At 32.1% G+C, this 144179-nt stretch overlaps 6 protein-coding genes across 14 annotated transcripts; 3 read left to right on the top strand and 3 right to left on the bottom strand.

The window, feature by feature from the left end:
- Positions 1-179: 179 nt before the first annotated feature.
- On the bottom strand, positions 180-12683 carry LOC134691527 (protein archease-like). 5 transcript variants are annotated; one of them, XM_063552089.1, is made up of 8 exons: positions 12501-12683; positions 10156-10180; positions 9415-9425; positions 8023-8136; positions 4397-4479; positions 2672-2724; positions 2057-2093; positions 180-307 (listed from the first exon to the last, which is right to left on the bottom strand). In XM_063552089.1, the coding sequence occupies exons 1-8, from the start codon at positions 12544-12546 to the stop codon at positions 221-223; spliced, it is 456 nt and encodes a 151-aa protein (XP_063408159.1). In that variant the 5' UTR covers positions 12547-12683; the 3' UTR covers positions 180-220. The 5 variants fall into 5 exon arrangements, with proteins under 5 accessions (XP_063408159.1, XP_063408160.1, XP_063408163.1 ...); XM_063552090.1 differs by lacking the exon at positions 9415-9425 and having other exon boundaries at positions 8023-8144; XM_063552093.1 differs by lacking the exon at positions 9415-9425.
- Positions 12684-12703: 20 nt separating this feature from the next.
- LOC134691526 (uncharacterized) lies at positions 12704-22467 on the top strand. The gene is made up of 4 exons (XM_063552088.1): positions 12704-12820; positions 18536-19538; positions 20468-20580; positions 22213-22467. Exons 1-4 carry the CDS (start codon positions 12749-12751, stop codon positions 22249-22251), a joined length of 1227 nt encoding a protein of 408 aa, XP_063408158.1. The 5' UTR covers positions 12704-12748; the 3' UTR covers positions 22252-22467.
- Positions 22468-26991: 4524 nt separating this feature from the next.
- LOC134691523 (F-box only protein 9-like) lies at positions 26992-66437 on the top strand. Of its 5 annotated transcripts, none has more exons than XM_063552082.1 (15): positions 26992-27150; positions 39534-39713; positions 39963-40020; positions 40761-40841; positions 41171-41201; positions 41764-41863; positions 44144-44245; positions 53932-53978; positions 54169-54183; positions 55176-55261; positions 56346-56459; positions 56942-57060; positions 58874-58990; positions 62169-62248; positions 63940-66437. In XM_063552082.1, exons 1-15 carry the CDS (start codon positions 27148-27150, stop codon positions 64052-64054), a joined length of 1248 nt encoding a protein of 415 aa, XP_063408152.1. In that variant the 5' UTR covers positions 26992-27147; the 3' UTR covers positions 64055-66437. The 5 variants fall into 5 exon arrangements, with proteins under 5 accessions (XP_063408152.1, XP_063408154.1, XP_063408153.1 ...); XM_063552084.1 differs by lacking the exon at positions 54169-54183 and adding an exon at positions 57954-58014 and having other exon boundaries at positions 53932-53993; positions 56942-56999; XM_063552083.1 differs by lacking the exon at positions 54169-54183 and adding an exon at positions 57424-57484 and having other exon boundaries at positions 53932-53993; positions 56942-56999.
- Positions 66438-70125: 3688 nt separating this feature from the next.
- LOC134691520 (prolyl endopeptidase-like) lies at positions 70126-120503 on the bottom strand. Its single transcript, XM_063552078.1, has 19 exons — positions 120357-120503; positions 117086-117213; positions 115239-115334; positions 112426-112594; positions 111796-111897; positions 109264-109406; positions 108794-108959; positions 107877-107972; positions 81781-81885; positions 77853-77957; positions 77379-77459; positions 76774-76887; positions 75780-75928; positions 75146-75262; positions 73652-73747; positions 73152-73253; positions 72329-72485; positions 70918-70986; positions 70126-70262 (listed from the first exon to the last, which is right to left on the bottom strand). Exons 1-19 carry the CDS (start codon positions 120420-120422, stop codon positions 70197-70199), a joined length of 2127 nt encoding a protein of 708 aa, XP_063408148.1. The 5' UTR covers positions 120423-120503; the 3' UTR covers positions 70126-70196.
- A 67-nt stretch (positions 120504-120570) lies between these two features.
- LOC134691519 (uncharacterized) lies at positions 120571-133605 on the top strand. The gene is made up of 6 exons (XM_063552077.1): positions 120571-120735; positions 124671-125964; positions 126786-126987; positions 128167-128364; positions 129577-129704; positions 132924-133605. The coding sequence occupies exons 2-6, from the start codon at positions 124801-124803 to the stop codon at positions 133554-133556; spliced, it is 2325 nt and encodes a 774-aa protein (XP_063408147.1). The 5' UTR covers positions 120571-120735; positions 124671-124800; the 3' UTR covers positions 133557-133605.
- Positions 133606-140448: 6843 nt separating this feature from the next.
- LOC134690578 (BTB/POZ domain-containing protein 6-B-like) lies at positions 140449-143043 on the bottom strand. The gene is made up of 2 exons (XM_063550535.1): positions 142763-143043; positions 140449-142251 (listed from the first exon to the last, which is right to left on the bottom strand). The coding sequence occupies exons 1-2, from the start codon at positions 143038-143040 to the stop codon at positions 141057-141059; spliced, it is 1473 nt and encodes a 490-aa protein (XP_063406605.1). The 5' UTR covers positions 143041-143043; the 3' UTR covers positions 140449-141056.
- Positions 143044-144179: the final 1136 nt, after the last annotated feature.

The following is a 144179-nucleotide window of genomic DNA, read 5'->3' as shown; positions in this document are numbered from 1 at the left end:
TCTAAAGTTATTGGCCGGAAACTCAATGCATCTTTGGAAGACGCAGACGACGACGTGATACTGTTATACGACGCAAATTTTTTTTGCAGTCGTATAAAAAAAGGAGATGTGGTATTATTGTCAATCAGGCAACTAGCGACTAGAGTATAAATGAAGTTGATATAAACAATTATAAACCACAAGTTTATTATGTTTATTACAAATGTAATTACAACAATCATTAAATATCAATAATGACAAAAACTTCATGTTTATCTCCGTCATAGATCTGCATATTAGAATAGGTGATAGCTTTTACTTCTGTTCCCTGAAAAACATAACCAATCAAATATTTAGATAAAACAATTGAAAGTAGAATATTTTTTTTCTTGTACTGTTGATTTATTATTATTCTTTGTATAATTAATTCGTATATTTTAACAATTTTGATTCGTTTAGGGATAGTCACAATGTTTTTGAAGGTAAAGAGAACACGGCGAATAGCAAAAACCATATTGCACGGTTATTTTTAGAATTTCTAAAAAAACGATTATACTTTGTGACGTCATGTCATGAATTCTGACAGGATATTGTTAACGTGATAATTTGACGAAAAAAAATCTTCAAATGCATTATAAAAAAATCAAACAAACAAAAAAAGCAAATAAAATAACAACTAATGTTTTGTTATTGTCAAGGAGACAATATGATATTTATAAAATTCCAATAAAATCAAATTACCATTTTGATACAAATATGGTGGGAAATTAATAATATAACAAATATAGCCTTTCTATGAGGTCAATACAGGATATATCGACCTTGGAATTATTCCTCAGTCAATATACTTCTTTCAGGTCATTATATCCTTGTATCAACCTCATACAAAGGCTTTATTTGTATATTACTGTTTTTCCTGGGTACGGGTTATCCAAAAAATTGAATGATCAACGAATGACAAATTTTGTATCAGGTTGTATGCAGGCTTTGGTAAAACCATGAAATCAAATATTCACAAAAAGACAAGTTGTGTTTCTGTTGTGTCCTTTTTTTCCTCTAATATTTGAGTGTGTATTCACATTATTTTAAGACGGATCACGATACTTTTCTTTCCCAAATTCATATATTTAGTTTTGATGTTATATTTGTTTTTCTTATCAGATTTTGTCTAATGCTTAGTTCGTTTCTGTGTGTGTTACATTTAAATGTTGTGTCGTCATTTTCTTGTACTAGTATTTAATGCGTTTCCCTTGGTTTTGGTTTATAACCCGGATTTGTTTTTGTCTATCAATTTATTAGTTTTGAATATCAGTATACTACTGTTGCCTTTATTTATGCATTCCACGAAAATTGGAAAGATGAATTCACAGTAAAACATATATATTTTGTAATGTCCAATGCGTATCTCTAGATTAATATTCATAACAATTGCTCCTATGTATGTATGTTTAGGCAGAAATGTATAAATATATGGTAACTGTTAAATGTATTTCCCTAATATTTTGGTATAATTGTTGTCTTTGTAAATATTAAAATGAATAACAGTGAACAGTAGTCAAGGAATATTATGTAACTTCTAGTGAAATTGAGAAATAAAATGCTTTAAAAAGAAAATACTACTTGTAAAAAAATCTTTTATGTTTACTTTTCATATTTTATATTTATATCTGAGACTGGTAATAATATATTATTTCATCCAAAAGTATTTAATTTATTCATATCTAGAGAACAACAAACATTATTAACAATGGATGGCATCTTATTCTCTTCATTTACATTACTTTGTTGTTTAATTTTGTAGCAATCTCACAAATTCAATGGGTAATATAGATTTAATAATTACCACTAGTAATGGGATGACCTTTACAATGAACTAAGCATGTATGACGAGGCCATACACAGGAGCGTATCCAGCCATTTTAAAAAGAGGTGTTTTTAACCCATGACAAAGGTAGAGGAGGGGTTCCAACTACATGTCCCCATTCAAATGCATTGATCATCCAAAAAAGGGGGATTTCAACTCTCAGACCCCGCCCCCTGGATCCGCCACTGATACATATGTTAATATAAAACCTACCTGAGGATGTTTTGAGATATCAAATTCTTCTCCATAACTAAAAATTAAAATGACAGTTTTTTTTTTATTACATTGATATTCAATCCATTCAAATGACACATTTTGTTATCCCCCACTGACATCATTCATGAGAATTCAAACTCACATGTTTTTTGTAAGTGAAGTTTTAATTTCTTTTAATTAGTCATGATAATCCCTGATCAAAAGTCACCAATTTAGTGCAGTTTCACTTGATTCTTTTAAAAGGAATATAACGTATATAAATTAAAAATAGCTGAGGAGGTGATAGAGTAGATTGTTATTATAAGAATCTCTTTTTTCCAGGAGTAATTACATTCTGTTCTATTTATATCTCTCAGTCATGTGTTATTTAATTTATTGTACTGAACATAATAACTACCCATTAAATTTGAAATTGAAAGTGATATGCAGTACATAACAACAATTAGAATATAATTACGCACACAATTATCAAGCATCTCCATGAACGGTAATAACCCATTGGATAGAATAAATTATCTCCTTCTTATTAATCAATCAAAATCTGGCATTTTAACATGAAGTAAAACAAATGGAATTTTGATAATAAAACTCTTCCAAACTATTTAAACTTACCCTTTACACTTCAGTTTTAAATTTTCTTTATCAAATTCTGTTATTTCAACAACCTGTGAATACAAAGCAAACTATAATTTCAAATAATCCTGCACGCATTTATCATTTATCTTATAGTGTTCTAACATTTATCATTTAGTGTTCTAACATTTATAATATAATGTTCCCACATTTATCATTTAGTGTTCCAACATTTATCATAGAGTGTTCTAATATTTATCATTTAGTGTTCTAACATTTATAATATAATGTTCCCACATTTATCATTTAGTGTTCCCACATTTAACATTTAGTGTTCCAACATTTATCATTAAGGAAGCTGGCTTGTCATGTTTTGGATTTTTTGTCAGATTTTCGGAATCCTCTTGTTTTATCCATTTAAATGCCTTGAATAAATTTGCCCAGTGACCCACATTTTTCTTTTTGAAATTCTTAAACATGTATAATGATGAGCCATCTGTTAAAGTCTTATAAAATTTTAATTACTTTTTAACAGTTTTTTAGAACTTTAACTTGTGAATGATACAGCTATGAAAAGTCAAGAGAGGTTATTTTCCCGCCAAAATTTCAATGGCTCATATCTCAAAAACAAGCACGGTGACCTAGATATTATTTTTGCTTTTTGGATTCCTTTATTAATTTCATATCAATATAAGCTAGTGTTTTGAAAAGTTAATTACTTTGAAACTGAGAAGCGAACTCCCTTAAGTGTTCCAACATTTATAACATAATGTTCTAACAATTATCATATAGTGTTCTAACATTACTCATATAGTGTTCTAACATTACTCATATAGTGTTCTAACATTACTCATATAGTGTTCTAACATTACTCATATAGTGTTCTAACATTACTCATATAGTGTTCTAACATTACTCATATAGTGTTCTAACATTACTCATATAGTGTTCTAACATTTATCATATAGTGTTCTATCATTTGTCTTAAAGTGGTCATGTTTATGTTATATTTATGTACTATTAGTTAGACTTACCCTGGGGATAAAGAAAGGTTCTGCAGAAAAAAATACTTTCTCTGGGGATAAAGAAAGGTTCAGCAGAAAATAAGACTTACCCTGGGGATAAAGAAGGGTTCTGCAGAAAATAAGACAGTGACTTTCCCTGGGGATAAAGAAAGGTTCTGCAGAAAATAAGACTTACCCTGGGGATAAAGAAAGGTTAAAGAAAGGTTCAGCAGAAAGACTTTCCCCTGGGGATAAAGAAAGGTTCAACAGAAAGACTTACCCTGGGGATAAAGAAAGGTTCAGCAGAAAATAAGACTTACCCTGGGGATAAAGAAGGGTTCTGTAGAAAATAAGACTTACCCTGGGGATAAAGAAAGGTTCAGCAGAAAATAAGACTTACCCTGGGATAAAGAAAGGTTAAAGAAAGGTTCAGCAGAAAGACTTTCCCCTGGGGATAAAGAAAGGTTTTGCAGAAAATAATACTTTCCCTGGGGATAAAGAAAGGTTCTGCAGAAAGACTTACCCTGGGGATAAAGAAATGTTCAGCAGAAAGACTTTCCCCTGGGGATAAAGAAAGGTTCAGCAGAAAGACTTACCCTGGGGATAAAGAAGGGTTCTGCAGAAAATAAGACTTACCCTGGGGATAAAGAAAGGTTCTGCAGAAAATAAGACTTACCCTGGATATAAAGAAAGGTTAAAGAAAGGTTCAGCAGAAAGACTTTCCCCTGGGGATAAAGAAAGGTTCATCAGAAAGACTTACCCTGGGGATAAAGAAAGGTTCAGCAGAAAATACAAACAGCCATTCATCTAAAAAGTGAAATAACAGATTTTCCATGTCATCAGCTGAAAAAGAGGAAAATTGAATTAAAAACTTGCAGACATTGTGTCTTAAATTTTACTTATTGATAAACTGAGCATATACATGTATAGATAATAGGATTAAAAATGTCAAGGGAATAGCTTGATACAACCATACAGGTCAAACCGTGAACAGTTTTGACAGTACATTCAAGCTTAATACAGCTCTGAATTTGGATTGTAAATAAATATTTGATACAGCATATTAAGTTACTGGAATGAATGTGGTCAAAGAACTGGAAAGTTTGAAATTGGACTTTTACCTACTATGGTAAAATGTGTTTTTTTGCAATACATGTACTGATTTTGTATCATGGATGAAAACATTAACATGATTAAAGTGCTGACTTCTGCATTAACAATTGAGGTCTTAAAGTCTTCTTCATACATGCTCATACTTATAGATTATCTCTGGTCAAATCAACAAGATTGATTTTATAGCTTGAGCCGGTACAGAGAAAGTGAGAAAAGCAATCAAGCTAAGATGACCAATGCTAATCTGTTTATTGCTATATTACCAAAAACAACGTTGTTTATTTCTTTGACAACAGCATGTGCGCTCTTAATAACTGGCAATAATTTTTCATATCACTCTACTGTGCTGAGAAAAGAATTATAAGTCAGTAAAATAAATGGGAAAATTTTGTAAAATACAGAGATGCAAAGTTTTATTTCCTGTCAGACATTGGGGCATACAGGGTACCAAGTTTTGCCAGACCCATCACATTTCTGCCAGACCTATATTTTCACTCAAAATAGTCCATGTTTGTAATATTATGAAGAAAAAAAAACCAGCCCCCCCCCCCTCTTTTCATTTTACACACCCCTAGATGAACAGTATAAAAAGTATTCTCTAATTCTTCATCAATTTATCCCTTTCTGCACCCATTGTATAAAAAAAATTTAATCAACGTGTGGTTCGTTTGATCTCAGTTCTTCATTGGTTAAAATCTGATTATGACGTCGAATTTTCTTGCTTTCCTCTGAATTTCCTATCGTGACGGCATGAAAAAAGGCAACCATGTCTGATGACATCACATAGAAAGAACACATCTTTGTCAGATCATTGGAAAAGAAGGTTTAAGTTTGCCTGCATAATGTTAGAAAATCATTAGAGAAACAGATTCTACCACCAAATCTCGTGTAATACGATATTTATCCACTCTCGACAGTTAAATTTTAAACATTTAAAATGCTCAGGCAAGCCTCGCGTTTTAAATTTGAAAATTTAACTGTCTCGAGCAAAGTTGGGGTAATTGTAATTGTAATCGTTAATCAGCTGTAATTGATTACAATTTTTCAAGTAATCAGTGTAATCATTAATCAGCCAAAAATCTGATTACATGTAATTTAATTTAATCAATTACTTTTCAAAATACCCTGTAATCCTGAATACTTTATGATTACATTCTGATTACAATGAAAAAAATCTTAAACTGTGTTAATGGTCAATAAAGGAAACTTTTTGTTATTCTTATTCAATTTATATTGAACATGTTAAGATAGTTTGGTTTACTTTTTTTTTTTTTTTATAAAAGATGACAATTGGTTTGTATACTTCAGTAAAAATAAACTGTTATAGTATTGAAAAGTCATCAATAGCCTAAGAAGAGACATATAGTACAATTATATGTTTCTGGCCTTAGCATTGCTTAGTAAAATTAAAAGATATTGTACATATATTCACAATTTAAAGATGTACATATATATATATTTGATAATAACTGTTATATTCAAGTAATACTTTTCTTTAACCCTTAATTATAATCTTTAGTTAATGTTGTGATTTTTGTCATCTTTGAATTGACAGGTAGGAAACCAATTAAGTTTTTTTTTATTGCAATTACCAACTGAGTATAGCTGTAGGACAATATATATGGTAAAAGATAAATCAGACATGTGATAATTTATTCAATTAGCACAAAATTTATTAAAAGTTGGACAAATATCTTGTTTAAAATAAGCAAATTTTTGTTTGTATTTGGACTGGACATGTAAAATGCAATGATTTTTAGCACTTGTATTTTGTTTACAATTTGATTAAACTGGTACAATTTCATCCATATTTTAACTCCCATAAACTGCACCTTAAAACAAATATAAATTAAAGTCTAGAATATGTCAGAAGACAAACAGCAAATGCTTTTTATAAAGCTATATTCAATTGAAGTCAAAATAATTCATAGATTAAAGATGATAAAGTGCAATGGGTCGTAACCAGTGACACAATGTTCATGTATGTATGAAGTGAACTTTTGTGGTTTATCAAATAGATGGAGTTTGAAGTTATCATTTTATCAAATAGCAAACACAATACTTTCTAAAAAATGCTATAGTTATATATTAAACGTTTATTCATTCACATCATGCAAAACGTTTTTTTTAATTCATTGTAATCAGATGTAATCATGATTACTTTGCCAATGTAATCATTAATTTAATCAGACACTTTCAGAAATGATGTAATCATTAATTTAATTTAATCGTACAAATGACAAAGTAATTGTAATTTAATCAATTACATTGAAAGTAATCGGACCCATCTCTGGTCTCGAGTGGATAAATATTGTATTACACTCGACGCAGTGGTAGAATCTATATTTATCAGTTTCACCCCAAGAAATTGTTAATTTTTCATGAATAAATGTTAGCAGTTAATAAAAATGAAATTCTTACTATCTATAAATAACAATGAAATGTAACTGTTTCCTGTTAAGGAGTTTCCCGAATTATCCCAACAAAAAGCACATGGCTTTCAACAATTGTAAACAAAGCATTCAATTTGTGATCATGGACTACAGCTTTAATTTATTGAATTTGGATATAGATATTCAACTTAAGGTTACAGTCAGGCAATGTTTTTCCTTTAAATGGATTAAAACTAATTTGAAAGCAAAGTTTAAAAAATTAAAATAATCTTTGACATGAAAACAACAGACGATCTGAAATATGTTGTGAAAATTCAGTGACCCATATATTTTTTGAACTCTGCTACAAAGGTCAAAGTTACATTATTTTTCAAACCAATGGTGTGTATTTTCTGTTACAACTAATCAACTGCGTTTGATATTAAAATATTTCAATAAATTAACGATGTCAAAGATACGATTTCAAAACTGAAATTTATACTGCAAAAGGTTTACTTTTTATATCTTAATTAAGGATATTTGGAAGTTGTGTCAGGCTATAATATTTAAAATTAAAACAGTTTGAACTCCCTATTTATATTATGTAATCAAAGCCTTGAATGTTGTTCTATCTTATCATGCAACGTGGTTGTAAAATCAAAATTTTATAAACAAAATACTCTGCTGGGACCAACGGGGATATTAAGTGTTAAGCAGACTAAAATATTACCAGCCAGCAGGTCCTGCACAGTAACGAGTTTTGCCGGACCTGCATAAATACTGCCCATTAGGTCAGACGATTACTTGCATCTCTGAAAATAGCGATAATGCACAATGCGACCTAATTATATAAGTGTGTATGTCATTTCTACGAGACTTTAGTCTGGTGTCATGACCTTACCTTCCACTTCTATTTCCTGTGTGTCTGTCATTTCTACACGACTGTAGTCTGTTGTCATATAACCAAACATGGCTGTTGCACATTGTTCAAATGCTTCTTTTAAATTATCTCCCCCTGAAAATCTCAAGTTAAGGAAAAAATAACAACAAAATACTGAACTCCTAGGAAAATTCTCAAAACCGAAAGTCCCTAATCAAATCTATAATGGCAAAATCATAACCTTCTCACGCATCAAACGAATGGATAACCAGATGCTCCGCAGGGCACAGCTTTATACGACCGCAGAGGTTGAACCCTGAAAGGTTGGGGCAAGTATGGACACAACATTCAAGCTGGATTCAGCTCTAAATTTGGATTGTGATTAAATAGTTGACACAGCATAGGTTTCTGACACAGAATGAATGTGGTCTAATGAACTTAAAATTTTTGTTTTGCCTTTGAGCAATTCCCTATGCTGTTGAATATTAATCCTCTCAAAAAAATGTTTGAAAAATTTTCTTTATATTTATGAAATTTCAAATGAGAAAAATTGACCCCCCCCCCCCCCTCCCCAACTTTTTTTTCACATCCCCCTATCCTTTATTACAAAACCGATCTCAATTCAAATTTCTAATGGAGTTTGCAACAATAATCACTCATTTAAATACATCATAAAATATCAAAATGTAAATAAAGTGCTTGTTATCACTGAATGGTAAAGATTGTTTTAATTTATCAGTTGGTAGTAAAAGTGAATTATATACATTGTATATTGTATAAAAATTGATTTAAGTTGATTCAACTACTATTCTAGACAAAGAAAGATAACTCCAATAGAAATTTCTTGCTATTGCATGATATTGTGCAATTAGATATTTCTTGCTATTGCGCAATACTGTGCAATTGAAAATACTTGCTATTGCACAATACTGTGCAATTGAAGATTTCTTGCTATTGCGCAATACTGTGCAATTGAAAATTTCTTGCTATTGCACAATACTGTGCAATTGAAGATTTCTTGTTATTGCTGAGTACTGTGCAATTGAAAATTTCTTGCTATTGCACAATACTTAATATAATATTTTTAGATCCTGATTTGGACTAACTTGAAAACTGGGCCCATAATCAAAAATCAAAGTACATGTTTGGATTCGGAATATCAAAGAACCCCAAGAATTCAATTTTTGTTAAAATCAAACTAAGTTTAATTTTGGACCCTTTGGACTTAAATGTAGACCAATTTGAAAACAGGACCAAAAATGAAGAATCTACATACACATTTAGATTTGGCATATCAAAGAACCCCATTTAATTCATAAAACAACAAATAACTGTCCTTACCTATGATGTACTTCATAACCCACACTCTTCATTCCTATAATTTATTTATATTGTTGGGTAACAAAAGGATACATGCATGCAACCTAAAACATATATAGAAATAATTAATTACTTTTTATCATGTTAATTTTCAGTTACAAAATGAATCAATGCTCATGAATTTTTGTCTTTTTGTCTGAGTCAGAAATTTTTATCACACTAAGCACAAATGTTTTTTTCTTCATTTTTTCAATGTTATCAATCAAATTATTATTTTCAAAATTTAACGCTATAAGCATAATAAGGGTATGGGGAAAATCTGGATTCAGAATATTTTTGTCAATTGCTTGACCACAATATTTTTTTCAACAAATTGGGGATCAGAAGTTTTTAAATGCCACCCAACCACCTACCCCATCTTGAAGTTAGTTAGTTGTTCCCTTAGATAAATTTTGATATTCATTTTATGTCCTTTGACTTTTATATGAATTCAATCGTTTCTAATGAAGATTCAGAAAAGCAATCAGAAGCAGCAATTGATTTATGATAACTTTTTTGTTGTTGTGACACTAGAAATCTATGAGAAAAGTTTTGATATTCTTTAATGATGGCTTAACTGCCAACCAATGTATATGATATGGTTCAATACATTCTGGTCCAGAATTTTACTTTTCAGGAACTAATAAGTGAACATTCTATAGAATTAACTGCATTTAACAAGTTTAAAGCATATTTTCATGTAGAGAAAAAAATAACCTGAAAAGTATGTGTTTCTTTAAAATGAGTTTATACAGGTTTGTGTAACCATGGTAACCCAGTTAAAGTTATACTCACTGCACATCAGCTGTATGATCTAGATCTGTAAACAAATATTAACTCATTACAATGTGTATATATGTGTAAGTTAACAATTAAACAATGTGCATATGTGTGTAACTACATCAGCTGTATGATCTAGATCTGTAAACAAATATTAACTCATTACAATGTGTATATATGTGTAAGTTAACAATTAAACAATGTGTATATGTGTGTAACTACATCAGTTGTATAATCAAGATAGATCTGCAAACAAATACAAACTCATTACAATGTGTATTAATTTATGTTTCTTTAATCACTCTGTTGTGTTAACAAAATACAGACTCAGCAATCACTATCATGACTGTTTAAGAATAGAAACTGGCAGACATGATTGAATTATCAATTTTATGTGGTAAATTATGAAATATTACCTTGACATGAGAGGATATGTTTATATTGTAATTCAAATTCTATTAAAAATGAAATGCACTTTCTTCTAGAATGCCCTCTTTACAATAACCTCAGAAGAGTATGACTGATTATATTAAGAAAATACCCAAGTTTAGTTAATCATGTTAATTTAAACAGAAATGATCTTTTGACATGGATTATGAGTAATGCAGATAGCAGTTATTTATCTATTTTATGTGCATACTTCGATAAAGGCCTGCAACTTAGAAAATCAGAAAAATTGTTGAATACTCTATAACAGGAAGCAAAATTATCTCCCCTTGCATAACCACTGACCCTTTCCTCATGCATTTGAACTTTTAATTTATGTTTTTTTAATCACTCTGTAATGTTTATGTCATATGTTGTTATTAATAATATGTTCTTAATGAGCCGTTTAATTTGAAAAATAAAAATATTGTATTGTATTGTATAGTAAGCATGTGTGACTAACAATGTGTATATATGTAACTAACTACCTAACTAACTAAATAATTTTATTCAGCAGTACAAAAGGATCATCGCTGAAATTATGTATGTGTAACTAACAGTATGAACAATGTGTATATATGTTTAAGTAAGCTTAACAATGTGTATATAATTATTACATGTACATGTATATATATATGTGTAAATAAAATGGGTACATTCAGAGGGCGGATTTAGAGTTTTTTTTAGGGGGCCTGGCCTGGCCCCCTGTTTTCTTGGCAAAAAATGGTTGATTATATAAGGAATCACTGAAGCATGACGAGAGCAGGCCACCTCTTAGGCAGTCCCCCCTCTTTTGAAATTTTTTGGATTAGCCACTGAAATTATGTGTACATATTACTAAACAATCAGTGTTTTCCACAGGGCCTTTTAGCATCATGGTAATGTGATGTTATCTGAAGTGGTTTTTCTTAAAGATTATGTTATGGATGTGATGCTATAATTTTTAGAAACAAGATGGTATTTCAATTTCTCCTGTTTACCAGGATGTTAAATAAAATATCAGGAGATTATTGTAATAATTTAATAATGACTGTATGTCTGCTAATCAATCTATAGCCACTGTCTTGTGCCAAGTTGTGGCTTGTAAGAGAGTATAGTAATGCCCTTTATTGTCAGGCATCAAACGGTCATTTTTGGCAACTGTTAGTGTCAAATTAGATACAATTTTACCATCATTTACCATGATTCGTCAATATATCCTGAACACAATTTGTCAGAGGTCTCGACTAATTAAGTATTTTCATTAGGGAGCTACATTGTACCATTTGATTTTTAGGGGGGCTAGGATGAAAAATTTTGTCCTGCATTTTTTTTTAAGTTGAAACTCTGTCCTGCCTTTTTATTTTTCACTCTATCTGGACCTGCTTATTTTTTTAGTTTATCCTGACTTTTTTTACATAAATTGTCATCCTGACTTTTTTTTTTTGTAAGTGTCTCAAAACTCCTGTCCTGCCTATTTTTTTTCAAATTTCATCCTAGCAATCAAATGGTAGCTCCCTTAGCCTCATTTTTGAAAAATATTAAAACATGATGATTCAGAATCAGTTGGACTTTATTGTCTTCTTGTGTACATTTTATCGTCACCAAAAAATTACTGTCAACTTTTTTGGAAAGAATTTTTACCTTTATTCGTCATACCCAAATTACAAGTGGGTCTCATTTGGGGTCACAGCCTGATGCAGGATTGCTGATTTTTTGGAAGCGTGACACTTGAAAGCCTTAATTATTGTGTCATGAAAATGGGAAATGAGGTCTAGTGGGACACAGGAAATTACAAAAAAAATGAGCATGGCTTACTTACATAGTGTAAGCAGGATACAGGAATCTGACAAAATAGTAAGCGGGATCCCCAATCAGAACTCCCCCCATGAGACCCCCTTACAACCCTCATGGCTTCTAAAATTATATTTTGTTTTATAAACTATTTGTCTTACACTCATATTTGATGTCTGGAATTATTCTTTGCTCACCATCTGCCATCTTTCACGTGTTTTTATCGTTTTTTCTCACCTACAATATTTGTACTTGTATATACATACTTAGTTGTAGAATAAATATTGTGCAATGAACAAGATTGTTATTATCAACGTAAAACCCCTGTGCTAAATTTAGAAGCCTTGTTCCGAATGAACTTCCGTCCGAATTGACCAATCAGAAACATAGATACGCTATTTGTTCCAACATGGAAGACAGCGAAGATAGTGGAGAATTTGAAGATTTAGAAATTGATGAACGTCATGTTGTTAAGATTCAGGTCTTTAATATTTTACTTTTGAAGTGAATCTTGACATTACTTCTGCTGTACATTAACTTTGAGGAGGGAAATCGACTCCGTAGTCAAAATAGCCTTAATAATTTTTATTAATATTATCTGAGACTACTATAACTAGTAGTCTCAGATATTATCTACATGTATAGTATTGAGAATTGAGAATAGAAATGGCAAATGCGCAATGGAATGCTACCAATGTGCCTTCAACACAGTTAAAAAATTCTGCAGCTGCAGAGCCTCAGAATGGCTTCGGCTGACCCCTACATTTGTAAACAATAACGTAATAAACATAAAACCAATACACATTATCGTTATTTGTCCGCCATAACTGGATATCACACAGGTTCCTGTAAAATTTTGACATCATAAAACAAAATATCTGATGCCATAATGGAAAAGTGATTGTTGTTTGCATCAAAAGTTCAAGCGGCCAGGTCAGCCAGGATTAGCGATAAGGTGTATAAAAAGGGTGCGAAGGTTAAAGGGAGAGACTATGATACTTAAGTTGTTCCAATAACTCTTTATGGAAGTGAAGTTTGGGGTGTAAGCCAAGTGTTCAAAGATTCAGATCCATTTGAACATTTACATATTAAATTTATTAAAGAAATTTTAGGTGTACAGTGCAAAACAACAAATGTAGCCTGTTTAACTGAGACAAACAGAATCCCTTTGTACTTTAAAATTCAGCTTTCAGCTATAAAATTTCTAAACCATATTGTAAACTCGCCACATACTTTAGTCCATAAAATATATTATAATGTAGAGAAAACAAGTAAATGGGTTATCATTGTAAAAGACTGGTTAAATAAATTAGGTTTTGGTCATCTCACTTTTGATACTTTTAATTTAAAATATCACATAAATAGTATCCAACAAAGAATCTATGACCAGGCTTATCAAATTATAAATTGTTCTATCAATAAATGTGAAAAATTAAATTTCTTTTGTCATACTAAAAGAATTAGAAAAAGGCCCCCATATATTGATATATGTAAATTCAAAACTGACCGATCAGTTTTCAGTAAATTTAAACTAAGTGCACATTCCCTAGCAATTGAAAGAGGGCATTATACCAACATTGAAAGAAGTAAACGCATTTGCTTATCCTGTAACAGACAAGAAATTGAGGATGAATACCATTTCTTCTCAATCTGTCCATGCTATACATCATTAAGGGATACCTATATACAAAATATTAATAAAAATCTTAATTTCAATTTTATTAAATTACAGTCCACTACAACACTTAAGCATTTGACTGTACTTTTAAATAGCAGTCTACCAGTCATTATAAAAATCACCATAAAGTATATTAATGATTGTCTTTTATTAAGAACATCTGTATAACTTGTATTTCTTTTAATGTGCAATGCCAACCTAATTTTTGTTTGTGTTCTTTTTTCAATTGTTCATGAACATTAATAATGTGTTAACTGTTGATATTTATAGCCTTTTATCTTTTTTGCTGTGAATAACACTGTCACTCTAATATAATTGTAATCAATTTAACTATTGTAAGTTTATTGTCTTAATTTTGTATGCCATAACCATTTAATGTAAATGTGTTTGTGCGAATAAAATATTGTCTATTGTCTATGAATGGGCACGAACATGTTTTTGGGCGATAGGATCTGGTTCTGATTAAGTGTAGGACTCATTTTTGCTAGAAAAAGCCAGACATAGCATTCTACATACCATCGGCGTCATCGTCATTTTAAACTATCCTGGATTTGTAACAAAAAGTTATGATCCTAAGATATTATTCAGAAGTAAATTTTGTAAAAACAAAATTTCCATTTTTCGTATTTTTCTTGTAAATGGACCTAGTTTTTCTGCTGGTAAACATTACATTCACTCTTGGACCAGTTAAAAAATTTTGAAATTTTGATAACTTTCTTAAACTATCATGGATTTGTACCAAACTTGGACAGTTCTAGCTTGTTGATGATCATAAATAGTATCCAAAGGCAAATCTGTTAAAAAAAATTTTTTTCTGTACTTTAACTTAGAATGGACTAGTTTTTCTGCTAGGAATTCTAATATGACGTCCTTATTATGCTTTGTAAACAAAGCCGTGTTCTAATGAGCATGAAAAATATGTTTGACACATGCGCACAAACTTACTGTGTATATTAACGTTTCCATCGTTATCCTTTTAAATCTATTCTTTTTTTAAAGCAGCAACATGTAGCATAAACTTGTATTATGTATTTTTATAAAACAACATATATTTACCCTGCTCGTAGTTTTTAAACTTTTCAAATATAAAATGTAATGCACAGACTTCTTGAGGAGGAAACCGGAAAAGCCAAACATTTTTACGGTATTTTCATACGCATTGACCTATAAAAATACTGTATTTGTCCTATAAGAATCGAAATAATTCTTCGTATCATGCTCTATGCTCATTTTAACATGGGTAGGCATTATATTTGACCACATTTTACACCTCAGTGTAAAATATCGACAAATATAATGCCTACCCATGTTAAAATGAGCATAGAGCATGACACGAAGGAATTATTTCTTAAACAATACATTCACTCTGTGTTCAATTTTTTTAAATTTCAATAACTTTCTTAAAAAACCCTGGATTTGCACGATTTCCTGAGAAAAAGGAAAAAAAAACCATTATATCCCCAAAACAAACTGATATATTCCGAGAAAAAGATTTTATATGATGTTATGCTTCTTTTAATAGTGTTATACTAGTACTACTTTTAACAATATTAAAGAATATTAATTATAGATATTAAACGCTTTCATTTAATAAAAGTGTAATTTCAATTCAAAAAATCGATTTGTATGTCTTGTATGATCAGACAATATAATACAATTCATAATACAAACCGAGATCAAATATCCATCCTTAGAATAGACTTGAGACAATTTAAAGATAACATCTCATTTTATATTTCAAATCTGAGATAATTCCTTTGAAAACAAAAAATGTTATTAGCATTTTTATTTGGTCCTGACATTGTAGATGTTTATCCTGTCATTATTATCGTTGGTCTTGTCACGTTTCCTAAAGTTTATTGAAAAAACTTTTATGAATTATAATTGCATTAAACCTTATTTTTGTATGCTGTTACCATGGTTACACTAATTTAAGCAGTATAACAACTAGAACACCATTAAAAATCTTTTTCTCGGGATATACATGTATCAGCTTGTTATTACGTTTTTCTCGTATTTCTCTGGAAATCATGGTACCCAGGACATTTGTACTAAACTTGGATAGAAACTTAAGCTGTTTATGATCAAAAGATAATATATCTAGAAGGAAATTCTGTTAAAATTTTCTACCTGTTTATCTGTATTTTACAGTGTTTATTTATACATGTTATAAATGGACTTTAATTTTCTTCAAGTTATAACATATCACACATGTTCAGTCTCCAGTTTATAAAACATATATAACATTCATAAACTATCCCGAATTCTTTACCAGTCTTGGACAGAAGCTTCTTACATGTACAATCAAAAGATAGTATCATGAGGAATATTCTTATTGATTTTTTATTCATTTTTGTTGAGCCTGTGTATTCACACAAGCATCAGAGGCAGAGGTTCCTGAAGTAGAACATGTGCAAGAAAATCAACATGTCAAATATATAAATAAATTGAGAATGAAAATGGGGATTATGTCAAAGAGACAACAACCCAACCAAAGAGCAGACAACTGCTGAAGGCCACCAATGGGTCTTCAATGCAAGGAGAAAATCACTCACCTGGATGTGGGCCTCAGCTGGCCCCTCATTAAAAATGTGTACTAGTTTAGTGAAAATGGACGTCAATATCTAAACTCCATAACATATAAATAAAATAAAATAATAAAGCATCCAAGACTTATAATGTACAAAGGCCAGAGGCTCCTGACTTGGGAAAGGCGCACACATGTGGCAGTGTTAATCATCTTTTCTGTGGCCGATCATTACAACATTACAACAATGCTGTGTATAGGATTGGCCTACATGTATGTATAATTTATGACAAAAATAAGCAAAGACCCTTCAAAACAACATCTGATAAACAAATTTAATAATACTTTTAGATATTTGGATGATATTTTGGCTCTCAATAATGACGACTTCAGTATGTATATTAATGAAATTTATCCTGGTGAACTCACTTTAAATAAAGCTAATACTAACAATGACCACTGCCCTTTCCTCGATCTTGATATCTATATCACTAACGGAAAGCTGAATACTAAAATTTATGATAAAAGGGATGATTTTTCATTTCCTATCGTTAATTATCCGTTTTTAGATGGTGACGTTCCCTTGTCACCATCTTACGGTGTTTATATATCTCAACTTGTACGATTCGCTCGTGTATGTAACAATGTTTTAGATTTTAACGAGAGAAATTTATGTATTACTGAAAAATTATTACACCAGGGTTTTCGATATCACAAACTAGTCAAAACATTTACTAAATTTTATCATCGGTATACAGACATCATTCGTAAATATAGCTCAACATGCAGACTTTTTATACGTTCAGGTATTTCACATCCAATTTTTTATGGAAATATTCTTTATAAAGCACAAAGGTGTCAGTATTCACCTCATAAACTTACAAACCCTTTGAATAGACTTATTAAGAAGGGATATAATTACGATACTGTTGTCAAGTCATTAAAGATTGCATATTTTGGCGTTAATATTGAGTCACTGATAAGGTCTTTGCGTCGGAACTAAACACATTTATTCTAAAAACAGTTGTTGGCATGACACGGGTTATGTTCTTCTCATATATGTTATGATGGTATGATACTAAACCCCTTACGGGAAGGATTGTGCCTGATGTTCATATGATGAAATCATAATCTTTCAGTCAGTTTAATTGAAGTCTGGAGCTGGCATGTCAGTTAACTGCTAGTAGTCTGTTGTTATTTATGTATTATTGTCATTTTGTTTATTTTCTTTGGTTACATCTTCTGACATCAGACTCGGACTTCTCTTGAACTGAATTTTAATGTGCGTATTGTTATGCTTTTACTTTTCTACACTGGTTAGAGGTATAGGGGGAGGGTTGAGATCTCACAAACATGTTTAACCCCGCCGCATTTTTGCGCCTGTCCCAAGTCAGGAGCCTCTGGCCTTTGTTAGTCTTGTATTATTTAAATTTTAGTTTCTTGTGTACAATTTGGAAATTAGTATGGCGTTCATTATCACTGAACTAGTATATATTTGTTTAGGGGCCAGCTGAAGGATGCCTCCGGGTGCGGGAATTTCTCGCTACATTGAAGACCTGTTGGTGACCTTCTGCTGTTGTGTTTTTTTTTTTTTATTTTGGTCGGGTTGTTGTCTCTTTGACACATTCCCCATTTCCATTCTCAATTTTATAAGATTGTCCTAATTAACATACTGACACATTTTTCTCTCTTGTTAGCCCTTTCTCACCCATTTTGTAATTCTAAAATTTATGGGATGAAGATCAATAAGGAAAATGAAAGTTTTGTACAATTTACATTTGTGTTATGCCTCATTTAGGGGCATTGTGTTTTCCGACTGTGCAACTTAGAGCCAAAGAAGGCAAGACGCTGGGTTCTGCTGAACCCTTACAAATTTTTATATATATACAAAGGCCATGGTTTTTTAATTAGTTGATTTACAGATTTTTTACAAGGAAAAAGTTGGGAAAATTTCAGACATGACAGATAAAAGAATTTTATTTTACTTTTAGGCATGGATCAGAGGAGAGATAGTCAGAAAATGGTTTAAAGGAATGCAATCAGAGTATGAAAAACTAGTTTCTGATATTGAAAAAAGTAAATCAGTCATTGTGGAATGGCCAAATGCAGCATTGGGCATGCCCAGAGTCAGGAAACACAAGCTAAAGAGAAATGTTGGAGAAGTTATTCCTAATGTTTCAGCACGTTACTCACCAAATATTGAATCTCTGAGAAGCTCTATTAAATATTCTGAAATTCATGCCAAATCAAAAGACACGACAGAAGTTCATCAGATTAATTCTGCAAGAAGTTCCAACTCGAGCGATTTCTCTGAAACTTCCTTTAAACCTGTGGTGCAGAGTTTTAATCATACAGAATCTCAGGGAAATTCAGGAGTTATTTCTAATTTCACACATCAAGCATTAACAAATAAAATCGACAGTTGCACCATTGAAACACAAACTAGTATGGACGAAGAAACTATATCAGTGGTAGAAACAAACCAAAATAACAATCCAAGTGAGACAATTGGACAACAAACAAGGGAGACAATTGGGCAACTAACAAGGGAGACAACTGGACAACCAAATTCAGTTAGAACGTATGATATGTTGATTCAGACTGATGATCTACCTTGTGACAAGGAAGAAACAAATATAGACACACAGACAGAAAAGGGGAGCACACAAGTACACACTACAAATAGACAAATACTGGAACAAAAGATCAACAAGTTTGAAAACCAACTACGGACACTGAACGATATATCACTGAAAGACTCAGTACAAGATTCAAGGAAAACATCTCCTCAAAATAACAATACTCCTTCACAGTTGGGTCAGAAAGTAGGTCATATTCCTGCACCAGAATTTGGAGGTTCTCCTAAACAGGAGGCAGTTCAATTATCTTCCGTAATGGAATCTCAAAGAGGAAGACAGCCCAGCTATCACCAGGAATCCTCGGTATTAACTAATGTGACTTCAGTATGGGATAGCTTTAGCTCTGATTGTAAAGGTAGGTAAATATTCATTTTTATATTACGAAAAATTTAACTCCCCATAAAATCATAATTTAGAGTCAATGCAATGAAATTTCACCTGTAATAATCAATCATTGAGAAATAAAATTTATAGATAAATCCTAATATAACAAAATTGGAAAATTCATCCACATGAAATCTTATTTAGAGACAAAACCATAAAATATTTAACCATTACAAAATTAATGTTTCCCAACTTGACAGTAATTCTTCATGTGAAAGACATATAAGAAATGTGATGTTTTAAGTAAATACAATACAAATATACTTTTTTTAATATTTGAAAACACTCAGACACATATTTACTTGTGTAACAAGAGGCAACAGACATAGTCATAGGTATGGGTACTACAAAACAATGTTAACATTATCACATTAATTACAATATTTTAACTAATTTCTTAATAAACAATGATAAGTTTTTAAGAACTTTGATATTGCAAAATGAAAGCAGTCCTTTCATTTTCTCTACACATGGATAAATGCTGTAATATTCTGAAATATATATTTCCTGATATTTTTAACAATACCAGACTGGCACTCTAATAAGTAGTGAAACTCATTTCCAATGGACAAGGAGCAGAGATGTCGACACTATCGTTCATCTCTAGGAATTTCATTCCATCTTCATGTTTCAATTGGTATTTTAAGGTTGCAACATTCCAGCTTAGTAATATTTTTTATGATCTGCAGTTGAGAGTCTAAATAGATTTTTTCTAAGCCTAAGCAAATTAAGGGAATCATGGTTATGATGGCAGATACAGTAAACATGTGCAAGTCACAGGTTTGTGATACTAAACAGGAATTTTTAGTCAATCATAAAACATCAAAAAATTTAGCTGCCAAAACAACATGAATGAAAAAAAATATAAACACCCAGTATGGGTTTTATCTTTATTTTCAGATAATTCAGCTAATACTGCATACCCCAATGATCCTGAGGCCTTGAGAGGAATGAGGAAAAATGTTGCTATGGAGTTACTATGGGTACAGCAGGCTATTGATAGCAGGAAAAATGTAAATATAAACAAATATATATACAGTCATGGGACAAAAGTGAGTTCTCAGTCCAAAAAAGTCCTATCATTTCAACTAAAATCAATATTTTTCCAAAAATTATTACGAAGTAACTGTATGAGCGATTTTTTAAAAATAGACACCAAAAATGCAAAAATGTCTGAAGTTTTATTGTTTATTTAGTCATAATTTTCTTCAGCTTCATTAATTTTCATCATCAGATGAGTTGAACACAAATGCAAATTTTACAATTTTTTTTTGGTTAGAATAATAGCAAACTTTTCAAGAAATATTTTTCTTTGTGTTCATCTCGTCAGAAAATTAAAATGAGTATGAATAATATTATAACCAAATAAACAGTAAAACTTCAGACATTTCTTCATCTTTTGGTATCTATATCATGAAAATCGCTCATACAGTTACTTAGAAGTAATTTTTTGAAAAATATTGATTTTAGTTGAAATGATAGGACTTTTTTTGACTGGGAACTCACTTTTGTCCATGTATATACCTTTTTTCATTTCTAATTTAAAGTCAGATTTGGTTCAAAATGCATCTTACATCTTCTGAACAGAACAGTTGAATTAAGTCAATGAAATCATGAAATTTGATAATTGGGGGGGGGGGGGTACTCTTGAATTAGAATATTTTAATTATGTAATTAATGTCATGTGACATCAGATATATAAATATATATGGTTATCTTGGACGTAGAATCTGCTGATCAACAAAGAAAATAGGGTGACATGTAAACCCATCAGATAAGTATATTCTCATCTCATCCTCTTGTTGTGTTATTAATTATAACATGTATAAAATTGAGAATGGAAATGGGGAATGTGCCAAAGAGACAACAACCCGACCATAGAGCAGTCAAAGAAGAAGGTCATCAACAGGTCTTCAATGCAACAAGAAATTTCCGCACCCGGAGGCTTCCTTCAGCTGGCCAATAAACAAATATATACTAGTTCAGTGTTAACGAACTCCATACTAAGCTCCAAATTGTACACAAGAAACTAAAAGTTAAAATAATACAAGACTTACAAAGGCCAGAGGCTTCTGACTTGGGACAGGCGCAAAAATAAAAAATCTTACAAGACTAACAAAGGCTAGAGGCTCCTGACTTGGGACAGGCACAAAAATGTAAAATCATACAAGACTTACAAAGGCCAGAGGCTCCTGACTTGGGACAGGCGCAAAAATGTAAAATCATACAAGACTTACAAAGGCCAGAGGCTCCTGACTTGGGACAGGCGCAAAAATGTGGCAGAGTTAATCATGTTTGTGAGATCTCAACCCTCCCCCTATATCTCTAGCCAATGCAGTAAACATATAACAATAGCTTGCTGTTCGGTGCAAGCCAAGACTCAGTGTTGAAGGCTGTACCTTGACCTTTAATGTTTTTATTTTTATGGATTGTGACTTGGATGGAGAGTTGTCTTATTGGCACTCAAACCATATCTTCCTATATCTATGTTATTAACCATGACTTTATGTTAGCTATTATGTTGCTGTAAATTGCAGATGAAAAAAAATGAGATTAAGTTATGTCCCTTGATGTCAGCTTTCTTTAAGTCATGTGACATAATGTACATTCATTGTAAATAAATTATTGTTTTTGTTTATTTTCAGTATCTAAAGTTAAAGAATCAGATGAGAGTTGCCACTTGACATCATGTTGTTGGTGATAAAAAGGGGAGATAATTCATGTACAATCTTCTTTGGAAGGGGAGATAAAAATTGTATACTCAGCTATGAAGGGGAGATAAACAAAAAGTATACCAATCTAAAAAGGAAGGAATTTGATACTAGAGATTAGTTGACATGGATCAGAAAAACATATTTGTAGACAGTGCCATTTATAACAAATAAAACTATTTTTATTAATTTCTGTATATTTCTCTTCGAAACTTTATCAAAAAAGGTTTCCCTCTTTTAATATTCAGTGTCTGTATAGTCCAGTCAAACTAAGTTTGAACCTAAAACTAATTGCAACAGAAAATGTTTTAGGTCTGATCTATAGCCTTAAGCCCCATACATATACAGAAAAAAGTCCCATTAAATCTATATTGAGGAAAAGTCAAATTTTGCATTTTTAAATGCTATGGAATTTAACATTGAAAAGGGAGATAACTCTGCAAAAATGAGTCTTTTGTCAGTTTTTGGTAGATTTTCTTAAAATTCATGTAAAATATAATACTTTGATGGGTTTTTAAGTTTGTATTTGACTATATTTTATAATCCTCTGCTCATGAAATGTACAAAACCAAAGTATTATAGGTATATTTATTTTGCACTTTTTTCATTAAAGGGAAACTTCGCAAAAAAATCAAAAATTGATATTATGTTTATTCTGTATAAAAATGCTCAAATTCATAGATATTAAAGTTTTAATCTGCTAGATAAGAGATCACCATTGATTTTAAATTTAGAGTATCAATTCTCTCCGGTCCGCCATTTTGTCACCTCCGAATTGCAGTCAAGATATGTCTAAGGACCAAAACTACAGTAACCCGATGTAGTCGTAATTGCGTGCCGATGTCTTGTCAATCTCGGTTGTTATATCCGACTAGTTAACTAGTTAACTAACTTGATACGGAAAATTTTCTTCTTTTTTTTTTAAATAACCATGATCTGTTTTTTTTAGACTGAGAATATAGGAATTAGTGAAAAAGTCAAAATCATTTCATATCATAAATAAGTCTTCCGTGAAACTTGAATTGTTTTCGGAAATCTAATAAGTATGTAATAAACTTTATTCAAATAAATTAGGATCTTCGCTCCACTTATCACCCGCATGGCTAAAGGTATTACTCCCAAAGGTATTGTAGGGTGTGTGAAGTGACACGTCCAGGTATTCAAGCGATTTCCTGTCGAGTTTGCAAGTTCATGCATCGTTTCACTTCTTAGTGTATTGATAAGTGAACTTGTCGACCATTTGTATATACGCCTGGATGATAAGTTACGGAACTATAGCGCAAATTAAAATATATACATGTATATATAGTACATAAGAAAGAAACATACATTTTGCGTAAATTGGGGTAAAAGTTTTGTAAAATGACAAGTCCACGTATGCCAACAGTATGTAATCATCAAATGTGGATAGGCTATTGTATACCAAAAGAAGAAGAAGAAGAGGAGATTTAAATACAGGTCGATATATAACTTTATTTGGCTCATCGAAGTTATGGATATTTATATATCAATTAGATTGTTCTCGAAAAAAGGAAGAAATTCGCCATCATCACAATTGTTCTGACATACATGTAATATATACGCAACTGGACGTACACTAATACCGAGGGATGTGAATATTTTCCAGGAAAACTATAGAGTATTAAAGTTTCAAATCAATTTCGGGATTTATTTTCTCTCTTGATATTCAATGACAGCAATTTAAAGAATAAACTGCTTGTCCGCTTTTAATTAATGGTATTCTTGCCAGTTGAAACAGACTTATAATTACATTAAAAAATAGGGAAAGATGACATTTAATTCGTTCATTTTTTTTAATACATCGTTGGTCAAATAGCTAAAGTATTACATATAGTTACGGTGTGAGACGAAAAGTATTTTAAGAAGGACATTCCCGATTATGTATAAATTTTGTTGATGTTTTTCACACTTGAAAAGCATATTTGTTCGTAATTTGTTGATTCCATTCCAATTAGATCCTTTAATTTCCTGTCAATTTTTTAAAACATCTTTTTCAAATATCTGAAGTATTCATGTGTTGTGAGATTTAAAATATTTTGATGAGCACATTAATTCCTAAATAGGTAATTAAAGATCACTTTGGATGGACTAAAATATATAATTGCAATTTTTAATGATCTGTTTGAAATATTTAAGGATGCCGATCCTAATTTGACATAGTACAATTTTTAGTTCATAAACTCATGTTAAGAAGGCTATTTTTATTTGTAAATACTTCGATTAAAATAATTCAGTATTTTATCGTTACTTAAGTTATCAAAAGTCATAATTCATTAAAAGTGATCGTATGCAAAATATAAAAATATACAACAGCTATCCAGTTATTGTGCGATCTTATTATTCCCGTTAATTAATTAATTTTTTTTACATTCACATGTCTGAAACTTTGTCTGACTCCTGTTTACAATTGTTATGAAATCATTTTTCACACCTGAAATGCCAGTGAACCGTGACGCCTAGATTTCACTGAATGAAGATCAAAAGATTAGAATTACATAATACTAATTTTTTAATTACCTTGCGTTAAACTACGCATTCCACATTCTTTAGGTGTCACAAAACAATACACATTTTATTGTTTCGACCGTACAAGCAAGTGAAAATGATTGCTGGAATGAAGCAAAAAGGTCAGAATACAAACATGTATTTTTGATACACTATCGATCATGTCTGTTTCATGAGTTTGTTTAAAGTATTTTTAGAAAAAAAATTCATAAAAAAGTTCTATTGTATGATTTACTTTTATTATTAAAATTGGTTTTAAAAAATCCACACGATCTAATTTTAAAAGTTCATGGCAATCACTTATTTTTCGTTGGTTAATAGCTACACCAGAAGTCGTCGATGCGCTTTAAACCGCGTTATTAGATGGTTAACAAACAAGACTTAAATGAGATATTTTCACTCCCGGCATGCATCAAAGACTTAAACTACGTCACATAAGTCAGGAAGTTTCAAAAAATAAAATTAATAATTCCCAATTTTCTTCTTTATTAGATTTCATATCAAAATAAAACTTGGTGAATATGTTTTTTATGGTATTATGAACATAATAAGATGAAAAGTGTAAAATCGCGAATTATCCCTTTAAAGAAATTGCAAATTTATGACTTTGTGACCATTTTGAAAAAATAATGTGAATATTTGGTATTGTTCATATCTGTAAATTATATTTGTTCAGCATCTACTTTGTTTAAAGAAACTTTAAACCAGAAAAAGAAGAATATATATGCTTAATCAGTTTTATTCAATTTGAGATTCTTTACCTTGACATGCTGGAAAATCTAATAAATGGGCAACTAATGAATTATGAAATCTATGTTGTAGCTTGAAAACAGATATGAAAACACCTTTAAAGTTGTTTGTTATACTCTAAAGAAGGCTAAAATATCAAGAATCAATACATGCTGTAGAATAGAAGTGGTAAAGTTGTAATTTTGTATCAATTTTTATTGATATTTCAGCCTTTTTGCAGAGTTATCTCCCATATCAATGCAAATCATCATAGGAATTTTAAAATCATGATATTTAGTTTTCCTCTTGTTAGATTTTACCGGACCCTTTTCTGTGTATATTGGAGATATAATGCTAAAGATTAAAACTTAAAAATCTTCTGTTGCAATTACTTCAAGGTATGGGGAAAATTTATGCTAGATTGCCTGGATTAATGAAACAAAAAAATGTGACTGATAAAAATTACTCAGACAAAAAAACATAGCATGGTTTTCATTGGTATATATATGTAAATCACAAACTTAAATTTTAAATTGGCTAACAAGCAAACTTTGAAAATCCATGTAATCCAGAAATCCAATATCAAAGAAATGCATTTTCACATCAATCTATGAAAATAAATGAATCAACAGTCTGATTTATGACAAAACAGTAAATGATAAAAAACATATAGCAGACAGAAACCAACAAAAAACACTGGATTATAGGCTACTTAAGCCAGACATCAGTTCCATACTAGCCAATGAAGAGGGGGTTCTGTTCCCAGACCCTGCTTACTGTTTTGGCAGGTTCCTGTATCCTGCTAACAGTATATATGTAAGCAATTCTCATTTTATTGCAATTTCCTGTGTCCCGCTAGACTTCATTTACTGTTTTCACAGCACAATAATTTGACTTTCACATGTCACGCTTACAAAAAATCAGCAATCCTGCGTCAAACTTAGACCCCAGTGAGACCAACTGAAGAATAAACTAACACATCAATATGCACAGTAAATCGAAGTTTGAAAAAATTATGAGTCCTATATCACAAAAAGATACAAAAACTAAACTGACAATGATACATAAAATAACAAGAGACTACTAGCAGTTCCTGACATGTCAGCTGCAGACCATAGTTCAAATTAGGACTTCATCAGATGAAAGCTATTTAGTTTCTGTAAAAGCAAATCAAAATTTAGACCCTAAACAGAAAATTCAGTATATTGAACAAAAATATTGTATGATTTAATACATTATATACAAAATAACTTGATAAAAAATAATCCAGCTCTTTAGACTCAGAAAATTTAAATAAATGAGTTATTTTTTATATAATTAATGAGACAGAAGGACATTAAAAAAGGATTGTTTCTTTTTTATGTATTTCTTATTCTTCTTAACATTGTGTCAAGGGAGACAATTTAAAGAAAATAAATCCCGGGTTTTTGCCCGAAGTTGATTTCTGTTTAGACGGTTCGATACTTCTCATAGATTTTCTATGAGTAGATGAATAGTCTAGAGAACATGCAATTGCAAAATGGCAGCTTTTGAAAGAGTGAAACAAAACATTTCTAACGTCATATGTTTCTCTTATTGTGAGCTATTTATTTAATTTTAGTCACCATCAAAGCAATGGTAAGTACATGGTTCTTCAGATCGATTTGCAATACTTGACAATGCCTCCTTTGTTTGTTCCGTCTTGAAATTAGGACACAGGTACTTGGAAGATTTTCCAAGCTGGTGAGTGATGTGCATGTTTAATGAATTTCACCACCATGACCACATTTGCACATGTTTGGATGATCATGGATTCAACTTAAATGATTTCTTGATTTTATTGAAAGTTGGTCAACTATTCATTTAGTCCGAGATTACTCTGACGTCCAACGGCTGTTTTGCCACTCAACAAATGCTCAAGCTGGGGCCGTTGGGACATCAGAGCTCGTCCCATATCAAAAAGTGAATATTTGCACGTCCAAAATAGATGCACTGCTTCGTCACTTCTGGTGCCAACGAACCGCCTTGGAATTATATACATTTGTAAATCGGGTATAAATTTGTTCATTTTTCATTTATCAATGTTTATATCTTCATTTATATGTAAGTTTTACCTACCTGCCACTCTTTATTTTTCTCATATTTAGACAGTTTTCACAGTAACTCATCGATTCTGGCATTTTGAATTTCATTTTGATGATTACGTGATTACGAGAAAAAAGTCATGAAAGTAAGGCACAATGGACTATCATGACTATATATATGGGAAATGATTTATGCATATGACCCTACATTGCCCTAGGTCAATATGCAGTGGTCTCGTTAGCCCAAAATAGAAGGGTGCCGCGCCCTGTGTGCCCTCACTCACGCCCTTCTGCCCTGATGCCGTTTTCCGAAAAACCCTTGTGCCGTTTTGGTAAAATTGCCTTTTGTTTCATCAATTTCTTATCAGAAGTTAAATTACATATATGACACCTAGTGATTGCCCCCAGGTACCAGGTTAATCGTGTCATTACAATCAATTATTGTGGATAAGACTTCAAAGGTGTTAATTACTAGGTAATTTAATTAAGACAATGTACCTCTTTGTCATAAATATGATGAATGTGTCAGCATTTTATTTTCGATCTCCAAGTCACAATGTAAGAGTGTATGCATGAAGACTTTCATGAATTTAGAATTGAATTGAAGTAATCAAAAAAAAACTATGCCTTCACAGAAACATCGTCCATCTCAACTTTTGAGCGACAAGCAGACGTAACCATGCTGGAAATTAATTGTGGAGTTACTTCCCCTGAAAAAGCTTATTACAAAATTGTGCTCCTAAAATATTATCTAGCACTAAAAATAGGAAAAAATAACCAAATGAATACAAAATTATATAAGAATGAGACCCTAAGGATATTAACTGTCTTGGAACATACAAAAAAAAATAATTGCATTTTATTTTTGATAATCATACCTTTGGCAATCCATGTTTTATACTTATTCAAGAAAGAAATATGACAAGATCTGATGCTTGGATAATGTCATGCTACCAACTTACATAAATGGAAGTGTGCAGTTAAACTCTCATCACAAATCAACTTGTTGAAGCTACACTAAATAACATATTCCTAAACACAATGATAAAAGGGTTAGAGGGCCAAGCTCTAGATGAAGATTTTGAAATACAACTACTCTGTCTTGTACGTCATGTATGGTAAACTATGAGATGTTTAGTTCATGTTCTTTTTTTGGAAGGAGAGGGGGTGGGGGAGAATAGGAAGTTTATTTTGCCTCTTTTGGTTAATAGTATGAATGTGTATTGCCATGTTTTATGAACATGTAGTATGAATGACTTTTCTTATGCAAATTTTATAGATTAAATAATCAAAACAACAACTTATGCATCTTTATTTATAACAATATACAGTAACAAATATGTGAACTTGTGATGCACGCAGGGACGTAGACAAAAGAAATGAGCAGTGCCTTCTCCCGTCATAAAAAAGTGCCCTGCCCTCCACTGGCACCCTGCCCCTTTTGAATTCTAGCTAGAGCACTGATATGAATATATAATCTACATTGATCTAACACCTCGCTCATTTATAATGCAAGCAACATGCCTGTCAACTGACTTGTATTCTGCGGGTGTGACCTGAGATTTTCACAATTCTGAGGGATCACCCGGGACACCCTGGGTCATTGAATAAACCGGGAATTCCGAAAATGACCCGTTTTCACCTGTATTTCTTAGCCTTGAGATTGATTTCATGAGTAATATTCCTTTGAAATACCGGCAAATTCGTAATTCTTCCATCTAGTTGTGTAAACTGTCAAATTAAGTGACCCATTAAGTGCATGGCTTCACTTGACAGCTTTAATGTCAAACACACTGTTAATTAACACCAATTACCTTAGCTTTAAGTCGTAAATAAATTGCACTGTTACTTTACAAACATATTTCAACTAGAGTTACTTCCCCTTTTTTGTCACCATTTAACATTATTCCTTTTAATATGAGGCAGGAATTACCTGTGAATGGGGACGAAGTCTATGATTTTTGTTTTTGATCAACAATGTTAAAAAGAGAAACGAATATACAGCCATAACGTTTCCTATTGTGGTTCTGCTGTTAGGGATTTTAGTTGTGACTTTATTTAAATTATGACGTCACATTCAATGTAAACAAAGAAACGCTTTCACGCATTTTGATAACAAACATTTTTTTATTAAATGCATTAGTAGTAGTTCCTTTCTTAGACTGATAAATATACATTTTATTCAAAGTCTCATGTAAACAAGACCGGAAACAGAAGTAGATTTCTGCGCCAATCCAGAAATTCAAAAAGTCAACAACAAAAAATTGAACGATTTTGAGTTCATTAGTACAATGAAAAATTCGGGAAATTTTCCTGATTTTTTTGTTTTTTTTATTATTGAATTTTCTACTGTTAACATGGTTAAAGGGGACTTCGTCCCCATATTAACATTTTTTGGGTGAAAAAGATTAAATTAAAAAAAAAAATAATTCAAAAACATATTGAAATATAACTTTTCATTATTCTCATACTTTCATGACCTTTATACAATTTTAAAAAAAAAGTTGAAAATTATTTTGTTCATCTATACTTCCTTTAACTTTATTACTATATTTTATTACAGTCTAATTTCAATAAAAAATTTGATAAAGTGTTTTAAGGTTGGTCTACATTTGAAAAATATATCCTAGTATTTTATGTTTGAGGTTGAATTACATCATCATAAGAAGTAAAGAACACAAGATTGTGTTACATCTACACAAATTTATAAAAATCTTTAAAAGTGCAATGAAATAATTATTAATAAGATTTAAAATTACTTAACCAAGTGAACATGCATTGATGTTTTGGTAACTTTGATTTAAATTATAAGAAAAAAGTACCATAATTTAAATACTGAAATTCAGCTCGAAAAAGTTAGTACGCTTTATGACCTGAGATTTGATTCTTCAATGCAGGTCATGACCTGCATTTTCATCATAACAGGTTGACAGGTATAGAGCAATGTAAATATCCGAGACATTCCGAATGTTAGCGTGGTTGGCACTAAATGCTTAATACCGATCTCCTGTAAAGGAGGTCAAAAATCGTGGTTGGCTACTAAATGTTAAATAACGATCTCCTATAAAGGAGAAGAAAAAAGTAAAAATATTTGCATATTTGGGTCTCAAGGTCTTGTAACTTGATGCCATTTGAAAATAAAAGTAAAAATGTCTGAATTGATGGGTCACTGTGAAAACTGACTAGATATGAGAAAATAAATGGCGGCAGGTAGGTGAAACTTACATAAATGAAGAGATAAATGAAAAATGAACAAATTGATACCCAGTGTTCCCCGATTTATATAATTCCAAAGCCCTCTGTTGGCACCAGAAGCAACAAAGCAGCGCATCTATTTCGGACGGGCAAATATCCACTTTTTAGCTCACCTGGCCTAAAAGGTCATGTGAGCTTTTCTCATCACTTGGCGTCCGTCGTCGTCGTCTGTCGTCGTTAACAATTTTTCAAACATCTTCTCCTCTGAAACTACTAAATGGATTTGAATGAAACTTAGCATGATTATTCCTTAGTATATCCTGCACAAAATGTGCGCTTCGATTTTTGATCCATCAAAAAACATGGCCGCCGTTACTTAAAATAGAACATAGGGGTCAAATGCAGTTTTTGGCTTATATCTCAAAAACGAAAGCATTTAGAGCAAATCTGACATGGGGTAAAAATGTTCATTAGGTCAAGATCTATCAGCCCTGAAATTTTCAGATGAATCAAACAAACCATTGTTGGGTTGCTGGCACTTAATTGGTAATTTTAAGGAAATTTTGCTGTTTTTGGTCATTATCTTGAAAATTATTATATATAAAGATAAACTGTAAACAGCAAAAATGATCAGCAAAGTAAGATCTACAAATAAGTTAATATGACCAAAATTGTCAATTGACCCCTTAAGGGGTTATTGTCCTTTAATGACAATTTTTCACAATTTGTTCATCATATTTGCTAACTTTAAAAAATCTTCTCTTCTAAAACTACTCAACTAAATTCAACCAAACTTCAACTGAATGATCAGTAGGGTGTATAAAATAAAGTTTGTGCTTTATTTTCTATTTTGTCAAAAAACATGGCCGTCATGGCTAAAAATAGATCACAGGGTAAAATGCAGTTTTTGGCTTATATCTCAAAAACTCCAGCATTTAGAGCAAATAAGACAATATGTTAAAGTATTTATTAGCTCAAGGTCTACCTGTCCTGTAATTTTCAGACGAATTGGGTAACTGGTTTTTCAGGTATAATGCCCCTGAATTGATGATTTTAAAGAAATTTTGCAGTTTTTATATGACCGCAAATTTTGAAAAAATTTTCGTCGTATATTGCTATCACGTTGGCGTCGTCGTTGTCGTCGTCGTCGTCCGAATACTTTTAGTTTTCGCACTCTAACTTGAGTAAAAGTGAATTGAAATCTATGAAATTTTAACACAAGGTTTATGACCATAAAAGGAAGGCTGGTATTGATTTTGGTAGTTTTGGTCCCAATATTTTAGGAATTAGGGGCCAAAAAGGGCCCAAATAAGCATTTTCTTGGTTTTCGCACTATAACTTTAGTTTAAGTGAATAGAAATCTATGAAATGTTGACACAAGGTTTATGACCACAAAAGAAAGGTTGGGATTGATTTTGGGAGTTTTGGTTTCAACAGTTTAGGAATTAATGGCCAAAAAAGGGCCCAAATAAGCATTATTCTTGGTTTTCGCACAATAACTTTAGTTAAAGTAAATAGAAATCAATGAAATTTAAGGAAGGCTGGTATTGATTTTGGTAGTTTTGGTCCCAATATTTTAGGAATTAGGGGCCAAAAAGGGCCCAAATAAGCATTTTCTTGGTTTTCGCACTATAACTTTAGTTTAAGTGAATAGAAATCTATGAAATGTTGACACAAGGTTTATGACCACAAAAGAAAGGTTGGGATTGATTTTGGGAGTTTTGGTTTCAACAGTTTAGGAATTAATGGCCAAAAAAGGGCCCAAATAAGCATTATTCTTGGTTTTCGCACAATAACTTTAGTTAAAGTAAATAGAAATCAATGAAATTTAAACACAATGTTTATGACCACAAAAGGAAGGTTGGTATTGATTTTGGGAGTTTAGGTCCCAACAGTTTAGGAATTAGGGGCCAAAAAGGGACCCAAATAAGCATTTTTCTTGGTTTTCGCACCATAGCGTTAGTATAAGTGAATAGAAATCTATGAAATTTAAACACAAGGTTTATGACTATAAAAGGAAGGTTGGTATTGATTTTGGGAGTTTTGGTCCCAACAGTTAAGGAAAAAGGGGCCCAAAGGAGGTCCAAAGGGTCCAAAATTAAACTTAGTTTGATTTTAACAAAAATTGAAACCTTGGGGTTCTTTGAAATGCTGAATCTAAAAATGTACTTAGATTTTTGATTATTGGCCCAGTTTTCAAGTTGGCCCAAATCGAGGTCCAAAATTAAACATTGTTTGATTTCATCAAAAATTGAATAATTGGGGTTCTTTGATATGCCAAATCTAACTGTGTATGTAGTTTCTTAATTTTTGGTCCAGTTTTAAAATTGGTCTAAATTAAAGTGCAAAGGGTCCAAAATTTAACTAAGTTTGATTTTAACAAAAATTAAATTCTTGGGCCTCTTTGATATGCTGAATATAAACATGTACTTAGATTTTTGATTATGGGCCCAGTTTTCAAGTTGGTCCAAATCAGGATCTAAAATTATTATATTAAGTATTGTGCAATAGCAAGTCTTTTCAATTGCACAGTATTGTGCAATGGCAAGAAATATCTAATTTCACAATATTGTGAAATAGCAAATTTTTTTTGATTAAGAGTTATCTTTCTTTGTCCAGTATAGTAAGCAAGAAATATCTGCAAGAATTTTTTTTAATTGGAGTTATCTTTCTTTGTCCAGAATCAACTTAAATCTTTGTTATATACAATATACAATGTATATTTACTTTTTACTACCAACTGATAAATTTAAATAATCTTTACCATTCAGTGTTTACAAGCAGTTTTTTTACATCTTAATATTTTATGATGTATTTAAATGAGTAGTAATTGTTGCAAACTCCATTAGAATATTTTAATTGAAATTAGTTTTGGAATAAGGGAAAATAAGTGATTAAAAAATTGGGTTCAATTTTTCTCATTTGAAATTTCATAAATAAAAAGAAAATTTCTTCAAACATTTTTTTGAGAGGATTAAATATTCAACAGCATAGTGAATTGCTCTAAGAGAAAACAAAAATTTTAAGTTCATTTGAATACATTCATTCTGTGTCAGAAACCTATGCTGTGTCAACTATTTAATCACAATCCAAATTTAAAACGGAATCCAGCTTGAATGTTGTGTCCATACTTGCCCCAACCGTTCAGGGTTCAACCTCTGCGGTCGTATAAAGCTACGCCGTGCGGAGCATCTGGTTGGTTATTATCTTGAATACTATTATAGATACAGATCAACTGAACATTTAAATAAATTGAAAAGCCAAAATAATCATTGATGAGAGATTTAACCAAAAAAATTGAGGTGAGCGATTCAGGCTCTTGAGAGCCTCCTGTTAATATGGGACGAGCTCTGAAAACCCTTGGCCCCCAGCTTATCTTGGAAAATGCAGGTTTACATCAATCCACGAAAATTGGTATCAACGAAAATACAAATGTAAATTAATCCACAGTACAATGAGTACTTGGTTTAAAGATCATAAACAATAATAAATATAACATTTGAAAGTCCCTACCATGTACTGGTTACCGAAATTACACAAAAAACCATTTAAATTCCGTTTCATCTCCGCTTCGAGTAAGTGTTCTACTACTAATCTATCAGTGCTTCTAACCACCTCCCTTACTACTATCAAAGAACTGGTTATTAACTTTTGTAATATAGCTTATGAAAATAATGGTATTAATTATTTTTGGAGTGTTAAAAATTCTTTAGAGGTTTTAGATAAAATACATGCTTTCAATGGTCCTTACAATTCTGTTGACAGTTATGATTTTTCTACTCTGTACACTACACTTCCACACAATCTTATAAAGAAAAAGTTTTTGTATTTGATAAAATGGTCTTTCGAAAAATCTCATTGTAATTTTATTTGCTGTAACTCGTTTAAGGCCTTTTTCTGTAACGAAAAAGGAAAGTATGCTAGATACACTTACTGGAAATGTGAGGATATGATTGAAGCTTTAAATTTTCTGCTTGATAACATTTATGTACGTTTCGGCGATAAAGTGTATCGTCAGGTAGTAGGTATTCCTATGGGCACCAACTGTGCCCCTTTAATAGCAGATTTATTTCTATATTGCTCATGTTGCTATGAATCTCAGTTTATGACCAAACTCAGTAAAGACCCATCATTGTTACATTTGGTTGATACTTTCAAAAATACCTACCGTTATCTGGATGATATTTTTTCGTTGAATAATCCAGAGTTCTCTAAATATACTTCAGAAATTTACCCAAACGAACTTACTTTAACTAAATCTAACATAAACAGCAGCAGTTGTCCTTTTCTAGATTTAGACATTTCAATTTCAAACGGGAAACTTCACACTAAAATTTACGACAAAAGAGACGATTTTTCATTTCCTATTGTTAATTTTCCTTTTTTAGACGGCGATGTGCCTTTGTCTCCATCATACGGTGTTTATATATCGCAACTCGTTCGGTTTGCCTGTGTGTGTTCTGATGTCATAGATTTTAACGAATGTAATCAATGCATCACTGGTAAATTGTTGTGTCAGGGATTTCGATACCATAAATTACTTAAAACTTTTACTAAATTCTTTCATAGATACAAAGATTTGTTTAGTAAATTTGGCTATACCTGTAGAAAGCTTATTAAAGATGGTATTTCTCATCCTAAATTTTATGGTAATATTGTACTTAAAGCGAGGAAATCACTATGTGATCCTTGTAAACTCATCGAACCTTTAAACAAACTTATAAGTAAGGGTTATCGTACCAATATTGTAATTAGATCTCTGAATATAGTTCACATTGGCACTAATATTGATTTTGTCATTAGCAAATTAAAACATAACTAAATTTCATTATCTTTTGAGGCGAGATGTATAGGGGACACAGCCACGTTAACTTTTATTTCTATAGAAGTCGCTCTTCACTATACTACTACCTGTCGATACATTTATTTTTGGCATTGCACAAGTCATGTCTTCTTTGACTATTAATGACGTTAAAATACTAAATCCCTGTGATGTGTTTTAGTCGATTTTAGTCTCTGATGCATGATTTTTTACTATTAATTGGTTTTGGCTTTTAACTAGCTGTCAGTAACTGCGAGTACTCTCAAATCGTATTTTCTTGTTAATTCGACCTGTTGATACTGTTTATAATGCTTTTTTGTCATTTTTTATTTATATGGATCTTGGCTGTATACCAGCTTTGATTATTAGTAATATCTTCAATTTTTCACTTATTCTTACAACATTTGTATAAACTTCAAGATTATAAAAAACCGGTTTTTTTCTAAAGTGAACATTGATTGGTTAAATATTTCTCAGTGTGTTTGAATTTGTTTGATAGCCTTTTGGTCATGACTGTTTGTCTCTAATATTTAATTAACTGTACATTTGTATTCAGATATCGCAGATCAAATTTATTCGTTCTTTGTGTAATCATACGTTTTTTGATTGAGTTAAGTCTGCTAATTGATATTTTATCGTATGTTTTTATATGTTGTGATGTTATGCTATTGTTTCAGAAAAAGGGAGAAGGTTTGGGCCCATTAAAACGTTTAATCCCGCTGCAAATGTTTGCACCTGTCCTAAGTCAGGAATCTGATGTACAGTAGTTGTCGTTTGTTTATGTAATATATACGTGTTCTTCGTTTCTCGTTTTGTTTATATAGATTAGACCGTTGGTTTTCCCGTTTGAATGGTTTTACACTAGTAATTTTGGGGCCCTTTATAGCTTGTTGTTCGGTGTGAGCCAAGGCTCCGTGTTGAAGGCCCTACTTTAACCTATAATGGTTTAATTTTTAAATTGTTATTTGGATGGAGAGTTGTCTCATTGGCACTCACACCACATCTTCCTATATCTATCCAGGAAACAAAAGAACAATAAATAAATAAATCAGGAAACACTGTTACCATGGTTGCATTTGTGCTGTGCTATAGATTTAAAAATCGCATCCTGATAGATTCTTTATTTTTTTATTTTAATGTTATCAATTAATTAAATCTATCATGTCTATAATTATCCTGATTATATACACATGATATATCTAATTATACATGTATTTAAACAGGATGTAAAAGTTCATTGAAATGTTTTCCTTCTACAGTTTCATTATTAATTGTTTAGTATGTTGTTAGACCGTTTTTCATCATCAAACAACATGTACATGACAGGCATGATGTATGAAAAATGATTTTGCCATTCCTTATATGGCAACATGGTCTCCTACATTCACCTGCATTATCTTAGAGTCTGTTCCTTTTCTGTCTGAATGGCCTGAAGTGCGTGAATATCAGCTTCAATCTAATAAAAAAAAATGTTTCTTTATGACACAATGCATGTTATTTTCTGTAATAATTTGTTTAAGTTAGACCCTTGACTGATGACTGATGATGTACGAGACTTTCCATGTTGAAGTTTAAGAATGTTAAATGACCATATTACAGTATTTGATATTTGATAGAAGAAATATGTATTAGCTATTCTTAGTCATTTTAATAAAACAAATGTCATGAATGTAGTTTTATATAGAAGAAGAAGAAGAATTGTTTATTATAGTGCAATCTGAATATAAAGTATATCGTTACATTAAATACTTAATATAAAACTTCAGCCAGCCAAAGAGGCTTATGATGCACTGTTTAAACCGTTATTTATCGAAACATATATATCAAGTATATTTTCCTCAATGTTTGAAATCGAAAACTATTGTAAATAACTACCAATATGTCTGTATGCATGAATATATTAACAATTGTTTAAAGCACTTTTAATATCAAGAATCATTGCAGCAAGTTTTCAGAATTCAGTAAAAACATTTTTAAGGAGTCGTAGCAATTTGTATTCATTTATAAGCCAAGTTAGAGCATGTAGAGCATTGTCATGATTGTAGAGGGTCTAGTTGAAAGAGGTGTGTTTTGCGACAAATTAGGATAATAAATATGTTATTTATAGCAACAAAATTAAGAAAAACATGTGCGCACACACAAAGGCCCAGCTTGATACAAATTATTTTCTTTTAAAAACCAATTTGAATATATAAAAATATAAACCCAGAAGAAGAAAAACAAATTGTTAGGAATATCAAATAAGAATACAGCTTTTCATTTTGAACCATGCATTTCCCAACTGGGTTCAAAATCAAAATAATCATGATTAATTTCATCAAATTTCTTCACATATATGCATTTTATCTTTAGCCATAAAACTAACTTGTATTTCAAAAACAGCACCCAGTGAGTGATATTGTTTGCCTTAAATTACCAGAGAATAAAGGCTTTTTCCCCTGGAGAAGAATCCCAATTTGAAAAAAATTATTCCCGAAAAGACAACTTTTTCCAAAACAGTGCAGTTTCAGTAGTAATTGTACATGTGGATGAATCCAAACTGAAAAACACACATTTAAACATTTTTCATTTTTTTTTAAATGACTAAATGTGCAGATTTGAGGGTATAATAATGTATCATCACTGACAATAAGGGGTCTTATTTTAAATGAGGGTTTACCTCTTGAAAGGGAGTTTGCAAATTGAAGTTCCAGTCAAATTCATGGTTCATTATAAATTTCCCAATTTGATGAAAATGACGCATAGTTTCCCAATAAAAAAGGGTAGAGGTAGTTTTGAAAAAAGCCAACAATATCACTGGCACCTCAGAATGGAACATCTAGTAGGTGACTCCTATATAGCATGTTGTGATGTTCGACAGAGAGGAGGAGTGAAGATCAAATGAAGATAGGAAAATCATTCCTTTAATACTTTAACAAGAAACTTTTGCACAACATTGAACAACAGTTTAATTAACAATCCATATCAGTGTCTTAATCTTATGTATACAACAAAAATGAGGTAAAACAATATATCTTTATTTATTACAGCTGATTTAATTGAGTGTGTAGGGAAAGGTAGATTCCTTTTTTAGCTTGCTTGGTCGCTGAACCATGGAGTCATTATTAGGTTAGGTATTTAGAGTAGACTAGTCCGACAGATAACCAATCTGTCTGTCTGTTAGACTACTTTGAAAGCAAGGTAATATACCTTACACAGCTACTTTTGATTAGGAACTATTTCGGTACTTAAAATATGCATGATATGAAGTACTGGAAATTTACTTTTAATATTTAGTACTATTTTTTTACTTTAAAATTATTGTAATAGTTAGGTACTTGTATTTTACAGTACTTGATTTGTACTAAATATTTTGGTACAGAAATAATACATGTAATACAATATTCCATGATTGAAAATCATAATTTTAAGAAATTTGAAATAGAAAAAACTTTCAAAATGCTGAAAATGTAATGGTAGTAACCAAAAATCTGTAGTACCTTAATTTCAAGTACAAATTAAGTATTGTAAAATACAGGTACCTAAATATTACAATAATTTTAAAGTAACAAAATAGTACTGAATATTAAAAGTAAATTTCCAGTACTACACATTTTTAGTACAGAAAAAGTACCTATGCAAAAGTAGCTGTGAACGTAATAATGACTTTACAGTTCAGCTAACAAGAAAGCTAACCTAGGGATTCTATCTTTCTCATACACACTCAATGGAATCGGCTGTAATTATCTTATATTTTATCCCAAACAAGTTTCTAGGTTCACAATTGCATTTCTTTTTAAAAGAAAGCAATTTGTTTTAAATCTTGGGCTATACAATGCTAAAGCTATAGTAAAATATATCAAGAGAATATAAAAGGACTTGAACAGAACATGCTTTTTTTGTTTATCATTAAAGGGATGATCTTCATTGTATATTCATAGGAGGAAGACTATATACCATCTTTGTTTGACAAAGACGAAGAGGAGGGGTACGGACCAACAGACTTACTGGGTCAGTTAGAGAACTTCAGACAACAATGGAAGCAAGAGTTAATGAAAAAACACAATGATACCAATGATAGTAATACTAATGCTAATCAGACTCCTACTGTGGAGGAAGAGGTAACTGAAAAGTTGTTGAAAAATCATTTAATTGGAAGAGTTTAATATTATACAATCCTATTGGTTATATGTCAGTCAGAGGTAATATTTATACAATTGTTTTTTTTTAATTTAAATGTATAGCATGTATAGGCTGATAGTTCAATCATTTGGAAAATTAGTTTATTCAGTTTGTAATATAATTTATGGTTTGTTTTAAAATTTTACCTACCAAACGTTTAAGTTTTATTCATGTTCTCTGTATTTCAGGCCAAGTTTTTGTTTTACAAAGGAATGAAACTAGAGCAGTCTGGACACTTATATGAAGGTAAACTTATACTCATTACATCAACGGTTAAGTCAACTTCAATCTTTAAAGGTTGGTAGCGAAACTATCAAACATCTAATTCAAAAATAGGTTTGAAATAAGACACTTATTGACATGGTTTCTGACTTGTGCATGAAACCATTTTTGGTTTCAAAATCTTAATTGTACACAATGGTTGAGTACTTGGGTGATAGTTTTTAGACTCTTTAATGGTTGATTACTGTAAATTAAGAAATTATTGTGTGCATTTATTATTGTGATTTTATCATTTTAAACTTAAATGCGACTTAAAGTTTTACGATTTTGAGAAATATACTGCTTATTTCAGATAAATATTACAAAATGCAAGCTTTAATTATTGCGTTCACAACTCTGTCTGTATTATTCACAATAATCACTGATAATAAAAACCTTGCAATAATTTCTGAATTAACAGTACTTGTTATACATTTCACAATTCACCATGTATATGTAGACTATAAAATATGTATTCCTCAGATGAATACTAGGTATAAATATCTCCGCTGCATAGGTATATGTATAACGAGTCCAGAATTGGTCACTACTTTGCCAATGGACCAAGTGAAAGTTGTTAAAATAGCCTGTGCAAGGGTTTCAAATATTAAAACCAATTAGTAATATTTTGAGGAGTTATTCCCCTTGATAATTAAATTTTATTTGGGTTTGTTCATCTTTTATCCTGTGCCTGCTGTTCAATTTTTGTATTTTTTTGTTTACAGCCATAAAGTATTACAGAGAAGCCACACACCTTGATTCAGAGATAGAATTCAAATGTTATTCTAGTGGTAAAAGTCCAAGAGGTTAGTATAAAGAGAAGGCAGAAGAGCTTTTTTTTTTCAACGTCTGTGTAAGAGCTTTTATTTTCAATTATAGGCCCTCTGAAGGGCATACACATTACAACATAAAAACACCTTGATTCAGAGATAGAGTACAAATATTGGTAAAGTGGGGAAAGTTCAAGAGATTAGTTTGTACAATTAACAGAAAAGCAACACATCTTGAACAGACGTAGAATTCAAATGTTTTGTGGCTAGTACATTTTGTGAGTTTTCAGTTCTTAAAAAGTGTTTCAATGTTAAAGTCATGACATATCTCTGTGTCAACTTAACTATAACTTCTATTTTTTCAGAGAGACAAGAAAGTGAAAGTTCAGTTGGAAGGTAATGTATAATTTGAGCATATAACTAACTATCAGGTTAAATTTAACCAGTTAAGTTATTATGGGATACAATTCAAACATAAAACAAATGAATTACAGGTTTCTGACTTTTGACTGCTACATATGGTGAGAAAAAACATGTGTGTGAGCCATATTCATAACCTCTCATTAATTGTAAAAATTAGATGGAATGCTCATATCTTATCAGATAAGAATGACACACTAAAAATGCTAACAGAAAGATAAAATGACAAAAGACTCACCTTATATAGCTTACTATGGGTATGTGATTTTCTCATTGTTGAAGGCCATACAGTGACCCACATCTCATACCACATCTTCTTTAAAAGGACACACCACAAGTTCAAAGGAAGAAATAATAAACTTTACCTATAGTTGTTAATTTCTGTGTTATTTTGGTCTCTTGTGGATGGTTGTCTCATTAGCAATTAAACCACATCTTCTTTTTTATACTTTGCTCTGTGCAAACATTTATATTAGATAAAATTGAGAATGGAAATGGGGAATGTGTCAAAGAATTGACTACTTTTCTATATTTTCAGTATTGACCAGGATGAGATTCTGGACGATGATCTGGTGACACACTTCCAAAAACTTCAGATTGACCACAGGAAAATATGTCAACAACAGTTTGAACAGAATGTAAGTCAATTCAAAATATTGTGACTGTCATACAAGTGAGAGTTTTAATTTTTTCCCCTGGAGAAGAATCCCAATTTGAAAAAAAAATGGCTTAAAATTATTCCTAAAAAGACAACTTTTTTCCCAAACAGTGCAGTCTCAGTAGTAATTGTGCATGAATACAAACTGAAAAACACTCATTTAAACAATTTTCTTGCCTAAAATTACTATATGTGCACATTTGAGGGTCTATTTATGTATCATCACTGACAAAATGGGGTCTTATTTTAAAGCAGGGTTTGACTCTTGAAAATGGGTCTGTATATATTGAAGTTTCAGTCAAATTTATGGTTTATTTTAAATTTTCCCAATTTGATGAAAATGACGCATATTTTCCCAATAAAAAAGGGTAGAGGTAGTTTTGAAAAAAGCCAACAATATCACTGCCTTATGGCTCCCAAAATTTAACATTCTCTCGACTGGTATTTTCCGCAAATACCCCTCCTTAACATGATATATCTGTTTATAAGAAAATGCCTGTACCAAGTCAGGAATATGACATTTTGGGATCTATTCGTTTGATCTTTTGATTTTCCCATTTGATTAGGGACATTCCGTTTATTTTCCTTAGAATTCAGTATTTTTGTGATCCCGCAAATTTTCTTTTTTTTCCATTATTATTATTTGAATTCTAATTACGTGGATTTCATAAAAAATAGTTGAATCACGAACTATCTAAGAACAAATGTTCTATACAGCTATAGGCTCATATACATCTTTTTGCAAAACCAGGAAATCAAATATCCAGGAAATTGCTGCAATTTTTTCTTAATCCACGAAAATTGATACCAATTAAAATAAATGAATACACGGTATCATGGCAATGTAAAGTTGAAGGTCATGAAATGAATGTATCCACAGTAACATATATACACCAAAGTCAAAGGTCGTCAAAATTTTAAATGTCATGAATGTGAGTCTTCGTAAATGTCTATGAGAAAGAAATTCAACAATTTTTTGTATTCAAAAAGCTAAATGATATCTAGAGGTTGTTAAGCAGACAATCATAAGAAAAATACTAATATTTTGACAGTGTTTCATTTTATGTGCAGTTTTGAATTGGTGGTGCAACAATACCTCAAATATTTGTAGCCTATAATGAAAATAATAGTATAATACTATAACAAAGACATGTTTAAGTAACTGGAAATGAAGCTCAATGTCAGTATGACAATATTATTATCCATATACTATATATATGTTCCGGACCATATGAGTATCTGGACCATACGCGTATGGTCATGACCATATGGGTATATACTCATATGGTCCGACCATACACGTATGGTCGGACCGTACGTGTATGGTTGGGGTAATCAACACGATTACTTTTAAAATCTTCATAAGTTTGTGACCCTTCTGGATGTTACTTCACTAAAATGTCATTTTATTATATTATTAAAAAAATAATAAAAAAAACAGTTTCACACAGTTAATATTATTTACTAATTGTAAGTACAATTATAAGGAGATGTCAAAATTAAATGAACATATTGTAAAAGGAATTTTATTGTGTAAAGTAGGTGACATCACCGGCAAGGATCATGATATTTTTTAAAAGACCATGATATTTTTAAAGACATTTTTATTAAGTAAAATATTAAAGTGTATGTTTCTTTATTTTCTTCTATTCTTTATTTCTATACTTCTATTTTAATCTTAATTATAAGACCGGTAAAATAGCATTTAAGAGCCATGAAATAGCTATTGCCTTTGTTAAATATGATCTGTGACATTCATTTTACGATATTAGAGATCAACAGTTTCTCGAAAACACCGTAGATTCATCTGAATTCTCCAAGTCGATATCACTGCCCGCAGCCAAACCAAGCAATCGCAGAAAAGCTTCATGTATGGTACCGTGTGAATGTCATTCTACGTATACAAAAGCACACACGAATACAATTAGCGATGAAAACTAAGATCTACTGACTGTGGCATCATTATTTAATGTTTATGTAGCTTTTAAAATGTAAAAATTAATTCATTTTTTTCTAAACACATTTGTTTTTAAGATAGAGTTTATTGTATTATTTCTATTTTATATTTGAAAAAATACCTATATGGTCAAAATACTCATGGTCTGGCCCGTTAATAACCAAATGAGTATAATACTCATATGGTCCGACCATACGCGTATGGTCCGACCATACGCATATGGGCGGACCATATGAGTATACGCATATGGTCCAAATACTCATATGGTCCGGAACATATGTAAATCTTTTACATAAATTTCAGGCTACCCACATATCTGTCTTACCAGTAGAACTGCTGATTTATATCTTCAAATGGGTTGTCTCCCCTGATTTAGACATCAAACAGCTGGAGATTCTGTCAGAGGTAAGGAATAGATACAAACTATATATTCTAATCTGTCTTACCAGTAGAACTGCTGATTTATATCTTTAAATGGGTTGTCTCCCCTGATCTAGACATCAAACAGCTGGAGATTCTGTCAGAGGTAAGGAATAGATACAAACTTTATATTCTAATCTGTCTTACCAGTAGACTGCTGATTTATATCTTTAAATGGGTTGTCTCCCCTGATCTAGACATCAAACAGCTGGAGATTCTGTCAGAGGTAAGGAATAGATACAAACTATATATTCTAATCTGTCTTACCAGTAGAACTGCTGATTTATATCTTTAAATGGGTTGTCTCCCCTGATCTAGACATCAAACAGCTGGAGATTCTGTCAGAGGTAAGGAATAGATACAAACTATATATTCTTATCTGTCTTACCAGTAGAACTGCTGATTTATATCTTTAAATGGGTTGTCTCCCCTGATCTAGACATCAAACAGCTGGAGATTCTGTCAGAGGTAAGGAATAGATACAAACTATATATTATAATCTGTCTTACCAGTAGAACTGCTGATTTATATCTTTAAATGGGTTGTCTCCCCTGATTTAGACATCAAACAGCTGGAGATTCTGTCAGAGGTAAGGAATAGATACAAACTATATATTCTAATCTGTCTTACCAGTAGAACTGCTGATTTATATCTTCAAATGGGTTGTCTCCCCTGATCTAGACATCAAACAGCTGGAGATTCTGTCAGAGGTAAGGAATAGATACAAACTATATATTCTAATCTGTCTTACCAGTAGAACTGCTGATTTATATCTTTAAATGGGTTGTCTCCCCTGATTTAGACATCAAACAGCTGGAGATTCTGTCAGAGGTAAGGAATAGATACAAACTATATATTATAATCTGTCTTACCAGTAGAACTGCTGATTTATATCTTTAAATGGGTTGTCTCCCCTGATCTAGACATCAAACAGCTGGAGATTCTGTCAGAGGTAAGGAATAGATACAAACTATATATTATAATCTGTCTTACCAGTAGAACTGCTGATTTATATCTTTAAATGGGTTGTCTCCCCTGATTTAGACATCAAACAGCTGGAGATTCTGTCAGAGGTAAGGAATAGATACAAACTATATATTATAATCTGTCTTACCAGTAGAACTGCTGATTTATATCTTTAAATGGGTTGTCTCCCCTGATTTAGACATCAAACAGCTGGAGATTCTGTCAGAGGTAAGGAATAGATACAAACTATATATTATAATCTGTCTTACCAGTAGAACTGCTGATTTATATCTTTAAATGGGTTGTCTCCCCTGATCTAGACATCAAACAGCTGGAGATTCTGTCAGAGGTAAGGAATAGATACAAACTATATATTATAATCTGTCTTACCAGTAGAACTGCTGATTTATATCTTTAAATGGGTTGTCTCCCCTGATCTAGACATCAAACAGCTGGAGATTCTGTCAGAGGTAAGGAATAGATACAAACTATATATTCTAATCTGTCTTACCAGTAGAACTGCTGATTTATATCTTCAAATGGGTTGTCTCCCCTGATCTAGACATCAAACAGCTGGAGATTCTGTCAGAGGTAAGGAATAGATACAAACTATATAGTATAATCTGTCTTACCAGTAGAACTGCTGATTTATATCTTTAAATGGGTTGTCTCCCCTGATCTAGACATCAAACAGCTGGAGATTCTGTCAGAGGTAAGGAATAGATACAAACTATATATTCTAATCTGTCTTACCAGTAGAACTGCTGATTTATATCTTCAAATGGGTTGTCTCCCCTGATCTAGACATCAAACAGCTGGAGATTCTGTCAGAGGTAAGGAATAGATACAAACTATATATTCTAATCTGTCTTACCAATAGAACTGCTGATTTATATCTTCAAATGGGTTGTCTCCCCTGATCTAGACATCAAACAGCTGGAGATTCTGTCAGAGGTAAGGAATAGATACAAACTATATATTCTAATCTGTCTTACCAGTAGAACTGCTGATTTATATCTTCAAATGGGTTGTCTCCCCTGATCTAGACATCAAACAGCTGGAGATTCTGTCAGAGGTAAGGAATAGATACAAACTATATATTCTAATCTGTCTTACCAGTAGAACTGCTGATTTATATCTTCAAATGGGTTGTCTCCCCTGATCTAGACATCAAACAGCTGGAGATTCTGTCAGAGGTAAGGAATAGATACAAACTATATATTCTAATCTGTCTTACCAGTAGAACTGCTGATTTATATCTTCAAATGGGTTGTCTCCCCTGATCTAGACATCAAACAGCTGGAGATTCTGTCAGAGGTAAGGAATAGATACTAACTATATATTATAATCTGTCTTACCAGTAGAACTGCTGATTTATATCTTCAAATGGGTTGTCTCCCCTGATCTAGACATCAAACAGCGGGAGATTCTCTCAGAGGTAAGGAATAGATACAAACTATATATTCTAATCTGTCTTACCAGTAGAACTCCTGATTCATATCTTCAAATGGGTTGTCTCCCCTGATCTAGACATCAAACAGCTGGAGATTCTGTCAGAGGTAAGGAATAGATACAAACTATATATTCTAATCTGTCTTACCAGTAGAACTGCTGATTTATATCTTTAAATGGGTTGTCTCCCCTGATCTAGACATAAAACAGCTGGAGATTCTCTCAGAGGTAAGGAATAGATACAAACTATATATTCTAATCTGTCTTACCAGTAGAACTGCTGATTTATATATTCAAATGGGTTGTCTCCCCTGATCTAGACATCAAACAGCTGGAGATTCTGTCAGAGGTAAGGAATAGATACAAACTATATATTCTAATCTGTCTTACCAGTAGAACTGCTGATTTATATCTTTAAATGGGTTGTCTCCCCTGATCTAGACATCAAACAGCTGGAGATTCTGTCAGAGGTAAGGAATAGATACAAACTATATATTCTAATCTGTCTTACCAGTAGAACTGCTGATTTATATCTTTAAATGGGTTGTCTCCCCTGATCTAGACATCAAACAGCTGGAGATTCTGTCAGAGGTAAGGAATAGATACAAACTATATATTCTAATCTGTCTTACCAGTAGAACTGCTGATTTATATCTTTAAATGGGTTGTCTCCCCTGATCTAGACATCAAACAGCTGGAGATTCTGTCAGAGGTAAGGAATAGATACAAACTATATATTCTAATCTGTCTTACCAGTAGAACTGCTGATTTATATCTTTAAATGGGTTGTCTCCCCTGATCTAGACATCAAACAGCTGGAGATTCTGTCAGAGGTAAGGAATAGATACAAACTATATATTATAATCTGTCTTACCAGTAGAACTGCTGATTTATATCTTTAAATGGGTTGTCTCCCCTGATCTAGACATCAAACAGCTGGAGATTCTGTCAGAGGTAAGGAATAGATACAAACTATATATTATAATCTGTCTTACCAGTAGAACTGCTGATTTATATCTTTAAATGGGTTGTCTCCCCTGATTTAGACATCAAACAGCTGGAGATTCTGTCAGAGGTAAGGAATAGATACAAACTATATATTATAATCTGTCTTACCAGTAGAACTGCTGATTTATATCTTTAAATGGGTTGTCTCCCCTGATCTAGACATCAAACAGCTGGAGATTCTGTCAGAGGTAAGGAATAGATACAAACTATATATTATAATCTGTCTTACCAGTAGAACTGCTGATTTATATCTTTAAATGGGTTGTCTCCCCTGATCTAGACATCAAACAGCTGGAGATTCTGTCAGAGGTAAGGAATAGATACAAACTATATATTCTAATCTGTCTTACCAGTAGAACTGCTGATTTATATCTTCAAATGGGTTGTCTCCCCTGATCTAGACATCAAACAGCTGGAGATTCTGTCAGAGGTAAGGAATAGATACAAACTATATATTATAATCTGTCTTACCAGTAGAACTGCTGATTTATATCTTTAAATGGGTTGTCTCCCCTGATCTAGACATCAAACAGCTGGAGATTCTGTCAGAGGTAAGGAATAGATACAAACTATATATTCTAATCTGTCTTACCAGTAGAACTGCTGATTTATATCTTCAAATGGGTTGTCTCCCCTGATCTAGACATCAAACAGCTGGAGATTCTGTCAGAGGTAAGGAATAGATACAAACTATATATTCTAATCTGTCTTACCAATAGAACTGCTGATTTATATCTTCAAATGGGTTGTCTCCCCTGATCTAGACATCAAACAGCTGGAGATTCTGTCAGAGGTAAGGAATAGATACAAACTATATATTCTAATCTGTCTTACCAGTAGAACTGCTGATTTATATCTTCAAATGGGTTGTCTCCCCTGATCTAGACATCAAACAGCTGGAGATTCTGTCAGAGGTAAGGAATAGATACAAACTATATATTCTAATCTGTCTTACCAGTAGAACTGCTGATTTATATCTTCAAATGGGTTGTCTCCCCTGATCTAGACATCAAACAGCTGGAGATTCTGTCAGAGGTAAGGAATAGATACAAACTATATATTCTAATCTGTCTTACCAGTAGAACTGCTGATTTATATCTTCAAATGGGTTGTCTCCCCTGATCTAGACATCAAACAGCTGGAGATTCTGTCAGAGGTAAGGAATAGATACTAACTATATATTATAATCTGTCTTACCAGTAGAACTGCTGATTAATATCTTCAAATGGGTTGTCTCCCCTGATCTAGACATCAAACAGCTGGAGATTCTCTCAGAGGTAAGGAATAGATACAAACTATATATTCTAATCTGTCTTACCAGTAGAACTCCTGATTCATATCTTCAAATGGGTTGTCTCCCCTGATCTAGACATCAAACAGCTGGAGATTCTGTCAGAGGTAAGGAATAGATACAAACTATATATTATAATCTGTCTTACCAGTAGAACTGCTGATTTATATCTTTAAATGGGTTGTCTCCCCTGATCTAGACATAAAACAGCTGGAGATTCTCTCAGAGGTAAGGAATAGATACAAACTATATATTCTAATCTGTCTTACCAGTAGAACTGCTGATTTATATCTTCAAATGGGTTGTCTCCCCTGATCTAGACATCAAACAGCTGGAGATTCTCTCAGAGGTAAGGAATAGATACAAACTATATATTCTAATCTGTCTTACCAGTAGAACTCCTGATTCATATCTTCAAATGGGTTGTCTCCCCTGATCTAGACATCAAACAGCTGGAGATTCTGTCAGAGGTAAGGAATAGATACAAACTATATATTATAATCTGTCTTACCAGTAGAACTGCTGATTTATATCTTTAAATGGGTTGTCTCCCCTGATCTAGACATCAAACAGCTGGAGATTCTGTCAGAGGTAAGGAATAGATACAAACTATATATTCTAATCTGTCTTACCAGTAGAACTGCTGATTTATATCTTCAAATGGGTTGTCTCCCCTGATCTAGACATCAAACAGCTGGAGATTCTGTCAGAGGTAAGGAATAGATACAAACTATATATTCTAATCTGTCTTACCAATAGAACTGCTGATTTATATCTTCAAATGGGTTGTCTCCCCTGATCTAGACATCAAACAGCTGGAGATTCTGTCAGAGGTAAGGAATAGATACAAACTATATATTCTAATCTGTCTTACCAGTAGAACTGCTGATTTATATCTTCAAATGGGTTGTCTCCCCTGATCTAGACATCAAACAGCTGGAGATTCTGTCAGAGGTAAGGAATAGATACAAACTATATATTCTAATCTGTCTTACCAGTAGAACTGCTGATTTATATCTTCAAATGGGTTGTCTCCCCTGATCTAGACATCAAACAGCTGGAGATTCTGTCAGAGGTAAGGAATAGATACAAACTATATATTCTAATCTGTCTTACCAGTAGAACTGCTGATTTATATCTTCAAATGGGTTGTCTCCCCTGATCTAGACATCAAACAGCTGGAGATTCTGTCAGAGGTAAGGAATAGATACTAACTATATATTATAATCTGTCTTACCAGTAGAACTGCTGATTTATATCTTCAAATGGGTTGTCTCCCCTGATCTAGACATCAAACAGCGGGAGATTCTCTCAGAGGTAAGGAATAGATACAAACTATATATTCTAATCTGTCTTACCAGTAGAACTCCTGATTCATATCTTCAAATGGGTTGTCTCCCCTGATCTAGACATCAAACAGCTGGAGATTCTGTCAGAGGTAAGGAATAGATACAAACTATATATTCTAATCTGTCTTACCAGTAGAACTGCTGATTTATATCTTTAAATGGGTTGTCTCCCCTGATCTAGACATAAAACAGCTGGAGATTCTCTCAGAGGTAAGGAATAGATACAAACTATATATTCTAATCTGTCTTACCAGTAGAACTGCTGATTTATATATTCAAATGGGTTGTCTCCCCTGATCTAGACATCAAACAGCTGGAGATTCTGTCAGAGGTAAGGAATAGATACAAACTATATATTCTAATCTGTCTTACCAGTAGAACTGCTGATTTATATCTTTAAATGGGTTGTCTCCCCTGATCTAGACATCAAACAGCTGGAGATTCTGTCAGAGGTAAGGAATAGATACAAACTATATATTCTAATCTGTCTTACCAGTAGAACTGCTGATTTATATCTTTAAATGGGTTGTCTCCCCTGATCTAGACATCAAACAGCTGGAGATTCTGTCAGAGGTAAGGAATAGATACAAACTATATATTATAATCTGTCTTACCAGTAGAACTGCTGATTTATATCTTTAAATGGGTTGTCTCCCCTGATTTAGACATCAAACAGCTGGAGATTCTGTCAGAGGTAAGGAATAGATACAAACTATATATTATAATCTGTCTTACCAGTAGAACTGCTGATTTATATCTTTAAATGGGTTGTCTCCCCTGATCTAGACATCAAACAGCTGGAGATTCTGTCAGAGGTAAGGAATAGATACAAACTATATATTATAATCTGTCTTACCAGTAGAACTGCTGATTTATATCTTTAAATGGGTTGTCTCCCCTGATCTAGACATCAAACAGCTGGAGATTCTGTCAGAGGTAAGGAATAGATACAAACTATATATTCTAATCTGTCTTACCAGTAGAACTGCTGATTTATATCTTCAAATGGGTTGTCTCCCCTGATCTAGACATCAAACAGCTGGAGATTCTGTCAGAGGTAAGGAATAGATACAAACTATATATTATAATCTGTCTTACCAGTAGAACTGCTGATTTATATCTTTAAATGGGTTGTCTCCCCTGATCTAGACATCAAACAGCTGGAGATTCTGTCAGAGGTAAGGAATAGATACAAACTATATATTCTAATCTGTCTTACCAGTAGAACTGCTGATTTATATCTTCAAATGGGTTGTCTCCCCTGATCTAGACATCAAACAGCTGGAGATTCTGTCAGAGGTAAGGAATAGATACAAACTATATATTCTAATCTGTCTTACCAATAGAACTGCTGATTTATATCTTCAAATGGGTTGTCTCCCCTGATCTAGACATCAAACAGCTGGAGATTCTGTCAGAGGTAAGGAATAGATACAAACTATATATTCTAATCTGTCTTACCAGTAGAACTGCTGATTTATATCTTCAAATGGGTTGTCTCCCCTGATCTAGACATCAAACAGCTGGAGATTCTGTCAGAGGTAAGGAATAGATACAAACTATATATTCTAATCTGTCTTACCAGTAGAACTGCTGATTTATATCTTCAAATGGGTTGTCTCCCCTGATCTAGACATCAAACAGCTGGAGATTCTGTCAGAGGTAAGGAATAGATACAAACTATATATTCTAATCTGTCTTACCAGTAGAACTGCTGATTTATATCTTCAAATGGGTTGTCTCCCCTGATCTAGACATCAAACAGCTGGAGATTCTGTCAGAGGTAAGGAATAGATACTAACTATATATTATAATCTGTCTTACCAGTAGAACTGCTGATTAATATCTTCAAATGGGTTGTCTCCCCTGATCTAGACATCAAACAGCTGGAGATTCTCTCAGAGGTAAGGAATAGATACAAACTATATATTCTAATCTGTCTTACCAGTAGAACTCCTGATTCATATCTTCAAATGGGTTGTCTCCCCTGATCTAGACATCAAACAGCTGGAGATTCTGTAAGAGGTAAGGAATAGATACAAACTATATATTATAATCTGTCTTACCAGTAGAACTGCTGATTTATATCTTTAAATGGGTTGTCTCCCCTGATCTAGACATAAAACAGCTGGAGATTCTCTCAGAGGTAAGGAATAGATACAAACTATATATTCTAATCTGTCTTACCAGTAGAACTGCTGATTTATATCTTCAAATGGGTTGTCTCCCCTGATCTAGACATCAAACAGCTGGAGATTCTCTCAGAGGTAAGGAATAGATACAAACTATATATTCTAATCTGTCTTACCAGTAGAACTCCTGATTCATATCTTCAAATGGGTTGTCTCCCCTGATCTAGACATCAAACAGCTGGAGATTCTGTCAGAGGTAAGGAATAGATACAAACTATATATTATAATCTGTCTTACCAGTAGAACTGCTGATTTATATCTTTAAATGGGTTGTCTCCCCTGATCTAGACATAAAACAGCTGGAGATTCTCTCAGAGGTAAGGAATAGATACAAACTATATATTCTAATCTGTCTTACCAGTAGAACTGCTGATTTATATCTTCAAATGGGTTGTCTCCCCTGATCTAGACATCAAACAGCTGGAGATTCTCTCAGAGGTAAGGAATAGATACAAACTATATATTCTAATCTGTCTTACCAGTAAAACTGCTGATTTATATCTTCAAATGGGTTGTCTCCCCTGATCTAGACATCAAACAGCTGGAGATTCTCTCAGAGGTAAGGAATAGATACAAACTATATATTCTAATCTGTCTTACCAGTAAAACTGCTGATTTATATCTTCAAATGGGTTGTCTCCCCTGATCTAGACATCAAACAGCTGGAGATTCTCTCAGAGGTAAGGAATAGATACAAACTTTATATTCTAATCTGTCTTACCAGTAGAACTGCTGATTTATATCTTCAAATGGGTTGTCTCCCCTGATCTAGACATCAAACAGCTGGAGATTCTGTCAGAGGTAAGGAATAGATACAAACTATATATTTTATAGTGTCATTGTGTTGCTGGATCAAATGTTGGCCATATCTATTATTATACCTCAGTAATGTGTACCTTTTAGCTATGCTGTATATAGAGCTGGTTTCATTTTTGTCTGGTCTAAACTCTACATGGAGGCAAGACTAAGCCATGTTATTTCTAGTGGCTATTAACTAATTTCATAAGATTTGCGATTGGAGAGGAACCACTTGTGATGATTTAACAATAATTGGTATGCAGTTGTATTAGCATTGGGAAATCAGATTTCCAGGGGGATTATTTGGTCTTTCATACTTTTTGAAAGTTATGCAAAGTTAACATGATATAGTGTTGCAATTTTAATTTTTAAACCATGTGTAATTAATTGATAACATTTTATAAAAAAAATGATGTAGCGTCACTGTGTTTGGACAAAAAATGTTGGAGTGGCCCAAGCATCTATTCAAGATTTGATATTCTCAAATAACTTGATTTTGAAATAAAATTATATGAAATTTAATGCCTTCAAAACAAAAAATTAGAAATGTATTCAGTAATTTTGTAAGGATTCAATAAATAAAAATTTGACTTAAAAAGTTGATATGTATTTTAGGTGAGCAGAGGGTTCCATATTTGTGCCCGAGATGATGGAATATGGAGGCAGATCTGTTCAAGGTAGAGTGTTACCCTTAGTTATACATTGTAAGGGCCTCATTGGTCACATGATTAAGTTACAGAACTTATATGTGTAAATAGGACTGAATAAATAAACCTAGTTAAAATTAGAATCAAAAAGGAGAATGCTTCAAAGAGACAAGAAAAAGAACAGAAAATATGATGGAATATGGAGGCAGATTTGTTCACGGTAGAGTGTTACCTTCAGTTATACATTATAGGGGCCTCATTGGTCACATGATTAAGTTACAGAACTTATACGTGTAAATAGGACTGAATAAACAAACCTAGTTAAAATTAGAATCAAAAAGGAGAATGCTTCAAAGAGACAAGAAAAAGAGCAGAAAATATGATGGAATATGGAGGCAGAGTTGTTAACGGTAGAGTGTTACCCTCAGTTATACATTATAGGGGCCTCATTGGTCACATGTTTAAGTTACAGTACTTATATGTGTAAATTGAACTGAATAAATAAACCTAGTTAAAATTAGAATCAAAAAGGAGAATGCTTCAAAGAGACAAGAAAAAGAGCAGAAAACATGATGGAATATGGAGGCAGAGTTGTTCACAGTAGAGTGTTACCCTCAGTTATACATTATAGGGGCCTCATTGGTCACATGATTAAGTTACAGATCTGTTCAAGGTAGAGTGTTACCCTCAGTTATACATTGTAGGGGCCTCATTGGTCACATGTTTAAGTTACAGTACTTATATGTGTAAATTGAACTGAATAGACAAACGTAGTTAAATTGAGAATGGAAATGGGGAATGTGTCAAAGAGACAGCAACCTGACCAAAGAGCAGAAAAACATCCCAAAGCCAACAATGGGTTTTCAACACAGGGAGAACATCCCTTACCCAGAGGCTTTCTTCAGCCAGTCTCTAAACAAAAATGAGTTCTAGTTCACCTTACATATACTGATCGATTTAAATACAATGGCTGAATTTTTTTTTATTGTTGAATAGATTTCCAGATTTCTTAACCTCAATAGCTTGTTCATCTTGCATTGATTATGGACTACATGAGTGATGTGTTTAAACACATTATTTAGAAATTATCAATTATAATAGAATTCCTAGAACAAATATTTTTATACCCCTTTGGTCATGGGGCTTTATCCTTAAACATGTTAAACATGTTAAATGTGTTTATAGCCTGAACAGTATAATGACTTTTTTCAGAACCTGGGGCCCAAACACTGGGAAACTGAGAAAGTATGTCTCGTGGAGAAACATGTTTATTAATAGACCACATGTACTGTTTAATGGTAGGTAAAACAAATCAGCTTTAGAAACAGGGTTTGTTATGTATGACAGGACTTCTCTTCTAGTGATTGGTTGTGTGGTAAGAGTCCTGAAATGCTAGAGATCTCCTTCTGAGTCAAATCTTATCTCTTGTTGATAAATGAGTAAAAACAAATACAGGAAGTTGATTTATGAGTGAAAACTACAATCGTAAATACATCAGATATTTTTCAAATATTTGATCTCTCATAGAAAAAGTGAAATCATAATAACAATATATGAGTATTTTTATTTCAAACATCAGAGAGTTTTTCAAAATATATGAAAATGAAAAGTGTGGAGTATTGGATTCTCAGCTGCTCATCCCTAGTCAGGGGTACTACTTATACAAGTGTATTTTATTTACTTGAAGAAGTAAAAAAAAATATACACATATAAGTAAATTTGTAGGATACTTATACAAGTGAATTTTATTTACTTGTATAGGTAAAAAAAAAATTGGCTTAGTTATGTCCCTTAGGCATTCAGAATTTTTTACTTGTATAAGTAAAAAAATCATCCTTTCTTCTTTTCTTGAATTCTTAAGATTTCATTGGTCTAATAGAATTTTAAATTGTGTACCCTTTGCAGATGTCTTTACTAATCATTCAAGTGTAATTTCATGGACAATTAAAGTCCCATTTGTCTGTTATCTTCTTAACACTGCTCATTTACAAGCCCCAAAGGAGCAATTTTTGAGTGCCTTGCGCAAATATACAAGATCTTTGCTCAATTAGTTTCTTTGATGAATTACTGAGATGAAACATTGAACTTTAATGAAAAAATTTGAGCAAACCTGGGAAAAATTCTTAAAGGCATGATTTTACATCTCAAAACTTGAGGATTTTTGTGAGATTGTAAGAAAAATTTACTTGTACAAGTAAATTTTTCAGAAAATTAAGGGGAGATTATTCAAACATTATTTATTTACTTATATGTGTATATTTTTTTTCACTTCTTTAAGTAAATAAAATACACTTGTACAAGTAGTACCCCTGACTGTCCACAAAAGGATGGAAGTTCTTAAAAACTTTCTTAATTCTTACCATTATTTCTCCTTTCTAACAGGTTGCTACATCAGTAGGACATCCTATATGAGGGTAGGAGAGAAGAGTCTGGACTCATTCTACAAACCATGGCACCTCGTGGAATATTTCAGATACATGAGATTCTTCCCAGACGGTTAGTTGATATCTCATGCTAAAACATTGTTAAGAGAGAAATGTCTGAATTTTAAACCTAACATTTTTGGCTATAATATGAAGGAGTTATACCCCTTTGAATATAAAATGTGGTTATATATAGCACTGCAACAGTTTGTCAGTGCAACTCTTCTGGAACCTGACAGCAAGATTTCATGACACTTTGTAGATAATTGAGACATGCTATGCAAATAAATTATGATTCAATTTCTTTCTTTCTTATAGTTATCCCCCTTTGAATTTAGCATTTAGGCATGATTTACTACTACAACAGTTTGTCAGGGCAACTCATCTCAAACCACATAACAGAATTTCATGAAACTTTGTACATGATATTCATCATTATCAATGTATTAGTGTGTGATTATGACAAAGTGCATTCTGACCCAAATCTCCCCATTTATTTCTGAAATAATCCTTCTTCAAAACCAAGTATTAATGAAATAATATTTTGATATTTAGGTGTTATGTTGATGATTTCCAGTTCAGAAGACCCCTATACAACACTGTCAAAACTGAGGTCCCAAAGTACTAGGGAGCAGGGACTGTTGATTGGGCGTTACAGATTCAATGGAGACAGGGTGAGTCTAATGTTCTATAGATAATACAACACTGTCAAAACTGAGGTCTCAAAGTACAAGGGAGCAGGGACTGTTGATTGGGCGTTACAGATTCAATGGTGACAGGGTGAGTCTAATGTTCTATAGATAATACAACACTGTCAAAACTGAGGTCTCAAAGTACAAGGGAGCAGGGACTGTTGATTGGGCGTTACAGATTTAATGGAGACAGGGTGAGTCTAATGTTCTATAGATAATACAACACTGTCAAAACTGAGGTCTCAAAGTACAAGGGAGCAGGGACTGTTGATTGGGCGTTACAGATTCAATGGTGACAGGGTGAGTCTAATGTTCTATAGATAATACAACACTGTCAAAACTGAGGTCTCAAAGTACAAGGGAGCAGGGACTGTTGATTGGGCGTTACAGATTTAATGGAGACAGGGTGAGTCTAATGTTCTATAGATAATACAACACTGTCAAAACTGAGGTCTCAAAGTACAAGGGAGCAGGGACTGTTGATTGGGCGTTACAGATTCAATGGAGACCAGGTGAGTCTAATGTTCTATAGATAATACAACACTGTCAAAACTGAGGTCTCAAAGTACAAGGGAGCAGGGACTGTTGATTGGGCGTTACAGATTCAATGGAGACCAGGTGAGTCTAATGTTCTATAGATAATACAACACTGTCAAAACTGAGGTCTCAAAGTACAAGGGAGCAGGGACTGTTGATTGGGCGTTACAGATTTAATGGAGACCAGGTGAGTCTAATGTTCTATAGATAATACAACACTGTCAAAACTGAGGTCTCAAAGTACAAGGGAGCAGGGACTGTTGATTGGGCGTTACAGATTTAATGGAGACCAGGTGAGTCTAATGTTCTATAGATAATACAACACTGTCAAAACTGAGGTCCCAAAGTACAAGGGAGCAGGGACTGTTGATTGGGCGTTACAGATTTAATGGAGACCGGGTGAGTCTAAGGGATTGTTGAAAACTGGCCTGTTCTTAGATCAGGTTGGCCTTTGATGTGAACTGTTGTCCTGACTTGGCGCCCGTCGTCGTACTGTGTCAAACATTGCAAAAATCTTCTCCTGAAACTACTGGGCCAAAAAAATTTGAACTTTACCTGAATGTTTAGTTCATAATTTGTATCCAAAGTTTGGATCCATCAACAAACATGGCCGCCATGGCTAAAATAGGAGATAAGGAGTCAAATGCCATTTTTGGCTTATATCTCAAAAACATTTAAAAATCTTCTCCTCTGAAACTATTGGTCCTAATACACCCAAACTTTAACTGAATGTTCCTTAGGGTAACTAGTTTATAAATTGTATCCAAAGACTTGATCTATCATTAAACATGGCTGTCATGTATAAAAATAAAACTTAGGGGTCAAAATTCATCAAATGCAATGGTGTATGTAACTTTGCTAAAGAGAAGTAATTTAATTTCTTCTTCTGGATCCATATCAAATTTTGATAAGATATGAGCTACACAATAATAGTTTATTACTCTTATACACAGTTCATATTTTTTTCTAAAAACCAGATAGCTGCAACAAACAAAAAAAAACCACCACAATTGTGAAGTCAGATATCAGAAATGTGACTGCTCTTACAATTGTTAGTGGTTATCTTAGGACTGACAGTTTTTGCCACGTTGGATTTCATTATAAAGAAAAACATAATTATGCATCATATTAAGAGGGTATCATGTTATTAAGGGATATAACCATTTGTACCTCAGCTTTGGCATAGATTGTGAACATTTTATGTGCAACTGTTTTTTTAAACATATTTTTTTATCATCTTTTTATATTGCTTTTGTAGATAACTTCTGTTTTGAAGAGAGTTAAAACAAAAGACAGCACATTGAATTACTACCCACGGAAAAGACAACCACGACAACAAATAGATCCAAATGAAATGGAACAAACATTTCAAGTGGTGAGTAAACTGTTCTATGAATTACTACCCACGTAAAAGACAACCACGACAACAAATAGATCCAAATGAAATGGAACAAACGTTTCAAGTGGTAAGGAAAGCAAAACTTGTGCATACAGTGCTGCACCATCTTGCGAAAGATAGAAGTGGACCACTCCTTCTTCATTATTTTGACCAATGAGATCACTTCTGCATGTCTGAATTGTTTATCTTACATTTTCTACATTTACAAGGGATTATTTTTAGGATTAGTTTATTAAATGTAGTTATTAGTCATTTACAAGTGCATCCAATGGTAATCATCACCTCTTCTATAAAAAGCTTTTTCCCAGTCTGCTAAATTTTAAAAAGAAGATGTGGTATGATTGCCTTTGAGACAACTCTCAACAAGAGACCAACTGACAAAGAAATTAACATGTATAGGTCAAGGTCACTTTATGACCTTCAACAATGAAAATCATACCATATCTTCTGTTTATATTTTGTACATAATGGGATACATACTCATAGTTTGGAAAGGTTTTTGGAAAGTTTGCTATAGCTTGCTATTGCTGCTTTCCATAGCCATCGGCCTCAAACTTATGGTGACAGATTATCGCCATTTATTCTGATCCGAGATAATTTAGTACTAGTACTAGGGTTTGAATTCTGAGTCTTGGAAGGTTCTTTTAAAATTTCGAGTAACTACTCATTTGACACAGCTTTAATAAAACCGATTGAATATTCACCGACGATTCAGATGAATTTAACTTCATTTTGAAAATGTGAATCTCAACACTACTTCGAGGATCTGCCATACGATGAAGAGAAAATCACAAGATATCTACGCCAGATTGCGTCAGTTTCATTCATGAAAATTTCATGAATGAACATTTTCCGCTCTACTTTTACCTACCTGTTTACTATATACGTACGTAAACGTGGTAAAAGCCCGAGAGTATCGAAAAAATCGGGAATGACTGATTAAAATGCGAGAGCAAGTTGTCATTTTGACTGCCAAGCCGTCGGATAATTGACAAGTGATGATGTTTTGTTAAACAAAACACAGGTGATAGAATATAAAATTATCGATAATTATATTCTAATTACTCATTAAGGGACGAGTACATGTAAATATGGTACCACCGGCTTTCATAAAAAAAAATTAAATGCATTGTTTTTGTCGAAACATCGATCGAAATGTTTTGATGCCAAAAATCATTTGAAAAATTTTAATTCCGTTATTTAAACACATTCCAATGTGGATATAAGGGCCTTCACTCGTTCAGCATGCTAAAGTGGATCAAACTGACAGCAGAAAAACATCGACCCAACGTCAATTCTTCTTCAGTCTTCTTCAATAATTTACATCATACCACCCGTCTGGTGTATTCTCGCAAATTCGTATCATATAGCATCCGTATTAAAAGCAACCGAGTGTCAGCATCTACTTCTTAGAATAACCATGGAAGTATTATATTGACAATATAATACTTCCATGGAATAACATAGCTCAGGGTATGAAGACAAGTGCTGTAGAAATGATTAAGGTTCATGAAATTATGATGATGTGTACCCTTTGACTTAAATGGCTGCATTTCCACCTCAAAATTTATATAGATTACAGACAAACATGTGCATATAGCATGCCCTATTTTAATAGAAATTCAATTGCTTTGTCATCCAAACACAGAGGCAATGATTACCATAATAATAATAATATATCAAACGAATGGCTTGTACAACAAAAATTCTATGAATCTAGCGTATATAAACTTTTTATTCCTTTGGTCATACTGCTGTTATTATACTCGCACCGTATTGAGTTTTATCCTTGTTCTTCTGTAAGTATGTACATTCTTCCCTTACTTATGTATCTCTGTATATCCCAAAATTCGTTTCTGTTATCTTACTTTAGTTTGCCTGAACCAAATTGTATGAAACTGATACGCAATGCTTATAACCACAATCCACAATTCACAAGTCAAGTTTGAATTTAAGTTGCGTATTTTTTACCATTCTATAGCGTTTAATGCTACTTTACAAAAAGAAAAGTTGCTGGAAATTTTAGTTTCTGTTCTCTAAGTATAGTTTGTCTTAACCAAATGTTATGAAACTTATACACAATTCTCATTACCACAAACACTGATCAAGTTTGAATTTTGGTGGATTTATTTTTACTGCTCTAGGGTTGTGCCTTGTTAAATGGAACCAGATGCTCCACAGGGCACCACTTTATACGACCGCAGAAGTCAAACCCTGAAGTTGAACAGTTAGGACAAGTATGGACACAACATTCAAGCTTGATACAGCTCTGAATTTGGATCGCGATGAAATTGTTGACATAACATATAGGTTTCTGACAGAAAACAAATGTCAAGATCTTACAATTCTATTGCGCAATACTGTATAATTAGGATGAATACACAATGTTTATTAACTCATAATTCAGATCAAATAAAAATTTTGGTAGTTTCACATTTACAGTTCTTGAGTTTATAACATTAATGCTAGCGAGGGCATCATTTCAGTCCCATGGACATGTTCCCTATTTTTGATAAAAGCCTTTAATATAAATTCACCTTCTTTACAGTTGTATTGATTTAAGTTACTGTAACTATTTATAAGTAAGGATGCAGTATTTTTTGCAAAGAACCAATGCTATCCAAAAGAGTTCAAAGAATGAAAATGTATTAATAACTATAGGCCACAATAAAGGTTGTCAAAAATGAGAAATGTTTGTACCATATACATGTAGAAAGCTTTAAAAGGCCCCGCCAGATATGAAACATGTGGAACAATTCAAACAAACAAAAAACTTGCGTGTTAATTTACTAAAAACAAATATGAAGGACCTAAACCAATAGAAACATACTAATTCACAGGCCCTTGAAGTTGACATGGTACTTAAAGAAATTAATAGAGCTTTCTAAATGTATTTTTCATTATTTTAGATCTACAGCTTAAGGTTGTAATAATGAGAAAATATCAAAACTTTTTATGATAAACATAAAAAAAGTGATTTTTTTATCCTTACTGATGAGACAATGGTTGAGTTTAAAACATCAAAGCTGTGATGAAATACATATTTGAAATAATACACGTCTATAACCTTTTTGGAATAATACACAGCTACAGTTGCAAACTTTCCAGAGGTGCTATCCAGCACTTTGATTATATTTGCTTTTTTATTTTCTAGGAAATGGAAATCCAGAATCATAAAGACAGATGTCATGCTAAACTTGTATGGCTTCATTATTCTGTTACAACATGTTATAAGTAAGTAGAGATAGCAACCCAACAACACAAATATACCAAAGAGAAGATTCACACCACTCTAACATTGATTGATTGTAGCTGGTCTTAAGATAGCAATACAACAACACAAATATATCAAAGAGAAGATTCACACCACTCTAACATTGATTGATTGCAGCTGGTCTTAAGATAGCAATACAACAACACAAATATATCAAAGAGAAGATTCACACCACTCTAACATTGATTGATTGCAGCTGGTCTTAAGACATCAACCCAACAACACAAATATACCAACAAGAAGGTTCATGCCACTCTAACTTATAAAAAAGAAGATGTGGTATGATTGCTAATGAGACAACTATCCACAAAAGACCAAAATGACACAATTAACAACTATAGGTCACCGTACGGCCTTCAAAAGACCAAAGCCCATACTGCATAGTCAGCTATAAAAGGCCCTGATAAGACCATGTAAAACAATTCAAACGAGAAAACTAACGGCCTTATTTATGTAAAAAAAAATGAGCGAAAAACAAATATGTAACACATAAACAAACGACAACCACTGAATTACAGGCTCCTGACTTGGGACAGGCACATACATAAATAATGTGGCTGGGTAAAACATGTTAGCGGGATCCCAACCCTCCCCCTAACCTGGGACAGTGGTATAACAGTACAACAACTATCCACAAAAGACCAAAATGACACAATTAACAACTATAGGTCAAAGTACAGCCTTCAAAAGAGCAAAGCCCATACCGCATAGTCAGCTATAAAAGGCCCTGATAAAACAATGTAAAACAATTCAAACGAGAAAACTAACGGCCTTAATTATGTAAAAAAATGAGCAAAAAACAAATATGTAACAAATAAACAAATGACAACCACTGAATAACAGGCTCCTGACTTGGGACAGGCACATACATAAATAATGTGGCTGGGTAAAACATGTTAGCGGGATCCCAACCCTCCCCCTAACCTGGGACAGTGGTATAACAGTACAACATAAGAACGAACTATAAAAGTCAGCTGAAATAGGCTTAACTTATCAGATAGACAAACAATACAAGTAGATGTGGCCGGGTACTTATACATCCCGACACAAAAAGACGCAATGAACAGATCTGAGAGTACATGCAGTTATCTGACAGCTAGTTCAAAGCCACTAACAACTAATAAAATTACAGCAACCTAAATATTCAATTAAACTATCAAAAGTTTGATCCAGCTCATGCGTTTTATAAAACTGTGGTTTATTATAATTTCTTAGGTACTTATTTTCTCCAAATTAAATTGCACTGTAGACTCAAGGATAAAAGTCTGTACCAAAATATAAATATCTAGAAGCTTATATGCAGAATTATTTAAAACTGTAAAATTAGGTATCTTTTAAAGTGTATTTATCCAGGATATTAGATATCACAATTGGATTCACAAAAAGAGTAACATTAATATTGAGAATGGAAATTGGGAATGTGTCAATGAGACAACAACCTGACCATAGAGCAGACAACAGCAGAAGGTCACCAAATTCCCCACCCAGAGAAGTCCTTCAGCTGGCCCCTAAACAAATGTTACTAGTTCAGTGATAAAGGATGTCATACTAAATACATATACAGAATCTATAAATAGTACCATCTATGTTTTTATTAAAATCTTCATTATCAATATATAATAGTATAATTTTGTACATTTATGTTTTTTAGGGCAACTGGACAGCTGAATGAAACCGATTTTGAACTAAACAACAAGAATTACCCCCCTTTGTTATTCTCTCGTGTCCTAAGTTACACTGCTGAATCTGAATCACCTCTTGAGTGAAGCAGATATCAGGATCATCTGAACACTTTAACCCTGACAACTTGATCACTAGAATGTTTGAAGTATAGCACCATTGTTGATAACACTTTATTCATGTACCTGGTAGATTTTCATGTTTTGTTTGGAACTTTTTATTTTGATAACTTTTAGGAACCTGCATTCATGTTTTTAATTTTTTTTATTGATTATCATTTTATATGTTATAACCAGATTTCACACTATTGTAATATTGGATTGAAGTTGTTGATTGTATCAAGAGACCATTATTTTTTGTAATGTTTACAAAGTGTTATTTAGAGATGCATAAGCTTGACATACAAGAATCAAATATCATTATGAGTTCAAGTTTGTTAATGAAATTTTCAAACGTCCTGAATAAATCTATCAAGCATTGATAACATTGACACAATTAAATAATGTTTAAAATACTAAATTTTAGATTTTAAAGGTTTTGACTTCCAGAGAATTAACAAACTTATAAATGCATGTGTATGATTTTAATTTAAATAATGTATTTAATTGTCTTATAATGTAACATGTATTGCATTTGTAATGGAATGTGCTTCAAATTGGATTTTTTTCCCTTTATCAGAAAAAGGCCATAAAAAAGTCCAATAAAAAATGTACTTAATGCATTACACATATATTTGATAGGTTCAATTATTAGTAAAGTATAAATTATATAGTTGATCAAGTTATCTCAATTAGAAAATCTTTATATTTAATTTCTTGTTCAGTTCAGCCGGTAAAACTTCCATGTTTTCTTTTTATTAAATTCCTGTGGTACAATTCGATTCCAAGTGTAAATTTTATTTTATGTGTTGTTTATTTTTGTGTTAAGTTTGTGGCAGCAGTCTAAGGTGATTTCAATGGTATAATAAAGTTTTTCACTATCATTTAGAAAAGTTCAGGTTTTGATTCAAAAAGCAAGTTACGGTAAATTTAGAATTTTTGCCACGTTTTATTAATGCAACAAATTAAATGCAGCAGTATTGATTGACAATAATACAAATTTGCATTCATTATTTCAGAAGTATTTTCTGTCTTAAAAATTTTTGCATTCACATTAATAAGATTATGCAATTTTGCCAAAAATTCAAGAATTTGCAATAAAAAATGTTTGCATTTATTCATGAATTTACACTATATGATTCATTGTTATATTTAACTATTCTCCTTATAATGCAATTCTAGTTGTGTTAAATATATTTAAAGCATATAATGATAATTTTTATATGAAGAAACAAGTTTACCATTGAAATCACCCAAGATATATCTGTATATATTTTATTTATTGTTACAATGTGTAAATATTTGGTTATTAGTATTTGCTTTATGTTTAGTTGTCAATGAAAATATAAGTTATTAAATTGATGCTTGGGTCGTATTGCTTTTTTAACAGATGATTTTGTTTGTATGTAATATCTTCAATAGTTAACACAGTGGATCACATTTTTTTCTAAAAATGTTATTTGATTGTCCAAAAAATGTATAAAGCATCTGTTGTTTACATTTGGATGGTGAATGTGTGCTGATTATGTCAATGATTGTAAAGTATCATGTTATTTTCACAAAACAAAGATATTTTTTATTTAGGGGCCAGCTGAGGCCCACCTACGGGTGGAGGATTTTCTCACTGCGTTGAAGACCCATTGGTGACCTTCCGCTGTTGTCTGCTCTTTGGTCAGGTTGTTGTCTCGTTGACATATTCCCCATTTCCATTCTCAATTGTATTTTCATATTCCTAACTTTTGACTCTGGAAAATTTATTTTATTATCAGGTTGTCTTCTAAAATAGAACATCCTGGTTCTCTGTCGAAAAAGAGCATCCCAAAGAATTAAAATCAAGCACATAACTGGTGCATTTTAGGGGAAAGTTTATTGTTTTTGATGATTGATGTATGTAGGTAACATCAAACAGTAGATTTTAACCCTAATTGTAATATTGTAATCATTTTTTTTTAAGTTGCGCTAACCTACAACAGAAAAGGTAACATGTCTAAAAAAAATATAAACTCTGGAGTTAAAAGTTAGTAGTATGAAAATATTCTATTGGAATTTTTATTTTTTTTATTTTTTGCATGATAATGGTAATATCAGTGGTATTTTACAGTAATACCATATTTTATGTGGGTTAAGCTGAAATGCAAATCTGGCCATGTGTATTTAATGACAAACCATTCAAGTGGAATTTTTTATAAAAGTTTTTCACAGTTTCTGCATTCCACCTTTATTGCTGTAAGTATAAAGGTTTTTAATGCAGCAATATTTGATACTGAATTTGTATTGAATTTAGAAATCAGATTTATTATGTTAATGCTGTTAAATTGTGTTAAAACCGGAGAGTTTTAATAAAGTATGGCAGATATCAGAAAAGTTTTAATTGTTTGTATATTTTAACATAGATCTTAGCAGTATTTGTAGCACTCGAAAACAAAAATTAAAACAACATGTTAAAAATTTCATGTCCGAAGCTCTTTTCTGGATTTAACCTTCATCAGGAAGGCTCAATGTAGAATAATAGTTGACCTTTATAACTACTGCTTATAGTTTAAGAAAAACAGACTAAAACACAAAAACTTAACACTGAGCAATGAACCCTGAAAATTAGGTCAAGGTCAAATAAAACATTCAAGACTGACATGCACATCATAAAATATTTCCATAAACCAAATACAGTTGACCTTTTGCATAAAGTGTTAGAAAAAAAGATCAAAACTGAAAAACTGAACTTTAACCACTGAACCATGAAAATGAAGTCAAGGTCAGATGACACCTTCCAGTTGGACATGTACACCCTACATTGGATTTACTTCACCTATTGCTTATAGTATATTGAGATATGGACTTAAACCCCAAAACTTAACCTTGTTCACTGCTTCATGAAATCAGGTTGAGGTCAAGTGAAAACTGTCTTGACGGACATGAGAACCTTGCAAGGTACACACATATCAAATATAGTTGTCCTATTACTCATGATAGGAGAGAAATTCACATTACAAAAATTATCCTTTTTGGAAAGATTAGAACTTGTTCTAAATCTTTACTTAGGCACCACCCTCCCTAACAGCAGGACAGGTTAGCTACTGTTACTAAATGTATTCACACTAAAATATAGTTCCCTATGGTTCTCATGAATGTGCACATAATACACAAATAAACTGAAAAAACTGGGTATATTATTGGAGCAGTTCATTCAAGAATGCATGTTATTAAGGTGTGTTGATGTGCAGGCTTTTTTATAAACATTTTGATTGAGGTAACTGGGTATTGATTCCACTAGTATGATTGACAACTGTCATTATCACTAAACAATCAGAGACAAGGTGGACCTTTAATTAGAATGCCCCACCTCCTTAACTGCCAATCAAATTGACCACATTACCTATCAACCTCAGTCTTACATAATTATACAGACCATTCAACACACATTTAATTCTTAATACACAAGCATTTGACCTCATAATATAATAAACAAATGTGTATATAAGATGTTTGATATTGATAAGGATGATAGATTTATTTATTGCCAATTACTTTTGATCTACATTACATAAAGTTATTCTGTAAATTATATCTGAAAGATAAATGACTAATGGATTAACAAGATCTTAAAAAAATGAAATATGAATATAAATATGAATATATAAAAGGTATTCAAGTATGGCCTATAACTTACTTGATAATTTTCCAATAATCATCTGTAATTAATCAACAATTTAGATTAGTTCACTTTTTTTATCAGGAATTGGCTTGAAACAGTTTTAAAACTTATAATAATTATTACAAACCATTGTTTATTAGTTTATTTCCCATCAATCATTATGTCTATTTTAGTCATTTGAATTTTTATTAGAAGTAAATATATATTTTTGCAATCAAGAAAGAATCCACATTTCAATAATATAAGTTTTTTAATTGGTTTTTGTTGAAAAATAAAATTGAAAATGCCCTGTGTTGAAAAATACTTAAAAATTTGATCAAAAGGCACTCTAAAACTTTTAATTTTCAATGCCATATAACCTCTGTTTCAACTTACAAAATGCCCCAAAACAACATTTTTAGAATATATTTGTTGGCACTTTAAAGCTTTTAGCTGTATGGCTTACAAGGATAGTTGATAACAATTACTAGAAGAATTTTTGCATTTTTTTGTTTTTTTAAAACATGTTCTGAACTGGCAACATAATTTCGATTAGATATATATTAACTGCAGTTTAAATAAAATTGTGCAAATTTAGAGACTCATATTATTTAATTTGAGCTCATTTTATCCTCATACTGGAAAAGCAAATTTCCTTCTAAAGACCTGCTGTAAATGTAATTTTCAGCAACAGTGCTCTATAAATGTTCATTTTCTCCCACCATACCTTAATATGAAATAATTCAAACTACTGTTCTAATCTTTCCATGAGTGATATCCATCACTTTGATTTTCAAGCAGTCACTAAACCATGAAAATGAGGTCAGGGACAATGGACATGTTACAGATGGAAACTTTGTAATTTGAGACATCTATATACAAAGTATGAAGCATCCAGGTCTTCTACCTTTTAAAATACGAAAATTTTCAACTTCGCTATCATGTGTAAAATCAAACAAGTGTTCCGTAAACAGGAAGTTGTCAAGTGATTAATCTGAAAACGCATCACACGGTTTAGATGACTTAAATAAACCCTGAAACTAAATTTCAGAAATCCTTGTATTGTAGTTCCTGAGAAAAATGCAACGAAAAATATTCATGGGACGTACAGACTGACGGACTGACGGAAGGACAGATAGAGGTAAAACAGTATACCCTCCCCTTTTTTAAAGCGGGGGTATAAAAAATATATAGATTAATCAACCTTTGTGACACCCATTTAAAAAAGCTGATGTGGAGTCACCAATCTCCAGTTTCAGAGTTTTCACTACTACTTATCTCAATTTTTCAATAGTTTTTGTCGAGCCTGCAACTTTTATTGCAGAAAGCTCGACATAGGGATAGTGATCTGGCGGCTGCGGCATTAGCTAACTTCTTAAAAGCTTTATATTTTAGAAGGTGGAAGACCTGGATGCTTCATACTTTGTATATGGATGCCTCATGTTACGAAGTTTCCATCAGTCACATGTCCAATGTCTTTGACCTCATTTTCATGGTTCAGTGACCACTTGAAAAAAAAGTTCAGATTATTTGTAATGTTGAATTCTCTCTTATTATAAGAATAGGATTATTATATTTGGTATGTGCGTACCTTGCAAGGTCCTCATGCCCAACATACATTTTTCACTTGACCTCGACCTCATTTCATGGATCAGTGAACAAGGTTACGTTTTGGTGGTCAAGTCCATATCTCAGATACTATAAGCAATAGGACTAGTATATTCGGCGTATGGAAGGACCGTAAGGTGTACATGGCCAACTGGCAGGTGTCATCTGACCTTGACCTCATTTTCATGGATCAGTGGTTATAGTTAAGTTTTTGTGTTTTGGTCTGTTTCTCTCATACTTTATGCAATAGGTCTACTATATTTGTTGTATGGAATGATTGTAAGGTGTATATGTCTAGCGGGCAGATGTCATTTGACCTTGACCTCATTTTCATGGTTCAGTGGTTATAGTTAATTTTTGAGTTTTGGTCTTTTTATCTAATATTACATGCCAAAGGTCAACTATATTTGGTGTATGGAAATATTTATGATCTATATGTCAGTCCCGCACTTTTTATTTGACCATGACCTTAATTTCACGGTTCATTGCACAGTGTTAAGTTTTTGTGTTTTGGTCTATTTTTCTTGAACTATAAGTAAAAGGTCAACTATATTTAATGTGTGGAAGCATTGTTAGCTGTACATGTCTGCCTGGCATGGTTCATCAGACCTTGACCTCATTTTCATGGTTCATTGGTCTTTGTTTAGCTATCTTGGTTAATGCTAAGTTTATATGACAGTTGTAATAAAGCTTTATACTTAGTCCTATCAACATAATATCAATGATTAGTTAAGAAGGCGAGACATTTCAGTGTGTGCACTCTTGTTTTCAATGCTTTAAGGCCCTGGGAAGAACTCCTTAGATGAAGAAAGGCAGTATACAGAGTATAGACATTTATTCCAAATATTGTTTTTTGTACGTTTACGACACAAATTACATTTTAGCCACTAGTCAATCTGTCCATTGTAGACCGATATACTGGAATATAAAGCAATACACATCTGTCAATTCTTCTATCTGAAAATAAAAACAAATATCTTATTAATAACATGTCTTTAACACGGAATATAAATAATAATTTCCCAACCTCCTACATTTCTGATAGATAAATTGTCACGGGTGTGAAAACAAAGACAAAAAGATTGTGCACACCGAAATGTCTTGTATAGTGTTACCATCTTTAGAGATAAATGAGTATCACAAAAACTTCATGGTGATCAATAAACCATGAAAATGAGTTCAAGGTCATATGATCTCCCTCACAGTCTGTATGTGCATGTCCAAAATCAGATACCTGTAATTCAGTGGCTGTTGTTTGTAGCTATATATTATATTTGTATTTCATTCTTTGTTTTGTACATAATTTAGGCGGTTAGTTCTCTTGGTTTAAATTATTTACATTTGTCATTTCCAGGCCTTTATATAGCTTGTTATGCATATGGGTTTAGCTCATTGTTGAAGACCTCACAGCTACCTATAGTTAAGAACTCCCTTGTCATTTGATCTCTGAAGAGAAATGTCTCATTACAATTCATACCCTATATTCTTTATTTAATGAACACCTTTTTGCAACTATGGATTGGAATTTTTACCTATTAATCATAGTGACTGAAAAAGGGAAATTACTCTTGTATATTTAAGAAACTAAGCACATAAATAAAAGACTATTTACCACTTTAGCAGTAGGTTTGCCAGCTCCATGTCCAGACTTTGTATCCACACGTATTACTAATGGATTGGTCTGTAAAAAAATATATAGTATTTCAGTTACATAGAATTAGAAGTGCAATCAATGTTTATTTTCATATATAAAGCTGAGAATGGGATATAACTTGATATCAACATGCAGTTTTTTAATTTCAATATAATAATAATAAAGAACCCTTTGATGAACATATTATTACTACTGTAAATTCAGAAATTATTGCTTGCATTTATTATTGTGATTTTGTCAATTAAGATTTAAATGCTACTTTAATTTTTACGATTCTGAGAAAAATCATGTTTAATTCATATTAAATATTCCAAAATTTAAATTATTGTGTTAACAACTCTGTCACTTTTTTGGCAATAATTAAAACTTTGCAATAATTTCTGAATTTACAGTATTTGAATTTAAAAATAACAAGAGTTGATATCAAGCGATATCACATATTCACAAGTTGCCAAACCTTTTTCTCTTATGGTCAACACTCTCATTGTGTTAATTAAAAATTCCTCAAATCTTTGACCTAGTCTTTTGCACATTTCTGTATGACCTCGTATGTCCTTTTCTGGTGTTAAACTTTAACATCAAACTTTTTAGGACTTTTTTAAATGCTTCAATTTGATATAAAATTTGACAAAAATAAGCGAAAAGTGTGAGTGTTTTGTATATTATCAAAGTAATCAAATTTGTCCATTGCCATGGAATAAATCAACATTGTTCTAAAGAATACCCAATTTTAATGCTGTAATATTGGCTTATGATGCTGGATAAACTAATCTGATTAACGCAGATTTTCTTATCACTTTTGAGTATCACACTCCATTCTGTGTTATACGAAAAATATCTATAAATGCAAGAAATAGAACAGGCCACAACCATTAGAAAATAAAGTTTATCATTTCATCAGGTAAAGGAATTTTATCTAAGTTCTGCTTTCTGTAACTGGAACCATTCTTAAATGAAGTATTGACAGATTTTGTTTAAGTCTTCTGTGATTGATGTTTATTTATAAAGGCTATTTTTGTTTGTTTATATTTTTACATTGTGTCTTCACTGTCGCAAACATCCAATTTTCAATTAAGATATCTGTTATATCCACTTATATTTCACATAGTTAACAAGTAAGGTGCCTGGAATACACTGAAATCCACATAATAATTGTTACTCAACAGTTACCAATTCTACACAATAAAGCATAGCATCAACCAATCAGCTGATATGAAGATATGCCAATGCAGCTGTTTGACCATATATGGTTCTATACATATATTATTTAATACCACCAGGTCATCATCTGTCTTTGACCATTAGTTGGTGTCAAACATACTCATAGTGTGTATCTGTCAACACCCATACATGTACAACTTATAGTTACCTGTTTTTCACAACCAGCCATTACATGTTGTAATTCAGCTATATACTTCAATGAATGAAGGGGAACAACTCTATCATCATGGTCCCCTGTTAACAGTAGTGTTGCTGGATATTGTGAATCTCCTTCTGGTACCTTTATATTATGCAGAGGGGAATACCTGTTAATTAATTCATACTTTTAGATTCCAATTAGACAGTGCACTTATTGATTGAGGGAATACCCAACACTTTGACTAAAACAAATTTGGTTTGTTTAATTTAATAAAGTTTTGACGAAAAAATTTACTTTCATATGTTAACAGAAAAATGAAAATTTCTAGAAATTTGAACCACACAATTTACAGGAATAATTTTGATGGATATATAGCATTTTGACAAACACTTATTTGATCATTGAAAAGCTTGATTTCTGCTTTCTTATTAAAACGCTCATCTGATTTTTCCGAGTTAATTCCCTTAGGTTTTCTGTACTTTCTTAACCTTTAATTTACAAGATTATTGTTGAGATGTAGAATCTTGGTTAAATATTCTGATAAATCATTACAATAGTTGTTAAATTTATACACTAATCATTCAAAGCCTTCATGACAGGTGCCTCATGTGGAGCGGATCTGCTTACCCTTCGGTAATATTTGAGATCACCTATAGATTTTGAAGTGAGGTTGAAGTTGATCAGTTTTACTTTACTATGTTGTGTACAACAGTACACAAAACAACAATTCACAAAACACAAAATAGTAAAGTAAAATATCTGTATTTCCTTCATGTCCAGAATCTATTAAAATTGAAAAAAAAATTATCTCTAAATTCAAACAGAATCTTACTTTATAAGGTATTTAAATTCCTCAGGTTTGTCTGCACATCCAAAATCTGTTGTCCATGCATGACCTATAGTAAACTTGTGGAACTTCAACATGTCCATAACTCTGGAAATAATAAAAAGTTCAATTGTTTTTAAAATAATCAAAGTATAGTGTCCTATATTAATATTATTTAAACATCAAATCATATTTGTAACCACAGAAAAGATCATCCACAGGGAAGTATATTTTGTCTTGCACCACATGTACATTATTTATTAAGGCAGCAAAGAACCAAATCTTCTCTTTAAACCCAGAAATGATTGATGATCTATATCATTAGTCTTATCAACACGTGGAGCTAGATCTGCTTACCCTTCCAGAGTTTTTTTTTCTTTCTCAGGTTCATGTTGCTATGTCTTATAATAGTTTTCTATGTTGTGTTTAGTATACTGTTGTTTACAAGTCTTTTGGTCCTTTTTTTATTTTTGACTACATGAAATTAACCAGTGACAGTGACTTACCCCACTTGATTTATAACACAACCAAACAGATCTGGTCTCTGATTGGCACAGGCAGCCACAAGTAGGCCTCCATTTGATCCACCATTGATTGTTATTCTACAAAAGACATTTGATTGGTCAATGACAGACACTCAATTGGTCCAGGATGGAGTCCAGAATGTCAACAACGATATGCATGTTACAGACATTGAAATTAAAGTTACCTTTATTAATATTCCCTCTAGATATTGGGTGACGTGACCAAGATATTGTATAACTTGAAACTATAACCAATTGTACACCTTGTTTGTTTGATCATATATCTATTTATTTTTTCAAAGAATTTTGTGTAGATATCTAATATTCCTCTAGATATTGGGTGACACTGACCAAGATATTGTATAACTTGATACTATAACCAATTGTACACCTTGTTTGTTTGATCATATATCTATTTATTTTTTCAAAGAATTTTGTGTAGATATCTAATATTCCTCTAGATATTGGGTGACACTGACCAAGATATTGTATAACTTGATACTATAACCAATTGTACACCTTGTTTGTTTGATCATATATCTATTTATTTTTTCAAAGAATTTTGTGTAGATCGGCCCAAAAAAAAAATAGGTGTGTTTCCGGTCGCCCGACCGACCCTAATTTTTTGGCGCCGACCCTAACTTTTTTTCCCGGAAAAAAAAATAAATAAAAAAATCCGGATTTTTTGCGTTTTTTTCCGGAAACGGTTTTTGTTTAGTATAGCCTTTGAATGGCATCTTTTAAACGTTTGATTTCAAATAAAATTTTAATACAGTAAGCATTTGTGTGATACAGATTGAAGTCAAACAACGGCATGGCTTCTGCTATGGCCATCAGTCAAAGTGTGTTATCAATAACAATCGATGAGTGTCCACACAGGAACGAGAAAAAAAGTATAATAGCCCCATTTTCTAATTCTACCACCTTTATTGATATATTCAATCAGTATCATGACTTTGGATTAAAGAACAATGAATTTACTGTGACTGGAAAAAACCATGAAATATCTCCCACATTGACAGTTTGGGAAGTTGTGCAGCTTTTTAATGTGAGGGACTTTAAATTCAAGTGTGTTGTTCCAGAATCTGACACTTTTGAACTTTTATCTTCATATCTTGTATACTTTATACAATGAACTGATGAAAATAACCTGAAAGAATAACAAACTGATTATAAAAATACACAAAAAACAACCGAAGCAGGCCATTAAAAAAAAAAAAAAAAAAAAAAAAAAAAATACCTACCTACCGACCCTAATTTTTTGGGGCATGCAACAGGAAACACACCTATTTTTTTTTGGCCTAGATCTGGTGTAAAATATTTCAATTATATTCACATTTCCTGTTACATTATTGTTGTAAATTAAAAAAAAATATATAATCTTTTTCCAGTATATTAACTTTACTTCTGTCATTTCTTAATTCTTTTATTTTTTACTAATTTTATTATAAATACATTTTAATATAAATTTCTTACCTTTTTGCACAGGTGTAATTAGATTTAATAAGATATTCAGCTGCGGACTGGAAATCATCAAACACATTCTGTTTGTTGGCTAACATCCCACCTTTATGCCAAGTTTCACCATATTCTCTACAAAATAAAATAATACAGCATTGAGCAATTAATCCACCCAGGTTATTAAATTGATCAATAAAAAAACAGAAAAATTTGAATTGACATCACCTCCTCCTCTGATATTGGCAACAGCATAAACTCCTCCCAGGTATTGAAGCAATCAATGGGAGATAGAGAACCTTTTATTGATAGATATATATACCCTCCTTCTTTGATATTGTCAACAGCATATATTCCTCCCAGGTGTTAAAAGTCAACCAATCATTAGATAGATAATCTTTGATTGATAGATATATATATACAAACATACCCTCCTCCTCTGATATTGGCAACATCATATACCGGTACTCCTCCCAGGTGTTGAACGTCAACCAATCATTAGAAAGAGAAGCTTTGATAGATCTATAGATAATTAGATAAACATACCCTCCTCCTCTGATATTGGCAACAGCATAGACTCCTCCCAGATGTTGAAGGTTGACCAATCGTGAGACAGAGAAGCTTTGATTGATAGATGAATAGATATACATACCCTCCTCCTCTGATATTGGCAACAGCATAGACTCCTCCCAGGTGTTGCAGGTAGACCAATCGTGAGACAGAGAAGCTTGGAGTGATAGCTATATTAAATCCTCCATACCCATACAACATGACTGGATTGTTACCATCTAACTTAACACCCTACAATAAATTCAAACTTTTTGTAAAAATGAGAATTAAGGTGGTACCCAACACTTTCACTAAAATTAATTTGGCTCCTTTAATTATCCTAAAACTTTGGCAAAGTCTTTACTTTGACTCTTTAACAAAAATATAAAAATTTCAAAAAATTTGAACCAACCGTTTTATCAGACAAATTACACTGGTTATATAGCAGTTTGTCACACACTTATTTTGATCATTGAGAAGCTTAATATTCCTTTAAGAACACAACATCATCAAAACGTTCTGCAGATTTTACAGAGTTATCTCCCTGTAGTGTTAGATACCACCTTAATCATGCAATTTAAAAACAAACGTGTCAATAGGACCTCACTTTCATATTAGTTATAAGCATTCATCCAAGTATTAATTTGCTACAGTGGTGCCACTCTAGTGTTCTTGATAATGTTTACACTTGGTTTAATGTAATCTACACTAGTTTCACATAAGATTTGTCGAAATCTATACACCTTGTTAAGTTACCTGTTCATAAGATTTGTTCACACTTGTAAACTATATGTGCTTGTATACATGTACTTGTATGAGACTTTGGCTGATTTTTATCATTCAAATACTAAATAAAAGTTGACTTATGTGGGGTTCTTATAAAAAATAATTTTTCAAACCGTTAAGACTTTCTGTATCAATTTCTCAACCCAAAATAGGTCAAAAGATTGAACATATATTGACATGCATTTGCATAAGGTCCATTTCTAGCCCACATATTTTTGGCCTATCTAGTACTTGAAAGTTCCCAAATAAACACCATATTGTCACAATAATTGGATTAACAAACAAACAAATAAAAAAAACCGGACACCAACCTTTTTAAGCACAATAAACATTGGTATCTTAGTGCCATCTTTACTGGGATAAAATACTTGTTTTGTCTCAAACTGGCTCAGATCAAAGTTCTTTATCTTTATTTCTCTAAACACCTAAAAAGTAGAAATTTCAGTTAAAATCTGCATAAAAAAATACAAATATGTGGTGTGATTGACAAAATGACATGGAAGTTAACACCCATTCTCAGATTGATATTTCTCATTTCTGCAAAAAAAAAATGTAGGTCACTGTTAAAACTCAACATTGAACAAGCCCCATACCGCTTAGTCAGATACTTAAGGCTATGAATTGAGAACATGTTTATAAGGGGGCATAGCAATGTTTATGATATTTTACATTCATGAAACTTTTGACAAATTACATGTATATTTCCAAATGAACATTTAGCAGAAACATGCTTCATATGTAATCTTTTCAATGATGTGGTGCATTTTTCTTATAAAATAGTAATTAAAATTGTTAATATCAACATTAAATGTTCTGTACAGTTTTTGGTGTATGTTTTAGAATAATAACTGGTTATTCAACTGAGATAGACAAGGCTGTCAATTTTATGAACAATTCTTCAACAAGAATTACCTACCTTGGGTGTATATGTACTAGTACTTATATCACAGTGGTATATCACACCAGGGGTCAGGAATGACACAAATTGGTAAAATATCTGAAATCAATAACAAAAAATATTAATTAAATGTTCTTTTTATCTTAATTACCTTTTTCATGCATTCAGACCACCTCAAAATTCACGAAATTATTCAATTTTCAAAGACATTTTCTTATTGTTCTAGAATCTAGATACACAAGCCTTAATTATAATATCAATTTGTTACTAAAATACTTTCTCTAAAGACTGCATATTTTGTGTTGTGAAGAGTCAGCATAAAGGTCATCAAATCATGGAAGTGTAAAAAAAAAAACCACAGTTGTGTAAATATGTCATCTCAGAATATTTAAATTCCAAGACACATGTAGATGCTTTTTAACTGTTTAGAAATAGATCATGACTGGATTATCAAAATTCTTTGTTTTTCTTAATTTTACTCCTTAATATTACCTCATGCTGTTTTTTCTTCCCAGAATATCCTGCCACTGTTCCCACATCTAGTGGTAGGGTGGCATTTCTTTGTCCTGTGGCTAAATCATGTATGTACAATCTGTTCTGAAACGTAAACACACAGTAAGGTTAAACATACTGATACATGTGGCTAAATCATGTATGTACAATCTGTTCTGAAACGTAAACACACAGTAAGGTTAAACATACTGATACATGTGGCTAAATCATGTATGTACAATCTGTTCTGAAACGTAAACACACAGCAAGGTTAAACATACTGATACATGTGGCTAAATCATGTATGTACAATCTGTTCTGAAACGTAAACACACAGTAAGGTTAAACATACTGATACATGTGGCTAAATCATGTATGTACAATCTGTTCTGAAACGTAAACACACAGCAAGGTTAAACATACTGATACATGTGGCTAAATCATGTATGTACAATCTGTTCTGAAACGTAAACACACAGTAAGGTTAAACATACTGATACATGTGGCTAAATCATGTATGTACAATCTGTTCTGAAACGTAAACACACAGTAAGGTTAAACATACTGATACATGTGGCTAAATCATGTATGTACAATCTGTTCTGAAACGTAAACACACAGTAAGGTTAAACATACTGATACATGTGGCTAAATCATATATGTATAATCTGTTCTGAAACGTAAACACACAGTAAGGTTAAACATACTGATACATGTGGCTAAATCATATATGTATAATCTGTTCTGAAACGTAAACACACAGCAAGGTTAAACATACTGATACATGTGGCTAAATCATGTATGTACAATCTGTTCTGAAACGTAAACACACAGCAAGGTTAAACATACTGATATATCTGTTAAATTCGTAATACTCATATCTGAAACTTTTAGATTTTGAAAAGTAAAATTGAGAATGGAAATGGGGAATGTGTTTAAGCTACAACAACCCGATTATAAAGCATAAAGCAGACACAGCTGAAGGCCATCAATGGGGTTTGACATATAGTTGGAACACCCCCCCTTTTTAAAATGGCTGGATCCGCCCCTGCATTTTAACATCATCATGTTTTATACTGTATCAAGTCTGGAAGGTTATACATACTTATATATCTATTAAATCTCTAATACTGGTAACTGCACTATTTAGATTGTTTTTGATGCGTTTTACTTCAACAAAATAATGTGAAAACAGGTAGGGGTTATGCACATTATGACCATGCAAATATTTATTTTTGTGACTGTACCAAGTCAGGATACATTAAAATGGTTTAACACATCCACATCTTCATTTTTAAGCTTGATTCAAGTCAGGCTAGTTTTGGGTCTTTTGTACCAAATATACACATATGCGGCTTAGCTTAGCGAAAGGTAGTACGACGTAATCAGTCAAACAAACTTTACTAGATTAACTCTCTAAGGAACGATCGTTTCCATTGGTCAATTCAAACCTTCGACCTCACACCTACGAAAATAGAACACACGTACTATAACGTTGAATGGACTGATCACTATTCACGTAGCTGGTCAAGGTCGTTTAAAGCTTCCATCGTCGTATTCGCGTACATGATTGTGTTCTTGATTATCCAATCACAATACTAGCTTTTATAAATGTGCATGTGAAATTCATTGGTTTTATAATTTTCTGCAATTGATAACAAAAATCTAAACAGTTTTCACATTGAAATATTTCATCCAAATGTCTCCTCTAGATCAAGGGACGACATCAAAAGTTCAAAGCAGGATAAAAAAAAAATCTTAATTCACATATTTTTTCATTGACTACATCCTCCCCCACCCCAAGTTACTCGTCCTGACTGCCTTTTCTTTCACTGAATGGACTCGATGAAAAATCAAACCGTACTTTACTACAAACACATTTCATATTATTTGCCGAGTTTTAGGTATTCGACTTAGAATAGTGATTTTTTTTCTCATTCCGTTTATTTGAGAGAAAAAAATCCCGAAATTGTTAATAAATTCATCACATGTTACCAACCATGCTTTGTTAAGAAAAAACGGAGATGGCAAACCATGGCACAGGGGAATTAAAAGTAGTTTATAAACTCCTACGAAATACTGTGTGATGTTTTGCTATTCTTGGTTGAAAAACGAACGATAATTGCAAATATGTACATGTTAAGAGAAACAATCAGTTTTTATAAAAAGTGTTTATTCATTAAATGTATTGATAAAAAGGTGAGTTTCTTCTTGCACGTGCATTTAGTCATCCTTAATTTCTTGATATTCTGTTTATCAGTTTATCATACACGTTTCGTTTTGTATTTCATTTTAAATACGAATACATATACCACATATATACTTTAGCGGATAGTTCAACTATGTTATGCAGCTCTATTCTTACAGTATAAAATTGAAAGATAAATGTTCATCCATTTAAACATTAATATTTAAAAAAGAAGATGTGGTATGATTGCCAATAAGACAACTCTCCATAAGAGACCAAAATGTCATGATACAGAAATTAACAACTATAGGTCACCTTACAGCTTTCAATAATGAGCAAATCCCATACCGCATAGTCAGCTATAAAAGGCCCCGAATTCGAACAAGAATTGTTCCTTATAAACTACGCTTTCTAACAAGTATTAATTTATTATTTAGTTCCACACATGCAAAAGAAATAATCTTCGCCGATGTAATATTTCAGTTTATTATAACAACCTGTCTTCACTGAATTCATTCAGGTACACCAATGATACGAATAAAGTTATTTTGTTTCTATCTCTGGGGGACAATTTGCTCCGTTTATGGTACGCTTATAGCTACATTTTTGTACTGTGTGTATGTTTTATAGCATGAAAATAATAAAAGAGGAATGTCAGTGCAACCCCTCATTAATTATTGTAATGGATCAGTATTATGAGATACTTATTATAAGTGACTACGACATTGTTAGGATTATAACCTATCGTCAGTATGAAAAAAATTAAAAGTGGTTCACATATTCATTCGTATAAAAGCGGCACATGTATTTTATTTTATCCTTATGTTTCTCATCATGCCGGGTACAAGATAATTGAGTTGCTGCATGCATAAAGAACTTAGAATATTACTTAAAACAAAATATCAGTATAATATTTCGACCCCACTATTTGAAGTTAACAAAACATTTATTTAATTATTTTGACCAAAGGTTTGTAAACTATACAAATCATTGTTTTTACGTTCGTATTAACATAGTAAATTCCATTGTCGGTCAACTGTGTCAATTCACGTGCACACTTACTACATTGTTGTTGTATTTAAATCTTTCGGCCAATGAAATGAGACGTAACAAGTTGTTTGTTTATGATATGCCAGAATGTTATCAATGAACTATCAAATGCTAAAGTTGACTGCATTTTAGTATAGCAAGGCTTTACCCCTCCATTATCCATATCTTTATTTTTTAGTCCGTACCAATTTAGGCTTGAATACAAAGGTTTATTCAACCCGTCCACATCTATATTTTTGAGCCTGTAAATATTCAGACTCTATCTAAATAGTAAACCTATCCAAATCTACATATTATAAGGTCCAGTGTAACTATTACCATGTCAAGGATGACCTCTGACCTACTTCAACATCTTCTAGATAACAAAGAATAAGTTTATTGGTATTAACATAAGAGGCCCATTGTAACACACTTTTATCATGTCAAGAACGACCTCTGACCTACCTTACATTCTCTAGGTGACAAAGTATCAGTTAATCAGTTTATTGGAATTAACACAAGAGGCCCATTGTAGCACACTTTTATCATGTCATGGACGACCTCTGGGGTTGAAGTCATAAAACTTTGCTCAGTGCTCAGAGCACAAAAATCATGCTCGAAACATGAAATCCAGTATTTTGATTGGTTGAATTTCGAGTCTGAGTACAAAAATCGTGCTCGAAAGTTTTATGACCGCTAGGCCTGACCTACCTTTACATCTTCAAGATAACAAAGTATAAGTTTGTTGGTGTTAACACAAGAGGCCCACTGAAGCACACTTTTTTCATCCTCTGGAACTAGAGTTGTCCATTTCTCCTGAAAAAAAGTCAAAAAGTTTATCAATTTAAAAATTCATCAAACAACAATTGCCTTTTCAATCAAACTGACTTTGTACCAATTAATTTTTCTTGTCAAAATTGTTGAATTGAAAGTACACTGGGTTTTCTTTTAAATTTCTGTTACCTGCCAACATTATATGCCTTTTTATCAAGGACCATAAGAACTGCATTAAAGAAAATTGAAAATTTCAAACTTGACCAACATTTCATAATCAGTATCAGAATATTAAAAGGAGTAAGTTCGGTAAGGGCCATATTTGGCCCCAATTATAAAGTTCATAGATACAAGACAATAAATGTTTTAAGTTGCCTTAAAGACATGTTAGAAAGTTAAACAGAACTGTTTTTGTGAAAGTTTAATTCTAACACGTTGATTTTTACATCCAAAAAAGGTCAAAATAAGGGATTTTGGTGAAATTTGACAAAATCAGCTAGATTTCAACCAAATGAAGGACCAGGAAACATAGAGCGCATGCGTCGACAAGCTTAAGATTCAAATAAAACATGTGAAATGTCTTCACAAACATTATTTTAAAAGATCTTTGTTGTCGACGCATGCGCTCTATGTTTCCTGTCCAATTATCTATGGTAATTTACCCATTTTCATTGATTTTTTTGTGAAAAATCAATCTGAGTACAACTTGTGACGTCATAATGAAACGCAGAAACGTAAAATTTTCAAAAAATGGTTTATATCCGAGCTAGTCAATGTATTAGCTGTAATTTATCTTGATATTGGTCGATAAATCTGAATTTGAAATTTACGCTAAAATAGGGGGCCATTTTAGGACCTTATCGAACATACTCCTTTTAAGAGCATTGGTTTGTCTGTTCAATAGCTATGCACAAAACGACAAAGTGAAAATTTGTAATATCAAGAACCATAACTCCTAAAGGGCAAAACTAAAAATTTACAATATCAAATTTGACCACCAATTTGTCATCAGTAACAGCATTACAGTATTAAAATTTGTGAGCATTGGTTCAACTGTAAAATTAATTGCAAAGAAATGTCATAAAGTGTCATTTGTCAATCTATCAGGAACCATAACTCTTGAACAGTAAAAGTGAAAATTGTCAACATTGATTTTGACCTCCATTTTGTCATCAGTATCAATACATTAAAATTTGAAAATAGATAAAAGAAGATGTGGTATGAGTGCAAATGAGACAAAAAGCATTGAAAAGCAGTGATTTAAAGGTTCATAAATTATTGCATAGAATCTGTAAGCAGCAGCCAGCCACCACCATCCATACTTCACCAATTTTATATATTAAATATTTGTTTTACTGTCTAGAAAACCTAGTTTATAATTGATTGAGTAATAACTGTTATTGATATCTGATTCAACTTTCCATAACATAATCAGCTAAATCAATGTTAATCAGTTTGTATTTTGGTGCCTTATTGATATCTGATTCAACTTACCATATCATAATCAGCTAAATCAATGTTAATCACTTTGTATCTTGGTGCCTTATTGATATCTGATTCAACTTACCATATCATAATCAGCTAAATCAATGTTAATCAGCTTGTATCTTGTTGCCTTATTGATATATGATTCTAATGCAATTTGTATGTAACAATTTTTTTCATTGGCTAAAAGTTGCCGTCAAATCCACAGTTGACCAGGCGTAACTAAGGAGGGACCCTCCATTTTGAATTGATGAATCAACAAATGTTCAATTACTACTATACAATCGCAAATAAAACAACACCTACCTCGAATTCACCGTTTTAATGTAATTTTATCCGAATTTGAAGCGAACAGGTAAAGTAAAAACCTCCAGTTTGTAAGTTTTCATTTGTATGACGTCACGTTTAGCCATGACGTCTTTGCGCCAAAATCATTCATCAAGTTTCGCGGATTTTTTTTATTTGTCAAATTTAGACCTTTTTTTCAAGTTTTATCTTATCATTTCTTTTTGTAATGCATTAGAATCGGAATAACAGTACTGTAGTTGAAGAGTTGCCACCGTCAATTTTGATTTGACGGTCGCAAATCTCCGTTTTACTGTCTCCGCTACGCGTCGCAAGTAAAACTGCATTTGCGACCGTCAAATCTACAATTGACGGTGGCAACTCTTCAACTACAGTACTGTTATTCCTTAATTCAACTTACCATATCATAATCAGCTAAATCAATGTTAATCAGTGTGTATCTTGGTGCCTTATTGATATCTGATTCAACTTACCATAACATAATCAGCTAAATCAATGTTAATCAGCTTGTATCTTGGTGCCTTATTGATATCTGATTCAACTTACCATATCATAATCAGCTAAATCAATGTTAATCAGCTTGTATCTTGGTGCCTGATTGATATCTGATTCAACTTACCATATCATAATCAGCTAAATCAATGTTAATCAACTTGTATCTTGGTGCCTTATTGATATCTGAGTCAACTTACCATATCATAATCAGCTAAATCAATATTAATCAGTTTGTATCTTGGTGCCTTATTGATATCTGATTCAACTTACCATATCATAATCAGCTAAATCAATGTTAATCAGCTTGTATCTTGGTGCCTTATTGATATCTGATTCAACTTACCATATCATAATCAGCTAAATCAATGTTAATCAGCTTGTATCTTGGTGCCTTATTGATATCTGATTCAACTTACCATATCATAATCAGCTAAATCAATGTTAATCAGCTTGTATCTTGGTGCCTTATTGATATCTGATTCAACTTACCATATCATAATCAGCTAAATCAATGTTAATCTGCTTGTATCTTGGTGCCTTATTGATATCTGATTCAACTTACCATATCATAATCAGCTAAATCAATGTTAATCTGTTTGTATCTTGGTGCCTTATTGATATCTGATTCAACTTACCATATCATAATCAGCTAAATCAATGTTAATCAGCTTGTATCTTGGTGCCTTTATATTGATATCTGATTCAACTTACCATATCATAATCAGCTAAATCAATGTTAATCAGTTTGTATCTTGGTGCCTTTATATTGATATCTGATTCAACTTACCATATCATAATCAGCTAAATCAATGTTAATCAGCTTGTATCTTGGTGCCTAATTGATATCTGATTCAACTTACCATATCATAATCAGCTAAATCAATGTTAATCAGCTTGTATCTTGGTGCCTTATTGATATCTGATTCAACTTACCATATCATAATCAGCTAAATCAATGTTAATCAGCTTGTATCTTGGTGCCTTATTGATATCTGATTCAACTTACCATATCATAATCAGCTAAATCAATGTTAATCAGCTTGTATCTTGGTGCCTTATTGATATCAGATTCAACTTACCATATCATAATCAGCTAAATCAATGTTAATCAGCTTGTATCTTGGTGCCTTATTGATATCTGATTCAACTTACCATATCATAATCAGCTAAATCAATGTCAATCAGTTTGTATCTTGGTGCCTTATTGATATCTGATTCAACTTACCATATCATAATCAGCTAAATCAATGTTAATCAGCTTGTATCTTGGTGCCTTATTGATATCTGATTCAACTTACCATATCATAATCAGCTAAATCAATGTTAATCAGCTTGTATCTTGGTGCCTTATTGATATCTGATTCAACTTACCATATCATAATCAGCTAAATCAATGTTAATCAGCTTGAATATTGGTGCCTTATTGATATCAGATTCAACTTACCATATCATAATCAGCTAAATCAATGTTAATCAGCTTGTATCTTGGTGCCTTATTGATATCTGATTCAACTTACCATATCATAATCAGCTAAATCAATGTCAATCAGTTTGTATCTTGGTGCCTTATTGATATCTGATTCAACTTACCATATCATAATCAGCTAAATCAATGTTAATCAGCTTGTATCTTGGTGCCTTACTGATGTCTGATTCAACTTACCATATCATAATCAGCTAAATCAATGTTAATCAGCTTGTATCTTGGTGCCTTATTGATATCTGATTCAACTTACCATATCATAATCAGCTAAATCAATGTTAATCAGCTTGTATCTTGGTGCCTTATTGATATCTGATTCAACTTACCATATCATAATCAGCTAAATCAATGTTAATCTGCTTGTATCTTGGTGCCTTATTGATATCTGATTCAACTTACCATATCATAATCAGCTAAATCAATGTTAATCTGTTTGTATCTTGGTGCCTTATTGATATCTGATTCAACTTACCATATCATAATCAGCTAAATCAATGTTAATCAGCTTGTATCTTGGTGCCTTTATATTGATATCTGATTCAACTTACCATATCATAATCAGCTAAATCAATGTTAATCAGTTTGTATCTTGGTGCCTTTATATTGATATCTGATTCAACTTACCATATCATAATCAGCTAAATCAATGTTAATCAGCTTGTATCTTGGTGCCTAATTGATATCTGATTCAACTTACCATATCATAATCAGCTAAATCAATGTTAATCAGCTTGTATCTTGGTGCCTTATTGATATCTGATTCAACTTACCATATCATAATCAGCTAAATCAATGTTAATCAGCTTGTATCTTGGTGCCTTATTGATATCAGATTCAACTTACCATATCATAATCAGCTAAATCAATGTTAATCAGCTTGTATCTTGGTGCCTTATTGATATCTGATTCAACTTACCATATCATAATCAGCTAAATCAATGTCAATCAGTGTGTATCTTGGTGCCTTATTGATATCTGATTCAACTTACCATATCATAATCAGCTAAATCAATGTTAATCAGCTTGTATCTTGGTGCCTTATTGATATCTGATTCAACTTACCATACAGGGGTTAAAAAATCCACTAGCCCGACGCCCGGGACTAGACATTTAAGTCTCGGGCAACCAAAACTTATAACCCAGTATGCCCGACGGACTAGTAACAAAAAATTCTTGGCATGTCTAAAATAGAAAGTGGAAAATCCCTTCATCACTTTTCTGTCTTAGCCAATCAGATTCAATTACGTCATCCGGGATTCCATGAATTTGAACTGGTTTGTACAGGTCCTCACCTCATGCACAGTAACATGTTTTAAAAATAGAACAAATAACTCCGGGTGGCCCAGTATCATGTATTGATCGCAGTTATTGTACTTTCAATATCGATTTCTCGTTATATGTTATAACGGGGATATTTTTCATTGGTTCTGTCGAGTTTTTCAATTAACGGTACCGGGGGTATAATGTATTGATAGGTATTGATCCTTCTAGACTCTTGTCGGACAACTGTTTAAGCAGGGAGCACGAAACTATGTCAATGCAACAAAATATATCAACATATTTTACTACGGCAAGCGCAGAAACTTCATCAACTTCAAGTTCAAAGCGAAAATCGGCAAATGAAGGGGATTCTAATGAGGCTGATACATCTAAAAAAAATAGAAAGTACGATCTGGACAAGCGAAAAAGAACGTTCATAGCGACATGGAATGAAAGATTCCCGTGTGCAAGGTCGGTTGTTGAGGATGAAAAGCCCGAGACTATGTACTGTGAATACTGTCGATGTTTTCCCGAGTATGCAAATAAAAAATCCGCCTTGTATGTGGGGACATCAAACATAAGAATTGATCCACTTGTTTCCCATGATAAAACAAATGAACATGTTTTCTGTGCAAGAAAATATTTAACAGCCCGGCAAAGTACTACAACAGATAAAAACGAACTAGTTTATAGAAAAAAAGTGACTCCTGTCGAAAAGCATATTTTTAAAGCTTTAGTGAAATTATCTGACAAAGGAAAAACCAAAATGAGATATCTGTTTATATCCTTGTTATAATTAAAAAATAAAACATAAACCTCATTTGATTTATTTTATTAAATTATAGTGTACAAATGACCTTTCAAAACATGACACACATTCCCAGCGTCTTATGCAGCACACCCTGAGTGATTTGTAAGTGATACTTGGGCTAGCAGGTTGGTTTTGATGGGCTAGCAGTTCTTGAAACAGGGCTAGTAAAATCCTCCTGCCAAAAAGTCCTGGGCTAGTTAGCTGTAACAAAATTTTTTAACCCCTGCCATATCATAATCAGCTAAATCAATGTTAATCAGCTTGTATCTTGGTGCCTTATTGATATCTGATTCAACTTACCATATCATAATCAGCTAAATCAATGTTAATCAGCTTGAATATTGGTGCCTTATTGATATCAGATTCAACTTACCATATCATAATCAGCTAAATCAATGTTAATCAGCTTGTATCTTGGTGCCTTATTGATATCTGATTCAACTTACCATATCATAATCAGCTAAATCAATGTCAATCAGTTTGTATCTTGGTGCCTTATTGATATCTGATTCAACTTACCATATCATAATCAGCTAAATCAATGTTAATCAGCTTGTATCTTGGTGCCTTACTGATGTCTGATTCAACTTACCATATCATAATCAGCTAAATCAATGTTAATCAGCTTGTATCTTGGTGCCTTATTGATATCTGATTCAACTTACCATATCATAATCAGCTAAATCAATGTTAATCAGCTTGTATCTTGGTGCATTATTGATATCTGATTCAACTTACCATATCATAATCAGCGAAATCAATGTTAATCAGTTTGTATCTTGGTGCCGTATTGATATCTGATTCAACTTACCATATCATAATCAGCTAAATCAATGTTAATCAGCTTGTATCTTGGTGCCTTATTGATGTCTGATTCAACTTACCATAACATATTCAGCTAAATCAATGTTAATCAGCTTGTATCTTGGTGCCTTATTGATATCTGATTCAACTTACCATATCATAATCAGCTAAATCAATGTTAATCAGCTTATATCTTGGTGCCTTATTGATATATGATTCAATTTACCATATCATAATCAGCTAAATCAATGTTAATCAGCTTGTATCTTGGTGCCTTATTGATATCTGATTCAACTTACCATATCATAATCAGCTAAATCAATGTTAATCAGCTTGTATCTTGGTGCCTTATTGATATATGATTCAACTTACCATATCATAATCAGCTAAATCAATGTTAATCAGTTTGTATATTGGTGCCTTATTGATATCTGATTCAACTTACCATAACATAATCAGCTAAATCAATGTTAATCAGCTTGTATCTTGGTGCCTTATTGATATCTGATTCAACTTACCATATCATAATCAGCTAAATCAGTGTTAATCAGTTTGTATCTTGGTGCCTTATTGATGTCTGATTCAACTTACCATATCATAATCAGCTAAATCAATGTTAATCTGCTTGTATCTTGGTGCCTTATTGATATCTGATTCAACTTACCATATCATAATCAGCTAAATCAATGTTAATCAGTTTGTATCTTGGTGCCTTTATATTGATATCTGATTCAACTTACCATATCATAATCAGCTAAATCAATGTTAATCTGCTTGTATCGTGGTGCCTTATTGATGTCTGATTCAACTTACCATATCATAATCAGCTAAATCAATGTTAATCAGTTTGTATCTTGGTGCCTTTATATTGATATCTGATTCAACTTACCATATCATAATCAGCTAAATCAATGTTAATCAGTTTGTACCTTGGTGCCTTTATATTGATATCTGATTCAACTTACCATATCATAATCAGCTAAATCAATGTTAATCAGCTTGTATCTTGGTGCCTTATTGATATCTGATTCAACTTACCATATCATAATCAGCTAAATCAATGTTAATCAGTTTGTATCTTGGTGCCTTATTGATGTCTGATTCAACTTACCACATCATAATCAGCTAAATCAATGTTAATCAGTTTATATCTTGGTGCCTTATTGATGTCTGATTCAACTTACCATATCATAATCAGCTAAATCAATGTTAATCAGTTTGTATCTTGGTGCCTTATTGATGTCTGATTCAACTTACCATATCATAATCAGCTAAATCAATGTTAATCAGTTTGTATCTTGGTGCCTTATTGATGTCTGATTCAACTTACCATATCATAATCAGCTAAATCAATGTTAATCAGCTTGTATCTTGGTGCCTTATTGATGTCTGATTCAACTTACCATATCATAATCAGCTAAATCAATGTTAATCAGCTTGTATCTTGGTGCCTTATTGATATCTGATTCAACTTACCATATCATAATCAGCTAAATCAATGTTAATCAGTGTGTATCTTGGTGCCTTATTGATATCTGATTCAACTTACCATATCATAATCAGCTAAATCAATGTTAATCAGTTTGTATCTTGGTGCCTTATTGATATCTGATTCAACTTACCATATCATAATCAGCTAAATCAATGTTAATCAGCTTGTATCTTGGTGCCTTATTGATATCTGAGTCAACTTACCATATCATAATCAGCTAAATCAATGTTAATCAGTTTGTATCTGGGTGCCTTAATATTGATATCTGATTCAACTTACCATATCATAATCAGCTAAATCAATGTTAATCAGCTTGTATATTGGTGCCTTATTGATATCTGATTCAACTTACCATATCATAATCAGCTAAATCAATGTTAATCAGTTTGTATCTGGGTGCCTTATTGATATCTGATTCAACTTACCATATCATAATCAGCTAAATCAATGTTAATCAGCTTGTATCTTGGTGCCTTATTGATATCTGATTCAACTTACCATATCATAATCAGCTAAATCAATGTTAATCAGCTTGTATCTTGGTGCCTTATTGATATCTGATTCAACTTACCATATCATAATCAGCTAAATCAATGTTAATCAGTTTGTATCTTGGTGCCTTATTGATATCTGATTCAACTTACCATATCATAATCAGCTAAATCAATGTTAATCAGTTTGTATCTTGGTGCCTTATTGATATCTGATTCAACTTACCATATCATAATCAGCTAAATCAATGTTAATCAGTTTGTATCTTGGTGCCTTATTGATATCTGATTCAACTTACCATATCATAATCAGCTAAATCAATGTTAATCAGTTTGTATCTTGGTGCCTTATTGATATCTGATTCAACTTACCATATCATAATCAGCTAAATCAATGTTAATCAGCTTGTATCTTGGTGCCTTATTGATATCTGATTCAACTTACCATATCATAATCAGCTAAATCAATGTTAATCAGCTTGTATCTTGGTGCCTTATTGATATCTGATTCAACTTACCATATCATAATCAGCTAAATCAATGTTAATCAGTTTGTATCTTGGTGCCTTATTGATGTCTGATTCAACTTACCATATCATAATCAGCTAAATCAATGTTAATCAGCTTGTATCTTGGTGCCTTATTGATCTCTGATTCAACTTACCATATCATAATCAGCTAAATCAATGTTAATCAGCTTGTATCTTTGTGCCTTATTGATGTCTGATTCAACTTACCATATCATAATCAGCTAAATCAATGTTAATCAGTTTGTATCTTGGTGCCTTATTGATGTCTGATTCAACTTACCATATCATAATCAGCTAAATCAATGTTAATCAGTTTGTATCTTGGTGCCTTATTGATATCTGATTCAACTTACCATATCATAATCAGCTAAATCAATGTTAATCAGCTTGTATCTTGGTGCCTTATTGATATCTGATTCAACTTACCATATCATAATCAGCTAAATCAATGTTAATCAGCTTGTATCTTGGTGCCTTATTGATATCTGATTCAACTTACCATATCATAATCAGCTAAATCAATGTTAATCAGTTTGTATCTTGGTGCCTTATTGATGTCTGATTCAACTTACCATATCATAATCAGCTAAATCAATGTTAATCAGTTTGTATCTTGGTGCCTTATTGATATCTGATTCAACTTACCATATCAAAATCAGCTAAATCAATGTTAATCAGCTTGTATCTTGGTGCCTTATTGATATCTGATTCAACTTACCATATCATAATCAGCTAAATCAATGTTAATCAGTTTGTATCTTGGTGCCTTATTGATATCTGATTCAACTTACCATATCATAATCAGCTAAATCAATGTTAATCAGTTTGTATCTTGGTGCCTTATTGATATCTGATTCAACTTACCATATCATAATCAGCTAAATCAATGTTAATCAGTTTGTATCTGGGTGTCTTATTGATATCTGATTCAACTTACCATATCATAATCAGCTAAATCAATGTTAATCAGTTTGTATCTTGGTGTCTTATTGATATCTGATTCAACTTACCACATCATAATCAGCTAAATCAATGTTAATCAGTTTGTATCTTGGTGCCTTATTGATATCTGATTCAACTTACCATATCATAATCAGCTAAATCAATGTTAATCAGCTTGTATCTTGGTGTCTTATTGATATCTGAGTCGACTTACCATATCATAATCAGCTAAATCAATGTTAATCAGCTTGTATCTTGGTGCCTTATTGATCTCTGATTCAACTTACCATATCATAATCAGCTAAATCAATGTTAATCAGCTTGTATCTTTGTGCCTTATTGATGTCTGATTCAACTTACCATATCATAATCAGCTAAATCAATGTTAATCAGTTTGTATCTTGGTGCCTTATTGATGTCTGATTCAACTTACCATATCATAATCAGTTAAATCAATGTTAATCAGCTTGTATCTTGGTGCCTTATTGATATCTGATTCAACTTACCATATCATAATCAGCTAAATCAATGTTAGTCAGTTTGTATCTTGGTGCCTTATTGATATCTGATTCAACTTACCATATCATAATCAGCTAAATCAATGTTAATCAGCTTGTATCTTGGTGCCTTTATATTGATATCTGATTCAACTTACCATATCATAATCAGCTAAATCAATGTTAATCAGCTTGTATCTTGGTGCCTTTATATTGATATCTGAGTCGACTTACCATATCATAATCAGCTAAATCATTATCAATGTTAATCAGCTTGTATCTTGGTGCCTTATTGATATCTGATTCAACTTACCATATCATAATCAGCTAAATCAATGTTAATCAGTTTGTAGCTTGGTGCCTTATTGATGTCTGATTCAACTTACCATATCATAATCAGCTAAATCAATGTTAATCAGTTTGTATCTTGGTGTCTTATTGATATCTGATTCAACTTACCATATCATAATCAGCTAAATCAATGTTAATCAGCTTGTATCTTGGTGCCTTATTGATATCTGATTCAACTTACCATATCATAATCAGCTAAATCAATGTTAATCAGCTTGTATCTTGATGCCTTATTGATATCTGATTCAACTTACCATATCATAATCAGCTAAATCAATGTTAATCAGTTTGTATCTTGGTGCCTTATTGATATCTGATTCAACTTACCACATCATAATCAGCTAAATCAATGTTAATCAGCTTGTATCTTGATGCCTTATTGATATCTGATTCAACTTACCATATCATAATCAGCTAAATCAATGTTAATCAACTTGTATCTTGGTGTCTTATTGATATCTGATTCAACTTACCATATCATAATCAGCTAAATCAATGTTAATCAGTTTGTATCTTTGTGCCTTATTGATATCTGATTCAACTTACCATATCATAATCAGCTAAATCAATGTTAATCAGCTTGTATCTTGGTGCCTTATTGATATCTGATTCAACTTACCATATCATAATCAGCTAAATCAATGTTAATCAGTTTGTATCTTGGTGCCTTATTGATCTCTGATTCAACTTACCATATCATAATCAGCTAAATCAATGTTAATCAGTTTGTATCTTGGTGCCTTATTGATGTCTGATTCAACTTACCATATCATAATCAGCTAAATCAATGTTAATCAGTTTGTATCTTGGTGCCTTATTGATATCTGATTCAACTTACCATATCATAATCAGCTAAATCAATGTTAATCAGCTTGTATCTTGGTGCCTTATTGATATCTGATTCAACTTACCACATCATAATCAGCTAAATCAATGTTAATCAGTTTGTATCTTGGTGCCTTATTGATATCTGATTCAACTTACCATATCATAATCAGCTAAATCAATGTTAATCAGCTTGTATCTTGGTGTCTTATTGATATCTGAGTCGACTTACCATATCATAATCAGCTAAATCAATGTTAATCAGTTTGTATCTTTGTGCCTTATTGATGTCTGATTCAACTTACCATATCATAATCAGCTAAATCAATGTTAATCAGTTTGTATCTTGGTGCCTTATTGATATCTGATTCAACTTACCATATCATAATCAGCTAAATCAATGTTAATCAGCTTGTATCTTGGTGCCTTATTGATATCTGATTCAACTTACCATATCATAATCAGCTAAATCAATGTTAATCAGTTTGTATCTTGGTGCCTTATTGATATCTGATTCAACTTACCATATCATAATCAGCTAAATCAATGTTAATCAGTTTGTATCTTGGTGCCTTATTGATGTCTGAGTCGACTTACCATATCATAATCAGCTAAATCAATGTTAATCAGCTTGTATCTTGGTGCCTTTATATTGATATCTGATTCAACTTACCATATCATAATCAGCTAAATCAATGTTAATCAGCTTGTATCTTGGTGCCTTATTGATGTCTGATTCAACTTACCATATCATAATCAGCTAAATCAGTGTTAATCAGCCTGTATCTTGGTGCCTTTATATTGATATCTGATTCAACTTACCATATCATAATCAGCTAAATCAATGTTAATCAGTTTGTAGCTTGGTGCCTTATTGATGTCTGATTCAACTTACCATATCATAATCAGCTAAATCAATGTTAATCAGCTTGTATCTTGGTGCCTTATTGATATCTGATTCAACTTACCATATCATAATCAGCTAAATCAATGTTAATCAGTTTGTATCTTGGTGCCTTATTGATGTCTGATTCAACTTACCATATCATAATCAGCTAAATCAATGTTAATCAGCTTGTATCTTGGTGTCTTATTGATCTCTGATTCAACTTACCATATCATAATCAGCTAAATCAATGTTAATCAGTTTGTATCTTGGTGCCTTATTGATGTCTGATTCAACTTACCATATCATAATCAGCTAAATCAATGTTAATCAGCTTGTATCTTGGTGCCTTATTGATATCTGATTCAACTTACCATATCATAATCAGCTAAATCAATGTTAATCAGTTTGTATCTTGGTGCCTTATTGATATCTGATCCAACTTACCATATCATAATCAGCTAAATCAATGTTAATCAGCTTGTATCTTGGTGCCTTATTGATATCTGATTCAACTTACCATATCATAATCAGCTAAATCAATGTTAATCAGTTTGTATCTTGGTGCCTTATTGATGTCTGATTCAACTTACCATATCATAATCAGCTAAATCAATGTTAATCAGCTTGTATCTTGGTGCCTTTATATTGATATCTGATTCAACTTACCATATCATAATCAGCTAAATCAATGTTAATCAGTTTGTATCTTGGTGCCTTATTGATATCTGATTCAACTTTCCATATCATAATCAGCTAAATCAATGTTAATCAGCTTGTATCTTGGTGCCTTATTGATATCTGATTCAACTTACCATATCATAACCAGCTAAATCAATGTTAATCAGCTTGTATCTTGGTGCCTTATTGATGTCTGATTCAACTTACCATATCATAATCAGCTAAATCAATGTTAATCAGCTTGTATCTTGGTGCCTTATTGATATCTGATTCAACTTACCATATCATAATCAGCTAAATCAATGTTAATCAGTTTGTATCTTGGTGCCTTATTGATGTCTGATTCAACTTACCATATCATAATCAGCTAAATCAATGTTAATCAGCTTGTATCTTGGTGCCTTATTGATATCTGATTCAACTTACCATATCATAATCAGCTAAATCAATGTTAATCAGCTTGTATCTTGGTGCCTTATTGATATCTGATTCAACTTACCATATCATAATCAGCTAAATCAATGTTAATCAGCTTGTATCTTTGTGCCTTATTGATATCTGATTCAACTTACCATATCATAATCAGCTAAATCAATGTTAATCAGTTTGTATCTTGGTGCCTTATTGATATCTGATACAACTTACCATATCATAATCAGCTAAATCAATGTTAATCAGCTTGTATCTTGGTGCCTTATTGATATCTGATTCAACTTACCATATCATAATCAGCTAAATCAATGTTAATCAGCTTGTATCTTTGTGCCTTATTGATATCTGATTCAACTTACCATATCATAATCAGCTAAATCAATGTTAATCAGCTTGTATCTTGGTGCCTTATTGATATCTGATCCAACTTACCATATCATAATCAGCTAAATCAATGTTAATCAGTGTGTATCTTGGTGCCTTATTGATATCTGATTCAACTTACCATATCATAATCAGCTAAATCAATGTTAATCAGCTTGTATCTTGGTGCCTTATTGATATCTGATTCAACTTACCATATCATAATCAGCTAAATCAATGTTAATCAGCTTGTATCTTGGTGCCTTATTGATATCTGATTCAACTTACCATATCATAATCAGCTAAATCAATGTTAATCAGTTTGTATCTTGGTGCCTTATTGATATCTGATTCAACTTACCATATCATAATCAGCTAAATCAATGTTAATCAGCTTGTATCTTGGTGCCTTATTGATATCTGATTCAACTTACCATATCATAATCAGCTAAATCAATGTTAATCAGTTTGTATCTTGGTGCCTTATTGATATCTGATTCAACTTACCATATCATAATCAGCTAAATCAATGTTAATCAGTTTGTATCTTGGTGCCTTATTGATGTCTGATTCAACTTACCATATCATAATCAGCTAAATCAATGTTAATCAGTTTGTATCTGGGTGCCTTATTAATATCTGATTCAACTTACCATATCATAATCAGCTAAATCAATGTTAATCAGTGTGTATCTTGGTGCCTTATTGATATCTGATTCAACTTACCATATCATAATCAGCTAAATCAATGTTAATCAGTTTGTATCTTGGTGCCTTACTGATATCTGATTCAACTTACCATATCATAATCAGCTAAATCAATGTTAATCAGCTTGTATCTTGGTGCCTTATTGATATCTGATTCAACTTACCATATCATAATCAGCTAAATCAATGTTAATCAGCTTGTATCTTGGTGCCTTATTGATATCTGATTCAACTTACCATATCATAATCAGCTAAATCAATGTTAATCAGCGTGTATCTTGGTGCCTTATTGATATCTGATTCAACTTACCATATCATAATCAGCTAAATCAATGTTAATCAGCGTGTATCTTGGTGCCTTATTGATATCTGATTCAACTTACCATATCATAATCAGCTAAATCAATGTTAATCAGTTTGTATCTTGGTGCCTTATTGATATCTGATTCAACTTACCATATCATAATCAGCTAAATCAATGTTAATCAGCTTGTATCTTGGTGCCTTATTGATATCTGATTCAACTTACCATATCATAATCAGCTAAATCAATGTTAATCAGCTTGTATCTTGATGCCTTATTGATATTTGAATGATTCAACTTACCATATCATAATCAGCTAAATCAATGTTAATCAGTTTGTATCTTGGTGCCTTATTGATGTCTGATTCAACTTACCATATCATAATCAGCTAAATCAATGTTAATCAGCTTGTATCTTGGTGCCTTATTGATATCTGATTCAACTTACCATATCATAATCAGCTAAATCAATGTTAATCAGCTTGTATCTTGGTGCCTTATTGATATCTGATTCAACTTACCATATCATAATCAGCTAAATCAATGTTAATCAGTTTGTATCTTGGTGCCTTATTGATATCTGATTCAACTTACCATATCATAATCAGCTAAATCAATGTTAATCAGCTTATATCTTGGTGCCTTATTGATGTCTGATTCAACTTACCATATCATAATCAGCTAAATCAATGTTAATCAGCTTGTATCTTGGTGCCTTATTGATATCTGATTCAACTTACCATATCATAATCAGCTAAATCAATGTTAATCAGTTTGTATCTTGGTGCCTTATTGATATCTGATTCAACTTACCATATCATAATCAGCTAAATCAATGTTAATCAGTTGGTATCTTGGTGCCTTATTGATATCTTATTCAACTTACCTTATCATAATCAGCTAAATCAATGTTAATCAGCTTGTATCTTGGTGCCTTATTGATATCTGATTCAACTTACCATATCATAATCAGCTAAATCAATGTTAATCAGTTTGTATCTTGGTGCCTTATTGATATCTGATTCAACTTACCACATCATAATCAGCTAAATCAATGTTAATCAGCTTGTATCTTGGTGCCTTATTGATGTCTGATTCAACTAACCATATCATAATCAGCTAAATCAATGTTAATCAGCTTGTATCTTGGTGCCTTATTGATATCTGATTCAACTTACCACATCATAATCAGCTAAATCAATGTTAATCAGCTTGTATCTTGGTGCCTTATTGATATCTGATTCAACTTACCATATCATAATCAGCTAAATCAATGTTAATCAGTTTGTATCTTGGTGCCTTATTGATATCTGATTCAACTTACCATATCATAATCAGCTAAATCAATGTTAATCTGTTTGTATCTTGGTGCCTTATTGATATCTGATTCAACTTACCATATCATAATCAGCTAAATCAATGTTAATCAGTTTGTATCGTGGTGCCTTATTGATGTCTGATTCAACTTACCATATCATAATCAGCTAAATCAATGTTAATCAGCTTGTATCTTGGTGCCTTATTGATATCTGATTCAACTTACCATATCATAATCAGCTAAATCAATGTTAATCAGTTTGTATCTTGGTGCCTTATTGATATCTGATTCAACTTACCATATCATAATCAGCTAAATCAATGTTAATCAGCTTGTATCTTGGTGCCTTATTGATGTCTGATTCAACTTACCATATCATAATCAGCTAAATCAATGTTAATCAGTTTGTATCTTGGTGCCTTATTGATGTCTGATTCAACTTACCATATCATAATCAGCTAAATCAATGTTAATCAGTTTGTATCTTGGTGCCTTATTGATATCTGATTCAACTTACCATATCATAATCAGCTAAATCAATGTTAATCAGTTTGTATCTTGGTGTCTTATTGATATCTGATTCAACTTACCATATCATAATCAGCTAAATCAATGTTAATCAGCTTGTATCTTGGTGCCTTATTGATATCTGATTCAACTTACCATACCATAATCAGCTAAATCAATGTTAATCAGCTTGTATCTTTGTGCCTTATTGATATCTGATTCAACTTACCATATCATAATCAGCTAAATCAATGTTAATCAGTTTGTATCTTGGTGCCTTATTGATATCTGATTCAACTTACCATATCATAATCAGCTAAATCAATGTTAATCAGTTTGTATCTTGGTGCCTTATTGATGTCTGATTCAACTTACCATATCATAATCAGCTAAATCAATGTAAATCTGTTTGTATCTTGGTGCCTTATTGATATCTGATTCAACTTACCATATCACAATCAGCTAAATCAATGTTAATCAGCTTGTATCTTGGTGCCTTATTGATGTCTGATTCAACTTACCATATCATAATCAGCTAAATCAATGTTAATCAGTTTGTATCTTGGTGCCTTATTGATATCTGAGTCGACTTACCATATCATAATCAGCTAAATCATTATCAATGTTAATCAGCTTGTATCTTGGTGCCTTATTGATATCTGAGTCAACTTACCATATCATAATCAGCTAAATCAATGTTAATCAGCTTATATCTTGGTGCCTTATTGATGTCTGATTCAACTTACCATATCATAATCAGCTAAATCAATGTTAATCAGCTTGTATCTTGGTGCCTTATTGATATCTGATTCAACTTACCATATCATAATCAGCTAAATCAATGTTAATCAGTTTGTATCTTGGTGCCTTATTGATATCTGATTCAACTTACCATATCATAATCAGCTAAATCAATGTTAATCAGTTGGTATCTTGGTGCCTTATTGATATCTTATTCAACTTACCTTATCATAATCAGCTAAATCAATGTTAATCAGCTTGTATCTTGGTGCCTTATTGATATCTGATTCAACTTACCATATCATAATCAGCTAAATCAATGTTAATCAGTTTGTATCTTGGTGCCTTATTGATATCTGATTCAACTTACCACATCATAATCAGCTAAATCAATGTTAATCAGCTTGTATCTTGGTGCCTTATTGATGTCTGATTCAACTAACCATATCATAATCAGCTAAATCAATGTTAATCAGCTTGTATCTTGGTGCCTTATTGATATCTGATTCAACTTACCACATCATAATCAGCTAAATCAATGTTAATCAGCTTGTATCTTGGTGCCTTATTGATATCTGATTCAACTTACCATATCATAATCAGCTAAATCAATGTTAATCAGTTTGTATCTTGGTGCCTTATTGATATCTGATTCAACTTACCATATCATAATCAGCTAAATCAATGTTAATCAGTTTGTATCGTGGTGCCTTATTGATATCTGATTCAACTTACCATATCATAATCAGCTAAATCAATGTTAATCAGCTTGTATCTTGGTGCCTTATTGATGTCTGATTCAACTTACCATATCATAATCAGCTAAATCAATGTTAATCAGTTTGTATCTTGGTGCCTTATTGATATCTGATTCAACTTACCATATCATAATCAGCTAAATCAATGTTAATCAGTTTGTATCTTGGTGCCTTATTGATGTCTGATTCAACTTACCATATCATAATCAGCTAAATCATTGTTAATCAGCGTGTATCTTGGTGCCTTATTGATATCTGATTCAACTTACCATATCATAATCAGCTAAATCAATGTTAATCAGTTTGTATCTGGGTGCCTTATTGATATCTGATTCAACTTACCATATCATAATCAGCTAAATCAATGTTAATCAGTGTGTATCTTGGTGCCTTATTGATATCTGATTCAACTTACCATATCATAATCAGCTAAATCAATGTTAATCAGTTTGTATCTAGGTGCCTTATTGATGTCTGATTCAACTTACCATATCATAATCAGTTAAATCAATGTTAATCAGCTTGTATCTTGGTGCCTTATTGATATCTGATTCAACTTACCATATCATAATCAGCTAAATCAATGTTAATCAGTTTGTATCTTGGTGCCTTATTGATATCTGATTCAACTTACCATATCATAATCAGCTAAATCAATGTTAATCTGCTTGTATCTTGGTGCCTTATTGATATCTGATTCAACTTACCATATCATAATCAGCTAAATCAATGTTAATCTGTTTGTATCTTGGTGCCTTATTGATGTCTGATTCAACTTACCATATCATAATCAGCTAAATCAATGTTAATCAACTTGTATCTTGGTGCCTTATTGATATCTGATTCAACTTACCATATCATAATCAGCTAAATCAATGTTAATCAGTTTGTATCTTGGTGTCTAATTGATATCTGATTCAACTTACCATATCATAATCAGCTAAATCAATGTTAATCAGTTTGTATTTTGGTGCCTTATTGATATCTGATTCAACTTACCATATCATAATCAGCTAAATCAATGTTAATCTGCTTGTATCTTGGTGCCTTATTGATATCTGATTCAACTTACCATATCATAATCAGCTAAATCAATGTTAATCAGTGTGTATCTTGGTGCCTTATTGATATCTGATTCAACTTACCATATCATAATCAGCTAAATCAATGTTAATCAGCTTGTATCTTGGTGCCTTATTGATGTCTGATTCAACTTACCATATCATAATCAGCTAAATCAATGTTAATCATTTTGTATCTTGGTGCCTTATTGATATCTGATTCAACTTACCATATCATAATCAGCTAAATCAATGTTAATCAGCTTGTATCTTGGTGCCTTATTGATATCTGATTCAACTTACCATATCATAATCAGCTAAATCAATGTTAATCAGTTTGTATCTTGGTGCCTTATTGATGTCTGATTCAACTTACCATATCATAATCAGCTAAATCAATGTTAATCAGCTTGTATCTTGGTGCCTTATTGATATCTGATTCAACTTACCATATCATAATCAGTTAAATCAATGTTAATCTGTTTGTATCTTGGTGCCTTATTGATATCTGATTCAACTTACCATATCATAATCAGCTAAATCAATGTTAATCAGCTTGTATCTTGGTGCCTTATTGATATCTGATTCAACTTACCATATCATAATCAGCTAAATCAATGTTAATCTGCTTGTATCTTGGTGCCTTATTGATGTCTGATTCAACTTACCATATCATAATCAGCTAAATCAATGTTAATCAGTTTGTATCTTGGTGCCTTATTGATATCTGATTCAACTTACCATATCATAATCAGCTAAATCAATGTTAATCAGCTTGTATTTTGGTGCCTTATTGATGTCTGATTCAACTTACCATATCATAATCAGCTAAATCAATGTTAATCAGCTTGTATCTTGGTGCCTTATTGATATCTGATTCAACTTACCATATCATAATCAGCTAAATCAATGTTAATCAGCTTGTATCATGGTGCCTTATTGATGTCTGATTCAACTTACCATATCATAATCAGCTAAATCAATGTTAATCAGCTTGTATCTTGGTGCCTTATTGATGTCTGATTCAACTTACCATATCATAATCAGCTAAATCAATGTTAATCTGCTTGTATATTGGTGCCTTATTGATGTCTGATTCAACTTACCATATCATAATCAGCTAAATCAATGTTAATCAGTTTGTATCTTGGTGCCTTATTGATGTCTGATTCAACTTACCATATCATAATCAGCTAAATCAATGTTAATCAGCTTGTATCTTGGAGCCTTATTGATATCTGATTCAACTTACCATATCATAATCAGCTAAATCAATGTTAATCAGCTTGTATCTTGGTGCCTTATTGATGTCTGATTCAACTTACCATATCATAATCAGCTAAATCAATGTTAATCAGCTTGTATCTTGGTGCCTTATTGATATCTGATTCAACTTACCATATCATAATCAGCTAAATCAATGTTAATCAGCTTGTATCTTGGTGCCTTATTGATATCTGATTCAACTTACCATATCATAATCAGCTAAATCAATGTTAATCAGCTTGTATCTTGGTGCCTTATTGATATCTGATTCAACTTACCATATCATAATCAGCTAAATCAATGTTAATCAGTGTGTATCTTGGTGCCTTATTGATAATGATTCAACTTACCATATCATAATCAGCTAAATCAATGTTAATCAGCTTGTATCTTGGTGCCTTATTGATATCTGATTCAACTTACCATATCATAATCAGCTAAATCAATGTTAATCAGCTTGTATCTTGGTGCCTTATTGATATCTGATTCAACTTACCATATCATAATCAGCTAAATCAATGTTAATCTGTTTGTATCTTGGTGCCTTATTGATATCTGAGTCAACTTACCATATCATAATCAGCTAAATCAATGTGAATCAGTTTGTATCTTGGTGCCTTATTGATGTCTGATTCAACTTACCATATCATAATCAGCTAAATCAATGTTAATCTGTTTGTATCTTGGTGCCTTATTGATATCTGATTCAACTTACCATATCATAATCAGCTAAATCAATGTTAATCAGCTTGTATCTTGGTGCCTTATTGGTGTCTGATTCAACTTACCATATCATAATCAGCTAAATCAATGTTAATCAGTTTGTATATTGGTGCCTTATTGATATCTGATTCAACTTACCATATCATAATCAGCTAAATCAATGTTAATCAGCTTGTATCTTGGTGCCTTATTGATATCTGATTCAACTTACCATATCATAATCAGCTAAATCAATGTTAATCTGTTTGTATCTTGGTGGCTTATTGATATCTGATTCAACTTACCATATCATAATCAGCTAAATCAATGTTAATCAGCTTGTATCTTGGTGCCTTATTGATATCTGATTCAACTTACCATATCATAATCAGCTAAATCAATGTTAATCAGTTTGTATCTTGGTGCCTTATTGATATCTGATTCAACTTACCATATCATAATCAGCTAAATCAATGTTAATCAGCTTGTATATTGGTGCCTTATTGATATCTGATTCAACTTACCATATCATAATCAGCTAAATCAATGTTAATCAGCTTGTATCTTGGTGCCTTATTGATGTCTGATTCAACTTACCATAACATAATCAGCTAAATCAATGTTAATCAGCTTGTATCTTGGTGCCTTATTGATGTCTGATTCAACTTACCATATCATAATCAGCTAAATCAATGTTAATCAGCTTGTATCTTGGTGCCTTATTGATATCTGATTCAACTTACCATATCATAATCAGCTAAATCAATGTTAATCAGCTTGTATCTTGGTGCCTTATTGATATCTGATTCAACTTACCATATCATAATCAGCTAAATCAATGTTAATCAGTTTGTAACTTGGTGCCTTATTGATATCTGATTCAACTTACCATATCATAATCAGCTAAATCAATGTTAATCAGTTTGTAACTTGGTGCCTTATTGATACCTGATCCAACTTACCATATCATAATCAGCTAAATCAATTTAATCAGTTTGTATCTTGGTGCCTTATTGATATCTGATTCAACTTACCATATCATAATCAGCTAAATCAATGTTAATCAGTTTGTATCTTGGTGCCTTATTGATATCTGATTCAACTTACCATATCATAATCAGCTAAATCAATGTTAGTCAGTTTGTATCTTGGTGCCTTATTGATATCTGATTCAACTTACCATATCATAATCAGCTAAATCAATGTTAATCAGCTTGTATCTTGGTGCCTTATTGATGTCTGATTCAACTTACCATATCATAATCAGCTAAATCAATGTTAATCAGCTTGTATCTTGGTGCCTTATTGATATCTGATTCAACTTACCATATCATAATCAGCTAAATCAATGTTAATCAGCTTGTATCTTGGTGCCTTATTGATATCTGATTCAACTTACCATATCATAATCAGCTAAATCAATGTTAATCAGTTTGTAACTTGGTGCCTTATTGATATCTGATTCAACTTACCATATCATAATCAGCTAAATCAATGTTAATCAGTTTGTAACTTGGTGCCTTATTGATACCTGATCCAACTTACCATATCATAATCAGCTAAATCAATTTAATCAGTTTGTATCTTGGTGCCTTATTGATATCTGATTCAACTTACCATATCATAATCAGCTAAATCAATGTTAATCAGTTTGTATCTTGGTGCCTTATTGATATCTGATTCAACTTACCATATCATAATCAGCTAAATCAATGTTAATCAGTTTGTATCTTGGTGCCTTATTGATGTCTGATTCAACTTACCATATCATAATCAGCTAAATCAATGTTAATCAGTTTGTATCTTGGTGCCTTATTGATATCTGATTCAACTTACCATATCATAATCAGCTAAATCAATGTTAATCAGTTTGCATCTTGGTGCCTTATTGATATCTGATTCAACTTACCATATCATAATCAGCTAAATCAATGTTAGTCAGCTTGTATCTTGGTGCCTTATTGATATCTGATTCAACTTACCATATCATAATCAGCTAAATCAATGTTAATCAGCTTGTATCTTGGTGCCTTATTGATATCTGATTCAACTTACCATATCATAATCAGCTAAATCAATGTTAATCAGTTTGTATCTTGGTGTCTTATTGATATCTGATTCAACTTACCATATCATAATCAGCTAAATCAATGTTAGTCAGCTTGTATCTTGGTGCCTTATTGATATCTGATTCAACTTACCATATCATAATCAGCTAAATCAATGTTAATCAGCTTGTATCTTGGTGCCTTATTGATGTCTGATTCAACTTACCATATCATAATCAGCTAAATCAATGTTAGTCAGCTTGTATCTTGGTGCCTTATTGATAATGATTCAACTTACCATAACATAATCAGCTAAATCAATGTTAATCAGCTTGTATCTTGGTGCCTTATTGATAATGATTCAACTTACCATAACATAATCAGCTAAATCAATGTTAATCAGCTTGTATCTTGGTGCCTTATTGATAATGATTCAACTTACCATAACATAATCAGCTAAATCAATGTTAATCAGCTTGTATCTTGGTGCCTTATTGATATCTGATTCAACTTACCATATCATAATCAGCTAAATCAATGTTAATCAGTTTGTATCTTGGTGCCTTATTGATATCTGATTCAACTTACCATAACATAATCAGCTAAATCAATGTTAATCAGTTTGTATCTTGGTGCCTTATTGATATCTGATTCAACTTACCATATCATAATCAGCTAAATCAATGTTAATCTGTGTGTATCTTGGTGCCTTATTGATATCTGATTCAACTTACCATATCATAATCAGCTAACTCAATGTTAATCAGCTTGTATCTTGGTGCTTTATTGATATCTGATTCAACTTACCATATCATAATCAGCTAAATCAATGTTAATCAGTTTGTATCTTGGTGCCTTATTGATATCTGATTCAACTTACCATATCATAATCAGCTAAATCAATGTTAATCAGTTTGTATCTTGGTGCCTTATTGATATCTGATTCAACTTACCATATCATAATCAGCTAAATCAATGTTAATCAGCTTGTATCTTGGTGCCTTATTGATATCTGATTCAACTTACCATATCATAATCAGCTAAATCAATGTTAATCAGCTTGTATCTTGGTGCCTTATTGATATCTGATTCAACTTACCATATCATAATCAGCTAAATCAATGTTAATCAGCTTGTATCTTGGTGCCTTATTGATATCTGATTCAACTTACCATATCATAATCAGCTAAATCAATGTTAATCAGCTTGTATCTTGGTGCCATATTGATATCTGATTCAACTTACCATATCATAATCAGCTAAATCAATGTTAATCAGTTTGTATCTTGGTGCCTTATTGATGTCTGATTCAACTTACCATATCATAATCAGCTAAATCAATGTTAATCAGTTTGTATCTTGGTGTCTTATTGATATCTGATTCAACTTACCATATCATAATCAGCTAAATCAATGTTAATCAGCTTGTATCTTGGTGCCTTATTGATATCTGATTCAACTTACCATATCATAATCAGCTAAATCAATGTTAATCAGCTTGTATCTTGGTGCCTTATTGATATCTGATTCAACTTACCATATCATAATCAGCTAAATCAATGTTAATCAGTTTGTATCTTGGTGCCTTATTGATATCTGATTCAACTTACCATATCATAATCAGCTAAATCAATGTTAATCAGCTTGTATCTTGGTGCCTTATTGATATCTGATTCAACTTACCATATCATAATCAGCTAAATCAATGTTAATCAGCTTGTATCTTGGTGCCTTATTGATATCTGATTCAACTTACCATATCATAATCAGCTAAATCAATGTTAATCAGCTTGTATCTTGGTGCCTTATTGATATCTGAGTCAACTTACCATATCATAATCAGCTAAATCAATGTTAATCAGCTTGTATCTTGGTGCCTTATTGATATCTGATTCAACTTACCATATCATAATCAGCTAAATCAATGTTAATCAGCTTGTATCTTGGTGCCTTATTGATATCTGATTCAACTTACCATATCATAATCAGCTAAATCAATGTTAATCTGCTTGTATCTTGGTGCCTTATTGATATCTGATTCAACTTACCATATCATAATCAGCTAAATCAATGTTAATCAGCTTGTATCTTGGTGCCTTATTGATATCTGAGGCGACTTATCATATCATAATCAGCTAAATCAATGTTAATCAGCGTGTATCTTGGTGCCTTATTGATATCTGATTCAACTTACCATATCATAATCAGCTAAATCAATGTTAATCAGTTTGTATATTGGTGCCTTATTGATATCTGATTCAACTTACCATATCATAATCAGCTAAATCAATGTTAATCTGTTTGTATCTTGGTGCCTTATTGATATCTGATTCAACTTACCATATCATAATCAGCTAAATCAATGTTAATCAGCTTGTATCTTGGTGCCTTATTGATATCTGATTCAACTTACCATATCATAATCAGCTAAATCAATGTTAATCAGCTTGTATCTTGGTGCCTTATTGATATCTGATTCAACTTACCATATCATAATCAGCTAAATCAATGTTAATCAGCTTGTATCTTGGTGCCTTAAGATTGGTCTTAAATGTAAACACTGTCCCTTCATTGGTGATGTACTACAAAATAAAGATTCATATAAATAATCAACTTCATTCAACTCTATAAAAGTCACAACTCTGAAGTAAAAACTTCACTGATTATAAGAGGTTTCAATGAGATGTTTATTTCAAATTTATTATTGGGTACAGTGCACTTGCTTCATACTAACAAACTTAAACTAGCAATAGGCTTACAACATGAACAATAAACTACTAGTATGATGCATTCACAACAATGAAAAATAAATATGCTAATTGGCCGTTTCAGAATCTAAAGCATCATGGGTAATAAATTTCATTGTTCTACCCCAAAGTGAAAATAACGCTACGCCATTGGTTGAATTTCCATTGTTTATAACGTTTTAAACCAATCAAAATGGTTTGGTATAAGCTTTTGAAGATATTACCCAGGATGCATTAGATTCTAAAACGGAAAATTGCTTAGTTGTTTTGTTTTCATGTTTTGTGTTTCAGTTGCTATAAAGTCTCTTACTATTTGTATGAGACTCACGTTTTATCATGCTTATTTGTCAGCACTTTCCTCAAGTTGTTCTATTGATTTTTTTCATTTGCTACATGAAAAACTTAACAGCTCTATGGTTTCACTATAGAGGTCCCTCATGGGGGTGTCAAAGTTATTACATAATCACAAATGTTTTGTCAATATATTACACATAATTATTAATTAGTTTTTTAACCAAGATAATCAAATAATCAAAACTACATTCTATGATTATCAAATAATCAGATAATCATAAAATATTTTGTCTGGTAATCAAATAATCACAGCCAAGTAATCACATGGTCAAAAACCTCATGGGGAGGCTGATTATATTTACCTCATATTCAGCATCAAAGTTGTCCACGACCTTGACAAATGGCAGAAGTCCATTGATTCCATCAGGGAGTGTCTTTAGGTTTGTATAGTACAGTCTGTTGACAGGATCACAGCCTTCTGATATCGCTAGGACCAAATAATCCCCACAGTCACTTACTTCTGCTCCCCTGAAAAAATAAATAAGTATTGACAGGAAACTCTGCTTATAACACTTTTTTTCATTGGTCCTATCCTTAGATATTATCTGTTAAGATTTGTCAGGAAACTCTGCCCAACACATCTTTTGATTGGTCCTTCCCTGAGCAATAAAATACTTATTAAGGATTGTCAGGAGCCTCTGCCACTAACACATCTTTTGATTGGTTATCCCGTCAGCAATAGAATACCTACGTCATCCATTTAGGATTGTCAGGAAACTCTGCCACTAACACATCTTTTGATTGGGTATCCCCTGAGCAATAGAATACTTACATCATCCATTTAGGATTGTCAGGAAACTCTGCCACTAACACATCTTTTGATTGGTCCTCTCCCAGCCTATGATAAAAGAGTTTTTGGTTGACATTACTTGTAGTTTCTGTTCCGTCTGATTTTCCATCTTGTTTGAGATATTGCTGAAAGTATCAAAATAAAATGTGTAAGGTGTGGAAATCTAAGTGTTAATTCTATCTTATAAATACTGGTTAATGAAATCATAATACAGTGTGTACTGGCTGGTCATTGTCGCATATAATTTAATTTTGACTCGCCTACATAGCTGATGAATATTAATGACTTAAGAGATAAGAACAGCACATGAAGCCAAAAATTGAGGGTTATAGATTTTAAGCATCTATGTACATATGTAGTTGAGAAAATACAAAATTAGAACAGAAATATCTAGTGTTTAATTTTTTAATAATCTGAGCGAGTAAAACACAGATCTTTCATGGTGGAGGACCTCAATCAATATATATATTGATATTGTGACTTTCATTTGGTAGTAGTTGCTGGACTGTTTTTCTCCTATATTAACTGTTTTCTTTTGATTTACATGGATTTTGTGCTGATTTTATAACATTTCTGTGGATAACAGGGGTGGTTATATCTAATATTTCAAGCAAGTAAAACAAGGGTCTATCATTATTGAAGAAACCGAAAAAAAAAATCAAATCAATACCATAAGTATCAGTCTAGGAACCAAATGGATAGTGGGAAAATCTCACTAATTGTACACAACAATTTATAAAAGTATTAAGCCAGTGGTTAGATATAAATTGTGTAGAAACATGTCTCTCTCATCTCCTAAACTAGAGGCTCTAAAGAGCCTGTGTCGCTCACCTTGGTCTATGTGAATATTAAACAAAGGAAGCAGATTGAAAATTGACTACAAAGGTCAATAACTCCTACAGGGGTCAATTGACCATTTCGTTCATGTTGACTTATTTGTAGATCTTACTTTGCTGAACATTATTGCTGTTTACAGTTTACCTATATCTATAATAATATTCAAGATAATAACCAATAACTGCAAAATTTCCTTAAAATTACCAATTCAGGGGCCGCAACCCAAAAACAGGTTGTCCAATTCATCTGAAAATTTCAGGGCAGATAGATCTTGACCTGATTAACAATTTTACTTCATGTCAGATTTTCTCTAAATTATTTGGTTTTTGAGTTATAAGCCAAAAACTGCATTTTACCCCTATGTTCTATTTTTAGACGTGACGACCATCTTGGTTTGATGGCCAGGTCACCGGACACATTTTTTAAACAAGAAACCCCAAAGATGATTGTGGCCAAGTTTGGATCAATTTGGCACAGCAGTTTCAGAGAAGAAGATTTTAGTAAAAGATATATAAAATTTACGAAAAATGGTTAAAAATTGACTTTAAAGGGCAATAACTCCTAAAGAGGTCAACTGACCATTTTGGTCATGTTGACTTATTTGTAACTCTGACCTTGCTGAACATTATTGCTGTTTACAGTTTACCTATATCTATAATAATATTCAATATAATAACCAAAAACAGCAAAATTTCCTTAAAATTACCAATTCAGGGGCCGCAACCCAAAAACAGGTTGTCCAATTCATCTGAAAATTTCAGGGCAGATAGATCTTCACCTGATTAACAATTTTACCCCCCGGTCAGATTTGCTCTAAATGCTTTGGTTTTTGAGCTATAAGCCAAAAACTGCATTTTACCCCTATGTTCTATTTATAGCCATGGCGGTCATTTTGGTTAGTTGGCAGGGTCACTGGACACAATTTTTCAACTAGATACCCCAATGATGATTGTGGCCAAGTTTCAAATAATTTGGCCCAGCAGTTTCAGAGGAGAAGATTTTTCTAAAAGATTACTAAGATTTACGAAAAATGGTTAAAAATTGACTATAAAGGGCAATAACTCCTAAAGTGGTCAACTGATCATTTTGGTCATTTTGACTTATTTGTAGATCTTACTTTGCTGAACATTATTGCTTTTTACAGTTTATCTCTATCTGAAATAATATTCAAGATAATAACCAAAAACAACAAAATTTCCTTAAAATTACCAATTCAGGGGCAGCAACCTAACAACGGAATGTCAGATTCATCTGAAAATTTCAGGGCAGATAGATCTTAACTTGATTAACAATATTACCCCATGTCAGATTTGCCCTAAATGCTTTGGTTTTTGAGTTATAAGCCAAAAACTGCATTTTACCCCTATGTTCTATTTATAGCCATGGCGGCCATCTTGGTTAGTTGGCGGGGTCACTGGACACAATTTTTAAACTAGATACCCCAATGATGATTGTGGCCAAGTTTGGTTAAATTTGGCCTAGTAGTTTCAGAGGAAGATTTTTGTAAAAGTTAACGCCGGACGCAGGACGACGACGGACGACGACGCCGGACGACGACAGACGCCAAGTGATGAGAAAAGCTCACTTGGCCCTTTGGGCCAGGTGAGCTAAAAAGCATTTAGACTTTATGCTTTTTAAGTTTTAACAAATATTTTTTAAAACATCTGTTGAACTTACATTATAAAATAGTCCTTTATTATCCTGTGTCCAGGCCAGACTTGTAAACTTTACATTCTCTAAAACATCAGGTAGATCTTCTCCTGAAGGTGCCTTTTTAAACTGAAAAATAATAAACAATAAGAATAAGAACTGTATAGTATTGAATTGGTGAACATCGTAGCAACTGAAAAGTTGCATGTGTAGTATTATTTCATTGTGGAGTGTTGTGGTAACCCAGACGTTCATTAAATCTGTTTCATCATTTCATGAATATTCGATCCAATCACAACATTGGCAAGTAATTTTGGTGAATACAGTAAATACTTTCAAAGTATCAAAGCTCTGCCTAAATTACTATACATTGAATAGTGTTAATACTCTGGTATTGTACATATCTATTTTTTTTTAAGATATTTACTTTTATTTTTTGTAAGAAGTACATACTCAGGATAATTATTTAACTTTTAGCCCCAAATATGACAAACTAAATGTGTATTTTTATCAGCTGTTTTGAAGTAAAAGAGATCAGCATTTTTTCATGTTTTCTCATTATTTCTTCTAGATGATGAACAAAAACATTTTCTCCTTAATAATTTTCATTAAATCTACATTATCTTTATTATATTGTTAAAAGCTTAATACAATTACCTGAATTGTTACCCAATCAGAACCACTTTTACTTAGGCCATATGCAAAATATTCTCCATTTTCTGTGAATGCTGTATTTCTGAGTGAAATGGTGCCATCTTCAGATAGTTTGTTTGGATCCAAGAAAACTCTGGGTTCACTTTCTAAAGAATCTTGTACATACAATACACTGAAAAATAATAAATCTTTATCATTTGTTGTATTGGATTAGGAAATTGTGTGTGCAACATATTTAACAAGTGGCTCTAAAGAGCTTTAACCTGTGTAACTCACACTGGTCTGTGTGCATCGTCAACAATTGACACTCTTTATGAGAGTTCATGACAAAAATCTCCTTTTTGTTAATCCTGTTATTCTGATCATTTTTGTAGAGCCTTCGACTTTAGTCGAAAAAGCGAGACTAAGCGATCCTACATTCCGTCGTCGTCTGCGTCGTCGGCGGCGTCAACAAATATTCACTCTGTGGTTAAAGTTTTTGAAATTTTAATAACTTTCTTAAACTATTCTGGATTTCTACCAAACTTTGACAGAAGCTTGTTTATGATCATAAGAAAGTATCCAGAAGTAAATTTTATAAAAATAAAATTCCATTTTTTCCGTATTTTATTATAATAAATGGACTTAGTTTTTTCTGCGGGGAAACAAAACATTCACTCTGAGGTTAAAGTTTTTAGAATTTTAATAACTTTCTCAAACTATCCTGGGTTTGTACCAAACTTGGACAGAAGCTTGTTTATGATCATAAGATAATATCCAGAAGTAAATTTTGTAAAAATAAAATTCCATTTTTTCCGTAATTTACTTATAAATGGACTTAGTTTTTTTCTGCGGGGAAACATTACATTCACTCTGTGGTTAAAGTTTTTAAAATTTTAATAACTTTTTTAAACTATCCTGGGTTTGTACCAAACTTGGACAGAAGCTTGTTTATGATCATAAGATAGTATCCAGAAGTTAATTTTGTAAATAAATAAATCCATTTTTTCCATATTATACTTTTAAATGGACTTAATTTTTCTGCTGGGAACCATTACATTCACTCTGTGGTTAACGTTTTTAAAATTTTAATAACTTTCTTAAACTATCCTGGGTTTGTACCAAACTTAGACAGAAGCTTATATTTATGATCATAAGATTGTATCCAGAAGTAAAGTTTGTAAAAAGATTACTCCGTTTTTTCTGTAATTTACTTTTAAATGGACTTAGATTTTCTTACAATCATAAAATAGTAACAAGAGGAATATTTTTATTGATTTTTTCCTCATTGTTGTTGAGCCTGCCATTTACAGCAAAAATAGGCGAGACACTGGGTTCCGCGGAACCCTTACGATTTTTTTTCTGTTTACAGTTTCTCTCTATATTAAACAGTTTTTTGCTCAAAGCACAAAATTGAATGAAAATAAAATTGTACTTTAAAACAATTTTAAAGGGCAATAACTCCAATAAGGATTTGTATGATGATTTCAGAAATATGACTTAATTTGAAGATGTTGTTCTATTGATAATTTTTACAACTTATAGTTTTTCTTTATCCACATCATGCACATGTATAGAGTTTTCTAGACAATCTCTATCATGTGTTGTATTGGTTAAGGAAAATTTTGTGTGCAACATATCAAACTAGGAAGCCTGCAGTGGCGGATCCAGGGGGGGTCCGGGGGGTTGGAACCCCTCTTTTTTTTGGACGATCAATGCATTTGAATTGGAGCATATAGTTGAACCCCCCCTTTTTTAAACGGCTGGATCCGCCACTGGCCTGTGTCATAAAATTAACGGTACTAATTTTCTTGCACCAGATGCGCATTTCGACAATACATGTCTCTTCCGTGATGCTTGTGGCCAAAATATTTGAAATCCAAGGCTTATATAAAAGATGAAGAGCTATCATCCTAAAGGTCCAAAAAAGTATAGCCAAATCAGTGAGGAATCAGAGCTTTGCATGAGGGAGATTCATTTCTTAATTTGTAATAATTTCTAATATTTTGTAACAGCAATTTTTTATAAAACACAAAAATTCGTATTTGTATGCCAGTACCGAAGTACTGGCTACTGGGCCCTCATCTTGGTCTATGGGCATCTTCAACAAAAGTCACTCTCCAGTATCCTGAGAATTGTAGAATTCATGTCAGACAAAAATCTGTAAATTTGTTAATCATGTTACTGATCATTTTTTTCTGTTTACAGTTTCTTCACTATATATCTTCTGCAGTTTTTGGCCCAAAGTATGCAAAACACAAAATTGGATGAAAAAAATTTGTAATATAAATCTTTAATAAAGGGCAATAACGCAAATAAGGAGTTGTATGATGATTTCAGCAATTTGACTTATATTTGAAGATCTTGTCGGTCACTTTTATAATTTGTAGTTTCCCTCTTTCCACATGCAAAATGGTTTTCTTGACAAAAGGCAAAAATGGAAAAGTATTAGTAAAATTTTTCATGTAAGGGAAATATCTACTATATGACTATTAGAAGTCCTCTGTTGACTGTACTATATCTTAACTTTTTGAACATAGCTCACATATTTCTGTCCTTTATTAGATTTCCTCTTTTCATCATGTTCAAAGTGGTTTTTAAAATACAATTCATATTAAAAAAAAACTTGCATTTTACACCCCTGTGTTCTATTTTTAGCCATTTCAGCCATATTGGTTAGCAGGGCAGTTGTCAGACACATATTTTTTAAACTAGACATCTCAATGAAGTTTGTGGCCAAGATTGAACAAATTTGGCCAAGAAGTTTTAGAGGAGAAAATTTTAGTAGAAGTTAACCCGAACTGTCTAAACAAGGTATACCTTGGAATAATTCCTACCTTTGGTTCTGAAGCCCTGTATTGAAGTAATAGTAATAGTAATCTCCCCTTTTGTAAGGACAACTGTACTTAGGGTAATCCCACATCTCTGTAATTCTGCAAATAAAACATGTAAATATTTATTATAAAGCATTGCATCTAGACAATAAAATTGAGAATGGAAATGAGGAATGTGTCAAAGAGACATAAACCCGACCATAGAAAAAAACAACAGCAGAAAGTCATCAACAGGTCTTCAATGTAGCCAGAATTTCCCACACACTTCAGCTGGCTCCTAAACAAATATATACTAGTTCATATATAACATGAGATGGAATTCAGACACTATATTTTAAACATCATTTTTAAACACATGTGGTTCATCTAACTCAATACACTGGTTTACCATTAATGTATCAACTCTACATGTATGTACCATCATATTGAATTAGATGGACCACATGTGTTTAACATTGAATCCTATGTACATGTATGTACCATTTTGTCTATTGGAGTAGATGAATCATAATGGTTTCATAATGAATCATATAGAATATAAAATTTGTCATTCCGTTTAACAGTAGCTGAGAAATATTCATTATCAAAATATTAAGTACAATTTACAAAAAAAAGTCAAAGCATCAGCAAACAAAACAGTAAGACAAAAGGTGTCTGATATAATGATTATGTCTGAAAAGAGATTGCAGTTGACTTCTAGACACTGCCTTGATATCAGATTATTCTGACTTGTACTCTAAATCATTCAAACAGGGAAACCAACCTATATATAAAGGGGACTTACTGAAATAAGTGATTTTTAAATCACTTATTTGAGTAGCAAATTCAAGGTTTAATCACAAATTGGGATTTTGTAGTTTTTTCAAAATTTTAAACACATATGTTTAAATAATATCTTTTAATTAGTAAAATTAATAAATATGAACTTTTTGCTTCTTTTAAGTAGCAAGGTTTATGCCTTTGATGCTATCATTTAGCTGAAAATTCTATTTTATTTGAAAAAAATGCTATAATAATGGCTTTACATAATGAACTGATACTTTCTTAAAAGATTTTTCACAGCAGTGGGAGTATTTTTCCTGTGAAGTTCAAGGTTTCATCTTTCAGATTATGTCATAAAATTCTACTGTTCGCAATAAAAATTTCACTGTTCGGGGGTGTTGAAATTAGTGAGGGTTATTAACAGAATGATACTTAAAGAAGTGATTTTTGGGAAGGAAATTGAGGTCTGATACGTAAACAAGTGATTTTTATGTCATTATCCTAGATTCAGTACAAGGTCATCACCTGAAATGACCTGGTCATCCTAGACAACACAGATGTTAGTTCTGATAATTTTAGAAACAGAATTAGTCCCTGGGTCATTAGTATTCTATATTTAAAGCTACAATAAAATTAAATCACTTCTTCTAGTGATTAATTTGTACTACTTAAATAGGTGATTATTAAAGAAAGACAACTCTAACTTCCAACCTTTATGGAAATAATGTTACTTGAATCAGTGATTTAGAAAATCACTTGTTTAAGTAAGTCCCCTGACTGATAAAAATATCTTCAAGCAAAAGACATACGTACAAAAAAAATGTATGCATACAGTCACAGTGTTCTCCCCAGGGTCTTTTTGCATCATGTGTAATGTGGATGATATTATCTTAAATTCTATGCTAACTGAAATGGTTTTCATAAATAGATTATGTTAAGGATGTGTAGCTATATTTTTTAGAAAAAAGATGGTATTTCAATTTCCCCTGTTTACTAGGATGCTAAATGAAATATCTGGGGAGAACACTGCATGACATAGTGACTCAAACAAGTGAACAAATAAATTTGATCTATGACACAATGTATACCTGTTTTTGAGTTTTTCTTTGACTGGACATTGGTCAAGCAAGGGTCTAGAAATATCATTTTGTTGGTCAACAAATCCTTTTGTTTCCTCACTGTCTGGGTCTTCTAACCATTTGTATGGATCAGAGACCTTAAAAAGAATAATATTATGTAATTTAATCTCCAATATAATAACCAGCCAGCTGTTATGATACATAAATCAAAAAGAGAAATTGTGCTATACATAAAAGTCATTCCATATATATAGTGAAATAAAACAAAACCTGCTTTAACAATGATTAAATTGACTAGGATTTTCGAACTTCCTGCCAAAGGTTGCAACTATTTGTAATCAACATATTGGATATAAATATGAATCAACATATTAAACAGTGACGAGTCCCTATTACAGAAGATTTTTTTTTTTTTTTTAAATCAAAATTTCATGCCAAAAAATCCTTCTACTCAAAATACATGTAGTTAACTTTTTTCAGATTTTTTTTATTTTCCTGCATTTGCACAGAAGTCTTCTTCCCTATTCTGGTCTTTTTTGTCGTGAGACTTTGAGAAAAATATATATATAACAGTCTAGAAAGTAAAATTTAGGAAGAACAGAAGAACACAATACCTATTTCCTTTTTACCAATTATTTGAAAAAAAAATGTTACCGGAGACCTAAATTAAAATATTGTTTGTTTGCCCTTTTCCGACCCTATGTTTTGAAACAGGGTAGATAGGTAGGTAAAATATTTTATTTTTCTTTCCCAAAAAATAACTTAGCTCGGTATATCTTTTGTCATAGGTAGGCAGGTAGATACAAAATCTGCATGATGTCAATTTTGTCAGGCGGAACGAATTTATAGGGTCAGTTGGTAAAGGGCAAACAAACAATATTTTAATTTAAGGTGGTATGGGTGTCTTCCTCCATCTTGGATTGTAAAAAACAGAGAACCAAAGGTCCAGATTTTCTATCAAGTAAGCAAATTTGATGCAGGAATGCAGATATTTATTATGAATTTTCATTTAAAAGAACCAATTTATTAGAATATACCTTATTAGTATTAATATTTTTGCAAATGTTGATTATTTTTGGTTGTTTTATGAAAAAAAAAAATCCAATTTTAAGGAGTGGTAGCTCTAAAACTGCATTTTCTGAAGGATTCTACATGGAATTTTCCTATTTAGTATTTTAGCCAGAAAAAATGTACGGTGACCTTATCTTTTCTTTTGATATTTTCAAAGCATTGTCTGAAAGCTATCTTTTCCTTAAATGTTTAACAATTCTATTATTTTGTTAAGTTTCTAATCACAAAATGGTGTTTTTTCTTGTATAATGCATGCAAAATGTGTCATTTTGTCACATCCTGTAGCTTGAGGAAATGCACAGTGACCTATCATTTTTATTTTATTTTTCAACAAATATCAATAGATACTTCTTTTTGGCAAAGTATGAGCAAATTCTATCATTTTTATTTTAGACTCCCATACCACCTTTAAAGCCTGATGATATTGTTTCTTTGTTTTCATTGAATATAAGGTCATAATTTAAATAACATCACAACTAAAATCCCTAACAACAGAACCAAAATTCGAAAATTTATCGTACTTCCGTTCCTTTTTAACAGATTTTAAACTTAAAGTTGAGTTATGTTAGAATAAAAAAAATCATACAGACTTCGTTCCCATCTACATGTAATTCTAAGTCTATCAACAGAATGGATAAATTTTGATTGTCATGTTGTTATATTCTGAATCCTAATTGACGGAAGTATTGTAAGGACATCAACTCTAAGTAAATCTGGTTTCCTGAATGTTATTGAACAGTTATAAGATAAAAAGAGTACAAAAAAGGGGGAGGGCTAAAAAAAATTGTCATTTCCCTAAATACCTATGCTTTTTCCTACATTTTTTATAAAACTTTTGAATATCTATCATTACTTTTGTTAACGTTCAAATGCCACTTCATGGCATCAGGTCTGTTCGCATCTAGAACACTTTCGTACCCTACACGTTTGCACCTCCATGTTCACACCCAAGGTATGTTCGCACTCCACATGTTCGCGCCCAATTTCAGTTAAAATTCCAGTTGAATAATAGACAAATTTCGAGTTCAATGCATTTCCTTCAAAAAGTTTGGTTTTAGTGAACATCACTTGTGTGTCATGATATCTGTTTCAATGTTGAGCGAGTGGTTGAATAACTCTAGAGTTATATTGCACGAATAATTCGGCAAATCAAACTCTCATAATTCATAATTGGAAATTTGCACTGCTGTCATTAGGGAATTGTGTTTAGTTACCTTCGGAACAAACATTATTCTAGTTTACACTGCACAATGACGATCACTTAGACGCTTGATGAACGTTTATAGTGCAGGGATACAGGCGAGCCACTCTATCTGGTAAATGAAACCCACAAAGGCGCGTACAATTGATGAGTTTTCTCCGGTGACAGATGAACTCGAAAGTGGTCTATTGGAAAATCATTATTGTTGTTTTAAATTGCTTAGGTTTAAATACTGAATGTATTTATTTAGCTTGGTAAGAGTAAAACATTGAAGATTTTAAATGTAAAACACAAAAGATAATTGTTTTTAACAGCTTTGTCGCTTTGATCTGAAACATTGAAACAATAAAATAACCAAAACATGATAAAATTTATTCAACACACAAAAAAAAAGTAGTCAGAATCTCACTTTATTTTAAAACAAGTCAATGATCAGATGATTGAAACAAAGTTATAGCGATACACTAACCAAAACATGATTAAGAGTTATTCAACACAAAATAAAACATTGACAGAGTCTAACTTTATTTAGAAAGGATTTTAATTTTTTTAAACATTATACACTATCCAAAACTTAAATAATAATAATGCTGTCTCACTTTATAATGAGACAATGACAACAAATATACTTATAGAAATACACTTGCCAAAACACAACACCAATAAAAAGTGGGCGCGAACATGTAGTGGTCGAATGGACTTTAGTTGCGAACATGTAGGGTGCAAAAGTGAAAGGGGGCGAACATGAGTGGGTGCGAACGTGAATGGGCGCGAATGGACACGGATTCCCACTTCATCATTGCCCTAACAAATTTGGTACTTGCCTCCCTCCCAAAAGAAAGAAAGCTACATAAATTATAGAATAGAATAGAATAGAATAGAATATTTTTATTTTCCAAATTAGTATGAAAAGTTCATTTTTTCCATGAGAAATTTTCATTATTTTTTTATTTTTTCTGAAAATTAGACTGATGCGGAAATCTAGGTGGAATATTTGTAAAAGGAAACCTTAGTGCCGTGGTATTCATCAATCACTGAATCATCTCGACGGGATTTTGGGTATGAAAATTTCATTTTCGTGGAAACAAGACAACAACTTTCAGTACAGAACAAATTCAATGTAAAAATTGTTCCTTGTAATCAAGCTAAAAACTGGTGGTTTATCAAACGTTCTGGTGATAAAGAGTGTAAATGACTTTCGATGATTTTCAGCCTTTTCATAAAAGTCATAAAGCTGTCAGAAATGTTCCGAAAGAAAGAAAAAGGGATTGGAATGTAATTCATCAGCTGACAAAATATTGTAAACAATCGAATTATTTCAATGAAATGACAAAGAATGTGATCTGTTTTATTCAAGACAAAAGCTTTCCTTTACCACTAAACTAGGGTAAGCGCCGAAAGTGATCGAATAATTTTGTTTACGTGTGTACAATATTATACTGTTGTTTCGTCATGTTCATTGTTTATTTATGTACCCTTCATCAGTAACCAATGATTGTTGTTGATAAAATTAGAAATCTATTTAAAGAAAACTGTCATTTTCATATGAAGTGCTTGTTTTCTATTCATTAGTTCAGGATTCAATCGTACAGGTAAGGTATGACAGCTACAATATAATTTTAAAATATGAGGCAGGCATTAGTGAAAGGGGACGAAGTCTGTATGAATTGTTTGGTTTTTTTTAAATTTTAATTCAATCATTTTTTAACTTCAAAATCTGCTTAAAATGAAACTCAAATACCTTAACGTTTACAATTTTAGTTTTGACGTTATATAAGTTATGACGTCGTATTCAATGTAAACAAAGAATCACTACATGTATCAGGTAACGTTTTTTCATACATGTACATTGTATCAAAGAATTCTTAAAAATGAAATTGGTATTGTGTTCCTTCCGATACATGACAAACAAGAGCGAAAAAAGGAAGTAGATTTCTGTGCAAATGTGGGAAAAGAAAAAAGTCTGAATTGAATGAAAGTGAACAATTTTGAGTTCATATTAGTCATGTTCATGATGTAAGTAGAATGACTTTTTGGGGGAAAATTTTTGTTGCTTTTTTTTCTTTTTCTTCCTTAACAGGGGACTTCCTCTCCTTATAGTCTCCATAAACATGATAAAATTAAATTAAAACAAACAAAACCAAACAAAAAACAACAGCAAAATCTAAATAGTTCATCATCATAATTATTCCCTTTGCCATGCTTTGTATGATTCAATTCTTAAAATGAATGATACTATATACATTTTGTTGTAAGCTAGCTACAACATGTACAATGTAAAGTGATAATTTCTTCATCCTCTGATAAAACTACAGAAGAAGGCATTTGTTTTGTTAAATGCATGAATTATAATTTCAGATGTATTTATAATACACATGATACACATAAAACACGTTAAAAAGTTAAACATTTTCATGTCTTTTTGTTTGGGATAAAAACATAAATCAACTGAAAATAACTGTTGGTTGTTGTTTTTAAAAAAATGATAAAACAAAAATGTAAAAATTTTGACTAGTTTGAAGTTAATTATGTCAGTTATTTTGCACTTACATGTACATTTATCACACATTGCAAGTTACCAAGATCAAGATAAAAATACAGGGAGGGTTAGATTTTAAATTATATTTTCATACATGTACATTTTAAAAATTTAAACAAAAATTATGTTATCATTTTTGTTTAAAACATGAAATATAATTTTAGATAAAAAAAAGAGGGCCCGGGTGAAAAATAAAAGTGAATATTTCATTTAGACTACAATATTTTTTTTTTTTTAAAGTCAAGACATTTCAGATGTAATTGTTACTTTGTTATTTAGTCAGGACTTAAGGTCTTTGATTTCACCTACATTATATTAGTTTTATATACTTTCAACATGTTCAAAATAAAAGAAATCATGGTTCATAAAGTACAAAACAAAGGAGAGACATGTAAGTGACTGTGAGTGCACTCTTCACGCTCTTGTTATAGTTACAATGTATTTCCTATAACCATGATAACAATGTATTTCCTTCAATTTAATTTTCAATTAAACAGTACTCATGGTACTTCCTGGTATTTGCACCACAAGCCTGTTCAATACATGTACTACAGTACTACATGTATATACTAGTATTGATGTTGTTTTTTTACCAACCTTGGTACGCACACCTCCCATCATTTTTCCCATGACACATGCATGACATTACATGTACTAGTATTGATGTTGTTTTTTTGCCAACCTTGATATGCACACCTCCCATGACACATGCATGACATTACATGTACTAGTATTGATGTTGTTTTTTTGCCAACCTTCATTTACCTTGGTATGCACACCTCCCATGACACATGCATGACAATTTTTTGAAATACTAAGGCTTTTCTACCTCAGGCATAGATTACCTTAGCTGTATTTGGCAACACTTTTAGGAATTTTGGCGTATATACTAAATTTAGTCCTGGTATCTATGATGAGTTTATTTACATGTACATGATGTACAAAACTGTACTAGTATTGATGTTGTTTTTTTGCCAACCTTGGTACTTACAACTCCCATGACACATGCATGACATTACATGTACTAGTATTGATGTTGTATTTTTGCCGACCTTGGTACATATACCACCCATGACACCAGTGATATTGTTTGCCTTAAATTAGTGGAGAATAAAGGCTTTTTCCCCTGGAGAAAAATCCCAATTTAAAAAAAAAATGGCTTAAAATTATTCCCAAAAAGACAACTTTTTCCCCAAACAGTGCAGTCTTAGTAGTATTTGTGCATACATTCAAAAAGAAAAACACTCATTTAAACATTTTTGATGCCTAAAATGACTATATGTGCAGATTTGAGGGTCTATTTATGTATAATCACTGACAAAAAGGGGTCCTATTTCAAAGAAAAAGTTGACTCTTGAAAGGGGGTCTGTAAATTGAAGTTTCAGTCAAATTTGTGGTTTATTTTAAATTTCCCAATTTGATGAAAATGACGCATATTTTCCCAATAAAAAAGGGTAGAGGTAGTTTTGAAAAAAGCCAACAATATCACTGGACACATGCATGACATTGACATTCATTGGATGGATGGATAGATATGCAATACATACCCAATATATGTAACATGTGTATAAATAAAAAAAATAAAAAAATATATATATATATTTTGTTGAGTGTATTTCCTGTAGTATACATACATGTATATATTATATACATGTACATGTACAAAAAAAATGTATATACTACAGGAAATACACTCAACAAAATAGCAATATGTACTAATTCAATTCAATACTGTGGTGACATTTACTCAAGTGCAATGGGTTAGTGTATTTTCACTAGGCCACGCTTAAAAATATTTTGGTTTGCCCAAACCCTACCCAAAGGTTGAGACAGTGGGTAGGTAGGTAGGCATTTTCTTTTTTTTTTCAAAAAAAGAAATTGAAGTATCAGATGTTTGTTAGCCTTCATGCCTATTTGATTAAAAAAAACTTATTCAAATCAGGACAATAAAAGAATTTGAGTAGGCAGTAGGTAGCGTTTGGGCAAACAAACCTATTTTTTATTACATGTATATTATGGCCCTATAAAAAGACAAAAAAGAGGCATGAGAAGTTTGTGCGGAGAAATTTCAATATTAAAAAAAAAATCCCACACATTTGACTATATCATGTATATACATGATATATATGAGGTATACTTTAAATAACAAGTAATAATAGAATCTATCATTGTTAGCAATTCTATCTTCCCTAGCTTACACAATGTACTTGTAATTCTGATTGCCGATTTAATTATAAATTGACTTTGTCGTTTGATAATCCCAGAGGACTTACTAACATGACTTCAGAGGCATGTACTTGACGTAAATATATATCATAATATAATACTACTTATCTATATTAATGTACATGTATAACTTACATAAGCATGTAATAATAACATTTATAAGTGTAATTGTAAATCGTGATCAAGATGAAGATACATTTGTACATGTAACTATTTATTTTTACATGTAAACACTTGATTTCACAATTTAATATTTTCTTTGTACAAAAAAAAGTATATATATATATATATATACATGATATATATATAATTATCAATAAGAAATGGTGCATTTATTTCTAAAGCTACATTTACCTACTACAAATGTAAATGCACTTAAAATGCTTTGCCAATTCTAGACTGGCTCTTAAAATGTCTTATTGGATAAACTGAGTTACTGCCCCTTTACTTGAATTTTAGACTGGCTTGTATTTGACAAAAATATTGAAACATCATATACATGTATGTGTAGATTGTTGTTAACACACATTTACAAATGTTTACTCTTTTATTTTCAGTTACACACAGATAGGAATGGCTATATTCTGGTAGCATCAGGTAGTATCAGATAAAGAAACAGTCAGGGGATCTTACTAAAAACATGAGTGTGGACAGATAAAGAAACAGTCAGGGGATCTTACTAAAAACATGAGTGTGGACAGGACTCTGAGAAAATGCAGATTTCCAGGGAGGAAGTCAACAAAAACTGAAATTATAGAACCTAAAAATAAAACTCATGAAACTGGAGATAATAGTTCTGAAGAAATAGGTCAAATGATGACATACAAAGGACAAGGAGACACAGTTGTGACAGGTCAAATGATGACCTACAAAGGTCAAGGTGATTCTAGTGTGACACCTCAGGGCAGCAGAGGATCATATGAGACTGAACATGATAATTATATTTTTATCAAGTTTAAGAATGACAGTGATTTAAAACTTTCGGACAAGAGCCATTTTACTCTGCATCCTGACAATGAAGCCTCCTCCAGTAGTCATAGCGATGCAGGGAGGTATGACGATGAGATGATACCAGAAAACTTCATGGTCGATTCAGATGACGATGAGGACGATTCCAACATTGACGATTATGATGCCGAAGCTGAGGAATTCAATTATATTAATGATCACTTTAGAAATATCTTTGATCAAGATGATAGTATGATTCAGCAATTTCTAGAAGATATACAAGGACTAGATATGGATTTTGATGGTCCGATTCCTTGGCCGATGAGACAAATGCTTGATGGACAAAAACAGGATCCTCAATATCCATGTAGTAGTAAAATAAAAGGAAGTTGTGAAATCTGTCTGACAGAAAACATTGACACCAGAAAGAGGCTATGTTGTAGTGTACCTGTTTGTGAGAACTGTATGCAGGAATATGTAAAAAATGAAGTTGAACAAAGAAATGTCCGTTTACAATGTATTAACTGTGACTCTTATGTTCATAGAGATGAAATTCTGGCTTTGTTACCGACAGAATTGAAAGATAAATTTTACCGATTTTTAATCGAAGAAAATAAAGATCCCAATGTGAAAACTTGTCCTCGATGTTGTTTACTCCAAAACAAAAGTGACATTTTACCGACTTCATCACCTGAAACGTTGAAAAAGAAAAAGAAAAATTCAGCAGGAGGTCTAAAGGTCATTTGTTCACGATGCAGTTTAACCTGGTGCTATGATTGTCATGCTCCTTGGCATGAAGATGTCAAGTGCAAAGAGTTCAAAAAGGGGGACAAGCTGGTAAAGAACTGGGCTAAAGAGTTGAGTTATGGTCAAAAGAATGCTGTCAGATGTCCTAAATGTAAGGTAAGCTTGACCAGACCACTTAAGAATTGTGTTGTCTTTGGCCTGTTTGTTGGGTGTTTTTGTCACTTTAGATATAAAATATGTATAGAATTCAATTTTTATTAACCTCCAAATAATATTTTGATATTTATTTGGATATAATTACATTAGATGCATGGTTCATTATAATACATTATTCTGATTGGCTAACTTCACATCACATGTTATTCCGTAAGCAATTGCATCACTCAATAAAAATTATCATTCATGATGACACGAGGTCCCACAATAAAGTGCACAGGTGAATTAAACAAAAACTTGATAGAAATCTTATTTAAATGATCCTAGCTATAAAAAAAATGTAATTATAAGTATGGAATGCTTATTTTTGTAACTTTATAGGGCTTCCACGCTTCATACAAAATGTACTTCGGTCAACGCTTTTACACCCCAATAAATTTAAAAAAAGAAGCATTCAATTCTTAAATAAGTCATTTGAATATAAGTCATCAAGATAAGATAACAAGTAAGCATGCAAACATTCAGTTAACTTTACGAAAGAAATCTCATGGTTAATTATCATGTAACTTGTTTATTTTGGCTATCATGTTTATCGTTTATTATAGGTAATTATCCAGAAGATGAGTGGCTGTAGTCTCATAACCTGTAGGAATTGTTATTGATCATGTCTATCATGTTTATCATATTAATCATGTTTATTATAGGTATTTATCCAGAAGAAGAGTGGCTGTAGTCACATGACCTACAGGAATTGTTATTTATCATGTCTATCATGTTTATCATATTAATCATGTTTATCATATTAATCATGTTTATTATAGGTATTTATCCAGAAGAAGAGTGGCTGTAGTCACATGACCTGTAGGAATTGTAACACAAGTTTTTGTTACCGCTGTGGAGATCGGTACATACAGATGAAACTGATTGGTAAACACAGTGACAGATTTAGTCCGTTTGGATGTAAATATAACTTACTACCAGACAAGCCAATGGCTAGAAAGGCAGTCAGAGGGAGTGTCCTTGGTAGGTTAATATTTAGTACATTAATATAAAAGAAGGAAATGTGGTATAATTGTCAATAAAACAACTTTTCACCATAGCCAAAATTACCTGAATTTATGCAACTATAGGTCAAATGTCTCTTCAACAATGAGACAAATCTAGACTTTTTTATTTTGTCAGCTTTGAAAATTTATGACATCACAAAATCATAAAAAGATGAAAGCTACGAGAAAATCTGAAATATGATTTTTTTGGTTCATAATCAATCAATAATGAAAGTGAAATAATAATTCGCTTTTAGCAGCCGGTATGTTTCAATTTTGTCAAAATAAGATAAGAAACATTGATGATGAATTATTCATTTGCAAGTGAATAATTCAATCTCATTGAATCCATATTTATGTGAACTTCAATTTAACCGCTTTAAAAAATAAATAGCGCATGCATGGAGCGTGTTTTGGTTATTTAAAGGAAATGAATGTCAACATTGAAAGTGAAACAAAGGTAAATCATTTGATTGACTGAATCGATCCACAATAAATCATATGTATACAGATAAAAACGATGATAAATAGATAAAGGAAGATGTGTTATGAGTGCCAATGAGACAACTCTCCATCCAAATAACAATTTATAAAAGTAAACCATTATAGGTCAAGGTACGGCCTTTAACAAGGAGCCTTGGCTCACACCCAACAGCAATATATAAACATATATTTTTAATCTATGAAATTAAAAACACATAGAAAAATTTTATTGCAAGAATTAGCTTTATCTGTATAATCTATATTTATGTTTATATACCGTATATGGTCATCGAAGATTGACATGATAGTTAATTAGATGGCGTCTCTAGACTAAAATACACACAAAACGAACCTACATACTATCAATATCATGCTCTGTAAAATGTTTATTTTATACTTTTAATAGTGTGGATAAATGTTTTACATTATTATAAAACAAATATGAGAATTTAAGTCAAACGGGTGGATATGAATTTGACAGCTAGTACCCCTTTAACAACCTGATTTATCAAGTTAATGACAAAACAATAAAAACAAATTTCTGAGGAACTTATTGTATTAAAATAAGCTTATCATAAACTCTTATATTTTATACTTTAAGCACTGGATCAGCTATACTTAGTGTTTGGAATAATTTGTTGATGTAACAACAGTGTTTATTTTGCATTTCTAGGTGCAAAGATATTTGGAGGTGTTTTGCTTAGTGGTTTGATTGTGGCAGCCGCTGCAGTGTTTATAGGTGGCAGTGTCATCTTTGTGCCGACTTATTTTGGCGTCAAATATTACCACCATCGTAAGCGACAGAAATGGATCAGAAACCACAGAAAACAGAGAGAGGAACAAAACAGAGTCAGAACAAAGGCACAACTAGGTATGCATATGTTCTGAACCATATGAGTATTAGGATCATACACATATGGTGATGAGTCTGGTGACCATATAAGTATTATACTCCTTTGGTTGTTATAAGTTAATAACTTATGTGGTTCGCTATTGACCCCCTACGGATCCATAGAGAGTTTGTAAAATCCATAGGGGTTGACGCCAGAGGCCTAATCCACTATGGATTTTATTGACTGTCTATGGGTCTGTAGGGGGTTAGTAGGTAACTGTTTAACGAATTTATCGCACGCTGGACTTTTTCTGCTGCATTTTGTTGTAAAGTAAACAATAAAATAAAAACAACATTTATCGACAACGTCACCATTAACAGTAGACGTGACGTCATGGACCCCTATGAAATTTACTAACCCCTTAAGGTCTCATAGGGGGTCACCACCTGACGGCTTTAAACCAATCACAAACGTGATAATTTACCAGCGGTGCGATAAATTATATTAAAGAGCTGGACCATATGAGTATATAGACCATATATCTAAATTCTAGAACAGACATCTAATTCTCAGAACTAAATACAGCACAAGTTACTGTTTGAATGTCCTAATTGTTTACATATATTGTCTTAATTCACAACTTATAGTGGTAGAATCTGTTTCTATAATGATTTTTACACTTCCTTTTCAAAGATTTAAAGAAAGTTGTGTTCTTGATATATGTGACGTCATCAGCCATTGTCGCCCTTTTTTAGCTCACCTGGCCCAAGGGTCTATAGACTTGGCCATTGTCGGCCTTTTAAATTCACCTGGCCCAAAGGTCTATTGACTTTGTTTGAAACACATGTCTTAGTTTGTGATTAGATATAGGAAGATGTGGTGTGAGTGCATTTAAGGAAAACAATTAGTGGTAGGTCATTGTTAATTGCCAATTGGCATGCAGTAGTATAAGTGAATACATGTATTTGCATAACTTACCTGTTAAAATATTACTTTCTTAATTTCAACATTTACATTATCAAAATAACAGAAAGGCGAGACATACAAATGTATCTCTGTGTAAACAGTTTATTCTATAAAGATATTTATTAATAGTTTTTAAAACAAACAAAAAGTACTTTATTTAATTATTGTCCTTGTTACCTAGGGTAAATTATGTGCAAAGCAGAAGACAATGAAACTCTTTACTTTTATATTTTTTTATTATCATTAAGTCTTAATTAATTACTTTCTTTTGTACAAAACAATAGCTGCAAGAAAAACAGAAACGAGAGATGTAGAAATAGGAATTCCTTATACAGATCACAGTGACACCATGACCTCTACCGAGAGCAGCTCTTCTAGTGGTCGCCATGGTTCCACAGAGGTCAAAGTTTGGGTAAGTCAACAATTGCACAATAAGGAGATGAGGTATAAAAAAAGAAGATGTGGTATAATTGCCAATGAGACAACTCTTCACAAGAGGTCAAATGATACAGCAATTAACAACTATAGGTCAATGTATAGGGGGAGGGTTGAGATCTCACAAACATTGTTTAACCCTGCCGCATGTTTGCACCTGTCCCAAGTCAGGAGCCTCTGGTCTTTGTTAGTCTTGTATTATTTTAACAGAAGACAGGAACAAGTACTTCTAAGATCTAACTCTTTTGCTACATGTAGTTGTAAACAAGTAAAAAAGTTGTTATGGTCAATAATAAACAATTGATAATACGGTATAAGTGATAGACTAGGAAATACGTCAGTTCCAAGATAGTTTGTTTTAATGTGTTCTTTTTTATTTCCCATACTATTCTATTTTGGTTGTGATGGATTGTAGAAATCCATTATATAACAGAACCTATTTGATAAAATGAACCCCTATCAACATTTTCATTATGATGTGTTTTGAGTTATTTCTCTTGGCAGCCATTTTGAAGGTAGATGGTTGATTTAATTATTTGAATAGCTATCATCAATGGCATCATGTTGTAGAAACAAGTCTGATGAGAGATCCTTACTAGATTTTAGTGATGAATTAAACAAGGCTTAAAGTCATATGAAACCTCAAATTTATAAGAAAATGATGCATAATATGCGGAATCCCCAGGCGGGTAATACTTTGCATTGCATATATATGTGTTTTATGACAAAATGGATAGTTTTAATTTTTAAACTTATGTATACTTTTTTCTGAAGAAAATTCTTTTATTTGTCCAGATTTAGAAGGATTTTACTTTTTTTTTAAATTGCTAGCTTCCAGGAAGCAATTTGCAGACACGTTTTCAATACACCTTATCGCTATTTGTCCGCCATTAATGGATATTACACAGGTTCCCGTAAAATTTTGACGTCATAAAACAAAATATATGACGCCACTATGGAAAAGTGATATTGTATGCGTCAAAAGGTCAAGCGGCCAGATCAGCCAGCTAGGCTAATAGCAATAAGGTGTATATACAAGTTACCTTAGTGTGACCCTTCTCGTAAAAGTCCTGTGATCCCAATATGCATGTATCTGTCACTGAAATAAATTATTATCTTATTGTACATGTTATAAATGTTCTCAATATCAATGCTTCTTTGTTGATTGTTTACTATAAGGAGACAATCGGTAAACTACAGTTAATGAGCTGTCATATTTTCACTTTTAACAGACAGAGAGAAAAGAAAAATTGACGATTATACAATATGTTTGCGTAAACGATAAAATTATGTAAAGAAGACTAGGTTTATGATATGTACATAAAATTGAGAAAAGAAATGGTGAATATGTCAAAGCGACAACCACCCGACCATAGAGACAACAGCGAAAGGCAACCAATGGGTCTTCAATGTAGCAAGAAATCCCACACCGTAGGTGGCCTTCAGCTGGCCCCTAAAAAGATGCATACTAGTACAGTGATAATGGACGTCATACTAAACTCCGAATTATACACAAGAAACTAAAATTTAAAATCATACAAGACTAACTAAGGCCAGGGGGTCCTGATTTGGGACAGGCGCAATATAATACATTGGTTCAAGAATTGGATAAACATTATTTTTCACCAGTCACTTGTTTCATATGACTTTAAACAAATTTTAATTGTAAAAAAAATAACATTTTATTTAAGTCTAGCTTTCAGTAAAACAAGTAAAATTTGGCAGATTTTTAAAGGAATTTGGATGATAGACCTAATCATAGCAACAAAAGGGATATAACTCTTGCTTAAATTGCTGGAAAACTAATTATAGAAAACAATTATGGCCCGCTGAGGAGTTGATTAACGAAAATTGTCAACTCGAGTAAGGTTGACAATTTTGGATGAATACTGATTCCATGTTTTTCAATGAAAAGAAAAATAATGCAACAGAAAAAATATTTTTTGTGTCTTGACATTTCATGTATGTACAATAAAGGTAGACTCTTTCTGTGATATATAGATGGCCCTGAAAATGGCCATTTAAAAGCTATATCGTTCTAACTAGATGAATTTCCAATGCTTGTTTGTTGATAGGCTCCTGCAACGTAGACGTTGCCATGTTGTTTATTTACAACTGTGACATAATTTTCATGGGAGATAACTCTTGTACAAATCAAGAAACTCAAAAGGTTATTAGCCTGTGAATAATAGGGTTATTCACCACTGGTGTAAATTTTTAGGGTTGTTTGTCCTTACTTGCAATTAAATTAAAATTAACTAAATTATTCCATGTCACGTGATAATGTTTTACCCAAAAGAATTGTTTGAAATATAAAGATAAGATAAGATAAGATATTTTTTTTAGATATTTTTTATTTCCAATTATGGGCCCCAAAGGGCATAAACATTACAACATCAATAATTTTTTCATAATACAATACAAACAATGAGATAAAAAAAAAAAAGTTAAACGAGAACTATTTAAGTTCTTAAAGAATACATAGATAAAGAATCTATAGTATGTTTTTTTTTTTAATACTAATGCATTTTATTGCAAGTGTGGTTGATATAGATAACAAACAAGCAGCCCAAAAAGAAAAAAAGAAAAATAGATATCCACATATGTATAGTACACAAAAAGTTGGATCAATTAAATATATAATAATTAGCCAAAAAGAAAGTAGAAATTAACAATGTCCATGACTCATCCTGTGTCAGCAGCAAATAGGAAAGCATTATGGTTTCCTAAAGGCAGCTGACACCAGGGGGCGATACCTTATGGGCCATAGGCATGTAAAATGTGTGTAAATGTCTCTTTCCTACCTGTATCAAAAGCAAACAAGGAAGCATCATAGGTAACTTGAATGCAGTTGATACCAGGGGACGATGCCTCAAGGATATAAGAGAACATTTGAATAAATAATATATCTTAACAATTATTTTTTTTTTTTAATCGGCTAGTATGTTAGTGATATTCAGATGAATATAATTTTCTATGTCCAATCAAATGTATATACACACATAGATTTCCTTTAACTAATCTTCACTAAGGAAGATGTTTGTATATAAAATTACATATTATTTTAAGTAACTCAACATTTTCTACACTAAATAACCAGATAATTTTGCTTTGACTGTTCATATGATTAAAATAAGAATTATATTATGTAAGGTATTAAAATATCAAACTAACATTCAAATGATTATTTTTGCAGGTCCATTCTGAGAATGAAGAGAAACCATTAGATGTTGTTAAGTACAAATCTCAAGAACAGCAGACGACATCTAGTATCCATGACAACACAGTAACAACTGCTGAAGTGACAATGGAAGATGATTTGGTGGTGCTCCATGTTAAAACAACAAGTAAAATAACATCAGGAGAAGGTGATCAGTCTGAACAGGAAGTAGATGGCAGCACTGATCAAAACTTTGTTGATGAGAAAAGTTTGTTTGAAAATTCCAATGATACAAAGGAACATAAAGTTGTAACTGAGATAAATGTGGACACACAAGGATGTTTTGTCAAAATTCTTGGTAAACTTCCTGTCAAATGGGAAAAAGAAGAAGAAAAAGATGTTAAACTGAAAGAAAATGGAGGTTCTGTTAAACCTGCTATTGTGAAAGAAAAGAGAAGAAGAATAGGTACAAGGAGAGCGAAAAATCTGGATCATCTAAACGTTTCAGATTCTGACAAAGTAGAGAAGTGTGAGAAAGCAGATGATCATGAACCGAGTAATGATACAAGTGACGATATATCTGAAATCCAACAAGTTAAAAAAATCTGTGATCAAATGGACCCATATTATGGATTGGTTTCCATGGAAACCTGTGATACTGGATTCTAGTAGTTGTCTTTTCTGATGTCTATTTGATTATGCAGAGATTGTGTTTTATCATGATCATATAAAATGTTGTTTTCTATAATATCAGCTAGTCATTCATTGTTTCTTTGTTGAAGATATAACATAAATATATGTATTGCAGATAAAGAAGGTGAAAATATTTTCGGATAGATAAAGTTTAAACGCATTACTTTGAAAAATAAAATTAGTGGTTTTTTTTCCTCATTTACATTCACATAAAATACAACAAAGTCTTACAAAACTTTCATGATTAAATAAAATGTGCCCTCTGCTATTTGTAATTACTGCCATTGCTAATTTATTCTGAACTTCATGTTGCATTAACTTTTGATAAGAGAGGTACTGTAGTTAAAAGTAGTCTTTATAAATTAATACTCCACAATGCTAGACTATACAACTATATCATTACGTTTACATTTATATCTTGTATAATTGCCTCTGTTGTTTTAGGCAGGTCAAAACATGTCTCAAATATTTGTTATTAGTTTTCATAATATTAGCGTTCAATAAGAGTTCAAACTTTTTATCTCAAGACAATAACTCTACAATGCACTCATATTTCATCTAAGGACAATGTTTCCGTACATATTTAAGTAGCCAGGTGTGACTGTGAAGGTGATTTTAAAAATAGAAAGCTGTGTGGGCACTGTTATTAAAGAAAAGTTGAATGATAAATTTTCTTATTGACATAAAAGTAGATGGCCCATACTGTGACCAACCAGGTTATTTCAAGGACTTCTTACATCTTAAGAAAGCTATATTCACATCCAATTGTTTTTGAGCATGTACATGATATATAATGAACTCGTAAATGTATCTAAATTTTATAACGAATATTTAATTATGTGCAATTTTTTACTTTAACTGATATTATATATTTGTTTATGCCATGTTGGCTGTGAGGTTTGTTTTGTTGTAGTTTGATGTGATTTGATAAGTTATTGCACCTGTGAGTGTCATGATTTATGTTTACTGTGGATTCATTTATTTTGGTGGGTACCAATTTTTGTGGATTGAGGAAAACTTGGCATGTTCATGGATATTTTATTTAGTTTTTTTCCAAAAAGTCTGCATTTAATCATACAGTAATTCGTTGTTTCCCTGTACAAACAAAATCCATGAAAGTTGGTGTCCAACTAAAAGTAATGAATCCACAGTAAGTTATGATAAGTGTAATGTTTTTTAGTTCTGGCTGGTTAGCTATATCTCAATCTTTCTTTTACCTATGTTAAAGAGTACACATTTTCTGGCTTCTTAGCTATATCTAAATCTTTCTTTTACCTATTTTTAAGAGTACACATTTTCTGGCTGGTTAGCTATATCTAAATCTTTCTTTTACCTATGTTTAAGAGTACACATTTTCTGGCTGGTTAGCTATATCTAAATCTTTCTTTTACCTATGATTAAGAGTACACATTTTCTTGTGTTTTTCAGTAGAACACTATACACACAATACGCATGTGTAGTGGTGTGTACAGTCTTCGGATTCAATCCATGACCATATCAAGCAATGTATGTCCCACTGTACAAAGGGAAATAACTCAATCACAATATTGTTAATAGTTTCTTTGCTTTTAAAATACAGCTTCCAAAGTTTGAAGTTCAAAATGTAAATTAAAAACAATCATTACCCCGTCAGATTCTGAAGGGTATTTTATTATTTGATAATTTATAATAAATTCTAATAATAGTACATTGTACTGTAAATTCAGAAATTATTGCGAGATTTTATTATTGCGAAAAATACGAGAGTTGTAAAAGCAATAATTTAAAATCACATTTTGAAATATTTTATATGCATATATGAATTAAACAGAATTTTTCTCAAAATCTAAAAATTACAAAATGGCAATAAAAAATGTACGCAATAATTTCTGAATTTACAGTAGTTAATGCAAAGTAATTATGTCTGTCATATCATCGTAATTATGTTATGTCTTTAATCCTTCTCAAGAATAAATTTCTTATAAACTAACATTAAATATACGGAAGGCATTCATGATCTTGACAATGTGTTGGCGTAAAATTAATTCTTGTACAGCAAGGGAAATTAAAAAAATCACTTCTATATGTTGTTAACCAATTTTCAAAGTGGCTTCGGTTGGTACCATATAAAAATTAGAAGATGTGGTATAATTGCCAATGATTTATCCACTAGAGACCAAAAGACAACTATAGGTCCCGTACAACAATGAGCAATACCCTTAATGCATAGTCAGTTATTATTGGCTCTGAAATATCAAATGTAAATCAATTCAAACAAGAAAATTAGCAACCTGATTAATTTAAAAAAAAATAAAAAAATACAAATATGATATACAGCCAACAAACAACAACCACTGAATAACAGGCTCCTGACTTGGGACAGGCTCATACAGAATGTTGGAAGGTTAAACATGTTCGTTTCGATTGTACTTGTAAGAATTATTTGATGGGGGCTGGGGAACAATTAATTATGAGTTATCTGCCCTTAACCAAGAAAATTATTGAAATATGAAATAAACCCTAACTAAGCTTTGATGAGATAGTCATAATTAGCCAACATAGATATTGGATTATTTTCATGTTTTGTTTTTATGATTTTGGTCATAAAAAGTCAGTTAAATGATTATTTAGGGTAAATTTTTGGGGTAAAATGTTTTCGTCTCGACTTTAGAGTAGCAAATACCCAGTAGTATGTATTGTTAGTCAATGTTTTGTGATAACAATTATTGACTTACTGTAATTATTTATCTTATACCACGGTATAAGTTTTAAGTTTTGTTTCTTGAAGAAATTGATCTGTTGATACTGTAAATTTAGAAATTATTGCAAGGTTTTTATCATTGCAAAAAATACGACAAGGTTTATAATTGCAATAATTCAAACTCCCATATGAAAGTTTTATATGAATTGAACAGGAGTTTTCTCAATTTCTCAAAAATTAGAATCATGTTTTAGTCTAAAATGACAAAATCGCAATAATAACTGCAAGCAATAATTTCTGAATTTACAGTAGTCATGGTAGTTTGAGGAATAAGAAAGATTCTCATGCTATAATATTGTTAAGAGATTATGCATAAAAATGCAATCATTCTAATTTATATATGTCACTTTTGTCTTTCATATTTTGCACATGTTCATATCTCATTGTAATTAACTGCCAAATTATAATGTCTGTTTATCAGAATTGTTTTACCAATCTATACCCTTGTATTTTAAAGAGTCATGAATGTTTAGATTCTTCTGGTACTGTGGATTCATTTATTTTCATTGGTACCAATTTTCGTGGATTTAGAAAAACTTGCATATTCGTGGATATTTATTTTTCGTGGTTTTGCTGAAGTCTGCATTCAAACCTATAGAAAAATTATCATTCGTTGAATATTGAATTTCGTGGTTTGACTGTGCCCACAAAATCCACGAAAATTGGTATCCAACGAATAATAATGAATCCACAGTAGTTTAATTGGGGTCTAAACACATTGGTCAAGTCAAATTGGAACGAGCAGGAAATGTGTATTAAATCAACTTTATTGAACTCTTAAGGTGGTACCTAACACTACAGGGAGATAACTCCGTAAAGTCGTCTAAACGTTTTAATTACGTTGTGTTGTAAAGGGAATTTCAAGCTTCTCCATGATCAAAATTGGTATTTGTCAAACTGCTATATAACCAGTGTAATTTTTCTGACGAAACGGTTGGTTCAAAATTTTTACAATTTTTATATTTTTGTTAAAGGGTCAAAGTAAATACATTGTCAAAATTTAATGAATATTAAACGAGCCAAATTAATTTTAGTGAAAGTGTTGGGTACCACCTTAAAGAGGTCCTGGATGGGGATCTGTGTTTTATTTCTTAATTGTTCAGACCATTTTCCCCCTAATTATTTATGTTTCCCATTGTTCTCTATTCTTTATTATCTAGTTCCTCTTTTTTTCTTCATCTTTTTGCTATGTTTTCTGCATGTTTTGTCCTTTATTTTCAAGCTCTATTCTGTAAAACCCCATCCAGACCTTCAAAAAACACATTAGTTTCTTGAAAGTAAAACTTGCATTTATTAAAAATGAAATTTAATGATTAGTAAACTGCTACATCCCATCTTTATTGTTAAATAATTCCCAGGCAATCATCACTTTTGTAATATAGTTAAAAGCAACTCTATGGAATCCTCCATTGCTTTTAATTCCTATAATTCCCCTTATGCAAATTTGAGTGTTGAATCTAATTGTATACCTAATGTTACTAATCAACTGATAATCATAAAACGAGTTGAAAAGAAAAGTTTGTTTATTTTTTATTTGTCTTAGTATTGTAAATTCAGAAATTATTATTCCTCCTGAAGGTTGGAGGTTAAAGTTTTTGGTCCAGGAAGTTTTTGATGAAGTTGAAGTCCAAGCATATTGACAGTGGCGGATCCAGAAATTTTCATAAGTGGGGGCCCACGTCACGCTTCAGTGATTCCCTTGTTACCCATTCGTTTGATGTGTTTGGACTTTTGATTTTGCCTTTTGATTTTTGATTTTCCTTTTTGAATTTTCCTCGGAGTTCGGTATTTTTGTGTTTTTACTTTCCCTATATAAGCTACCAATTTTTTTCCCAAAAAGGAGGGGCGCCTCTGATTGAAACTGAGTTTTTACCACAATTTCAAGGTCAACTGATCTAGAAAATGATAGTGTGAGTGGGGACTCCTTGATCTATGGACTATAAAAGAAAAACAAAGGGTATCCATCCATGACATAAAATCAGTACATGCTTTTCGTTTGTTTATATGTTTCATATTTGTGTTTCATTCATTTTTATGTCCCATTTATGGGCATTATGTTTTCTGGTCTGTGGTACAGTTCGTCCATCTGTCCGTCCATCCGTCCGTTCATCAAATTAAAGAATTTTTGTCAAGGTAGTTTTTGATGGAGTTGAAGTCCAATCAACTTGAAACTTAGTAGACATATTCATTACGATATGATCTTTCTACTTTTGATGCCAAATTAGCGTTTTTCCTCCATTTTCACAGTTCAATGGTAAAGCTGATGGAGCATCCATGTACTCGGGACAAATTCTTGTTAGTACCTATACATAAATTAGGCTGTAAGTTTTCTCGTTTGAATTGTTTTACATTGTCATTTCAAGGCCTTTTATAGCTGATTATGTGGTATGGGCTTTGCTTATTGTTGAAGGCTGTACAGTAACCTATAGTTGTTAATTTATGTGTTATTTTGGTCTCTTGTGGAGAATTGTCTCATTGGTATTCATACCACATCTTTTTTTAGCTCACCTTTCCCAAAGGCGTTTAATGTTAACTTTTTACATTTTAAACTTCTCGAGAACTAATTAATGGAATGGAATATAACATGGCATGAATGTTCCTTATGAGGTGCTGACCAAGTGTTTTTACTTTGTAGCCAATCCATCATCCAAGATGGCCACCAGCGGGGGACTTAGTTGAACATAGGACCCTATGGGAAATGTATACAAAAGTCTTCTTCTAGAGAACCATTGAATGGAATGAAACATGACACAGCATGCATGTTTCTTATGGAGTGTTGTCCAAGTGTTGTTATTTTGAAGCAGATCCATCATCCAAGATGGCCGCCAGTTGAGGACTTAGTTTAACATAGTGTTATACATCTGTATGTTGAATCCGTACTTTCCAGAACTGTTGTATTGTCTTAACCATGATTATCTCGATGATAACATGTATCAGCCTCTTTTGGTGTTTGAATCCAAATTTAAAGGATAATATATGAAAGCTTTTCGTTTTATTTACAATATATATACTTGTCATTAGTTCCCCAAACCTAAGTAAGGTAAATCACATTAGGACCCTATGGGAAATACAAACAAATGTCTTCTTTAAGATGACCACTTAATAGAATGAAACCAAACATAGCATGAATGTTTCTTATTTTAGGTGCCGACCAAGTGTTGTTACTTTTTAGCCGATCCATCATCCAAAATGGCCGCCAACAGTGGACTTTGTTTAACATAGGACCCTATGGGAAATGCATACAATTAGAGAACTATTGAATGGAATGAAACAAAACATAGCATGCATTTTCTTCATTAGGGGCTGACCAAAAGTTGTAAATTTGTAGCTGATGTATCATCCAAGATGGCTGCCAGCGTGGGACTTAGTTAAACATAGGACCCTTTGAGAATTACATATATACTTTTAGAGAACAACAAAATGGAATGCAATATTAAACCAAATTTGGCCTCAATAATTATTTAAGTATCAGTTATGATTTTTGCCTTTTTTAATAAAATGACAAAAAAACAAGTAGAGTCAAATGAGCGACACAGGCTCTTGCAAGCTCTAGTTTTATATATAGCAAAGAAACACACAAAAAAGAAGCATAGGACGCCTGCACATATTGTAGTGTAGTAATATCTGTATAATGTACGATGGCGTTCGGCAATCCTCGGTAGAATCCTCTTTGGGTACGAAATCGGCTGAGTTGAGACGATTGGGACGAGGTTTGATGAGGGTACGAAATCGGCTGAGTTGAGACGAATGCTACAATGTCTCGCGAAGTGCCGAGAGTCAGTCGCGGGGAGGAACTGGAATATTGGAGTTGAACTTATAACATCTTAAATATAAATCATGGTAAAAGATCAGCATGTATGTACTGGTAGATTCCTCCGTTATTCGGACCACCCCTCGAGAGCTGCGGGGGTACAGTGGGATCCGTGTACAGCTATTGTTGTGTATATTGTATGAAAACTACGACGCATAAACATTCAGTGTGAATCTTTTGTATTAGCTTTCATCAACATTAGTAGTGTTAAGTTATCATCACACAGGTCGTGAGTTTAGTTTTCATCATAATTAACACCGTAATAGTAATGAGTTTAGTTTTTTTATATGAACACCGTTTCAGTAATGTGTTTAGTTTTTCTCAACATGAACAACATTACAATGGTGTGTTTAGTTTTCATCATTAACACCGTTAGAGTAATGTGTTCAGTTTTCATCAACATTAACATCGTTACAATGCTGTGTTTAGTTTTTATCATTAACATCGTTACAGTAATTTGTTAAATTTTCTCAACATTACCACCGTTAAAATGTTGTGTTTAGTTTTCATCACTAACACCGTTACAGTAATGTGTTTAGTTTTCATCAATATTAACACTGTTACAATAATGTGTTTAGTTTTCATAATTAACACTGTTACAATAATGTGTTTAGTTGTTTTTTATATGAACACCGTTTCAGTAATGTGTTTAGTTTTTCTCAACACGAACAACATTACAATGTTGTGTTTAGTTTTCATTTTTAACACCGTTACAGTAATGTGTTCAGTTTTCATCAACATTAACATCGTTACATTGATTTGTTTAGTTTCCTAAACATTAACACCGTTTATACAGTGATGGGTTTAGTTTTCATCAACATTAAAACCGTTACAGTGATGTGTTTAGTTTTCCTCAACATTAACACCGTTACAGTGATGTGTTTAGTTTTCATCAACATTAACACCGTTACAAAAAAGGTTGTGTTTAGTTTTCATCAACATTAACAGTTTGGCATGACTGTGTTAAGGATTCGACACTACTGTCAAGACTGGACTGTGGTACCTTCTCAAACGAAATAGTGTGGATTAAATGCTGTCCCATGAATGAAATATCGACTTGAGTGTCGCAGACCGAGAGCGACTTGAGAGGTGCACGCTGCGTCATGCGATTTCCGTACCGTGACGATATCATGTTGATTTTTTTATACGGTGGACTGTGTAGTATACCACAATTATGACATATCCTGGTCACGGAAATTTTCAACCTATTTTCAGGATAAACACTGAGAATGTAGTCCAACCGTATATTACCTCCCTTTAGAGGATAATTATTCCCTTGATGGATAATTTTCGGTGGCTCGACGATCGTGTTTTTGACCACTACAGATACACTGTTATGTAAGCAATCATTAGAAACGTCGTAGTCAATGTTTGACTGACCAGACATGAACTCGGGGATAGGGAGGAGTGTGATCTGTCGTATTCTCAACGGAACTTTGGTCGTTATATTCAACGTCTCAAAACAGAACGATTCTATTGTCTTTTGTCCAACATGGCTTGCAAGAAGATCGTTCACATCGAGGGAAAAGGGAAGTAATCCATCACGTGGTTCACAAGAGAATAACGCGGGAATTTCAATGTGTTCTTCGTCTTTCAGTGTGAAGTATTTGTAAAACATCAATTGTTCTTCAGCCGTTAGAAGTCCACTTTTTACAACAACCTTGGAATATTCGTCCAAGGTCAAAAGGGGAATGCGAATCAAGTACAATAGGTCACCCAAAATTTTGCGTTGATTTTCACAACTGCATTCCAAATTTTGCATTTTGCATTGATTTTTGGCCCATTTAACAATAGCATGGAAAATGTCTATTTCATTTGCTTTAAGTCTTTCACTTTTCAAAACAGTCCATATATTTTCTCTAACTAAAGTATCGAAGCCTTCTGTGCCAAAAACTTCTTTTGCGTTGATCTCAATACAAAGTAACGCCATGTTTGCTAATTCATCCATCCCGAAAAACGTTGCCTGGTTGTAGATGACGCATGCGTTGTCAACGTCAATAGCACATTCCAAATATCGTTCACATTGTTTTGCTAGATCAGTTAGAGCGTACTTTGTCGCTGCATGTAACATAGGTGTCACATTGTTCCCATCAAGATGTACCCTGTCGGTATAGATGTATCTAAAATATATAACAAAAAAAAATCAGCGGCTATGTGATTAGGTACCGATCATTCATCATTTGAGAAGATGGGTGTTCTCGGGACAAACTATAGGGGTTGTGGTTCTCGGGACAAATTATATCGTGTGGTTCTCCAGGACCAGTTAAAGCTTTATATGTTACAGTTTTCCTAACTTTTAATGGAAACAAACATATATTTAAAATCAAATAATTTATTTTGAAATCAAATAAGTAGAGCAGCCTCTGCAAACCCTATACCGAATCACATGAAATCACTCGCCATTTTGTAATGGTTCCTGTTGCTCAGTATTAAATTTTCTATACAGATCTATACAGTGGTTTGTAATCAATCTGGCAACCCGATATTTAAAACAGGTTGATCAGCCAAGAGAAAATTATAGTTGATTCGATACTAAATAAGTTTTAGAACAGATAAAGACGGTAAAGATCACTTACTGGTGTGATATATCCGCTACCTACGAAAGAATTAAGATAATCTAGGTTTCCTTACCTCATTAGAGCAGTAAAAATCTCCAAAGGAACATCAGTGACAGATATCTCTGGACTTTTCTCTGGCAAATTTCCAAAAAACATGGCTTTAAAAACAGAACTCCGAACTGCAAGGACAAACTTATGAGCAGGAAGTCGTTGGTTGGATTCCGCGGGGAACGTAAAGATGACGTCAGACATGTCAGCAGAACAGCACAATAGAGACAGACTTTCGTTCATTGATTTACACTCTTGTGGACACAGGCAGTCATCTGTGGTTGTTGTTTCTGCCGTCGCCATTATTTTTTTGAGAGGACAACTCTATAATTAAAATAAATCTTAATTCACTATATTAGAAATCAGTAACGATGAAAAATGTAGGAAATTTTGATTGTAAAACAAGTATCTAAAGTTTCTGGTAAGATACCTTTTGTGCGGATTGATCATGTTGCTAAGTATGTTAATTTTTTGCCGCACAAAAACATATTTTAATTAATAAATATAAGAAGATGTTGTATGTGGGACAATTCTCCATCCAAGACACTTTGTAAAAGTAAACCATTAGTATAGGTCAAAGTACCGTCTTCAAAACGGAGCCGTGGCTCACACTGAAAAGCTATCTATAAAGGTCCCCCCCCCCCAAAAAAAATGACTAGTGTTTTGACGGTACCAATTTTTTAATCCTTATCTGAAACAATAGATAGAAAGACACACTATAAAATATCAATTAAAATGTGTATATCAACATGTGCACTTTAAAAAATAATCTGCATTTAATATTGCAGAATATTCATTTCCGTCCATTTTCAAAATCCTCCTCCACCTAAAAAGTGACGCCATCTAAATAAAAATTCAATTGATGGTTTTTTTTTTGTGATAAGCAGTGTGTATAAATTTCATAATATTTGGTTGAGGCAGTTAGAGAACGGAAACCAATTTTGGGAAATAATGGCGGACGGACGGACGGACAGAGGGTCAAAAATAGCACTTAGTGTCCAAAAATTTAAGACGATAAACACAAATTGAATGGTGAAAAATAATAAATAGAACATAAGGATATAAAGATGAAAAAAGAATATGGAAAACTGGTAAAAAAGTTAAAGAAATTAATTACCCCCTCCCAGACCACCGTGCTGGGACCTACCAAATAAATACAAGATGTTACAACATATATCTTACTAACCAGAGAAATATAAGAGTATAAAGTATCCTATCGGCTATACTAAACAAAATATATCTTACTGACCAGAGAAATATAAGAGAATAACGTATCCTATCGGCTATACTAAACAACATATATCTTACTGACCAGAGAAATATTACGGTATAACGTATCCTACCGGCTATATTAAACCAACCATTCACACTTAGAGTGGAACCAATCTTTCTATGCACACTTACAGTAAAACCAATGTTTGTATGCACACATACAGTGGAAT

The sequence above is a fragment of the Mytilus trossulus genome, chromosome 11 (genome assembly GCF_036588685.1).
Source record: "Mytilus trossulus isolate FHL-02 chromosome 11, PNRI_Mtr1.1.1.hap1, whole genome shotgun sequence".
NCBI lineage: Eukaryota > Metazoa > Mollusca > Bivalvia > Mytilida > Mytilidae > Mytilus > Mytilus trossulus.
Note: the sequence above shows the minus strand (reverse complement) of the source record. Positions and strands in the feature narration are given on the sequence as shown.

Bases quoted from the DNA above. Each gene is read 5' to 3' on its own strand.
- LOC134691520 (XM_063552078.1), bottom strand. From the start codon at position 120,422: ATGAAATTTTCATACCCAAAATCCCGTCGAGATGATTCAGTGATTGAT. The intron at 107,973-108,793 runs GTAAATATAATC...TTTATTTTGTAG, and splicing joins ACTTTGATGCTGAATATGAG to TACATCACCAATGAAGGGAC. The intron at 70,263-70,917 runs GTAAATAGTCTT...TTTTATTTTCAG, and splicing joins GCAAACCTACTGCTAAAGTG to ATAGAAGAATTGACAGATGT.
- LOC134691519 (XM_063552077.1), top strand. From the start codon at position 124,801: ATGAGTGTGGACAGGACTCTGAGAAAATGCAGATTTCCAGGGAGGAAG. The intron at 125,965-126,785 runs GTAAGCTTGACC...TGTTTATTATAG, and splicing joins TCAGATGTCCTAAATGTAAG to GTATTTATCCAGAAGAAGAG. The intron at 129,705-132,923 runs GTAAGTCAACAA...TTATTTTTGCAG, and splicing joins CCACAGAGGTCAAAGTTTGG to GTCCATTCTGAGAATGAAGA.
- LOC134690578 (XM_063550535.1), bottom strand. From the start codon at position 143,040: ATGGCGACGGCAGAAACAACAACCACAGATGACTGCCTGTGTCCACAA. The intron at 142,252-142,762 runs GTAAGGAAACCT...TATATATTTTAG, and splicing joins ATTTTTACTGCTCTAATGAG to ATACATCTATACCGACAGGG.
- LOC134691523 (XM_063552082.1), top strand. The intron at 40,021-40,760 runs GTAAACTTATAC...TTTTGTTTACAG, and splicing joins GTCTGGACACTTATATGAAG to CCATAAAGTATTACAGAGAA. The intron at 57,061-58,873 runs GTGAGTCTAATG...TTGCTTTTGTAG, and splicing joins ACAGATTCAATGGAGACAGG to ATAACTTCTGTTTTGAAGAG.
- LOC134691527 (XM_063552089.1), bottom strand. From the start codon at position 12,546: ATGGCAGATGGTGAGCAAAGAATAATTCCAGACATCAAATATGAGT. The intron at 4,480-8,022 runs GTAAGGTCATGA...CCTCTTTTTCAG, and splicing joins ACAGGAAATAGAAGTGGAAG to CTGATGACATGGAAAATCTG. The intron at 308-2,056 runs GTAGGTTTTATA...TATGTTTTTCAG, and splicing joins ATATCTCAAAACATCCTCAG to GGAACAGAAGTAAAAGCTAT.
- LOC134691526 (XM_063552088.1), top strand. From the start codon at position 12,749: ATGGAAGACAGCGAAGATAGTGGAGAATTTGAAGATTTAGAAATTGAT. The intron at 12,821-18,535 runs GTCTTTAATATT...TTTTACTTTTAG, and splicing joins GTCATGTTGTTAAGATTCAG to GCATGGATCAGAGGAGAGAT. The intron at 20,581-22,212 runs GTAAATATAAAC...GTTTATTTTCAG, and splicing joins CTATTGATAGCAGGAAAAAT to TATCTAAAGTTAAAGAATCA.